The sequence below is a fragment of the Sarcophilus harrisii genome, chromosome 1, assembly GCF_902635505.1.
Source record: "Sarcophilus harrisii chromosome 1, mSarHar1.11, whole genome shotgun sequence".
In the NCBI taxonomy this organism is placed as follows: domain Eukaryota; kingdom Metazoa; phylum Chordata; class Mammalia; order Dasyuromorphia; family Dasyuridae; genus Sarcophilus; species Sarcophilus harrisii.
This window is the reverse complement of record NC_045426.1, coordinates 253,265,644-253,394,495: the sequence shown is the minus strand read 5'-3', so window position 1 is coordinate 253,394,495 and position 128,852 is coordinate 253,265,644. Positions and strand designations below refer to the sequence as shown.

The window sequence follows — 128,852 nt, the reverse complement described above, 5'->3', positions numbered from 1 at the left end:
GTCGAAAGTTTTGCCATCTATTTAAGAGAAGGGCCTATGTACGGACAACTGAGAAGGGAGAATGAGAGGAAGGGAAGGCTTCAAGGAGGAAGTGGCCCCCAACTTGGGACTTGAAGGGAGAGGTGAAGATTGCTTGGAATAGATGTTCCAAGAATGCTGTAGGCTTTAAAAAAATATATTGCCGTTTTCATTTGTGACAGTCATGTGAAGTAAGATCCTATTTTAAAGGTAAACATCCAGGAACTAATTGGAAGAACTAAGATGTAAACCCAAGTTTTCTTGACTCTTGGGATAACAAATTTAAAACTTTAAATTTATTCAAATTTAGATTCAGAGCTGGAAATAGCTTGAGGCCTAATCAATGCTCTGATTCTGAAGTCCCATAAAAAAGAAGTTACTTGCTCAAGATATCCACCCAGGTTGGGCTGAGATTAAATCCTGGTTCCTCTGGCTCCAAATGCTGGACTATACTCAGCTTTGGAAATAGGAGAGGGTAGGACAAGAAACTGGAATAATAAAAAGAAGTCTGGTAGAGTTAAGGAAAGGAGATGGTGTGGGGAAGACAACAGGGTGCCACCTCCCCCTTGTCCCCTGCCCCCTGAGAAGTCTGTTCTCTAGTTTCCTCTCCTCTCCTCTATTGTGGTCACAAAGGAAATGGGGCCCTTCTGGAGACTTTCTCCAGCCTCCTTCCCTTGGCTCAGACACAATAACCTCCAAACCTGCCTTCAGCCTGGTCCCCTTTTGAAATGAAGTCTTGGCAGTTCCCTGGATTCCAGGCCTTGTCCTTATCCCCTGTGAAGCTGCTGCACATGGATCGAATCTCTGGGTTTGGAAGCAGTGAGTGAGGGCCCTGATCCAAACTATGTTCTACTTCCATGAAGATCCAGACTGGGAAGACTTTGCTGAGAGACTGGGTAAGTGAATCTTCCACCTCTTAATTTAATTTAACTAGTTTTCATTTCTTTAGTCTTTTGTAGTTTACAAAGGATTTTCAAACTACCTGGGCAAGCAGACAGTCCAGGAAATAAAATTGCCAGGTTTTATAGAGGCCCAGTGATAAATGGACTTGCTTACTTATTAAGCTGAAAACAAGCAGGACCTCAAATCCACTCTGGGCTCTTTAAACAAATATATTACTAACTGCCTATTAAGTGCCAAGTGATGGGAAATATGACAAGGAGGAAAAATGCCAGTGTCTGCTCTTACAACTTTGCATTTCATCAGGAAAATACAGATGAATGTACAAAGTAGACACACCATTACAACATGCTGTCATTCTTTTAGGATTTTGGATTGCTAGAAAAATTGAACGGTCACAAAGGAGCAGTCAGCTGAAAAAATCCGTTTAAGAAAGCTTATTTAGTCTAAAGACTTCTACCATCTTTATGCTCTCCCAAGTATTATCTGCCATCAGCAATGGACTCAGTTGGGTCTTAGGTCCCTTGAGAGATCATCTATCTACATTCCCACCATGTGTTCTGCAGTATGTTAAATGCTGGGGATATCAAAAAGGTTCGGTGGGTGTCAGGAGTCTCACGATTTCATACAAGTTATTTTTCTTTCTCAGTCATACCTAAATCCCTCCCCCTCACCTAAGTAACAAGCAAGGAATCACTTCATCTCAAACCGTTTATTAAAGGAATAAATGACAGTCTTGAGAAGGACCTCCTCTGTGATTGTATCCTATTGGAGAATCTTACATCTAGTAATACAATAAAGGAGGATTTGAGAAGGCTTTTGTGACCCTGTTTCCCCAGGGGGGTTCTGTTCTGGGCTGAATGTTGCCACCATTACTGGAGTCAGTCCCATGAATCCCAGCTCTCGTTCAGGCCCACAGGTCCCGTTGTTTAGTTAGCTTCCTTCTCACCCCTGGAGACAGGTTCACATTCTGTGGCTCCTGGGGCAGGATCAAGCCTCTGCTCAGGTTTCTGAGCATCTTCATGGAGCAACTCTGTGTACTTGGAGGAGGAGCCGCGGGCAAGGTGGATTGGGTAGTGGCGCCGATTGGTCTCTATCTTGTCCAGCACAGCCTGTGGCAGGTCAATCTGACATCGCGATGCCAGGGCTACCAGGTAGATAAGGATGTCACTGAGCTCTTCCCCTAATGACTTGCGTTCCACTTCCGACCAGGACAGGGGCCCGGGACCACCATCAGGCCTCCATTGACTGAGGGAAGACCGGACATAAGGGTAGACATATGGAGACAGATGTTAGTACTAGGCCTTGGCTAGGAGACCAAGTCCAAATACCCACAACCACAGCCTCACCCCTCTGCCTCTTTGGATGGCCCCTAACTCCAAACCCACTATCTAAATACCAGGACCTTCTCGCTTCCTTTGGTGAATTTGATCTTCATGGCAGTCCCATTCCAAACTGAGTTTTTCCTTTCCCCAAATCAGCCCTCTGCCCCAGGCTTAAAATCTGTCTTTTTTTAAAAATTAAATTTTATTTTGTTTTCAAATGAAGAGACCACAGATCCCTCCTCCTACTCCATAAAGAAAGAACATCACAAAAAAAAAACAAAAAACAAAAAACCTTGTTATAAATGTGCAAAGTCAAGCAAAACAAATTCCTGCATTGGCCTTATCCAAAAAAATGTCTCATTCTTCACTAAAGTCCTTAGTGAGGATGTGGGTAACCTGGTTCATGATGAATCCTTTTGAAGAATGGTGCAAATAGAAAAAAGTCCACTAACCCACACAAAAGGATCCGGGTACATTGCATACTGACTTAGGAAAGCACATATTAGTATCACCCGTGTTCTGTTGTGGTTCTAATTTGTTAAATACTTTCCAATTACATTTTAACCTGATTCAAACTGCTACAACTGATACCTCTGATCTAGAACCATGGCTGATCCAAACTCATAAATCTTTGAAAATTCTTTTACTTTTTCATCTTTTAACACTTCCCTCTCCCTCACTTTCTATGACCAGTCTAATTCCAACCATTCTGTTTCTGAAATGTCGTTAGCATCCATACATTCCTTTCCATACAAGGCCACCCCAAGCCTTTTCACCTCTTACTTGACAATTATAAAATCATAACTGATCTCTTCTCTGGTCTCTTTCTCTTTCTAAATATATCCTTCAATTAGAGAATGGCTTAAAAAATTGTAGTATATGGAGGTAATGGACTATTTTTGTGCTATAAGAAATGATGAACAGGTGGATTTCAGAAAAAACCTGGACTTGGAAGAACTGATGCTGAGTGAAATGAACAAAATGAGAACATTGTACATAACAAGAGCAACACTGTGTAATGTTCAACTATGACAGTTTTAGTTCTCAGAAATACGATTCAAGCCAATTCCAAAAGATTCATGATGGGAAATGCTATTTACAACCAGAGAAAGAACCATGGAGTCTGAATGCAGATTGAAGCATATTATTTTCACTTTTTTTGTTGGCTTTTTCCCCTTTTGTTCTAATTTTACTTTTGCAACATGACTAATATGGAAATGTGGTTAATATGATTGTAAGCGTATACCTTAGATTGCCTCCTGTTTTGAGGATGAGGAAGGGGAGGGAGAAAAATATGGAACTTAAAAATATTATAAAAGTGAATGTTGAAAACTAAAAAAATTAAACATTCTTCCTTCTATATTAAAGTAATTTCCTGGCACAGAGATCTAATGACTATCAGAACTCTTTTGTTGAAAGCTTTTAGTGGCTCCCCCACTATTTAGGATAAAATCCCAAATCTTTTGCCTGGAAAGGAAAACTAGTTATCTATGATATGGCCTGGTCCTCCTTTTTAAGGCTTTATTTATTAGTTTTCTTTCACTTTATCTTCAGTCCTATTAGACCACTGTTACTCCTCATTACAAACCTCATTATTTTCTACCTTTATCTATGGTATTAACTTTTTTGGTTCTACCCATCCTCATTGTTTCTACATAACAAAATCCTACCTATCCATTTTTCTAGGCCCAGCTCAAACGTCACCTTCACTATGAAACCAAGAATGTTCTTTCCCTCCTCAAAATCTTCCTGTCTTCAACTGCTAGATTATAATACTTTGTGCCTCTCCTGTATACTTATCAAATTCTGCCTTGTATTTTCATAATTTTTTTCTTCAATATGTTTTCATTTATTTAAATATTTCCTAATTAAATATAAAAAATTTTAACATTCATTTTTAAAAGTTTTGAATTCCAAATTATATCTCCCTCCCACTCCTTCCCCTTTTCTGAGAAGGCAACCAATCTGATAGTAATTCTACATGTGAAGTCATGCAAAACATATTTCCACATTAGCCATATTGTATAAGAAAACACACATTTTTAAAAAAAAAAAGGAGAAACAAAGTTAAAAAAAATGTATGCTTCTGTCTGCATTCAGAGTTCATCAGTTCTCTCTGGAGACAAGCAGCATTTCATAATATACATTTTTCTAATTTTCTTTACTAGGTTGTGGAATCTTTTGATTGCAGGGCCTAGACCTTTCACGTCTTTGTTTACTCCATTGACCACACTGTAAAGATAAAATTCCAAAGATCAATTCAATACTAGCATCCCAGCAGGTGATGCTGGAATGAGAAATGAAGATGGGAAGGCACCATTGGTGGTGCAGCCATTCTTCCCCACCTGTCCTTATCCACTTCTCATTCCAACTACTCACAAGAGTTCTGCCAGCTCTCCCACTTCCCCAACAAGGGCCAGGAGGAGGTTCCGTGGTTTATGGAACTGGTCCCAGTCTCGTTCTGTTGCAAACTCTGTCTGGAGGCGTCGGCTATAAAGGAGAGGGAAATGGGAAGGGGTTAAGGAGGCAAAGATTAAGCTAGAAAAGGGGTCAGCACAATAGCAAGGCACAGGGCAAAGAAGTAACTGCCAGAATTAAAAGGAATCTTAAAGAGAGAATTTATTCCAGACCTCATTTTACAGGGGGGTAAACTGAGGCCAGGTAGGAAAGAGTGCAAGGCCTAGAGTGGGGAAGACTTCAGAAAGATTCCTTTTCAAATCCAGATTAGGACAGTTACTAGTTGTGTGGTCCAAGGCTAAGCACTTCACCCCATTTATTTCAGTTTCCTCATCTGTAAAATGAGCTGGAGAAGGAAATGGCAAACCATTCCAGTATCTCTGCCATCAAAACTATTTATTTATTTTTAACACTTAATAACATAAATGCTTTATGAATCATGTTGGGAGAGAAAAATCAGAGCAAAAAGAAGGAAAAACCTTGGGAGAGAGAAAAAAAAAGGAACATAGCATGTGTTGATTTACATTCAGTCTCCTTAGATCTTTTTCTGTTTGCAGATGGCATTTTCTGTCCAAAAGTGATTTAGAGCATTTTTCCATTTAACTATAGATGGCTTTAATTTCAGCATGTGAAAACTGTTTATATCCTTTGACCATTTATCAATTGTCAGAAATACTGACTGTAAAGATTTTTTTTTCCCAGCTTTGTACTTCCAACAAAATGGATTCACTAAGAATCAGAAATGACTTGACAATAACAAACTTCTCACACCAAATCCTATATGCTTTCCATACCTGTCTCCCTTATGGGAATACTACCATTCCCATTTTATAGCTGAGGAAACTGAGGCTAATCGGTTAGAAAAAATCGAGCTATTGTTAATCAACATCATCACAGCTAACATTTAAGTACAGCTTTAAGATTTGCAAAGCTCTTCGCAAGCATCTCATTTGATCCTCACAGCAAGTGGGGAATGCTATTACTTTCACCCCCATCCCTCAATTGCGGGTCCCCCACTCTTTGTATGTATAACACTTAACGAATTGGGAGGACCTTGGACAAATGACTTCTCCTAACAGCTTTTCCACCCCTTTACTGATGTAGTCGAAGCAGGATGGCAGAGAGAGGACTTGAGACCCAAGTTCAAATCCATAAGAATGACCCGAGGCAAGTTACATATCCGCTGGGTGCACCAGGCAACTAAACTACCAATTGCAAAAGAGAATTGGAAGCATAACTAAATCACAGAGTTCTCGGCTTTCTCCAGACTTCATTTTAGTGTAGGCAGTTATCACTGGGGTCGCAGCAAGCCTCGGATTCCGCACGGACCCCGCCCACCCCACCCCGCCATTTTCTCCCACGGGACGGGCAGCATCCCGGACCGGAGGAAGGGGGGCGCGCATCTCACATGTCCTCCAGCGTGGGCTCCGGACTGAAGCGAAAGGGGGTCTCGTGCCCCGCTGCCGCCGCGCCCTGGGGGTTGCTATCCCCAGGCATGGTGCTCTGGAGTGAAGGGGCGATTCCGGTTCTGCAGACGACCCGCTAACTCCGAAGCCACGTGAAGTCTCCCAGCTCAGCCCTTCCCCCTTTCCTAGTCTGTCTTTCCCGGGCTCCGGCCCCGGCAGCGACTTCTCCCTTTACGCAGGCGCAGGTGAGAAGTCAGGCAGGAGAGAGCTGGGAGGAGGCGGGACAGGACCAGAGAAGGAGCCAATAAAGTACCTGATTTTTCTCCCGGGTCTAAAAATAGACCAATCAGAGAGCCTCGCGCTCTGACTAGGGCCCTGCAGATGGGCCTGAATTGGACTGTGATATAGGCGCGGGTTGAGCGCCTTGAGTGAGGGGCGGGAGTTCTTGAAGGGCGGGTTGTGAAGCCCTACAGGGTACCATGTACCGGAGGATACATGAGGAAAGGGAAACGGTATCTACAACGCAAGTGCAAAAGGGCGTATCTGGAAAGCGGAGCCGGGAGTGGCCACAAGATGGCGCCAAGAAGTAAGCGCCCTGGAGGGGTACCTGCCGGGGGTCCTTGGCAGAATGTCCTGATGTCAATCAGTTCAACCAGCCCTTCTTAAGCTTCTGCCGTGTACTATACAACGTAGATTTGCCTGTGTGCCTGAGAACCAGAGCCGAGCCAGTTTAGGTCTCCCGCCCTGTCCCCCACTTCCTTTCTTGCTCAGGTAACGATAATCAAATCAGCATTACTCCTCCTAAAAAAGTCATGACGCTTTATTCCCTGTGGCTCCACTCACAGAGTCTGTGATTATCTAGGTTAAACCCCTTCCCCGGTTACTGAATGTGAGCTCTCTGAGATCAGGCACTGCAGTTACGTTCCCAGAACCGCGTGCGGTCTACACCACGCAGCAGGTACCTAATAAATATTTGTTGCTTGATTGTGTACACAGATATATCAAGGTCACACACACATAAGTATGTGTGCATGTATGTGTATATGTATATACACACTGTAAATACAAAATAATTGGGGAGGGGGAGGGCACTACTTAGAACTGGGAAGATCAGGAAATGCTTTTAGAAAGTGGTACTTGAGCCTTGAAAGCATCTCTATGTGTGTAGCATGTACTTTCCCAAACTGCTTTCCAGAATAGCTGTAACAATACATACGGTGGTTTAGTGTGTGCCTTTTTTCCTTTAGCTTCTCCAGTATTTATCATTTTTGCTTCTGTTGCCGATGCTGGATGTGAGGTGGAAACTCAAAATTGCTTTTATTTGAATATTTCTCTAATTAATAATAAGGAGCATTTAAAAAATATATAGTCAATGATAATTTGGATATATTTATTTGGGAATGGAGGAATCACTATTCTTCTAATCTCCCCAGTTCATAACCTTGGCATTATCTTTGACACCTCATTCTCTCTTAATCAAAGTCTAATCAAATTGACAAATTTTGGCATTTCTACGTTTGTGATTCCTAATCTCAGCTCAATGAACTAGCACCTTAGTTGAAGCCCTCCTCATCTGTTTCAAGTCTCCCATTTGGGTCTATACTCCTCATGACTTACCAGTGATTTTGCTTAAGTACAGATTTGGCCTTTTCAGTCCACTTGTTCCCTTTTGCATCAAGAGTAAAATATACTCTTAAGAACTGACCTTTTGCCTGGAGAGACTTACACGAACTGATGCTGAGTGAAACGAGCAGGACCAGGAGATCATTATATACTTCAACAACAATACTATATGATGACCAGTTCTAATGGACCTGGCCATCCTCAGCAACAAGATCAACCAAATCATTTCCAATGGAGCAGTAATGAACTGAACCAGCTACGCCCAGAGAAAGAACTCTGGGAGATGACTGAAAACCATTACATTGAATTCCCAATCCCTATATTTATGCACACCTGCATTTTTGATTTCCTTCACAGGCTAATTGTACACTGTTTCAGAGTCTGATTCTTTTTGTACAGCAAAATAACGGTTTGGTCATGTATACTTATTGTGTATCTAATTTATATTTTAATGTATTTAACATCTACTGGTCATCCTGCCATCTAGGGGAGGGGGTGGGGGGTAAGAGGTGAAAAATTGGAACAAGAGGTTTGGCAATTGTTAATGATGTAAAGTTACCCATGCATATAACCTGTAAATAAAAGGCTATTAAATTAAAAAAAAAAAGAAAAAAAAAAAAGAACTGACCTTTTATATTATTCCTTTCGTGCAATCTGTGATCTAATGATCTTATCTTTTCTTTGTTCTTCTTTTGGCAAAATAAATAAGACCCTCCATATCCCCCCCTCCCAACCGCCTTGTACCAAGTTGTAATTTGAGTAAATCAAGAAATATTCCAGGAAATATTCAGGAAGTATTCTCACCTCCTTCAATTTCTGTGCTCAGAGATCCTAAAGCTCTCCACTGATCATCCTCCAAAGAATCCTCTTAAAGGGAAGAAACATCTCAAATACACATCAGAGATCAGAATTTTCCTATACAGAAAGGGATGGGTGGCAAACCATTTCTTGAGCTGCAGACCACCCCAGTCTAGAAAGTTTCAAAATCATTGCCCCAATCTGAACATAGAATTAGAAATCCATCCTTCCTATTCTTCACTGGTTTTAAATAATCGTCTTCAGTAAAACTCTTTTGGACCTATGCATCTTATGTATGGACTTCTTTTTCTCCTTCCTAGAACAGATTATTTCTTTGACCATATAATTATTCATTTAGAGAAAAATTTGCTTGCAAGTAAAGAAAATGTAATGTGTATGAGAAACAAGTCAAGTTACTTCCTTTTTGAAAAAATTCCTGAATTTAGAAAGTCTTCATTCCACTTGCTATAGTGAATGGCCCTAATTAAGAGAAATAATAGGAATTCAATCTAGAATGAGGATGTGGCTATAGGTCATATAAAGCTTTGAATGTCAGATGGATCTATATTTTTTTGAAGAAGCAATAGCAAGCAATTAAGGCTACTTGAAAAGGGAAGTAATATGGTCAGAATTATGTGTTAAGAATATCATTTGGGGAAATTGAGTGGATGCCCATCAGTTGGAGAATAGCTGAATAAATTATAGTATATGAATGTAATGGAATATTATTCTATAAAAAAAGATGAGCAGGCTGATTTCAGAAAAGCCTGGAAAGACTTACATGAACTGATGCTAAATGAAGTGAGCTGAACCAGAGAATATTGTCCAAAATAACAAGATTATGTGATGATTCACTGTGATAGACTTGACTCTTTTCAACAATGAGATGATGCAAGACAATTTCAATAAGCTTGTGATGGAAAGTGTCATCCACATCCAGAGAGAGAACTATGGAGACTGAATGTAGTTCAAAGCATAGTATGTTTTACCTTTTTTGTTGTTGTTTGCTTGTTTTTTTTCCTTTTCTTTGTTTTCCCCTTTTTATCTGATTTTTCTTGTGTAGCATGATGAATATGGAAATATATTTAGAAGAATTGCACATGTTTAACCTATATCCTATTACTTTCTATCTTGAGGAAGGAGGGAGGGAAAGAGGAAGGAAAAATTGGAACACAAGGTTTTGCAAAGGTGAATGTTGAAAACTATCTTTGCATGTATTTGGAAAAATAAAATACGATTTTAAAATATCATTTGGACTGTTGGATGGAGGCTGGACTAGAGAAAGAAGATACCTAGGACAGGAAGACTAATTAGAATGGTATTCAGGAGTCCAGCTAAGAGACAAGGACTTGAACTAAAATGATAAATATAGAGAAAGGAAATATTTAAAAAATGTTTTGGAGGTAGAATTGTCAACACTTGGAAATTGATTGGTTACAGGGATGGAGGTGGGATGGAGCCGGGATAAGGGAGAGGGAAGAGTCAAAAATAATTCTAAGATAGCAACTACTCAGTCATATAAGCCTAAATACCTTCTACTAGTAACCTAGAACATTAGGGCTGGAAGGAGCCTTTGGGAATCACATGATCCAACAACTTTATTTTACAAAGAAGTTCCCTCAGACCTTCCTAAAAGAAAAGGTTACTCAAGGAGTTGGTGGCAAAGTGAGAACCACTATAACTGGGCTCCTGAGTTCCACGCTGTGGTTCTTTTCATGACATTATTCTTTCTTAAAATCTATTCTAGCTTCTCTGGACTTTTTGCTTCCAAGAAAGTTTGGGAGTGAAATTCCTTGGAGAATCAAGGGCTAGAGAAAGGGAAAGCTCATGAGTCCACTCTGCTGAAGCATGATAGACTGTGATTCCCCCAGGGTGACACAGATCTTGACTCAGGACATGGTTCTTTATCTGTTAAACCATGCTAATATTTCACAACATTTAATATAAATAAGTAAATACAAGGCAATTTGAGGGATAAAGAATTTTATTTTTTCAATAGTATTTTATTTTTCCAAATACATGTAAAGACAATTTTCAACATTCATTTTTGTAAGACATTGTCTTCCAAATTTTTCTCACTCCTTTGAGATCAGCTCAAGGACCTCACGGAGGAGAAAGTATGACTCAGGACAGGTGGGTGCCTCATTAATAAAGTTCATTTAAGTTTATATTAGACATGCCTTTCTGAAACTTACATGTCCACATAGATGACTCTCAGATTTCATTCTTGTGCCAACAGCATTTCTTGTACTTCTCAATCAGTTCAGCATGTCCCATTCTCAACCTTGGTCACTGAGGAGTGGTGAGCTTGCTGCAAATCAGTCCACAGCTGCACAGAAAGTATATTAACCCCTGCTTAACTTTTTAGGAGATCTGCTTGTTGTTGGACATCTACATCTCCCCCTTTTCTTTTAACTCTTTAGAACCAATTTTAAACAGGGATAATCCACATGCACATATTAGCATCAGGAGTAAGAAAAACAAGCCAAATTACAAAATCATACTTTCCATATTATTAAAGGGAATTATCTGTTTCAAAATTTCCAATATATCTTTACTTAAACCATTTTCATCAATTGCAATTTTGCTATTTTTAATATCCGATGTAACATTTTTAAACCAGTCTAAATTTCTGTCCAATGTACAGTTACCCTATATACCAAGTAACATTCCTTATTTTAATCCAGTTAAGTTTTGTATAATTAAAGATTATAGGTATCATACATACACATGTAAAGCGATAATCACAGTGTAATTGAAATCTTATTTCTAATAAGTCTAACTAATTCCCAGTAGCAATTACTGTGGATTACAAAGCATCTAATTTGTGTTCAAAATCAAGATTTACAAGCCATTATGCCTTTGAAGCCTTAGATACATTTCTTGCCAAATCTTGTGAAGACTCTTCAGTTTGTACAGAATTTCTCACAGCATGCACTGATTGTGTAGAAGCTATTACAGAAATTATAAAATACAATAATGCAATACAATACTAAATATAATGCAACCACCACATCTTTTTCTATGTACCGTTCCTTTTTGTAGCCCTTTATGTATATCTTGGAGGACTCTTATCTGCTGGGGATTGATACCACCTTCCTGTAGCCTTAACAGAATACAGGGGATATTTAGGTTGCTCAGTAATCAGCACAACGATGTTTGATTTAAAGGATGTCCCACTGGGCAGCTAGGTGGTGCACCAGTCCTGAAGTCAGGAGGACTTGAGTTCAAATGTGATCTCAGACACTTAACACTCCCTAGGTGTGTGACTCTGGGCAAGTCACTTAACCTCAATTGCCTCAGCAAAAAAAAAAAAAAAAAAAAAAATTGCTTAAGGGATGTTCCATTAAAGCACCATAGAATGATGCAAAACTTTGTGGTAACATTATAGATGTCACCTGTTTTAGCAAAATTTACTTGAGCGGTATTACATATCATAAATTCATGATCTTTGTTGAAACGTGGTAATAGTGGATTCATTGTAATATGTATGAATAGCATTGCCAGAGCATCTGCTCTGTAATATGTCACTCCTAAGGCTGCAATGGCCTTCCATAACTCAGTTTGTAGTGTTCCTTTGGGAGAAAGAAAAACAGGCTCTATCCTTCCTAATGTTTCCCAATTCTTGTTTTGTTGACTCCTGGTCTCCAAACTCCAAACTATGATAGGGACTACTACACTGGACTCAATGTGGATGATTTCCTGCCCAACTTGGTGTGGTGTTAAAACAAGGGTTTAAAGTACTCTGATGTCTGATTGTAATCAATGATTCATTATGAGAAAAAGTTATCTGTAAGAATGATATGTTATAAAAGGTTTGGCAATTGTCAATGCTGTAAAATTACCCATACATATAACTTAATAAAAAGCTATTAAAAAAAAGAATGATATGTTATAAGCTGAAGATGCAGAGCAAATTCTTTTAGTAGTAATACTCTGATTTCTAACTGTCACACAATTGCCCACAATGTAGTTAGTAAAACAAATGAGTGGCTAAAGATTATATCCTTTGTAAATGAAATTTAATACAGGTTAGTCGGTGTAGGCCTGAGTCCTTGTTGTGTAATGGGCTGTAAATATTTCTTCTGTTAACCTTCCTGTCCCCAATACTGTGACTTGGCCCACTAGTTGATTCTTGTCCATAGTTCTAACCCGAATGAATGTCCATAAATTAATGTCTTTATCTTTTTCCTTTCCTGCTTCTCTGCCAGCTACTCCTCCCATTATCAGGGCCGTCAGCAAGAGAATCAGGATCTTTGTTGGATGATGTCTACGACTCTATGGCCACTTCTCTCGGGTCTCTTTTCCTGATTCAGGGCCACATTTTGTACTTTTTTGTATAGCCCCTTGTACCATGCTGATGTTCCTCTCTAGGATCCAAATTGGTTCCTTCTCCTTTGGCCCTTCCACATATGGAAGTATACAAGCAAAACCTTGACCCCATATTAACAATTTATGTGCCTATTCCATTGCTCAGTTTTGGGATCCTTCCACATGACTCATCGTAAGGAGTTTCTCTTAGAACAGACTGTTTTGTGTTCATCAAAGAAATGTTCCGCTGGGGAAAAGCCTTGATCATTGTGTCAAAAAATTAAGAGCATATCTATAACTTTGGCCAGCCTCATATGTGGCTTATCTCCATATCCCCCTTCTTTTTGTTTTTATAGGAATGTTTTAATGACACTTTTTTGTTGCCCCTGTGGATTATATGGCAGGCCAAGCTTATGTTCAATATTATAATACAGACAAAATTGTTTAAATGTAGATGATGTACAAGCTGGATCATTATCTGTTTTAAAAGAGTTAGGTACACCTATATAAGCAAAAACAGAAAGTATATGTTCAAAAACATGAGCTGTAGACTTCTGTCTGGAGAGTAGCCACTGTAGGACGTATATAAAGAATAAAAGTCAAAAAGGGAATAATGAATTATATCCATTTGACAACTATCTAGAGGTTTTAGTCCTTTGGGATTTATCTGCACACCACGAGATAGACAATACGGAAGGCAGGAAGTGCAAGACTTCACTATATGCTTGCCTGCTTTCTAGTGATAAAATTGTTTGCACAGGGATTCAGCTGACTGATGATGTTTTAGGTGAGGTTCTGTGCCTATAGAACTGTGAAAATATAAGCTAACCAACTGATCTATAATAGAATTCTCTTCATATATTGGTCTAGGTAATTTTGAGTGTGAATTAATATGAAAGCAATAGAGGGGATGACGTAGAGCTTCCAGACTGCTCACCTATTTTTTGTGACATCTGTAAAAACAATTATAACATCTTGAATAGTTTATTTTTGTACTATTTTTGGAAACACTCATTGCTATCTTATTACAAATTGAATAATAGGATGTGAGTAAATGTTATCTATTGTTCTTGTATTAGTGCATAGAAGGATTTGCCACTCAGGATTTTGTAGTATTAAACTTTGTAGTTGTTGCTGGATATATGGTTGATGAATTACATGAGGGCCATTTCCATGAATTTGCCTAGCTTGACCCAATAATTTTTTGTATTAATTCTGCCACTTGTAAGGGATAAGGGGTTATTGACCCTTGGGATGAAAGGAACAACCATTCAAATATCTGGTCCTAATAATGTAATACACCCATAGGCTGTCTAAAAGTATCTAAGATAGTAAGCTCGATAATATCTGATGAAATTCTTGATAGTTTACCATCATGAAGTTTCTTTTTTATGATCTAGAATAAATCTAAAGCAGATTGTGTTATTTGTTGAGGGGAATTTAATTCTGGTGTCCCTTGTAAAATGGCACATAAAGGTTGCAAATCAACAATGGTAATCTTTAATTAAGGTCTGACCCAATTTATATCTCCTATCAGTTTTGGGAAATCATTCAATGTTTTCAAAGTATCTTTCGTTAACTGTACTTTATGAAGTGTGATCTCTTGAAATCTGACAATATGACCTAAATAATCATATAGGAGTTCCCCATTGGGTTTTTTCTGAGGTTATTGTCAGTCCATACTTTTCAAACTGTTGTCAAATTTTCAAGAATAATTGGTAATTCTTGTTTTGTAGGATAAGCATGTAAGATAATGAATTGTGACCATTGTTGTCTAATGGGTTGGAGGATTTGGTTCACATATTGTTGACACATTATGCGACTGTTCTTTATTCATTTACAAAATATAGAACTTTCCACTGATAACATTTGTGAGAGGCTTTAAGATTAATAGTAGGCAATGAAAAAGCAAAATATTTGCAATCCTATTTCTGTAATGGGAATAGTATAGAAATAATCCTGTAAATCAACAACTCATAATGGCCAACTTGCTAGGACCATATCCGGAGATGGCAACCCCAGGCTATAAAACTCCATATTTTCCATTCTTTCATTAATTTTCCTAAAATCTGTTTTTTTTTAAACAGCAATTATGGGAGAATTCCAGGGACTAGTGAAGAGGGAGGGAAACTGTTTCCTTTACTGAAGCTGTGTTCCCTTTAAGATTATCACCCTTAGAGATTGTGTCCCCTTTTCTGATCTCAGAGATTAGGATCTCTCAGGCTCTAAGGAGTCTGAAGACAGGGTCCATCCTCCCAGGATAAGAGAAACAATAATATTCAGGGGCAAATCAACTCCCATAGGAATTCTAAATTCTCATTCAATTGAGAAATCTTGGTCTGATTAACTTGGGCTGTCCCAGCCCCCACCAAAATACTTAATATAACAGCTTCCTTTGGCTCAGCTCCTTGCAGAAGGCCTAAGGTAGCTTGCTTAGCTGCTAGGACTCTGCCCACTGATTCTCTCAGCATAAAACTCCATTTCCCTAATAGGTCTTTGCCATTATACAAGTCAGTCCCTTGGCAAACTGGTTTCTATCCAACAATAAACTTTCATTTTGCAAATAATAATTCCGGAATAAGTGAATTCTTTCATTTTAAATCTGCAGCTGATTAAAGGGGATATTTAATAGCTCTCTTATTGCTACTAAGCTCATGACCACCAGGAATTGAGGGCATTCAAACCTCATCACTAGTGCTGGGTTCAATATGTTCTTTTTCTAACTGCCCTTTGATTATGATGTCCAAAACTTACAATTTTTCTTTATTAAGAGCCACTCTTCCACCCAAATCAGGGGTTCTTCCTTCCATGTATAGGAGGGATCTCCACTTTCTCAACTGTAGCAGTTAATAGAAATACCCTGTTCCTATTTTAATCCCCAAATCCTGTACTATATCACAACTCCATAAATTCACAGGAAGCTGAGGTTTAAATGCCCCTTCTATCTGGCCTTTCTGCCACCATAACTATTGTACATTATGGAGAGTTATCTATACTCCACCAACACCTTGAAGAAGGGTATTGTCCATTTCCAAAGCCCATGAAGGCAGCCAGTATTTTAGGGTTATGGCAGAACCATTTACTCTAGAATCTTTTAGACCTTTAAATTTTCTTCCCTCAATAATTAATTCAAGCATTGGTCACTCCATGGTTATTTCTTGTACCCACCAACCTTGCAATGAAGAATCAGCATTTGGATGTGCATAAACAACATTTGGGGTCAATACTAATTTCCCTATCACATTTCCTGACTTCTGTATCCCCCCCTGTATGGAGTACAACCATGACTGGCCTTTGATGGTCAGCAGGAATAACATTGTGTAAGTTACTATCCCTAAAAAGCAACCTGATATGTACCAGTTACAAGTCCTCAAAGTCCAGATCTTAGAGTTCCAATAAGAGAGGCAGGCACAGCAGTGCCTTTTTAAAAGTGCATTGTAACATCTTGCTACTAGCTAAGGAAATACTAGAGAGCCAGATTGTTGGCTTAAACCTTCTATTGGTCGTTGAAGAACTAACGGACTGTTATTGGCAGGGAAGGAATCATTTGAAAAGCAGCCCCTATTGTTTGTTGGTGGTGGAGGAGCCCCTCATGGAGTTTCCTTGCTGAGATCGACTTTCATTAGCCCAATGCCATCCCTTATGACACTTGAGCCAGAGCGGGGGTGGATAAGAGGGTAGTCTAGCTGTTCCTTTATTTTTCCTGCACTCCCTTTTAAAATGTCCTGATTTCTTACACGAAAAACATTTGTCACCTTTTTTTTTTGCCATAGCCGTGGCTTCCAAGACTACTCCTACTGTATGTGCTGTAACCCCAATTCCCGGACATCTTTGTATCACCTTTGCTAGAGGCATCCTTCTTTCCTCTGGCCAATACCCTGCGGCATTCCAGATTAGCATTTTCCCGAGCCAGTTTTTGTAAAATTATGGATGCTGCGTCTGTATCACTAACACTCCTCTGTGTAGCTTGAGTCAATCTGTCTAAGAAATCGGGGAAGCCCTCATTTGCTGTCAGCAATATTTTCGTAATCCTATCTATTTTTCCTGGTATCTGAGCCCAGAATCTTGGGGCGCCGTCGACAGTTTGCCTGTACGCCTGAATATCCTTAGTGATCGAGGGGAGTTTAAACCCCGGTCCCTGTCAATTGTTCAAATTGTCTGTTTTGTCGGTCCATTTTCTGACATTCCTCATAAAAAACAGCTTTCCATGCATAATAATCTTTCTCATCCAAAGCAGTTTTAGATACTTGGTACCAGTCAAGCGGGCACAAGACTGAATTTGCTATTGTCTCTATGTAGGCTTTTACACAGGGGCTGTTGGCCCCGTGCTATGATGTCCTAGTCTTTAATTCTTTCAGTACTCTGAATTGCTCTCTGTGAGCCTGGCTTGGATTCTGTGGATCAGGAAGGTCCAAAGCCTGGCACATTTGCATATCAAGGGGAATGTCTTGCTCCGTTTCTTTTGCTGCCCTAAGGTACAGTGGTACCGTGGTTAACTGCAGTTCCTTTGGTTTCCTCTTTGGAGGCTCATTCTGGTTAACTTTTTCTATCTCCTCCTAAGGATGGTGGGAAGGAGGAGGAGGAGCACTGGGGTAGTTTTGGGAAATGTTTGCTTTTAGTCCCTGTGTTTCGCAAATGTTCTAAACCTCCTCGTCTGTAGCTCTTTTTCTTCCTCTTCACTCTCATTCTTTGCTACAACGTTTTTGTAGCTTAAAGGTACATTTTCGGGACATTGTAAACAACCAACTAGAGGAAACAGTTTCAGGGAAATCTGAAAACTTTAGGACCTTCTACCCTAAACCTTTCATTCATCTGCTTTCCTATAGTCTCCCATTTATTCTGGTCAAGAGGAACCAGGGGCAGAACTTCTCTATACATAGCTTTAATTGGTCCTTAGCTATAAGTTACTCGTGGTCTTGTACTACCTTCAACACTTTCAAATACAGCTGTCTTTGTTTTTCTCCAGATTGAGATCGCCCCATTTTGCTAAATTAAACAAAGTGAAATTCAAATGAGTCCACGGCTTAAATGGAAACTACAGCTCCGCTTCTTCCTCTGGTACCCGCTACGCGGGTTGATTCCATTCCCTCCTGTTGCCCCTCTCACCAGTGTCGCTCCGGAGCCTACAATGATTAGGGGTCTCTTCTTTTCGGGCGCCACTTGAGACCAGCTCGGGGACCTCACCGAGGAGAAAGCATGACGCGGACAGGAGGGCAAGCTCATTTATTGATCTGAGAGCCAGGGTTTATATACTCTTCAAGCTAAGGTAGCAATGGCGCCAGATGTCTCTAAGTTAGTTAGTTTACATCCTAGCTAGGTATTAACATTAAGCAGAAACTAAGAATACCCATCCGTTAATGGCAACACAACTATAAAATTGTCCAGTTTGCGATGTATGGTTCCTGATACGGGCATTTCTAGTCAAGGCTCTTATGCTTCTGTTAGACATGCCTTCCTGAATGCTACTCATCCACATGGATGATTCCCAGATTGATCGCATTCTCATGCCAGCAGCACTTCTTGTACCTCCCCTTCTTCTTCTTCTTCTTCTTTTTTTTTTTTTTTTTTTAGTGAAGTAACTTTATTTTTTTCCTTTTTTTTCTTTTGAAAAAAATTTCTTTGCAACATTATCCCTTGCACTCACTTCTGTTTCGACTTCCCTCCCTCCCTCTACTCCCTCCCCCAGATGGCAAGCAGTCCTATACATGTTAAATATGTCACAGTATATCCGAGATACAATATATGTGTGCAGAACCGAACAGTTCTCTTGTGGCACAGGAAGAATTGGATTCAGAAGGTAATGATAACCTGGGAAGAAAAACAAAAATGCAAACAGTTTACATTCACTTCCCAGTGTTCTCTCTTTGGGTGTAGCTGCTTCTGTCCATCATTGATCAATTGAAACTGAGTTAGATCTTCTCTTTGTCGAAGAAATCCACTTCCATCAGAATACATCCTCATACAGTATCGTTGTTGAAGTATATAATGATCTCCTGGTTCTGCTCATTTCACTTAGCATCAGTTCATGTAAGTCTCTCCAAGCCTCTCTGTATTCATCCTGATGTACCTCCCATTCTTAACCTTGGTCACAGAAGAGTGGTGAGCTTGCTGCAAATCAGTCCACAGCGGCACAGAAAGTATTTTAATCCCTGCATAGCTTTTTAGGAGATCTGCTTGTGCTGGCCCTCTACACTTCCTTACCTCCCCTCTCCCCAAGGCAGCAAGCAATCTGATATAGGTTAAATATGGGCAATTCTGGAAAACGTATTTCCATATAAGGAATTGAGTAGTAATAACTTTGGGGAGTTAAAGAAGGCTTTGAAGAATAGATAGAACCCAAGCTGAATCTGGAAGAAAGATTAAAAAGCCCAAAACTAAGAAGTGCATTCCGGTCATGGGAAACAGATTTAAGAGAGGAAATGTCAAATTCCAGGACCAACCTGAAGTCTGGTCTGGCTGGCACAGTCTATGCAAGAGAATAATACATGAAATAAAATTGAAAGATAGGTTTAATCAAACAATCAGTAAGTATTTATTAAACATCTATACTAAATCAGGTTATAGAAGGCCTTAGTTACCATATTAATTTAAAAATTGCTATTTATCCTTTAGCAATAGGGAGTCACTGAGGTCTTTGAGCAATAGATGCCCGGATCAAATCTGTGTATCAGGAAGATTATCTTGGCATCCATCTGAAAGATGGATTGGAGAAGAAAGCAACTGGGAGTAGGGAGACCAGCTAGGAATTTCTTATAGAAGACTAGGCAAGAGGCGATTAGTCTTTTTGAATAAATGAAGAAGAGATAGATGGATGAGATAGAGAACAATAAAGGACAATAGATGGGGCTTGGCAATTGATTAGATACAGAAATGAGGAAAAAAGGAAGATTTTAAGGTTATAAACCTAAGTTCAGAGAGGCTAAAGGTATCCTCAACAGAAATAAGTACATTTCTAGGAAGGGAGATGCTAAGTTTGGAGTGACAAAAGGAAATTCAGGAAGAAATAATTTGGGAGGAAATAGGAACCACAATAACTTTATGACATTTTGGTGGACTAACAACATAGGGATCTTCCCCTCCAACCACTAAATGTAGTAATAATAGAAAGTCCCCACCTACTATTTCTTTTCTTTATTTAAAAATTTATTTAGCATGTTATATGACTATAGATGCTTTTAATTTCTTCACCTGAAAATTGTCCATTCATAATCTTTGACCATTTATCAAAGTTCCCGACCATTATTTAAAAAAGTATATAATATAATAACTTCTGCAAGACCACAGTAAAATCGGATGGTTTGAATTCATTCTTTTAACAATTACTTCTTGTTCTTGGATAAGAGTGCACTTACAGTTTGGCCAAAATGGTTACTCACATCATCAATTTTGTCTAAAGGAACCTATCTCCCAATTGTAAAAGCGTTTGGTTACCCTCTCCCTGTCTCCTGCCTTTGAACAAGGAATGTCTTATTCTGATAATAAACTTTGCCAGCTACATGGCAAGTATTTTCCAAGAAGTCATCTTTTTCTCCTTTAAATGATTCCCCCTTTCTTTACCTTTCTTCTCCAGTGAAGGGGGTTACTTACCTATCCTAAATTGCTGCAAAATATTGCTGATTGGCTGAAAACCAGACTGAAAGGTAAACAAACCAAATCTGTAATCTAGGGAAGTTGAAAGTTTACTAAAGGCAGCAAGCTCAGTATGCTGATACATTGCCTTCATTTTGATCTCATCTCTGACCTACAATTTTCAGACTTCTGCTTAAGGGTAAGACATTTTCCAAGATATCCCATTCCTCTCTGTCAATATCCAGTAGTAACTGAAATATAAAAAAGAGATTTGGGTTGAATATATGCATTTGGGAGTCATCCACCTAAGACTGAATTCATGGAAACATATAAGATTACCAATGAGTGCAGAAAGAAAATAGAAAAGGACAAATGAGGCATGTAAGGGCCAGGGGAAAAAAAGTAACAAGGAGACTTTAATCAAACAGGTATAACAGTTAAGAATAGGCCTAAAGAAAGCAGATTACCAAAGCCAAAAAAGGTGTTTATTAAACTTTTGCTGAATAAATGAATGAATGGTTAAATTTGAACCTATGTGTAGATGCCCCATCACTTTATGTCTTCTGTAATTTCTCAGGGTGCTCCCTCCCTTCCTTCCTCCCTTTCTACCTTCCCCCCCTCTCTCCTCTCTCTCTCTCTCTCTGTGTTCTCTCTCTGTCTCTCTCTGTCTTTCTCTCTCTCTGTCTCTATCTCTTTCTGACTCTGTCTCTCTGTCTGTCTGTCTCTTTTTCAATCTTTCTCTCTCTCTCTCTCTCTCTCTCTCTCTCTCTCTCTCTCTCTCTCCCTCTCCCTCTCCCTCTCCCTCTCCCTCTCCCTCTCTCTCTCTCTCTCTGTCTCTCTCTATTTCTCTCAAACTGACTGCTTACCTTATTAGTAGTGGCTGATGGCAGATGGCATCTTGAGCCTTCCACCCTTCTGACCTTGCTCCTTCTATCAACATAAATGAGATTAAGCTCCAGATGTTTTCTCAAGGCTGGTCAGGACTACTATCTTGACTTCTATCAAAGAATTTGCTTATCATTCAGTCCCTTAAGTTCTGGGTCAAGCCTCATTTTAGGGAAAGCTGGTGAGGAGAAAGCATTGAATGATAACTGAAAGGTTTCTTAGAAGTTACCTGGTCTCATTCCCTCATTTTATAGATGAGAAAACTAAGACCCAGAGAGGTTAAGTGATCAAGGTCATACAGTAAGTAGTGGAATCCGGATTAAACTAGGGTATTAGGGAATCCACATTTGGCATTCTGGGGGCATAGAGTGATGGGAAAAGTCCATATTTGGAGTCTAGGCTTTAAGGTTAAAATCCCAGTTCTTCCACTCATTAAGATAGATGACTTTGGAAAGTCACAACTCTTTAGAGCTCTCTTTCCTCATCTATAAATAAATGAGAGGGATCTCTTTCAGATCTTAATCTATATTCCTATGATGCTGGTTTCCACAGTCTAAAAAAAATGCAGTTGAGAAATATACAAGCTTCCTTCTATCATTGATTTGTTTTGTTTTGTTAAATGCAAGACAGAAACCTGAGTAAAGAGTTAGAAAATTTGACTTTAATTTCTGACTGCCACTTACTGGCTTGTGTCTATGACCATAGGTTTATCACAGCAGCTTTCTTTTTTTTTTTTCTTCTTCCTTTTTCTTTCTTTTGCTTTTTTTTTTTTTTTTTTTTTTTGCTGAGGCAATTGGAGTTAAGTGACTTGGCCAAGGTCACACAGCCAGGAAGTGTTAAATGTCTGAGTCAGATTTGAACTCAGGTCCTTCTGACTTCAGGGCTGGTGCTATATCCACTTCGCCACTTAGCTTAGCCCCACAGCAGCTTTCTTGGCTTCAGTTTCCTTATGTGTAAACTAGACACAAATAATATTTGCACTTCATAGCCTTGTAAGATACAAATAAAATTTTATATACATTTGTAAACATACACACATACATATATAAAATTGTAATCAGCTGAAGCTATCATTATCTCTCAGGGCTTTTGCTCTGTCACTTATGTTCTCACAACTCTTTTTCCTTCTCTATTCACACTTGTAGGCAGGAAGTCTGGTATAAATGTGAGAAACAAGAGTGTTAAGAAAAAAGACATCCTAGATGAGTCATTTCTTCCACTTAGTATCTTTACCTAATGCAAGAGGATGGGAAAGAGGAAGAAGGAGCAAAAGCAAGAGATGAAAGGAAAGAAAGAAAATGAGGAGAATGATGGGTAGAGTAGTAAGAGAGAGAGTGAATGAGAAAGAGAGAGAGACAGAGAGATGGGAAAGTAAAAACTAAATAGGATATGAAAAACCTGAGGAGGAAGAAAGAATGAGAGGGGAAAGAGATAAATGAGAGAGATTCTGAGAGATAAAATGACAAGAATAAAGAAAAGGACATATGAAGGGAGAGAGAAATTGAAAAAGGAGAAAGATATGAGAAGATAAACAGAGACATAGATCTTATAAAAGATGGAAAGATAGGGTAGGAAAGAGAAAGGCTAGATACTGGTCAGATAGAAATAGATGGAGAGACAGAGAAACAGTAGATAGAAAGTCAGAGAGAAGTAGAGAATAAGGGATGGATGGAAATAGAGATGAATAAAAAGAGAAAACTATGAGATAGGGAAAGTCAATGGGAGTCTAGCCATGAATAATGGTAAGAAAGGGAGGGATAAATGAAAAGAGAGGGAGAAGGACCAAAGAATAGAAAGAGAGGAAGACAGGAAGATAAAAAAGAAATAGATATGCCAAGTACCAGCATTCAGAAAAAAATTTTATTGGGTTGTGAGAGACAGGATAGCCTCTGCTGGAAAACTTTAGCAAGCATTAATAAATGCATAGAAAATGTCTCAGAATTTCCAGAAAAAACTCACCACAAAACTATGAGTCTCAGAAAAATTTGAGAATAGAAATAGCCACATTCCTTATTCCTCTTGCCTCCCTCTGCCATCATTCAGCACTCTGAGGTTCATTTCACTTCTCTCAGTGTTATGGATTCCAGATACTTCCAGTTCCTACCATTCCCCACAATGACCTCTCTTCTTCTTTTTTTTTTTTTTATTTAATAGCCTTTTATTTACAGGATTTATACATGGGTAACTTTACAGCATTAACAATTGCCAAACCTCTTGTTCCAATTTTTCACCTCTTACCCCCCCCCACCCCCTCCCCTAGATGGCAGGATGACCAGTAGATGTTAAATATATTAAAATATAACTTAGATACACAATAAGTATACATGACCAAAACATTATTTTGCTGTACAAAAAGAATCAGACTCTGAATTATTGTACAATTAGCTTGTGAAGGAAATCAAAAATGCATGTGTGCATAAATATAGGGATTGGGAATTTAATGTAATGGTTTTTAGTCATCTCCCAGAGTTCTTTTTCTGGGCATAGCTGGTTCAGTTCATTACTGCTCCATTAGAAATGATTTGGTTGATCTCGTTGCTGAGGATGGCCTGATCCATCAGAACTGGAATGACCTCTCTTCTTAAGGAGTTTTGTAGTTGGTTTCTAGCCTTGCTTTCTGGCCTGATCTCTATCCTCCTACTTGGTGATTTCAGTCTATACACTGATGTCTCCTTCCTATTTATCAGATCTTCCATGCCCCGCACTTTCACCTAACCTCTGGCACCCACAATCATCATTCTTTCATAATGATACTTAAAGTGACTACCCACACTATAGCACCTGATATCTCTTACAGAGGAAGTGTGGACGCCAACTCACACTAGTCTGACTCGATTACTGTAACCTGCTCCCACACTGGCAAGTCCCACTCTAGGAGTACCACATTATTTGCTAACAGTAAAATTTGGGGGGGGGGATCTTGCAGTGACTCTGTTGTGAGATAATACATTCCTTTTAGTTACTATGGTAGCTCTCAATGTTCCTTTTTACTTAAATAGGAATGAATGTTCCTATTTACTCAAACCCATCATCATCACAATGATACTGTTAGATCTTAAATATAAGCATTTCTTATTAGTAATCGGAAAAAGAAATAATATTATAGTAGGGATTATCCCTCACATGTAGCATGTTATAACAGAGTTTCTATGGAAATACATGGAAAGAGTTGAGAGAGGGCAGCTCCCCACATGAACATGAAAAACCCAGGAGAGCTCATGCAGACCAGGAAGCACCTCCTTTCCTTTTATCCTGGGCTTCTGGCTTGTTAATGACAACAGTCTAATAGAAATATATAGTTTCAGATTATGAATTATCAGATTACACATTACAAATTTCAGTCATTGTTATTTGTTTCTCCTACTTACCATCTTGGATTGTCTTAGAAACCTTCACAGACAATTCTTGTCAAGGCCGGGTGTTTCCATAGTTCAGCTACTTCCCAGTCCAGTGCCTGTCTCTAAAATGGGTGGTGAAGTTCCAGTGGTTTTATGATGAAGAAAGTCATTTGCATTCAGAAAGAGGACAATGGGAACTAAATGAGGACCATAACATAGTATTTTCACTCTTTTTGTGTTGTTTGCTTACATTTTTTTCTCATTTTTTTCCTTTTTGAGATGATTTTTCTTGTGCAGCAAGATAATTGTAGAAATATGTATAGAGGAATTGTACATATTTAACATATGTTGGATCATTTGTTAATTGGGGGAAGGGATGAGGGAAAGGAGGGAAAAACTCCACACAGGGTTTTGTAGGGATGAATGCTAAAAATTATCCAGGTACATATATATATATATATATTTAGAAAAAATTTGTTTTTATTATAGCTTTTTATTTACAAGTTATATGCATGGGTAATTTTACAACATTGACAATTGCCAAATCTTTTGTTCCAATTTTTCACCTCCTTCCCCTCCCTCCCCCCGATGGCAGGTTGACCAATATCCATGAATATATTTTGAAAATAAAAAGCTTTAATTAATTTTTTATTTAATTAAATTTTAAAAATCAAATTAATTAATTTGATTAAAAATTAAATAGGTGGTAGACTTGTCTATCAAATTATTCCAAGCTTTAGTGGCTTCCACTCATATTCCGTAAATAATCTGACATAAAGAAATAACTTAGCAAGCTGATTTAAAAAAAAAAAATCTAGTCAGAGGCTAAACCATTACACAAAGGACAGTCAGAAAGCATAGGGGGAAAGTGAAGCACAAAGGGCTGACCAGAAAAATCCATTGGAAATACAGCACCTAGTGCTAACCTTGATTGCATGAGCAGAAAGTGGCTTTCCTCCTTATGAGGTCCTGAATGGTGGATGTGATTGAGAGAGAGAAATTGGAGCATTGATGGAATTGTTCCCTAGGGGCGGGCAGGATCTCTGATAAAGATCAGTTTAGCTTCATGGTCACACCTCTGTGGAGGTCTTAGGCAACCCAATTATGTCCTGTCAGAAATCCCAGTCATATCCCATAGGTTAAATTTTCCCAATAAATTCACATGCCCATGCCATGTTTGTTAAATTTTCCCAATAAATCCACATGCCCATGCCATGTTTGTTGAGCCCCTTTGGGTTAGTTCACCACAACACTCTGTCTCGTAGTATCTTTCCCCTTACTCCTCTCCCAGTGCCATGTGATATCTCTCCTAACCCCACTATGCTTCTCAACTTCACATCAGCCACCTCATAGCGAACTAACTTTTTAGTTTTTAGCTTGCCAGCGAAGGGCATTCCCTAATCTCATGGGATGTTTCCTTTCTCCTGGGTAATTGTGTGTTCCACTGAGGAGCTTGTCTTCCATCATTAATTATTAAAGCCCCTTCCTATGCTCTCCCATTCTATTTCATATTTACCACTCCTGTTATCTATTGTCTCTCTTCATTTTGTCTGTTACCTCTTCTCCTAAATAAACCAGCCTTTCACCAAAGGGAATGGCTATTGTGAATTCTTCATGTGACCAAGTTCAGCATCTGGTTCTCCTATAGCACATTATCTGGTCCATAGCATTTGCTACATTAGCCATATCACTTGGAAGCTAGAAAGCAGGGATAGTCAATGTGGTAGATTCGTCTACTTTGGCCTCCCTACATCCCACCAAATCACCATGCGACCTCACTTCTACTCTTATTTTATACTTTACTGATCTTATGTGAATAAATATCTGAGATGAGCCCCCAAGATTAAGACTTTCTTAGTGATCAAAGGACCAGGAGATAGAATCAGTGACCTAGTCAGCAAGCAAGTGACTCTTCATGGCTGACTTGTTCTTCACTAGACTTAGCTACTGTAGCTACCAGTGGGTTCTGTCAAAGAAGCTTTGCTGCATCTCTGTTGCAATATTACATCCAGTACTCATTTACCTGAGAACAGGAAAGAATAAATATGATAAAGACTTGAGACAGCAAAATAGGGAGACACCCAAAGGGCCCTCCAATCCTGCAAACTCAGAGGCTGAGACAGCATATCCCTTTGTAGTTCAGCAGGCAGTTAAAAGGATTTTCATCACCAAAAACTAAACTGACTGAGCAGCCTCTGAAGCAGGAAGGGGAAGGACTGGGGGGGGGGGGGGGGGAGTAGTCTGCGTTTCCTAAAGCAGAACTTTAGAAAAGGCAAAGAACTCTTTGGTTAGTCCCTTCTTTATGCCTAAAAGTATGAAACTATATGTAAGATTTAATTGGATTTCCAATTTAGTTAGACCCAGGGACAAACGCTCCAAGTGTCAGCATAACTTCTTGGTCCTCTAAGTAGGAAAGTTTCAGAGCATAATCAGGCACTTCTCCAGCTTGATACATTCCCCTTGGCAGGTGTCCCACCACTATAAATGCAGAGGATGGAAAAACTGCACTGACTGGAACCGAGGCTGTACTCGTGTCCAAATTGCCTTTTCATACTTTTGTTAAGTAAATCATTTGTTATTATTGAATGCTGGGTGGTCTTTTGTTCCAACTCCAAGACTGATACACTAAACCTAGACTAAGTCAGAACACTACCTGGCAGACATACTATTTTCTGTCAGACTGGATTTTTAGCTATTCATTGAATTAGCATTTAATCTATTTCTGTGCTTTTGCACAAGCTGAGTCCTTTACCTAGAATGCACTTATCTCATCTCCATCTCTTGGAATCCTAATCTTCATTCCATGCCAGATCCAGGGTGACTTTTTATGTTTAGTTCTTCCTTAATTTTCCCTATTGTTTGACTAGCTTGGGGCATAGCTGGCAACACTCGAGTGCAACTTGTATCAGGTTAAAATAAATTTGAGAAATATTTACCAAAATAAATTAAAATACAACAAAATCTAGATAATGTTATATTTTAAAGCTAAATCAACAAGGAGCTGAATGCTCATGTATATATAGTGGCTTCATTCTCATTTGAGTTTGACATCACTAATGTAAAGTAAAGAAGTAATAGAAGTAAGGCTGGAAAAATGGGGTTGGATCAAAGACCTATTCTCAGTGATACAGAAGATGCAAAAATGAATGATAAGATCTTTGCCCTCAAAAATGTTACAGTTTAATATCTTGGGTGAGATGCAAGTTGGTATTAGGACTAATCACTGGTTGCCATATGCAATTTTATCTAAGATAAATAAGATTAAAAATTTTCTCACAAGTCTCTGACTCTACAGGAAGCAAATTAGCTCTAGTCTAAAATACATGATATATGATACTAGGTACATATCAAGGAGATCAAAAAAAAAGGAATGAAAGGTTCTCTACAAACAATGATATTTATCAGTTTTTCTTTCTTTTTTTTTTTTTTTCTGTGTCAAAGAATTGGAATTGGAAGGGGTACCCATTAACATTGAAATGGCTGGTCAAGTTATGACACAACAAAACATTCTAATGCTGTTAAGAAATGATGGTGAAGATAATGTTGGAAAAAATTGGGAAGAAATGTATGAATTAAAACAGAGTGAAGTAAACAGAACCAGGAGAACAATTTGTACAATAACAATATTATAAATGTAAACATATTACAAAGGCAAACAACTTTTAAAGAATTAAGAATTCTGATCAATGCAATGCAATCTTGATTTCAGATGATTCATAATGAAACTTGTTACCCATCTTTTGACAGAGAAGTATACTCAGAATGCAAACTAAAACTTTTTTTTTAGACATGACCAATGTGGAATTTTTTTTTTCTTGACTATACATATTTGTCACAAGGATTTTGTTTTTCTTTCTTTTTCAGTTGCTGATTGGGTAAAAAATGTGGGAAAAAGAGAGAAAAGACAGATTTTGGTTAATTAAAAAATCCAGTTAAAAATAGGATATATAATGGTGTATAAATATAAAAGGATCCTTATAGACACATGGGAAAGTGATTTATCATATAGTTCAGGAAAAAAATTATTATGTTTAAATCCAACTTTGTGTGATTAAAGATTGTCCACACCTGTAATGTCACTTAACCACAGTAATTATCTAGAAATGTTGGAGAGAGCTACAAAGAATTTGGGATTCCTTGCAGTTCCTGGATCCATCTAAAGAATTCTTGTTTGGGTGTCTGTGCTCAGGCTTTGTTCCGTTTTATTGAATATTCATAATTATTTATATCCATCTCCATCTATCTCATTCTCAAGTTGCCCTCTCAGCAAAATTGCTTACCTGTGAATGTGTGGTTACTGTGCTGGCCCATTTGTCTAAATCTAATGTAATACAAACTTTCCAGAACCTGGATGAGAGGGAGCCTCACTTCACAGTCTCTCTTCTACCAAATGATTTAATAAATTTCTTTCTAAAACTATTTCATATTTTTGGGTTTCTTCTCTCTCTTTTTTTAATTGTTTAATTCATTTTATTTGTTTGTTTTTGCATCATAAATCTTGGAATTTCTTTGAATTTTAACCCACTCCTTCAAATAAACCTTCTCTTACAATAAGTATAACCAATTAAGCACCACTAGGGACCTATGTCAGTAATAGAAAGCAAATAGACTTTAAATGAGATCAGGAACAGGGAAAAAGGAAGAAGTTTCAAGGACACATTTAGAAACTTGGGTGTTCACAGCCCTGGCAGCCGATAGATTTGACACACAATTATACTATTCAGTTTCTCAGAAAAGGATACCTGTGTGACAGCATGCAAAGGAATGAAGGGGCAAGAAGGAAAACAATCATATCTGAAAGACAGGGTCTCAAGCTCTTGAAAGACATTTAAAAGACCTCAAAAGAATTAGGTAGCTAAAAAATTTTAGTTCTGCCAACTTGCAAATTTTTATGTAATAATAGACTTTTCTTTGTTTTCTTTGCAATATAAGAGGGTTGTTCTCTATTCCTCAAATTCTATTAATGTTAATTAACAGTATAACTTGTATCAGGTGAGAAAACCTAGGCATTAATTAGGGTTGAGGTTATAATCCCAGAGGGAGCCCAAAACAGAAAAAAATAAAATTGAATTAATTATAACATTTAGAATGTAAAGCAATAAAATAAGTGAGAAAGCAGACAAGGCAGATCTTAAATAGAGGTGAAGAATTATTTTTCCACTACAGCTGGAAGGGTAGGTTGCAATCAGATTTTTAAAAAATAGTTTTTTATTTTTCAAAATACATGCAATGATAGTTTTCAAAATTCACTCTTGCAAAACTTTGTGTTTCAAATTTTTCTCCTAACCTACCAATCTCCCCTCTCCCTTAGACAGAAAGAAACCCAATATAGATTAAAGATGTGCAATTATTCTAAGCATATTTCCACATTTACCATGCTGCACAAGAAAAATCAGATCAAAAGGAGGGAAAATAAGAAAAAACAAGCAAGCAAGCAACAACAGCAGCAACTATTGCAAAAAAGCAAAAAAGGTGAAAATACTATGTTGTAATCCATATTCCTTCCCCATAGTTCTCTCTCTGGATGCAGATGGCTCTGTCCATCACAATTCTGTTGGAATTGCCCCGAATCACTTCATTATTGAAAAGAGTCAAGTCCATCACAGTTGATCATCACATAATCTTGTTGCTAACGTGTACAATAATTCTCATGGTTCTATTCACTTCACTTAGCATCAGTTCATGTAAGCTTCTCCAGACCTCTCTGAAATCATCCTGCTATTTGTTTCTTATAGAGCAATAATATTCCAAAACATTCATATACCATAATTTATTCAGCCATTCCCCAACTGAGGGGCATCCACTCCATTTCTAGTTGGAACACAGAAATTTGTATTTGATCCTTGGGGGTAATAGGAAGTTGCTAAATAGAAGAGTGATATGGTCAGAATTGTGTTTTAGGAATATCAGTTTAGTAGTTTTATATAGAATGTATTGGACAGGGGAGATGCCTGGAGGGAAAAAATAGTTGAAGTAAAGAGACCTTACTTAAGAAGAAAGCTATTGCTATAATCCAAGACAGAATTGATAATTGCCTCAAGTTGTTGGCCATGTAAATTGGGAGAAGGGAACCAATTAATTTTAAGAGATGTTATTGACCAAGATATTACAAATGATTAGGAATAGATGGTAATTTTGAATCTGCAAATTTTTATGACTGGAAGATTCCTTTGCCCTCCACAGGCACAGGAAAATTTAGAATTAGTATGGGTTCTGGGGGAAGGATAATGATTTGTTTTGACTATTTTGAATGTGAGGTGCCTTTGTAACACTTAATTGCAAATAGCACGTAGGTCGTTGGTGATACAGAATGGTAGCTGAGAGATAATACTTAGATCTTGGAGCCATGTGTATAATGATAATAACTGAATCCATGATAAGTTTACTGAGAAAGAGAGAGAGAGAGAGAAAGAGAGAGACAGAGACAGAGAAGCCCCCCCAAAACAAAAGCAAGTAATTGGAAGATCCTAAAGGAGACCAAGGGAGACAAAGCTAGGAAGGTAGGATGGAAACAGAATGGCCATTTAATGCCAGCTTCGGGAGTTTGGTCTTTATGCTGTAAGTAAATTTGAGTTATTTAAAGTTTTGATATGGAACATGACAGAGAATACATCTGGGAGGCACCTTAGACATCATCTAGTTGATACCCTCCTTGCCTACCTGTCTTGCAAATGGAAGCAGGGAGATCAGTTAGTAAGGTTAAGTTAGACAGCTGAATTCTACCCTGCTCACAAATATTTTGGTTTTTCTCTCCCTCTCCTCTCTTCCAAGCCCACACACTTCCTGTGGAAGGGGGAGATGACTTCTTCCTCTTTCCCCAGCCTCTGAACACTATATGGGGCTCTATATCTGATGGAGGGTGTTAGGCCTGGCCTAGCAGGTTACCTGCTCCAGAGAAAGAAATTGTGGCAGTGATTACTAGTTGTAATGACAAGGATTTCGTTAGTGTGGGTCAGGTGGCCTTTTATAAACTGGTTGTTCACTCTCCTGGGCCTAACCTAATGCTTAGACCAGAGCAGGTAGAGTACTCTTCTGTCTGTCTGACTCTCTTTCTCGAATAACATTTATTTTTCCCCAGTTACCTGTAAAAACCATTTTTAACATGTTTTTTTTTTAATTTTGAGTTCTGAATTCTCTTTTTCCTTTCTTTCCTCCCTCCCTGAAGCAGCAAGCAATTTGATTTATTAGAAATGTTCAAGAATGCAAAAAAAAAAAAATTCCATATTAGTTCCGTTGTGAAAAAAAAAAATTGACCAAGAAAAAAGTATTAAAAAGTAAAGTGGAAAAATAGATACTTATGTGATCTATGATGTGGGGTTTGTCACCAAATGATGGCAGGCACCAAAAGTTGGGGTTTGATCATGTGAAAAATTCCCAAAAAATTCTCTTTGGCAAAAGGTAGATTTATTTAGGGGAACAGATTATAGACAAAATGAAAGTTTACAAGAGACACCAGGAATGATAAATATATGAAAAAGAGTGGGAAAGCATATAAAAGACAACTTCCTCAGTGGAACTCACAATTTACCCAGTAGAAAGAATTACCCAAATTCCATGAGTTTGGGACATGCCCTTAGCTGGAAAGCTAAATCCTGACAGGGAATTAGCACCCCAAAAGCTTGCTGTAAGGAGAAGTGGGGTTGAGAAACATACTGGAGTTAGGGGAGACACCACGTGGCATGGGGAAGGGAAAAGACACCACATGGTAGAGTGCCGAGGTAGGCTGACCCAAAGGAAGATAGCAGCCAAGTAGGTTTTATAGGGAAAATTTAACCACGGGGCATGACTGGGATTTCCACAGAGGGTCTCAGGAGTTTGACGTAGCTTGGATTTCAGACTGAGCCACCTCTCCAAAGGGTGGGATCATGAAGCTAAAATGATCTCTATCAGATCCTTCTGCCTATTTCTCTTGGTCCAAAACACCATTCAGGATCTCATCACTTTGATTTGCATTCAGACTCTTATTAGTTCTTTCTCTGAAAGTAGATAGCATTTTCTATCTTGAATCATTTGGATCATTTGATTGTTGAAAATAGCTAAGTCATTCACAGTTGCATATATTGCATATATATAGATACAATATCACTGTTATTGTGTACAATTGAAGGGGATACAGCTTCTAAGAGAAATATAGCAATGATCCTCTCTTGACCTTGCAATGCTATTGTTCTAACAATATGTCTATCAATGATTCTAACGTCTTCCGGCACTAGGATAGTGCTACAGATAGATAATCTGCTGCTCAATGATAACCAAGTTCCTGAGATAATAATGAAAAGACCTCTCCTCAGTTCTACTTCTGGGTCATAAAATTAGCATCTCAGTGACATGATGAACCTGTTCTCCAAGTCTTTTCCTATAAATATGTCTCCTTGCTCCTGGTTCTTTGCTAAATCCTTTTGGAATTTAGCCTGCTTCAATTGGCATTATAATTACAATAACTTTGTCTCTTGACTTGGGAGATAGGTTCAAACCTGCAAATTCTTTAAGACACCTCAACATGGGTCTGCGATCCTAACCTTCTGAGGTCTTCTTCTGGACATGGACACATTTCTTGGTTCTTCTCACTTCACTTTGTAACAGTTAATATAAATCTTTCCAGGTTTCCCTGAAATCATCCAAGCAGATAGCTCTTAAGAAATGTTCTTTGTTTCAAGAATCAAGGTATTTCTGTACTCAGAACTTAAAGAGCAAAGAATAGGAAATTGAGGGGAATGCCTTCAATTGGGGAATGGCTGAACAAACTGTGGTATATGATTGTAATGAAATACTATTGTACTATAAGAAATGAGTAGGATGGTTTCAGGAAAACCTAGAAATGTAAATGAACGGATGGAAAATGAAGTGAGCAGAACCAGGAGAACATCATACAGAATAATTGCAATAATGTCTGATATCCAACTGCTATTCTCTGCAATACAATGATCCAAGACAATTTCAAAGGATTCATGATGAAAAAGTCTACCTACCTCCAGAGAGAACTGATGAACTCTGACTGCGGACTGAAACATATTTTTAAAAACTTTATGTGTATTGCTTTTTATGTTTATTTATTTTTTGCAACAAGGCTAATATGTAAATATGCATTGCCTCTCTTTACATGTATAAGTACTAACTACTTGCCTTCTCAAAAGTTGGAGGAGCAAACAGGAGGGAAATTATTTGGAATTCAAGATAAATGTTAAAACAAATAAATAAAAATAAATAAATACATAAATAAAACAAATAAAATAAATAAATAAATAAATAAATGAAAACTCGGTCACTAAGTGAACCCCAAAGCCCTTTTCCCCCTGAACCTGCTAAATGGATAAAGCAAACTCCTGGTGCGATTTCCCTCCCCCCAGCTCTCGACAAGGAGTCAAGCACTTTTAGAGGAAAAAGGCCGATCAGAGAGTGGGTGCTGCAAGATAATACTCTAACCGCCTACTTGGTTAGAGGTTTTTCCCCAAAGCCCTGGGTACAAAGATTGGCACATTAGCTTTGTACCAAGCCTTGGTACAAAGGCCCCACCCAAACGGAGGAGGAGAACTCGCCCTGGACCGATGACATAATTTTGCGCGGGGGCGAGTAATCCAGGTTTCGCGGGCAAGGAATTCGCCTCGGATTGCCAGGTAGGGTCGAGGGTCCGACGTCCACGACGCCACGCTCTCCTGCAAACCGCCTTACCCCACTCCCGGAAGCACCGCGACCCCCTTTAGGGATGCGCCCCGCCCACTCGTGACGTTTTCTTTGGAAGGGCCCAATAGGACGGCGAGCTCCAAGCCCCGCCTCCCTCGCAGGTCTCCTGCGCCAGGTGCTTGGCGGACATTCTGGACCTCGGACTCTGAGAGGCCCGGTCTCCGCAACGCCTAGTCTCCGCCCCCATCCTTGTGTCATTCAGAAGCTTGGGGACCAATCGGGGCAGAGCATGCCATCTAAGTTCCTCCCCTCTGGAAGAAGAGGGGCCGTCCTGGAGGGAAAAACCCGAGGCTGGGTTTGAGTCAAGAGGGCGGGGCGGCTTGGGGGGGCTGGAATGGGGCTATTGAGAACTGGCCGGGGCTTTCCCAAGAGCTTAGTGTATGGCACACGTGGACAGCCTTGTGTGCCTCTGTTCTCTGTGAGAAGTGGGGGCGCGGAGGGGCAACCGGAAGAGAACGCCTCCAAGCCCCTTCCAGCCCGGACGACCCGTGACCCCGGGAGGACAAAGTTAGGAAACCTCATCTCAAGCTTCATCTCACTGCAGCCCACCTCACCTGTGTGTCCTAGGGCATCCTAGCGCACGCTATGCATAACTTTTAACTTTCCCTGTAGACGTTCTGTTCATCATTCGGGGCTTATTTCAATCCAGTGACCATTTATAAAGCACTTACTATGCGCCAGCCACTACTAAGTTCTGTCTCTCGGGGGAAGACATTTTCTCCTTCCTCCTACCTTTCCATATCCCCATATGTGTTGCTACATTTTTGTGGGGCTGCCCAATTTACCTTTGTATGTTATGCTAGTGTGGACTCCGCTGTAGTCTGAAAACAACCAAACTAATCTATATTTGAGTAGCTATTTGACGGGTCACTTCTCTATTTCATGATTTTCAAAATTGGTATAATAACTCAGGGCTGATATAAGGAAGCACTTTTGTAAACCCTGAAGCTTGATATAAATAGGAATTATTAATATTTGCATCATTATTCACACTTTTTTCTTCATGTTTTATTTTCTTACCCCTTGTGGTAGACCTTTTTGTGAGCTCTTTGAAAGCCAGAATCAAGTCACTCATTTTTTAATCTTCTGCATTGCCCAATACATTAATTTGCATTTGTTTACTCATAACAACAACAAATATATATGCCAGGAATTGTGCTAAACACTTAACAATTATTCCATTTTTATCTGTACAACAACCCTGAGAGAGAGGGTGCCGTTATTATCTCCACTTGATAGAGGAAAAAACTGAAGCAAACAGAGTAAAGTGGCTTGCCCAGGCTAGTAAGTATTTTGAGTCCAAATTTGAACTCAAGACTTCCTTACTCTGAACCCAGTGAGCTCTATCCACTTCATCACTTACACACCACAAGGGACTTCATAGATATTTGCTGAAGAGTGGATTTATTATGAACTGTCCCAGTGTTGAGATTCAAAAGTAAATCACAAAAGGTTGGAGGTATCTCAAAAGAATTTGCAGGCTTTAATCTATCTCCAAGTCAAGGGGCAATGTTTGTTGTAATTGCAATGCCCACTGAAGCGAGCTAAGTTCCAAAAGGATTTGGCAAAGGACCAAGAGAAAGACGGTAAATTTATAGGACAAAGTTAGAAAGATCAGAGCTTCATGTTACTTATTTGCTAATTTTATGGCTTATGGGTAGATTTGAAAGGTGATATATTCACTATCGCCTCAGGAACTTGGTTATTACTGACCAGCAGATTCTCTCTGTGACAGTAATGTTTGTACTTCTATCCTAAAGCCAGAAGACTTTAGAATCATTAACAGACAGATTGTTAGAACAATCGCACTCTAAGGTCAGGGAATTTTAGGATTATTGATGTATTTCCTTTAGAAGCTGTACTCCCTTTATTCCCCCTCAAGCAGTTTGAACCCCAAATTCATTTGGGATAAAGGGACGAAGGTCACATCTTCTGGAGCTGCTTCAGGCTGATAAGGGGCATAGAGCTGGCCCTGCCTTTTGGGGTCCAGCAAGGGACCCCAAGGTGAGCAAGGGAATCACATGACTTGAAGTTGGCAGCAGCAGCATCCAGGAGGTGCTGAATGTTAGAATCAAGTTATCAGGTGATATTCATGTTGACCAAGTAGTTGGAATTTCGTGACTTAGAATTTGGAAGAAACAATTCTCACATGCAGGAGCCAAATATGAGCCAAAAAAGAAAGAAAGAAAGAAAGAAAGAAAGAAAGAAAGAAAGAAAGAAAGAAAGAAAGAAAGAAAGAAAGAAAGAAAGAAAGAAAGGGAAAGAAGGAAGGAAGGAAGGAAGGAAGGAAGGAAGGAAGGAAGGAAGGAAGGAAGGAAGGAAGGAAGGAAGGAAGGAAGGAAGGAAGGAAGGAAGGAAGGAAGGAAGGAAGGAAGGAAGGAAGAAAGAAAGAAAGAAAGAAAGAAAGAAAGAAAGAAAGAAAGAAAGAAAGAAAGAAAGAAAGAAAGAAAGAAAGAAAGAAAGAAAGAAAGAAAGAAAAGAAAAAATAATTAAATGTGGGGTTAGTATGGAGATTACTAGGGACAGTAACCAGGAGCCCCACCGAAAAGGAAGTGTAGGTGAGGCTATCTATCATGAATGTTTTATATCCACTCAGCTTCTCCAAAATACCAAAGAACATTTCCACCAAATCCCTGATTTTGTTTCCTTAAAGGAATAGGGGCAATGGGTGGCAGAGTGGTCTTATATGCAGTGAAAACTGCTCAGGTGGCCTAGGGTGCAAACACCATGTTTGTTTATTCATTTATTTCTAATTAAAGCTTTTTATTTTCAAAACAAATGCATGGATAATTTTTCAACATTGACCCTTACAAAGCCTTGTGTACCAAATTTCTCCCTCCTTCCCCCCACCTCTTCCCCTAGATAGCAAGTAATCCAAACTATGTTAAACTTGTTAAAATATAAGTTAAATCCAATATATGTGTACATATTTATACAATAATGTTGCTACACAAGAAAAATCAGATCAAAAAGAAAAAAAATGAGAAAGAAAACAAAATTCAAACAAAAACCAAAAAGAGTGAAAATGCTAAGTTGAGATCCACACTCAGTTCCCACAGTCCTTTCTCTGAATGCAGATGACTCTCTTCAATCACATGATCATTGGAAATAGCCTCGGTCATCTCATAAACATATGTTTAAAAGGCATTAAGCATTAGGTAGAAGGATGACATGGAGAATGGAGATAATCTTAAGTGAGTATGATCTCCTTTAGCAAAAACTCTGAGTCTTTTCAGTCTTACAAGGGAAGGTTTTTACCCAATTAGTAAAGGTGTCAACAAAAACCAAAAGCAGTTGGAAGCCCCTACAAGGAAACATGTGTAAAAAACATCTGCCAGTCCTCCCCTAAGTATGTACTCCTGGGGGTTAGGGGGAGTGAAAGGGGGGTTGTTAACAGCCCTTTCAGAATTTACTTAGACACAAACTGGGCAGGCCTGATAGACCTGTTTCCTCTTGCTTGTGACCACTGAAAATAGGTTTCACAGGATTGGAGAAATTTTTCCCCTAATGAGTAGCTTGCTGTAGGCCAAAGAGAAGTTACCACTGGCTGGCCTCTAGGATTAGAAGTTGGCCTAAAGGTGTTTGAAACCACCCAGAAGGAGAAAAAGGGTACCCTGTTTATTAGCAAGGCTTGTTTCTGGGAGCTATATGAGGGAGTATAGGAGTGAAGGAGTTGGGGGATTAAAGGTGCCATGGTCAGGGGTAAAGGGCAGCATCAGGGGCAGCTGAATCTGCAAGCTTGTTTCCCTTGGCTTGAAGTGAGTCCTCCTTCTGTTATCCTTTAAAAAACTTAACAGAAACCTCTCTAGGTCCATGAACAGCTTGTAATAACTGAAGAATTTTCCCTGCATATTAATTAATTTATTTATGCTGTAAAAAATCCCCTTTCTTTCCATATACCTCCATGAGCATACAAAACATGAAAAGCATATTTGGAGGCACCATAGGTGTTCACTCTCATTCCTTTCTCTGGTTCTAAAGTTCTGGTGAGGGGAAAAATGGTCTGAACCTGGTGGGGAGTTAAAATTTGATTTCCAAGCTCAGAACTCAAGAGACATAAAAAGGTAAAAAGGAAAGAACTCTTGAGAGTTCTTGAGAGTTTCTGTTATGGGTACATTTAGAGAATGTGAGCATAATTTAATTTTATTATGATAATATGAAAAACAAACTAGAGGTAGAAAGAGGATCATTCTGGAAAAAGAAGAAAAAGGAGGTAAAATAAGGGAAATTACATCTCACAAAGAGGCAAAGAAAACCTATGATAATTGAGGGAAAGAAGAGAGGCAGATGAGCATTGTGTGAATCTTACTCTCATCAGATTTGGCTCTAAGAGAGAATATCAGACATATTTGGTTTCATAGAGAAACTTGTTTCACCTTCTAAGGAAGTGGGAGGGAAAAGGGGAAAAGAAAGGGAAAGACTAATAGAAGGAAAACAAGTATTAGGGGAAAGGTGTAAAAAAGGGGGAAGGGGCTTTAAAGGGGGAGGATTGTTTGAGGGAGGTGGTCATTAAAAGTAAAATACTGAGGGAGGAGGGAAGAGGAATGGGGAAACCTGGGGTAAATAAGATGGCAGAAAATACAGAACTTCCAATGGTTGGCCTAGAGTGAGCTTGCTCAATTCCTTCAATCAGAAAGGCCATGACAGCCACTGTCTAAGGCAGGAGGGTTTCCCAAAGACGCCAAGTTTATTTGAGAAGTAGTAAAAGACTTTAGCTAAGGCTAAGACTGGAGCAGAGTTCAGTTTAGCTTTCAGGGTTTTAAAAAGCCTTGGTCTGATCAGGGCCCCCATTTGAGGGAAATTGTGTCAGGGTCTTAAATAGAATCATAGAGGGCAATAGTCCCAAAGTTAGGCATCCAGATTCTACAAAATCCAGCCATACCCAGGAAAGTATGCAGCTGTTTCTTTGAGGCAGGTTCAGGGAGTGATAAAATTGTCTGCTTCCTCTCCCAGGAAGAAAGGGAATGGGAGGTGGGAACGAATTCATGGCCAAATACTCAACAGAATGATGGGCAATGTGGGCCTTAGACAAACTTTATAGCCCTAGTGATCCAGGAAGTTAAGGTTTTTATGAATGCAGTCAGAGAAGTCTTTCGGATTGGGCTGCAGATCTAGATATTATCTACATACTTGCATTTTACCCATACCTTCTACCAGCCACTTGCTCATATTATAGAAATTTACTATAAGAGGAAAAAGCAGGGACATGATGATAAAGCATCAAAAACAGGTCCTTCAGGCTGCATTTTAAGAGCACATACATGACAGGAGAAAGCGTAGCTCTGTTTGACAACCAATCATGCAGGAACAATTCCATCTCATAGCCGAATTCAGGAATAATCAGGTGGAAAAGAAAGAAACAGAACTGGGAAACAGTGAGAAGGAGCCAACTTTGAGCAGAGGCTGAGATTGTCCTCTCAGCTCTTGCCTAGATAAGACATTCACCTATGACAAGTTAAGGAAGACAACTTTTTGTGTAACATACGGAATTTCTCTCGAATGGTGGATTATTGACTTAATGATCAGGCAAACCTCAAAATAATATCCGTTACAGTCCCAAGAGATTTTAGCTCTAATAGCAAATCCTACTAATTACAGCTTAGAGCTAGATACATATTTTTGGTTGTTGTTGTTGAGCCAGTTGGGGTCACACAGCTAGGAAGTGTTAAATGTTTGAGGGTAGATTTGAACTCAGGTCCTCCTGACTTTAGGGCTAGTGCTCTATTCACTGCACCACCTAGCTGCCCTTAGATGCATTGTTTTAAAAAATGGGAGATTTTGTTTAACTTGTTTTTCTTTTGTTTTTCTTGAGTTTAAACTCATACTGGTTCAATGACCACTCACTAAACAAGCTTATAGATTCTCAGTAAACACATTCCTTGTTGAGAAACATCCTAGTCAGGTTCTTTTCTCTGGTCTGATGACCTTGCTTACCCTATTGGTTTCAAGATAAATGGCAAACTTACAAATTAAGGGGAGTTAACAGAGACTTCAGGGAAGGGGCTGAGCTTGCTGTTGCCTACCCCAAATATCCTTAGTGTTTTCTTGGGCTGTGCTGTTTGATCCTTTTCTCCACTCTGTGAAGGGGGAAAAAGATGCTGCACACCTTCAGACTTAAAGTCAAACTGATAAGATTTTACCTCATTCCTCTTGTTCCACACACAGTAATCACCAATTTTAGGTTTAACATCAAATAACTTAGTTACCAATTTTAGAATTTTCCTAAGTAATAGCCAAATAGTCTTACCTGTAATTTCCTCTTAATTTTCTAGCAAAGGTGAAAATACCTAATTCCCTAAATTACATTTATAAAATAATATAAAACAGGATTAGCAAGGCAAAATAAACTTTCCACCTTCTTTTAATTGTTCTGTTTATTCTGTCTCCATGCTCATGTCTCAGTTTTGAAAGTTCTCAGGGAGGATTTCTCTTCCCTTAAATAAGTTTCCCTTTTCTTTTAGGGAGAAAACAATACAATCCTTAAAATTGCGATAGAACAGATTTTTAAATTGACAACTTTAGTTTATGAGATTCCTTAAATTCTAATTAAATGTTCCACACAAACTGAATTGCCATTTGATTAAGGTGCCCTCAACCCTTGGGCACTTTTTTTAGTGACAGGGCCCTCAGAAGTCTGATTCTCAATAACCCAAAAGCAGGCTGTTTGTTGCCAGAATTTTTAAAGTAGTAGGGAACTGCTTTTCTATTTTCCTAAAGTTCCCAAACTCTTAAATCTTCTGTTAACACAGTCAGTGCAAAGAGATTACAATTTACATATCCCTTTAGTGGGCTTTGATTAAAGCTCCTTTAAAACTGCTTTTCCTATTATATCTTAAATAACAAATTTCACTGAACTGAGTGTATTTTCTTTCTCTCCTTCTCACCTCTTTGTCCATGTTTCTCTGCTTCAGTCAGGGAAGGAGGGAAGAGGGAAGAAAGAAAAAGAGACTCTCTTTTTTCTATACATTATCTTCCTATTCCTAGGTAGGCCTTAATTTAATTGAATTTGCTCATCTCATTGCCTTCCAAATTACATTACATACATACACAGAAATCATTTATTTCAACATTGGCATTATATGTTGGTCATATCCAAAAACCCATGTAAAGTTATCAAATATAAAGCAATTATATCCAATAAAGCAATTAGCATTCATGTAACATTTGTTTTATTCTAAGCATTTTTGTAATCATGTAATCTTCTCAACAGCAATCATTATTATTTCTCTTTACAAATCAGAAAACTGGGCAGAGATAAAATAATTTCCCATCGGTTACATAACTAATACATATTTATAGCTGAAACAGAGAATGGTGGGATTACCAAATGCAGAGCCTGACTAGTTTTCTCACCCCCCATTGCCATGCTTGGTGCTGCCAGGGAAACTGGATTATTCCCAGACAGTTCCTGGACAGAACTTGCTAAAGGCTGGGGTGACTGGTTCCAGGATCTCCCTTTCATTGTAGTTTCAGGTGTCAGGGCTCAGGGAATGCTGACCATAGGGCCTGACCCTCACTCCATCCCCACTCCCCCCAAGATGGATTGGGGAGATGTTTGGACAAGGTTGTGTGGGGTCCCATGGCTGATGCTGCTTCCTCCATGTCTACAGGGGGGGCAGAATTTGAGTTTCCCTACAGTTCTTCAGCACTCTCTTTTCTTAATCTGATCTAAGAGGAGTTGGCAAACAGGAACTTGGGCTAAATAGATCTTGTTAGCAATCTTCACAACTGAGATGCAGTCAGGATTCCAGGGAGTGAAGCATGCTCAGTGATCAGAGTTGTGGAGAGGGTCCCATAATTCCTTTTGGGTGTTTTCCCAATGGAGAAAAAGGAGAATCCAGACAAGATAGAAGTATGAAGGTTAGCAAAAAGTTGCTGTTTACTTTGTTTTTTTCTTTTTCTTTTCTACTCTCTTTTTTCAAAATGGAGTGAATTCCTAGAATTATCCCCACTGTCTCAGGGATTTTTTTCTTGCAATCTTAAAATGACTAATTACCCAAATCTTTAAACATTGGTCTCAAAACCTTGAGAATCTGCTAAAATGTTATTTTAGCAAGTTCTATCATTTTAATTAGTTACTTTATTTCTGTAATCCTCAGCTTGGCCAAAGCTGGGGTCCACAGGTTAAAAAGTCATGCTCTTTCCTCTTTTAAGGTGGGAGTCAAGGATGTTAAGAAATCTTTCCCAGCATTCTAACTACAGCATAGAAGTTTTTTCTTGTTGGCTGCTTTTTAAATCTTTCTAGGTAACAAAATCTAGCCTGCAGAACAAACACGACACAGACTGCACAGAGACACAGACACAGACAAAAATGACATAGAAAAGGATTGTCCCATCTTTGCCAAAAACCATCCTATAGTATCTTAGTCTCCTCTAGCATCCCAAAGAAGGTGGAAAGATGGCAAAGGCACCCTAGGAATTTTGCCAAAAATTGCAAGAATTTCCAAGTCTGGGTATTCTCAGTCAAACCATCTCCCAGTTGCTTGAGTTGTCCCAGCTATAGAATTGAGGGAGAAAAAAATGGGGGACTTATCTTGATAAGGAGGGGATGAAGCCAGGGGAGGCCAGACTCTCCCTATACAGGGTCACTAAATGTTGAGGTTCAAAAGGAGAACCCAAGAAGTTGGGGTTACAGATCAGTGTTGTGAGGGATCTCAAAAAAATTTGCAGGCTTAAACCCCTCTTCAAGTCAAAAGGTAAAGTTTATTTTAATGTCAATTAAAGCAGGCTAAATTCCAAAAGGATTTATCAAAGAACCAAGAGAAAAAAAACAAATTTATAGGACAAAGTTAGAGCCAGAGCTTCATGTTACTTATTTGCTAATTTTATGACTTACAGGTAGGATTGAGGGGTGGTCTATTCACTATTGTCTGAGGAACTTGGTTATTACTGACCAACAGATTATCTATCTTACAGTAATGTTTGTAGGACTATCCTAAGACCAGAAGACTTTAGAGTCATTGACAACCAGATTGTTAGAGCAATAGTGCTCTAAGGTCACATAATCTTAGGATTACTGCCTTATTTCCCTTAGAAGCTAAACCCCTTTCACTAGTATATATGGAACTGCATACTAAAAATATACATCTATGTAGATATACAAGGGATGTACAATGATTTTCTTTCTTAGCAAGCACATCAGAACTTTTAAATTCAAGTGAAAGTTTAAGGCCCTCATTTAGGATGGTTATAGTGAGAGTAGAAAAAAGGGAAACAATCACAAGTATTGGCAACAATGGGATTTGGAAGGTAAGGGAGAGAGAAAGTCAAAAATAATGAGATTACATGCCTGGATGCCATTCAATTCAACAGATATTAAATACTGTGTTAAAGGATTTGGGCTAAACATTCGGAAATATCAAGATGAAAAAGATATTTACTTACTTGCCTTTGAGGAAGCTTACAACCTACTGGATCAACAGAAAATAAAGATATTATGGGGAATTTCAGGCTTAGGTAAGATGGGGGGGGGGGGGGAATGAATTCAACTTTTCATGCGTTTAACCTGTGAAGTCTGTATTAAGGTTGGGATCTTGATGAGTTAATTTCCACATCAATGGGTAGACCAACTATCCTATATATACTTCAACAATTATCTTAAAAGGATACTGGATAGACTGATCACCAAGAAAATTAAAGACAGATAGCAATAAATTTCTCCATTTGGTCTAGGAATATGCATGAAGATGGTCAACAGGCCACCTAAGTTAGGAAAGAATGATACCAGGGAGAGGCAGAAGTCATCTTTAGGGTGGAAGGCCAATATATAAGTTTGAGTCCTTTGAGTGCAGAGAGTAGGATCTAGTGGAAGAAGAGGAACTGAAACCTATAGTCCTTTTTATTTTGGCTCATAAAAGGAATTTGGTAGAATATTTTCATCCTCAATTTGTAAAATAATTTATATAAGATAGGTGTTAGTTATTCTTTAAAAGTTTGATAGAATTCTATAAATCTTTTTGGACTTAGAGTTTTTTCTTTGTTCCTTTTACTACTAGTTCAATTTCTTTTTTGAGACTGCATTCCTTAAAAAGTTCTATTAGGTAATTTGTTAATTTGTCTTTTTTTATATTTTTGTAGGAAAACCTCAGTTTCTTATTTAATTCTAAGTTTTGTTAACATACAGCTGTATATAGTAGGCTTTGATAATTCTTTTTATTCTTGCTTTGCTAGGATTGCATCTTGTTCAGTTTTAAATTTGGTTACTTTGTTTTTCATTTTTTAAAACCACATTAACTAAAGGTTTTCTCTCATGCTTATTTTGAATTTATTTGTTAATTTTTTAACTTTAAAAAAATGCACATTTGGTGTACTAATTACCTTCATTTTAGTAATGTATGCTTTTAGGGATATAATTTTTCTTCTGAAGACTGCCCAAGGTGCTTCCCAGAAATTATTCTGTGTTGTCTCATTATTCTCATTATCTTTCACATGGTTATTAATTATTTCTATGATTCATCCTTCAACACATTTATTATTTATGATATCATTATTAATTCCCACTTAAGTCTATGATTTTTGCTTGTGCCCTTTGAGGTTATTTTTGTTGGAGTATAATATATAAAGGCTGTTTAATATTTCTGTTTCTTTACATTTCTTTACAATTTCTTTGAACCTGAATACATGATCTGTTTTTGTAAAAGTGTCATGTGGTACTAAGATATATATAGATATATCCTTTAATCATCCCATTCAGAAAGCACTAAAAATTTTTGTTCTGCTCTTTATTTTTCTATTTATCCTTCTCTTAGATTTTGAAAGAAGAATATTAAAGATCTATTATTCTTATGTTGCTATGTATGTCTTTTTGCAATTCACGTAATTTTTCCTTTATTAACTTAGATGCTATGCTATTTGATTTATATAAGTTTGGCATTGGGTTTTTGTCTGTGGTTCTTTAAGCATAATATAATTTCCTTGATAATTTCTGTTGATATTGTGAATTTTTTATTTTTGCTTTGCCTGCAAACATAATTGCAACTCCTGCTTTTTTGGAGTTGCCTAATGTGCAGTAAGTAAAATTTGTGCCATCTTCTCATTTTCACTCTATGTAATTCTTTGATTTTTAAATATTTTTCATAAGTAAGATATCATGGTCCTATTTTTTATCCATTCTGCTATACTTTTTTGTCTTATATTGCTTAATCATTCACATTTAATATGAGAATAAGGTTTATGTTTGACTGACTATCTTTGTATTTTTAGTACTGATCTATTTTTAAGTAGTTTTTTTTAAGTTCCTCTTGTTTTAAATCAGTACATTTTCCTTATAATTTGTTTTCTTTAAACAATTTTGATGCAATCCTATTCCCACAGTCTGTTTTCTTCCCCTCCTCTTGCTGCTCACTCCTATTTGGCAATCCTTTCCCAAGTTTGGGGAGTTTTTACTTAAATGAGTTCCTTTTTTTCTGACACTAATTTAATAGTTAGAAGAAATATTACTATTTCTCTTTATCTTTTTTTCTTTCTTGTTCCCCCCCTCACTTATTAGTTCAAAAATATCCCCTCCTGTTGTCCCCTTTCCTCTTGAACTTTATTAAGGTTTGAATTAGGGTTTTATTAGGGTTGAACTTATTAGAGTTTTTTCCTAAGTTGATATGATCCCTTTTTGTATTTTTTTGCAAATGGTTTATACAGTATTGGAATTAATTGTTTTTTGAATTTTGAGTAGAATTGACCTCTAAGTGTATCTAGCTCCAGTTTTTTTTTTTTCCTTTTAAAAGTTCCAATCTTTAAAAAAAAAGTTTTTATTGATGTCTTTCTTTGTTTAGCATCATTGTACTTTCTGCCATTTTCTTTCCCTTTGTCTTCCCAGAGAGCAGTACAATATAAAAATAGTATTTAAAAAAAAAAGAAAGAAAGAAAAAAAAGAGAAAAATCAAAATATTGAATCAATTCATTGAAAAACTATGAAAACGTAGGCAACTGCACATTAATCTTTATGAACTTTCTACATTTGCAAAATGTTGGTTTGGGAATGTCTTCTCATCTCTTTTTTCTAGCCATTATGATTCTTTATAATTTTGCAACATACGCCTTTGTTTTTTTTTTTTAAATTATTGTTCTTTCTGTTTATATTGTTGCAGTCATTGTGTATATTTCTATACTTTTCTATATTCATCACAGACATAATTTCTTATAGCATAGTAATATTTTATTACAATCATGTACTTCAAATTTTAAACCATTCTTTGGGAGTTTACTTATACTTTCCCAATATTATTGTTTAAATTTTCAATTTCTTATAATGTTAATCTGAGTTTTTTATGTTTTAATAAATATTCCTTCATTTCATTCATTCCTTCATGTCATTCCTTCACTTCAATTTTGTTGGCATATAGTTGGGGAAAAATTTGCTAATAATTCCTGTTATTTCCTCTTTACTTTTTGTATACTCTTCTTTTTCATTTTTTATATTGATAATTTTCCCTCCTTTTTATTAAAATTAGTTAACAATTTGACTACTTTAGTAGGATTTCTTTATTTTCCTAGTTTTATTTGTCAGTTCAGTGGATTTTTGCTTTTGATTTATTAATCTCTTATTTAGATTTGTCAGAATTTCTCTTTTCCATGTTTAGAATTTGGGAGGGGTGGTGCTTTTCTAAGTTTTATTATTGTTGATTTATTAAACTGGTATGTCCAATTTATTGATCTGTTCTTATTCTCTTTTGTTGTTGAACATGTTAAGAAATATGAAATTTCCTCTCAGGACTGCTTTGGCTGCATCCCAAAAGTTTTGGTATGTTGTCTCACTATCATCAATTTGATTAATAAAATTGTTTGTTATTTCTTTTAAAAAATTATTTATTATTTCTAATGATTTGGGTTTTGACCTCCAAATTCTTTACAATTATTTAGTTTCCATTTAAGATGAAATCTTTTCTTTAAAAGACATTTGTTGATCATATTATCTAATTGTGATCAATAAAGAATTTGCTTAATATGTCTGGTTTTTTTGCATTTGTTATACATTTGTTTATCAGGCTTTTACATGATACTTTTGTTGTTCAATTATTTTTCAGTTATGCCCTACTCTTTGTGACCCCATTTGGAGTTTTCTTGGTGAGGATACTGGAGTGGTTTGGCACTTCTATATTCTATTTTATGGATAAAGAAACTGATGCAAACAGAGCTAAGTGTGGAGAGATACCAGGAAAAGAGACTTCTGGGAACTGTGCCTTTTTGACAACTGTCCTGCCTAAACTGAAGCTCACTTTTTCCTGGACTCTTTATGTATCAGTGGGAGAAGGGGTCACAGATTCTTGCAGTGATGCTTTGTACAAATTATTTTTACTATGTCAACCTAGTAAGATAAAACTTTCTAAAATTAATTCTCTATGACCAGCTGGTATTAACGGATAGTTATGGGGAGATGAAGGTGGAGCACACTGGTAGCTCCTCTATAGTGCTAGGAAAGCAACCGCCACCCCTTAACTAAAACCTTGACAGTGAATGTAGAAGCTGCCCTCTGGGGAGGGAAAATTGAAAAAATAATTCTAGACCATGCATGTGTTGCACTTTCCTTTATGATTCACCTTCCAAAGTTGGAGTTTATTTGGATTGTGGCTATTCCCCCCTTAACTCTATCTTCCCCCTTTTCCTTTTTACCCTTTCCTTTACTTTGAATGGTCAGTCAGCAGATAAAGAACTGGACCTGGAATCTAAAAAACCTGAGTTCAAATCCGACTTCAGATTGTATCATCCTGGGCAAGTCACTTAACTTCTGTCTACCTCAGTTTTCTCATTTATAAAATAGAGATAATAATAACACCTACCTTTTGGGATTATTGTGAAATTGAGACAGTATTTGTAAAATTGCTTGGCAAACTTTAAAGTGCTGCCTAAATTCAAGATGTTACTTTCCTGTTGAGTTAAATCACCAAACCAAAATTTTTGTGTATGAATATGAATGTGTTCAACCTTCCTTTCTCCAATCAAATGAAAATGAAATTCATGTGATGCTCATTCCCCCAGCCCCTTCTTCTATTTGTGTATACTTTTTTCCTGGGTGCACTACAATTATGGGAAATAACAAGTTCCTACGCCCTTCTTCCTCATTTCTTCTGTAGTGATATTCTTTTTCCTTCCTATTTCTTTCTTCCTTTAAAATCATCAAAACAGAACAAAGTCACACCCAATCCTTCCGTTTATCTTCCCTATGTTATTCTAGAAGATTGTGGGATTCTCAAGTGATTTTTGTTTCTTCTCCTCATATTGAGATGTAAGTATTTCATCATTATTTACTGCCTCACAGTTGTTCTATTGAATTTACTTTTCCAGACTTTACTTTAGTCCTGTGTTTGCATTTTAAAGTTTTTATTCAGCTCTGGTCTTTTGATCAGAAATGTTAAAAAGTCTTCTATTCCATTAAAGATTTGTTTTTTTACCTTATGAGTTTCTCCTTGGTGTTTTGGGGTAAATAATTCTTGGTTATAAGCCTTCAGAAATACTATATTCTAATATTTTCTCTCTTTTATAGCCAGACTTGCCAGGTCTTATGAATTCCTGTTAATGGTTTCTCAATACTCCATTTCTTCTTCCTGATTGGCTGCAGTATTTTTTTTTCCTTTGACCTCAAATCTCTAAATTGAGACAATGACATTTCTGGGAGCTTTTATTTTGTGATTTTTTCCCCCTCTGGAGGGGGCCAGAAGGTTCTTTTTATTTTAACTTTGCCCTCTGACTTTTATAAATATGTTAGTTTTCACTTATGATTACCATGACTTAATACTTTTTTATTTCATCGTGGTTGGTAAAGATTTTCAAGGAGTCTGATGATGTCTCTTTTTTGCTGAGGGAATTGGGATTAAGTGACTTGCCCAGGTCACACAGCTAGGAAGTGTTAAATGTCTGAGATCAGATTTGAACTCAGGTCCTCCTGACTTCAGGGCTGGTAACCACCTAGCTGCCCCCTGATGATTTCTCACAAAACATTTTTTTAAACTAAATACATAAGAATTTCCAGGTAATCCATATAAGAGTCCAAATATTTCTTGAAGGGAAGTTTCTATATTTGACAGAAAGTGTCTAGTACTAGTGAAGGTTGTAATGTTTAATATTTGAGTTTTTGTTCAAAGAACTAAGCTACATCACCAACAAAATCCAACAGCAAGAGATACAAAGAGAAATTCCATTCAAAATAACTGTCGATAGCATAAAATATTTGGGAATCTGTCTACCAAAGGAAAGTCAGGAATCATATGAGCAAAATTATAAAAAACTTTCCACACAAATAAAGTCAGATTTAAATAACTGGAAAAATATTAAGTGTTCTTGGATAGGCCGAGCGAATATCATAAAGATGACAATACTCCCTAAACTAATCTATTTTTTTAATGCTATATCAATCAGACTCCCAAGAAAATATTTTAATGATCTAGAAAAAATAACAACAAAGTTCATATGGAAGAACAAAAGGTCGAGAATCTCAAGGGAATTAATGAAAAAAAAACTCAAATGAAGGTAGCCTTGCTGTACCTGATCTAAAACTATACTATAAAGCAGCAGTCACCAAAACCATTTGGTATTGACTAAGAAATAGATTAGTTGATCAGTGGAACAGGTTAGGTTCACAAGACAAAATAGTCAACTATAGCAATTTAGTGTGTGACAAACCTAAAGATCCTAACTTTTGGGATAAGAATTCATTATTTGACAAAAACTGCTGGGAAAACTGGAAATTAGTATGGCAGAAATTAGTCATGGACCCACACTTAACACCGTATACCAAGATAAGATCAAAATGGGTTCATGATTTAGGAATAAAGAACAAGATTATAAATAAATTAGAGGAACATAGAGTAGTTTACCTCTCAGACTTGTGGAAGAGGAAGAAATTTGTGACCAAAGATGAACTAGAGATCATTATTGACCACAAAAATAGAAAATTTTGATTATATCAAATTAAAAAGCCTTTGTACAAACAAAACTAATGCAAACAAGATTAGAAGGGAAGCAACAAACTGGGAAAACATTTTCACAGTTAAAGGTTCTGATGTAGAGGGCTGAAACTATTGAGTCAATGCACTGAGGTCAGGACTGCCAAGCACTTGAGGCTAACTACTGATTGGACAATACTCTATAGGCATACACTTGGAAAATGGTCCTTTCCACTATCTGTACTGGCTCAAATGATTGGTGTACACAGAGGACTGTAGGAGGGACTTAGGGGGTGGAGTAAGACAAGCCAGAGTCACTCTTTGGCAGTAGATGAGGGAGAAGGTGGTTGTGGAGATTCTGCTTCCATCCTGTTCAATCCTGCATCCAAAGATTGAGAATAAAGACTGAGGACTTTTGCTTATCCTGACTCTGGCTGATTCTGGGGTGTCCTGGGTGCTAGTGCGATTGTCACATTCTGATAAAGGCCTCATTTCCAAAATATAAGAGAATTGACTCTAATTTCTAAGAAATCAAGCCATTCTCCAATTGATAAATGGTCAAAGGATATGAACAGACAATTTTCAGCACTATTACTACTCGTATGAAAGAGTGTTCCAAATCACTATTGATCAGAGAAATGCAAATTAAGATAACTCTGAGATACCACTACACCCCTGTCAGATGGGCTAAGATGACAGGAAAAAATAATGATGAATGTTGAAGGGGATGAGGGAAAACTGGGACAATGATGCATTGTTGGTGGAATTGTGAACGAATCCAACCATTCTGGAGAGCAATCTGGAATTATGCCCAAAAAGTTATCAAACTATGCATAGCCTTTGATCCAGCAGTGCTTCTACTGGGCTTATACCCCAAGGAGATACTAAAGAAAGGAATGGGACCTGTATGTGCCAAAATGTTTGTGGCAGCCCTGTTTGTAGTGGCTAGAAACTGGAAACTGATTGGATGCCCATCAATTGGAGAATGATTGGGTAAATTGTGGTATATGAATATTATGGAATATTATTTTTCTGCAAGAAATGACCAGCAGGATGAATACAGAGAGGCTCGGAGAGACTTACATGAACTGATGCCAAGTGAAATGAGCAGAATCAGAAGATTATTATATACTTCAACAACAATATATATGAGGATGTATTCTGATGGACATGGATTTCTTCCACAAAGAGAAGATTTAACTTAGTTTCAATTGATCAGTGATGGACAGAAGCAGCTACACCCAAAGAAAGAACACTGAGAAATGAATGTAAACTATTTGCATTTTTGTTTTTCTTCTCAGGTTATTTTTATCTTCTGAATCCAATTCTTCCTGTGCAACAATAGAACTGTTCAGTTCTGCACACATATATTGTATCTAGGAAAATCTGTGACATATTTGACATGTATAAAACTGCTTGCCATCTGGAGGAGGGGGTGAAGGGAGGGAGGGAAAAAGTCGGAACGAAGTGAGTGCAAGGGATAATGTTGTAAAGAAATTTTTTTTCAAAATAAAAAATAATAAAAAAAAACAAAAAAAAACCCAAAGAACTAAGCTTATCCATCTACAGCATATAAAGAGTTAGACTTGATTAGAGAACATCATCAAAAGTAAACATTTGTTGCTCTAACCAATGTAATTAACATCACCACAAAATTGAGGGGGGGTGGGAGTGGGAAATAAAGTCCCAAAGCTAGTCAACAGCTACTTTTCTTCATAGTGCTTATTCTTAAATCACAACATAGGAGATGAATACAGGTGGAGTTGTACTACTGCTTGCAGTTTCAAAAAAAACCCCAAAACTGATGAAATTTCTTATCTCTACTTAAGTTTCAACAATAAATCAGGACAAGTCATTATTTTGCTAATGTTAATTTAATCAGCAAAGGACCAAAGATGCTTTCAATTTTTATTCTGTAGTGTTTCTAATTAGTTGATTGTTGTCTTTCCTGCTCAAAGAGGATAAAAGAGGATTTCATTTGGTGATGTTTTTTGATTTATAGGTGAGGCAGCATTGCACAAAGTTATCAGCGTCACTTTCTCTTCCAGAGTCATCAAAGTCCAGTGGCAAGACAAAATTCAAGATGCTTGGGGGCAGCTCAAGATGCAGTAAATGATTTTGGCATCTCATTGTCCAACCAAGGTATAAGAGCTCAAAAATGCCTACTTTAGCCGCCTTCATAGAAGTAGGAACAAATTGTCATTCATCTAGGGAAGTCTTCACAAGCTTGTGATAGACAGCCCCTTAATTCACTGACAGGTTTGAGACCCCTCAGTAAATCTCAACCTCATTTAGCCAGTCTGCCAAGGGGTTTACCTGGGTGTGACTGCTGCATGCTACTGGTTTTTAAACTTATAGGTTAGAGAGTTGAATGAATCAGAGTGAACAACAAAAGTTGATGAGCAGCCCTCACAGTAGAAGTATTAGTCTTCCCCAAATACTCCTACACTTTAACGTTTCTAATACTGTGTTCATCAGTTGCAAGAAGGAAAAAAAAAAAAAAAAAAAAGAGGTCTTGGCAAAATGGAATGACACCATTTCGGTGTTGAAATTGAATTTTGATATTATTCATGGCAAATAATTTGGTCTAATGATCAGCAATTTGCCCCTTGTTTTTATATCTTGAGCTAAGAATGTTTTTACATTTTAAAATATTTAAAATATGATAATATTTAGGCATTCTATATTTATTAAATATCATAAATATAATATTAAGTATTACATTTTAAATATAAATGTTTTAAAATGTTAAAACAACTTAGTTCCAGGGCTGTGCAAAAACAGGTTGCAGGTCAAGCTATACATAGTTTGACAATCCCTGACTTAGTCCATGCTCTGGCTCTTTATATAGCTAGGCCTTCACTAGTCTTCTACTGTTCTATCATTCTGCACTCTTGAGTCCTTCTAACCTCTCTGTTAGAAGTGAGCAACATGTTTTATCATTAGTCCTCTGGAATTGTGTTTGGTCATTGTATTGATCTGTGTTTCTAAGTCTTTCAAAGATCTTTTCTTTTCAAATTGTATAAATTGTAATCATATACATTTCTTTGTTGGTTCTCACTTCACGCTGAAGCAGTTCATACACATTTTTTCAAATTAATCTAATGTCTGTCTCCTTGGTCATTATCTATAGTACAATAGTATTCCATTATATACATTTACCATAAAATTGTTTAGATGATTTGTTTGCTTAGTTTCCAGTTCCTTGCCACTACACAAGAAAAAATTACTGTAAATACCTAAGGATCCTTTTCATTTTTTATCTTTTTGGGAGGTATAAACCTAATAGCAGTATTGTTGGGTCAGTTAGTTGATTGATTGGTTGTTATCCTTTGGCTGGACCAAAATAACAACACTCTGTTAGTCAACATGCACAGTGTGTCCAAATATGGCTCATTAGGTAAATATAACCTCTGAAGGTTCTATCAAAAGTCAGGCACAAATAGTCCATATGAACATTTGGGATGGAGAGGTCTCTAAATTTGCACATCTCACATTTTTTTGAGCTATTACAATTCAACTTTGGTCACAGAGCACAGCCTCTTCTTTGATGCAGGTATACCATGCTGGGTGGTTCTATGGCAGCATATCCTACGTCTCACAAACGATTCTAGAGTTCTTCAGAGAGACCTTGAGAATGTCCTTGTATACTTTTGAGCACTATAGGAGAGCCTGCTTTGTATGAGTTCTCCACAAAAATAGTCTTTTACGGAAATGTGCATTTGGCATTCAAACAACATGGCCAGCCCAATGTAGCTGCACTCTCGGCGGTATAGTTTGAATGTTTGGCAGTTTAGCCCAAGAAAGGATCTCAATGTCTGTTACCTTATCTTGCCAGGTGATCTTCAGAATCTTCCTAAAATAATTCAAATGGAAATGATTCAATTTCCTGCCATGGTGCTGGCAGGACTGTTCAGGTTTCACAGACTTTTGGGATATATTTCCAAATTGCTTTCTGGAATGTCCAGATCAATTCAAAATTCTGCTATATGTGCAGTGATATTAGTTACATCTCATAGATATACATAGCTATGAAGATCAGAAGAAAAATACAGAAATGTGTTATATGGAACAAATGAGAATTTTTTGGTGTTTATGCTTGTTCTTGAGTAAAAAAGTGTTGGTAAATGTTTAACAACCAGTCTGTGACAAGGGTGTGGGGATATGTTCACGCCATAGTTTTAAAAGTTTAATCTTCATTATTGATATTTTCTCCATCATTTTAAGTATAAGCAATCAACCTACTAATAAATCAAACCCTCATTTATAACCCTTGTTGATTTCTAAGACATAGATGCTCACGCTGAAAATTTAACAATCAGCTCTCCTGAATCTCTGCAAGCCATTTCCAGCAGACCATTGCCTAGTACCTTCAGTCTTGTTTTGAACAAATATATTTCTTCTCTTAGGATTTTCTGTTGAAGGTAGTACCTAACACAGGAATGAATGAAAGCTAGAGGAAGGCACAAATTGGGGTACATTTGGAAAAAGCATTGAAATGGAGGAATTTATGGATACAGAATGTTAAACAAGTTGCCATATGCTTTGTTGATCAGTTTTCTTTAAACAGTTTTCTTTATTAGGGGAGAGGGTTCAATGGTGAATTGAGCAATGACTATGATTTTTTAAAAAAGACATTAATTAAAAAGAAAGAATTACGGACTTTGAGTCAGAGTAGACCTGAGATTCAGATTCAGGTCTCTTGCAGTCAAACTCATTGTTCCTTCCCCTGGACCAGTTCTGTAAGATTGTAAATTCATTCTTTTCTATCATAAAACAAGGGATTTTATACTAGATCATCTTTAAGATTTTTTCTGGGTCTGCCAGCCTATAAGATAACAACCTATGAATGCAGCTGCAATTAGGCTGGGTTTGGGCTGATAAGAAAAAAAAAGTTTGGGCAGGAAATCTAACCTGCTTGTGCTTCCTCTCTAAGCCCATTCTGGTTTCATAACTCCATCAACCCTGTGACATACTCATACCCTCCCCTGTGAGAAAGCCTTAGCCACTGGGGGCCCTGAAGACAATCATTTCCTCCTTTTACCTTAAGTTGGCAACTAGTGAATAAGTTGACAACTGATTCTCTGAGTTCAGACTAGGGATTCCTGAGTCTCTTCTCCATCCCCCACCCTTCTCCATACTGGCCATAGTGCCATGAAGGGTGCCAACACCCTGCTTAGGCTGCTCCTGCTCGTGATCTTTCTCTGGGGTAAGTTAAGTTCAGAAAAACAGAATATGTGAGGGCAGAGACTAAGAGGGAAATGGGAGCCTGGAGACTGTAGGTTGGGGAGGTTTTTTGGGAACTGAGTCATGGAGGAGGAGTCATAGAGTTGGGGGTCAGAGAGGGAGTAGAAGATATGGACAACTTGATTGGGATTTAAGTTCCTAGGGAACAAGAAAAAAAGAAAATATCTAAGGAGACCGAGAGCTGAAAGAGCAGCAGGGAGTCAGAAACAGAGGAAGATGATACAGGAGACTTTTGGGTTAGGCATTAGAAATTTCAGTTCAAAATCCTTTTCGGAAGGGGAGACAGGAGGCAATAAGTGGGAAATCTGGGAAGAGGAAGGTGTGGGTACTTACCGTTGGATATTTGAAGTTGACTGGGATAGGATATGCTGGGGCAACAAGAGTTGATGGTTAATATGGGACAGAGTTGAGTAAGATGCTGCAGTTTTGAGAGACTAGGAAATCAAAGAACTAATGCAAGAGAGGAATGTGTGTTCAGGGGTGATATTAGGGAAAATGTAGGTTAGAAATCTTAATGGAAAATCCAGAAAATTAAATCTGGAGAGACAGAAGCCGAAATCTTTGTGGAAAAATGGACCTTTCAGAATGGGGAAGTGTGACAAGTAGTGGTCTGTCCTGGTCACTGATAGACAGTTCTACTTTGAGAGCCCGAAACCAAAAGCCACAGGGGAGAGGGAGAAAAAAAAAGAGAATTCCTTTCCTTTTCGACCCCTTCTTCACATCCTCCCCTCCATTATACAGATCCTCCTCACGTTCACCACCGCCTGGCTTTCAGCACATTCTCTGTTTCCTTTTGGTGAGCCATGAAACATTTAGGTCTTTATTGAGGCCTTGGACATCTCTTGGTTCTTAACTCTAAGCATCCCAGCCCTAAATCTGTCCCTGGAGCTATTGGTCAGAGGGAACTGAGAAGGGGCCAGGTGGGTGAGAGAGATAGAAAGGGAGATGTTTAGAGGTCCCACCAGGCCCTGATTCTCTGTTTCTTCTCTTGCAGCCCTGGCCTCAAGCTATAATCTGGATATCAGCCATCCCCAAAGCTTTTCCTTCCAAGATGCAGGGAATCATTTTGGATACCAGGTCTTGCAAGTTGGAAATAGGTAAGACCCTAGAAAAAGGATGTCAAACTCAACCCCACAGAGCAACAAATCTCCTGCATTATGGGGAATCAGCTTAAAATATAATTGGGGGGACAGTTAGATGGTACAATGGATAGAGTACCAGTCCCAGTCCTGAAGTTAGAAGAGCTTGAGTTCAAATTTGACTTCAGACACTTACCACTTCCTAGCTGTGTGACCCTGAACAAGTCACTTAACCCCAATTGCCTCTCAAAAAATAAAAACAAAAAATGTAATTGGGAAATGTTTAACAAAAGTAAATAAAAATACAATATAATCTAGATAATGTTAATTTGTGAATTTCTAAATCAATATGTTGGCCAGCCCAGGGATTCTTTTTTATTTAATTTTTGAGGGCATTGCCCTAGAAGGAGGCTGTGGTTCTTATCTCCGTATCTCTGTAGACATTGCTGGTGGAGGATGTGAAAGATAGCAGGAAGGACCCTGGCCTAGTAGTCCAGAGATTTAGTTATTATGACATTTACTATATGTGACAATTTGTTGTGGCTGATGAAGGATGGCCTTAGAGTCAGCAAGACCTGCATTCAAATCTTGTCTCTAATCATGAATGAGAACCTTAACCCCTCAATGCCCTCAAGCAATTCTCAAACCTGAATTGTAGGTAGAGGGCTTTCCACACCAGGAATTCCTTATACCAGTGGAATTACATTTCTGGATTAAATAAGAAAAACTGGATAACTATCCCTGACTTGACTCCTTCCTAGGAATCAAAGTTCACATAACACTAAATTGTAATTATTGTATGTACATATATATATATATATATATATATATATATATATATATATCAGATTGATTTCTGTCTTGGTGGGGTAGGAAAGGAGAAAAAAATTGAAATCAAAATCTTATAAAATGCCCAAAACTGTATCAGAGATATAATTCTGGAAATTGTAAAGAACCCAATCAAATATGAAGTGGGAAATTGGAAGGGATTCACCAGCACTGGGGGTGGGAAGTGATTCTGAGAACTGGAGACATCTCACATGGCTCCCAGTCTCCCCATCCTCATGAGAAACTCCACTAAGAATTCCAGTATTTGACAGAAAGCATTTCCCATCAGGATCGTTGTGGGAGCTCCCGGTGAGGGGAACAATACAGGGAACCTCTATCAATGTCAGCCATCCACAGGACACTGCCAGCCAATGGACCTTGGAGGTGAGAGCGGTGATATGTAACAGGGAGCCTAATCATGGTCAGGGAGCTTCTGCTGGCTGCTGAGTTACTTCTGGTTGATCTTCTTTCTTACCACAGATGCCAGTCTCACTTCCAAGTATCTAGGCATGACCTTGGCAACAGATCCCACAGATGGTCGCCTCATGGTAAGAGAAATCTAGGCTCCTTTGATGGGGAGAGAAGGAAAGCAAATAAGTGGTCAGGTCAAAGAATCAGATGGTTTGAGACTGACAGAGTCAGAAGAATGTCAATCAACCAAAAAAAGAATGATCTTGGAGCTGGAGTCAGGAGGACCTAAGTCCAAATATGACCTCAGACACTAAGTAGCTGTGTGACCCTGGGCAAGTCACTTAATCCCATTGCTTTAAAACAAACAAACAAACTTAACTTTATTGGAGATTATCAGGGCAAGGACAGAATTTAGAGAACATCTGGTCCAAATCCTTTCCTTTTCAGAGGAGGAAACAACCCAAAAGGGAGTGTGATTTGTTTGAGGTCACATAGAAATTATAAACATAGATAATATTCTGATAGGTGGAGAGAAGAGGGGAGACACTATATTCTCAAAATTATAGTAAAAAAGGAGGAATTAAAGAGAAGAGGGTGAAAGAAATATGGATAGGACATTAATAAAGAAAAAGCAGTCCACATAGTATAATAGGAAGAGCACTAAGTTAAAAATGGAGACTCAGTAGATGATCTCCAAGTTTCCTTTGAAGATTTCTTCTAACTCTGACTTTCTACATTTTTTTCCCCTGTTCCAAGGTCTCTTCTAACTGATATCTCATGTAGGTTCTCTATCTTGATATCTTCAGATACTGAAATTCTTGTTTCTTTGTTCTAAAACTCCTCATTCTATGTTCTAAAGTTCCTTTTAAAATTTTTATTCATTTTATTCTGAATTTAATGCTAAACAAAATGAACGTTTCCATATACATAATAGAACAAAAAGAGAAAAGGATTATACATGAAACTGAATTTTTATTGTGTATAGCTTGCTTTTGTTAAAGTATATATAATCAGTTTAGTACATAACTCAGTTATCCTCCTTGTCTGTGATTTCCTACTATTTTCCTACTGTTCTCTGAATTTTTTAAATGCTTCAATGACCTCCCTTCTTTCTCTTTTTGTTTTCTTTCTTTTCCCTTTAGCCTTCAATTTCTATCTTTTCAAGTCTCTTTCTAATTCTGATATTCTGTGCTCCACATTCTAAATTTCATGCTAGCTTTCAGATTCTCTACCATATACTTTAGTTTCTTCTAGTTTTTACATTTTCTATTATATCTTTATGTACCTTTAAAGTATGATATTCTTTGCTAGTTGTTCTAAAAATCTTTCTCTTTTGATAACAACAGATAGTGTTAAGCTAGCAGTTTTTAGAAAAGAGTCAAAACAATAGCAACATATGGATAAATAGCCGCTTGATAAGTAGGCTTCTAACCATCCTTCACCTTTGGTTTCCCACAGGCTTGTGACCCTGGACTGGCCAGGGAATGTGATCAAAACTATTATTTGAGTGGCCTTTGCTATATCTTCTCCCCAAATCTGGGCGGATTCACACATCGTGGTCGTCCTGGTTATCAGGGTAAGACCTAAGAAAAGAATTCTCACTTTGGGGAGTGACAAATCCACAAGTGAGAAATGAAATTTACTAAACTGGGTCATCCTAAGGCCCCACAATAGTTAAGCCAAAGGGAAAGGGAAAGAAATAATAATGGGATGAAATGATAGTGATCTCTCCTCCTGATCTCTTGTCTGACCCTTCTGCAGAATGTCTAAAAGCAAATGTAGATTTGGTGTTCTTATTCGATGGATCCCACAGCATAACTAATAAAGACTTTGAAAAAATCCTGGAATTCATGAAAGATGTGATGAAAAAACTGAGCAATTCCTCGTTTCATGTGAGAAGACTGGAGCTGGGTGATTGGGTCCTGGGGGAAGAAAGGGCTGGGAGAGAGGGGAATCCAAATATGGAATAAACAAGTCAGCTGAGTCCCTTCTCTCCATTTCTATCCAGTTTGCAGCTGTCCAATTCTCAACCGTCTCCCAGACCGAATTCTACTTCTCCGATTATATCAAGACAAGAAACCCTGATACTCTGCTAGCTAACATCAAACATATGCAAGAACTCACCAACACCTTTGGTGGCATCAAACATGTTGTGTGAGTTCTTTGGTCTTTGTGGCTACAAGGGCTGCTTGCACACACATTCTTTCACTTGCACATATATTCTCACCAACTCCAGAACCCATGGCAGACATATTTGTGTATGTGTGTGTGCGCATGTATGTAAGCATGGATATATATGTATACACACATATAAATTGATCTTTTTTTTTTTTTTTTTTTACATCTTAGTCATTTTCTGATATTCCCTTCCCAACCATCCTTAATAACAAAGGAAAAACAGGTCAAAGTGACCCATGCAGCACAATATCAATTCCTGCCTGCCTCCTTTGGTATCCATTGTTATGTAACCTCTGTAATTGATCTTGATCATTGCATTTATCCTGATCTCAGTTGGTGTCTCTTCCTTCCCCATCCAGTTCATCCCAATCTTTCTTTGTTTCTTAGGATCCTTCCTGCTCATCATCTTTTAAAATTTAATTTTTATTTTATCTACTCATCATTTTAATAGTGTAATAATATATTGCGTTGATAGGACATAATTTGTTCAATGGCTCCATTTAATTTCCAGTTTTTGCTCAATATCCCAAGAAGAGGATTGCTGGACATGAATCCAGACCTCAAGCTCTTTTCCTTATACCAGGATGCTTTTTAACCTCTACTCATGAGTATGACACAATGAGGCAGAAACATCACTTGAGAGAAAGCCCATTACTCTCTGTGCAGGGGAAGCAGGGGAGAAGGCCCTCACTTCACTGCATTTTTTTAAACAGAAAGGATGTGTTTAATGTGAATCGGGGTGCTCGACCTGATGCTGTGCGAGTCATGATCATCATCACAGATGGAGATGCGACTGACAATGGAGACATTGAGGAAGCCAAGCTCATCATCCGCTATGTGATTGGGGTATGGGCGCCCTAGGCTGCCAGCCTGGTAGCTCCAGCTCTTCCCCAGACCCCAGACACTTCCTTTTCTTGTACCTTCCTGGTGGGTTGTGGAGTCCAAGGTGGGGGGCTCAGTCAGAGAGCCTGCTGAGATGACCTCTTCACTCTCCCACAGATTGGGGGTGGAATCCAACACCCTAAAAAACTTGAAGACTTTGCCTCATCACCTACGAATGATTTTGTAAAGATTCTGGACACTTATGACAAGCTTAAGGGAGTGTTTGGTGACCTGGAGAAAAAGATTTATGATATTGAAGGTGAGTGGCAAGCTCTGGGATGATAATAATAATTAACATTTATATAATATCTGCAATGTGCCAGACACTGTGCTAAGAGCTTTATAAATAAAATATCACTTAAATGTCACAATAACCCTGGGAGGTAGGTGATAATATTATCCCCATTTTACAGATGAGGAAGATGAGGCAAACAGGGTTAAGTGACTTGCCCAGAGTCACCCAGCCAGGAAGTGTTTGAGGCTGGATTTGAACTCAGATTTTTCTGACTCTAGGCCTGGTAGTCTACTCACTATACTACATAGATGTGAAGATAAAAATAATCATGTTCTGATTTATTTGTGCTGAAAATTTGAAATTTTTTAATAGCAATTTTATCCAGTAGCAAAGCCAACCAACAAGTATTTGTCCTGCCCCATTTGAGTGGAATGTGAAAAAAAAACAAAAACAAGAAGCACTTAGTTCCTTCCTTTTAGAAGTTATAATCTTAAAAAAAAGTTTATAATCTAGTTGGAAAGATAATTAATAATAATATTAATAACAGCACAATTGTATAAAATTGTAACTTGCAAAGTACTTTGTTTACCATATTATTACTTCATTTCATAGATGAGGGAACTGAGACTCAGGGTGTCTTGTCCAGGGTCATACTAGATTAGCAAGTGTCAGAGCCTGCATTCCAATACAAGTCTTTTGATTTCAAGTCCATTGCTCTTTCCACTATTCACAAAGATGAAAAAAATAACACTTCTACATCTTTTTTTGTTGTTGTTGTATCTGGCTCTGTGACTCCACTTGAGGTTTTCTTAGCAAAGTTATTGGAGTAGTTTTCCATTTTCTCCTCCAACTCATTTGACAGGTGAGGAAACTGAGGCAAACAGGGGTAAGTGACTAGCCCAGGGTCACACAGCTAGGAAGTGTCTGAGGTTGAATTTGAACTCAGGAAGATGGGTCTTCTTGACCTTGATAGAAGCCTGGTGCTCCATCCACTACACCCCTTAGCTGTCCATAGCACTACATAATCGCCCAACATATTGAAGACAGCTTATGTGTCAATCACCCCCTTAACATATTGTATTCTGTTCACTTTGGCAACATATGCTAAAAACTGAACAAGACATTCCTGACATAGTCTGATGAGTGATACCGTCTTCCGACTATGTTTATTGTTGAGTTGTCTCATTCATGAATTAATCTTTGTGTCCTTATTTGTTTTTTTTTGGGGGGGGGGCAGAGATAGGGGAGGCATTTGTCATTTTCTTCTCTAGTTCATTTTTAAAAATGAGGAGAGAGAAACTGAGACTTGTCTGCCTAGGGTAACATAGCTAATACATGTCTACCCACAACGCATGTTAAAAATATGCTTCAGTGACTCTCCATTTTTTTTATGTGTGTTTTCAATCTTTTCCTTTTGATTTTCACTTTCTACAGTCTCGTCTGTTCTCTTTCGGATGGTCTGTGTTCCACTTTCTAAATTTCAGTCTAACTTTCACATTCTATATTATACACTCAATAGTTTTAAGGAGATTATTAATGAGTTATGGGGAAAAAACTATAAGCTCAGTTAATGATGAATCAGTTAAAAGAACAGGGAATGTTTAGCTTAAAGAAGTTAAACGAATGAAAGCTGATCCCTCATGTCTATATATCTCCAGTCCCTACCTCTCTTCTGAATATCAGACTTGGAACCTACAATTCCAGTAGAATGAAAGCTATCTTCAATATATGAAGGGTTACTATGTGGGAGAGTTATTTTACATTTAGAAAAATAACATACTATTAAATTTTTTCAATACAGAAAAAAATTATACTCAAAAAGTGCCTCTGCCCTACTCATATCCATCATCTTACTCAGTGGTTCTCCTGTTAGGCATATGCCCTAAGGAGGTCAAAGAAAGAAAGCCATACATAAAAAATATTCATAAGTAGCATTTTTGTGGGGAGTAAAGAATGTGAAATAAAGTGGATGTTCATTAATTGGAGAGTGGTTAAATAAATTGTGGGTCCAAGTGGAATATTACTACATCATAAAAAACAACTAATATGAAAAATTCAGAGGATCATGGGAACACATATCAACATAGTCAAATTATTTAGCAGAATCAAGAAGACACATTACATTCTGCTAAATACTGTGCTTTGGTGCACATTCAGTTTCCATAGTTCTTTCTCTGGATATGACTGGAACTTTTCATCACAAATCTATTGGAATTGCCTTGAATCATGTCATTGTTGAAAAGAGCCAAGTCCATCACAGTTGATCATCACATAATCTTATTGTTACTGTGGCGTATATTAATTTTTAACATATTATTTCATATGAGAGGAAAGAAAAATCAGGACAAAAGGTAAAAACCATGAAAAAGAAAAATAAACAAAACAAAAAGGGAAAAAGGTGGGAAACATGCTTCAATCCACATTCACTCTCCATAGTTCTCTCTCTAGATGTGGATAATATTTTCCATCTAAAGTTTACTGGAATTGCCTTGGATCATTGAATTACTGAGAAGTCTGTCATCAATTATCATCATAAACTCTTTCTGTTACTGTGTATAATATTTTCCTGGTTCTACTCAATTCAATCTGCATTAGTTCATATAAGGTTTTTCAGCCTTTTTAGTTATTGAGCAGCTTATTCTGTTTTTATTGAACAATAATATTCCATTACATTCATATACCATATCTTATTCGGTCATTTTCCAACGATGGGCATCCACTCATTTTCCAGTTCTTTGCCACCACAAAAAGAGCTGCTACAGACATTTTTGCACATGTGGGTCCTTTTCCCTCTTTTATGTTGAGTATAATTTCAAAATGCTTTCCAGAATGTTTGAACCAATTTGGTCCAAATTCTTATCAACAGTATGTTAGAATGACTGTCTTTTCTTACAAGCTATGGGAGTCTGGACAAATTATTTAACTTGTAGATACTTCAGTTTCCTCATCTGTAAATGGGGATAATAATGCATACCTTACCTAATTTTCAGTGTTGGTTTGAAGAAAGAGTTATGCTGACTATAAAGCATTGTAGAAATGTAAGATATTATTCTTTTGGCAAAGCACGGCCACAGGAGGGTGTATATTTTTGAGTATAATTTGTCCTTAGATGGATGTTCAAAAACAATGTGATACTAAGGTACATGTTGTAAGAACAGTGAGAGCTCAGTCTGGCCAGAACAAAGGATTCATTCATTCATGCAAAAACCATTTATCAAATGATTACTGTATGCAAAGCACTGTGATAGGCCCTAGGAGAGATACAAAGTTTAGATAAAACATAGTCCCTGCTCCATGGAACTCACAGACTAGAAGGAAGACTGGAAAAAAAAAAAAAAGACAGAGACAAATATAATACAAAACAGCACATGTTAAGGCAAGACCAAAGTATTAAATGTAAGATACAAGGGGAAAACCAGGAGAGCCTGGGAGCCTGGCCCCTGTGAGCCCTTCTGGCATGCTTAGCTGAACAATAATAAGGGGAGTGTCAAATGATGACAGGCCTTGCATTTCAGCCTGAGAAGTTAGAATTTTACTCAGTATAAAACAGGGAACCACAAAGACTGATAAACAGAGAAGTGAGAACCCCCCATCACTGTACAAAGATTAAACTGAGTGAAGGATAGATTAAAGGGGATAGAAAGTAATAATGGTAAGTTAACATTTATATAGTGCCTACTTTGTGCCGGGCACTGTGCCAAGCACTTTCCAGTGATTATCTCATCTGATCCTCCCAACAACCCTGGAAGGTAGATGCTACCATTATCCTGAGGCAAACAGGAGTTCAGAGATTTGTCTGGGGTCCCGCAGCTGGTGCCTGAGCTAGATTTGAATTCAGGCCCAGGCCCTGAGTACGGATTAAATAGTACTACTATTAGAAAAGCTCCTGTGAAAGTCCAGGTGAGTGTTAGGAAGGTCCTTATACTGGGACAGTGGCAGTTGAAACAAAAAGAAGAGGATGCATGTTAGAGATGCCAAAGATACTTAATACTTACTCATTGTGTGCCCTAGGCAACTGCCTAAACAAAACCAAAAATAGATGTGAAAGCTAAGAAAGGAAGAGTCCAAGATTTCACCAAGCTTTTGAATATGAGAAGTTGTTGAATAGTGGTTCCCTAGACAGAAACTCTAAGTTTAAAAGATAGAATTAGATCTGGAGGAAAGGTAGCAAGCTCACTCAGTTGGGACATATTGAGTTCAGAACATCATTTGTAGTTTAGAACATTATGGGAAGGATTTGTACTGGAATTGTAGGTTCAGGTCTGGTATTCAGAAGAGAGGTTGGGGCTGGAGATATATAGACATGAGGGATCAGAGGTGGTCCTTGAAGCTGTTGGAGTGCCTAGGTTAGTTAAGAGAAAAGAAGGGCAAAGACAGATTCTTAGGAAACATTCAACTTAAGGGTACCACAGTGAAGGAGAAAAAGGAAGGAATAGTTAAAGAGGTAGGAGAAGAACCAAGAGAGCGGTTTTTCTCTGAAGCCAAAAGAGGAAAGAGTACACAATGGGAGGAAATAGACTCTGTGCCAAGTCACAGAGCTGGTAAGGATCTGAGGTGGGGTATGAACCCAGAGTTCCTTGATTTCACCCAAGAGACCTACATAGTTAGAATCATGTCTTCAATCCTCTTGGCCAAGTTTTTGATCAAGAGAAGGGGATGATGATGATTATTTTGTTATTGTGTCTTCTGTATTCTTATTAGACACAAAGAAGAGCTAGATTGCTAGCTTCTTGTAGGGGCTTATAGTTTTTGTCTTTTTATCTCTCTTGGAACCAAGCACAAGTCCTTCATTTAACAGGCAACTTATCCATCCATCTATCCATCCGTCTGTCTGTCTGTCTGTCTCTATCATCTGTCTGTCTGTCTGATTTTTTTTTAAATGAATGAATGATCATCAGAGGGATCATGGGACAGAATATCATAAACATTCAGTTGATCAACAAATATCTATTAATTTCTTGCTATTGCCTGGCGCTACAAGTGTTGAGATTGCAAAGATAGAATGAAACAATTTCTGCTCTCAAAGAGACAAAATATGCATATATACTTAGAGTATACAAAGTAAATACATTATAAATTCTTCTTTTAAGGATGGGGTGTGGCAGTAGCAGCTGAGGGCAACAGGAAAGGACTCATGTCTGGGGTAGAGCTTGATTTTTGAAGGAAACAAGAGTTTTTAAGAAGAGTGCATTCCAGGCACAAGGGACAGAGGGTATGAAGACACAAAGGTGTATGTATTGTGTTGTGTTGTGTTGTGTGTGTGTATGTGACTGGACCATGGAAGTTGAATAGAGTATAAATAAGACTAGAAGAGTAGAGAATGACCAGATTGTGAAGGATTTTAAAATTCTAAACAGAAGAGTTTACATTTGATCCTAAAAAGAACAGGAAAGATAGAGTGGGTGCCTGATACTGGCAGACTTTAAGAAAATTAGTTTGGTAGCTTGGGAGAAGAGTTTGGAGAGCAGAGTCACATGAGGCACACAGGCAATTGGGAGGCTATAGAAATAAATAATCCAAGAGATAGATGTTGAGAGGCTTGCTTGTACTAGGGTAGCAATCCTGGGAATCAAGAAAAAGGAATGTTGCAGAGGGATGAGGTTTGACAACAAATTGGATACATAGGGTAAGGGTAAGTGAGAGTGAGGATGACACCAAGGTGGTAGGGTATGGAACACAAGTAACTGAGTAAGAATAATCCCTATTTCTCATCCCTTTGAGAGATAGGGATGTTCAGAAGAAAGGCAGACTTTGGAAAAAAACATAATGCGTTCTGTTTTGTAAATATTGAATTTGAGATGCCTATGGAACATCCATTTTTTTAATAATAGCTTATTATTTTTTCAAAATACATGCAAAGATAGTTTTCAACATTCACCCTTGCAAAACCTTGTGTTCTATATTTTTCTCCTTTCCTCCCTATCTTCCCCTTCCCCTAGATAGGAAGTAATCCAATATAAGTTAAACTTGTGCAATTCTTCTAAACATATTTCCACAATTATCATACTGCACTAGAAAAATCTGATCAAAAAGGAAAAAAAATGAGAGGAATAAAACCATCAAGCACACAACAAAAAAAAGGTGAAAATACTATGTTGTGATCCACATTCAGTCTCCACAATCCTCTCTGTGTGCAAATGGCTCTCTCCATCACAAGTCCATTGGAATTGACCTGAATTACCTCATTGTTGAAAATAACCTAGTCTTAGTTGATCATCACATAATCTTGTTGTTGCTGTGTATAATGTAGCATGTCCATTTTGAAATGTCCAATAGACAGTGAAAGATGCTCAGAAAAAAAACTAGGATTGAAAATACAGATCTGGGAGTCATCTGCATAGAGATGATAATTAAACTCATAGAAAGCAATGAGTCACCAAACAAGAGAGTGAGCATAGAGAGTGTATATTATCAGTCAACAAATACATATTAAGAATCTACTATGTGCTGGACACTGCTAAACATTGGAGATACAAAGAAAGGAAAAAACCAGAAGAGGTCATATTCTAATTATCTGACAAGTTTTCTATATCAGCAAGTCTTTGTTTAATTAGATTTTTGTTAGTTTTTGTTGTTGTTGTTGTTGTTGTTGTTTGGTCAGAGATGGTTCAATCCAGTAATGAGAGGTAGGAAGTAACTAAAATCTAAAAAGAATAGATATTAATAAAAATTAATTTTTGAAAAACAAAATGAAGGGACTGAATTAGATTTAGTGGTTCTCAATCTATATGTTATTATAAGGGTTCCATTTCATTAAATCAGAATAATAAATTAAACATACTTTCTATAAATCTGAATAAACCTATTTCATATAAGTATTATTTTTTCAAATATATGTAGCTGTTATGATCCATAAAATATGAATTCATTTAAAAGGCTATTGAATTCATGGTGACTTTTCTTCATTGTTTATTTGAAACATTCAGATGGTATAATGGATTGAATGCTAGATCTGAGTCAGGAAATCCAAGTTCAAATCCACCTTTATATATTTATTAGCTGTGTGATCTTTGACAAATCACTTAGCCTCTATCGTCTCAAAGTAATCTGTAAAATGGGGATAATAATAGCACCTATCTCACAATATTATTGTGAGGATAAAATGAGCTAATGTTACAAACCTTAAAATACTAATCAAAAAGCATTTATTAAGTGCCTATTATATATCAGTTACTGAAGATACAAAGAAGAAATCCATTCTACAGGTCTGAGTTAGACCTCCAGCAGCATTGGCAGGTGGCTCCTATAAGACAACAAAAGGGGAAAGAGTCTCAAAAGATATTCAAGTAACTCACAGTCAAATGAGGGGAAAACATGCAAACAATTATGTACAAATGAGACATGTACCGGATAAATTAGAGAGAATCAATAGAGAGAAAGCACTGAATTAAGGGGGATTGCAGAAAGTTTCTGTAGAAGATAGGAATTGAGCTGGCAATTGAAGAAGCCAGGAGATGTGAATGAGGAGGGAGAGCATTCTAGACATGAGGAGCTGCCAATGGAGATTCAGTATCTTGTTTAGGATTAGCCAGAGCATCAATGTACTAAATGTTAGCTATCATCATTATTAATATTTTTCAATTAATGATCACAAAAAATACAACTACTGCTATCTGGGGGAGTGGATCTCAAATTTTATTATATTAAAAATAATTCTTATTCTCAAAAGTTAGGAACTTTTGACCTAGATAATCTCTGAGATCCATAGCAGTTAAAAGCTTTGCTAAAAGTGAGAGTCAAAATTTGACTCCATGTCATCTGACTCAAGATCTAGTATTCTTTCCACTGTACCACTTACCCTCTATGACTCTCCTCAGGCACTAGTAAACAAAATAACATTTCTTTCGAGATGGAGCTGTCTTCCAGTGGGATCAGTGCTGACTTTATTAAGGTAGGTTTGAGGGCTGAAGAAAGATACTAGGGAAACTCTGGAGTTTGTGGAGTAAGGGGGATGACTTAGTCTGACTTGTACTTTAGGGAAATCACCTTAGCGTCTATGTAGAGGATGAACATTGGAATGGGGAGGTCCCATAGAGTGGTCTGTAAGGTTGTTTCTGAGGAGGGGCACAAAAATAGCTGACCTGCCCCTAGTACCTTTCCTTTTGCAGGGCGAAAGCGTGGTGGGAGCTGCTGGGGCTCTGGATTGGGCCGGGGGGTTTATAGACCTGAAGCAAGATATGAAGGATGAAACCTTCGTGGGTAACCAACCTAGGAACCAGGAGGCAAAAAATGGGTACTTAGGTAAGGTTGTCTTGTTACCCTTCCCTCTAATTCCCTGGTTAAAAGACAAGGGAAAACCCTTGGCCCTCTATCTGGTCCTATAGGCTTTTGTTTCCAAACCAAGTGTTCGGTTCCTTCCACAGGCTATACAGTGACCTGGCTACTCTCCAAGGGAAATAGGAAACTCTTGGCAGCTGGTGCTCCTCGATATCAGCATGTAGGTCAGGTGCTACTCTTCCAAGAACCAGACAGGAGGTCTGGAGGAAAGTGGATCGAAGTTCAGAAGTTGGAAGGGACCCAGGTGAGCAGAGTGTGTGGCCACAGGTGAAGTTCAGAGTGGGTGATGAAGAGAGCAAACCTGAGACTGAAGTTGAACAAGATGGGAACCTGGGCATCCGCCAGACCCTAGTGAAATGGAAAGAGTTCTAGGGTTGGAAGCAGAAACCTAGGTTGACTTGGCTGTTACTAACAATTTTTGTACTCGAAGCAAGTGGCACAAAATTTGCACAGGAAAAGAAACATGAAATTAGTCTTCCTCTCACTCCCTGTGGTTGTGGGAAGCCAATGAGACCATTTTCTGGAAGGTTACTTTGTAAGAGAACAAGAACTTACCTGTCCTGTGTCCTAGGGAATAAGGGTAGGGAGGACAACTCCAGGTGGTAACTTCCTATTTTAACTAGTTATTTATGAAATTTAGGTGCTAAACTTAGTTAATTCACTACTGTTGATGGACTGAAAGTGCAATTTTACTGTTAAACTTCAGTGCCCTGGTACAAAGTACTGAATTGTCCTGTCCAACTAGTTATAGCTTAGTGGATTGACATCCTACCTCTGATACTTACTGTATGGCCTTGAGTAAATTACTTAACTCTCTGAGACTCAGTCTCTTTACCTGTAAAATGGAAATAAATAATACTCTAGTACTTATTTCAGTGGGATGTTCTAAGAATAAATGAAATTATGTATGTGAAATTTTTTATAAACTTTATAAACTTTTAAACGCTACCTGTTGCCATTATCTGAGTTCTGACATTTACTTAGCTATATAATCTTGGATACGTTTCTTAATCTGTTTCCTTTTCTGCATTATTTTTTATGCTATTCAGCTTCACAAATTAGTGAAAAGTATTCTGTAAACTAAAGTGCTACACAAATGTGTATGATCCTTATTAAATCACCTCCTCTTTCTTTCTCTTTCTATAGGTTGGCTCTTACTTTGGTGGGGTGTTATGTGGGATTGATGTGGACCAAAATGGGGAGATGGAGCTGCTATTGGTTGGAGCTCCCTTGTTCTATGGGGAGAGGAGAGGAGGTCGTGTTTTTGTTTACCATAGGAAAGAGGTAGGAAGCAATAGCATTTTGTGTCTATGTATGTATATGTGTGTATATGTGTGGGGATAGGGAGTGGGATGGGGGCTACAAAATAAAAATGGAAAAAGGAAAAAAAGGAGAGCCTGTTCCTTTTAAGGATTAAATCTTGCCTCCTGCATGATCTCCCCAGCCTAAGTTAACATTGTTTTTCTCTGCCCTTCTACTGTCCTTTATAATTATTGATCATTCTGTTCTATGCTTAAGCATGGGGTCTACTAGAAGGGAACAGAATACAAGCTCTAATATAGCAGATCAAAAGAGTGTTCCCCCTTCCCTCTCCCTGCCCCCCTCTTAGTACCCTTATTTCATTGGTTTATTTTGCAATTTAACTTTTTTAAAAGTATAAATCCAAGGGTAGAATGCAAAAGAGAAAGAACACCGAACTGGAATTCAGGAGGCTTGAGTTTTATTCTAAACCCTACCACCAAATCAGTAATTGGCTTTTTGACAAAAGATTTATTCTCTGGGCTTCAGTTTCCTTATCTTGAACATGATTCAGTCAACTGAAGTCCCTTCCAGATCTAATATGCTTTCTAGTTCAAAGATTCCAGAAGTTAGACATTTGCTATATTTCTTTTGTAATCTCAGTATCTGATAATAGTTTCTTGTACATGGTATGTTCTCAATATACATTTTTGGAGGTGATAAATGAGTGAATGTGTGATCCTTTTTCCTTGTCCTAGATGACATTCCAGATGATGACGGAGCTTCATGGGGAAATTGGACATCCCTTGGGTCGTTTTGGAGCAGCCATCTCTGCTCTGACTGATATTAATGGGGATGATTTGACAGATGTGGCTGTGGGAGCCCCACTGGAGAAGTTGGGAGCCATTTACATCTACAATGGGAAACTTGATGGACTCAGTTCCCAGCCTAGTCAGGTGAGGAGTTTCTAAGGACTGGAGTCCAAGAACCTAATCTTCATCCTTTATCCATAGCCTATCTTTTCCTAGTTGTTTTACATCAGAACTACCAACTCACTGAGGTCTCTCTTTTTTGTCCTAGCGCATAGAGGGCATCCAGGTATCCCCAGGACTTCAGTACTTTGGGAGATCTATCCATGGTGTCATGGACCTTGGAGGAGATGGATTGGTAGATGTGCTGGTAGGGACTCAGGGCCAAGTGATTATGCTGAGGTGAGATGATATGGAAACCTTTGAATTCTATCTAGAAAATCTGGGGATTTTAGATATGGGAAGACTGATGCCTAGAAATGATTGTTGGAGGAATGGCTGAAGAAAAAGGGATGACAGCTCCCCACTCTAAAGAAAAGCATCTTAGCTTGGGTTACCCCTATATACTTTTTAACAAATGGAAGCTAGAATAAGGGTCTACAGAGGATCTACAGAGAAAAAACTGAAGTTTAGAAGGGATTAGGGGTAGATGGTTCTGGGAAGGAAAAAAGGCCACAGTTGAATGAATATTATTCAGAGCCCCATCTTCCTGTTGTGAATTCTCATTTGAATTTACTTCTTCTTTTGACCTCTTCTCACCCAGCTCTCGTCCAGTCTTAGACATCTTCTCTTCACTGAACTTCTCTCCAGTGGAAATCCCAGTGCAAGAAGTGGAGTGTTCCTATCAGGGCAGTGCAAAAAGATCTGGGGTCAACATCACTGTATGTTTTGGGGTCAAGAACCTCACACCCAAATTTCTAGGTCAGTGCTATTTAGTCACCTTTCCTCCACAAGACAATTTTCTCCATCTACCATCTAGTCCCATTTAATTACATTGTCTCATAGATTTAGAAATAGAAAGAAGCTTAAAAATCATCCATGCTGGGGTTCCTAACCAAGGGTTCATGAACTTTTTTGGGTTTTTTTTTTATGTATGTATGTATTTATTTATTTATTTTGCTGAGGCAGTTGGGGTTAAGTGACTTGCCCAGAGTCACACAGCTAGGAAGTGTTAAGTGTTTGAGGTCACATTTGAACTCAAGTCCTCCTGACTTCGGGGCTGGTGCTCTAGCCACTGCGTCATCTAGCTGCCTATGCTTTTTTTTTTTAATTTTAATAACTATATTCTAAGATAGTTTCCCTTATAATACTGTGTGTTTTAATTTATGCATTTAAAAACACTATTCTCGGAAAAGATCCATAGGCTTCACCAGACTGCCAAAGGAGGCACAAAAAAAGATTAAGAACCCCTAGCCCAGACTAATCTCTTTCTTTTGTAGATGAGGAAAATGAGGCACATAAAAGCTAAGAGACTTCTTCAAACTCATACATTTGTTGCTTGTGGCAGAGCCAGTATTGCAATCCTAACTTCTCTACTAGAAATCTATTGTTCCTTCCATTATACCATTTTCCTGTTCAGGTCTTCTTCATCCTAACATTCCAAACCTTTTTACTCTGTCCAGGGCCCCTAGTAGCTAATATCACCTATATCCTACAACTGGATGGACACCGGATCAAAAGTCGGGGCTTTTTCCCTGGAGGAAAACAGAAGACTGGAGGGAACGTGATTGTCACCCCAACGGGATCCTGCACCCAACACTGGTTTAATTTTCCTGTGAGGAAATTAAGGGGTTTGGTTCTGAGTAGGCAAAATATAGCAATTAATGTAATCCTTAAGAGTGGCTGGCTTGGGGCAGCAGCAGCTCAACAGATAATTATAATATTGATATACTTTTCCCCTGTAGGTATGCATTGAGGATTACATCTCCCCCATCAATGTCTCTCTGAGCTATTCTCTTCTTGAGGATAAATACAATGTAAGAGGGAGTTGCAAGGATGGGGTATTAGGTGGGAGTGGAAAGTCAATGCTATGTAATTTTAGAATTCCCAATTTATTGTTGAAAGCCACTTTAAGAATCTAGAATGTCAGAGCTGGAAGGGACCTCGGGAACCTAGAATGTCGGAGCTGGAAGGGACCTCGGGAGCCTAGAATGATCTTAGGAACTCTCTAGTCAAATCTCTCATGTTCAAAATGGTAAAACTGAGGCTTAGAGATAAAGTTATGTGGTAAAGGGCACTTGTTTGTAGAGCTAGAATTCAAACACCATCTCTATCACAAGATGAGTCTTGGATGGGTGTTCAGAATGAAATGGAAGCAAGAGATACTTCTGGAGGTAGATTAACCAATTAAGAGAAAGCTGCTAGTGTTAAAAACAAAACAAAACAAAACAAAACAAAAACCTCTGGGGTCCGGGAGCAAAGATATCAGGGAAAACTTCCCCTGTGGGCTTAATCCAATCAACAAGTATTCTGGTGTCCTCAAAGGGTCTCATTGCCCAGAAGGTGGCATCCTCCTCCATTTATTTTCAATTCACAAGCATTTATTTTTCTCTTGTTCTTTCCTTTCCTCCAATTGAAAAAAAGAGAAAAAAAACCTCTTAATACTATGTATAGTCAAGAAAAATCCACATTGTCCATGTCCAAAAATGCTTGTCTTGTTTTCCCTCCCCAGCCCATAATCTCTCTTACTGGGAGATGAGTAGCAATTTCACCTGCTCCTTTTAAAGGCCACAGCTGACCGGGGATAGAAGAACCTTGATTCTTCAGGAGGGGGAGAGCTGAGTCTGGGAAAGGGGCAAACACTATAGCCCAATATTAGTCACCTTTCTCTGAAAATTCCCATCTGAATGATTTCTTCCCTCTCCCCGTCCCTTCTCTTGGTTTCCTCCAGGGCTCTTCTGGAAAGAACATACAGCCTACGATGAGACCTGTCCCACACTCAGAGTCCAAGGAGGTAAGAGGGACAGGATGGGAGATGGAGAGAGGAGAGGGGTTAGGGGTGGGTGAAAGGAACCCCGCCTTGGTGCTTCTCTCTCCAGATTCCTTTTGAGAAGAACTGTGGAGATGACATGCAGTGTGAGGCTGATCTGAAGCTGAAATTTCATTCCAATGGGTTTGTATGTCCAAAGTTCGACCCTTTGCCCCCTGGATCTCAGCACTGATCCTGAACTTGACCTTTCCCTAAACTAAGTCCACTTCCTTGATCCGGGTTAGAACAGTGCCTAACAATAAGTACTCAATGATCATTCAACAGTTATCAGATATTATTAAATAATTATCAAGTAATCAATAAGATTGATTGGGGGCTCTGGGCCCTGTTCCTTGACCTCTCCCTCAGATCTTCTGAGTTGCAGCTGGCCCCCTCATCCAGCCTCTCTGTCGTTTTGGAGCTGAGTAATGTTGGGGAAGATGCCTACCGGGTTCACCTGAGTTTGACCCTTCCTCAGGGTCTCTCCTTCAGAAAAGTGTCCATGCTCCAGGTAAAGAAAAAGGCAGACTCTTGGGCAAGTAGACTGAAAATGCAAACAGGGACAAGGAAGGAGTTTTTAAACTCTTAAAATCCTGGATAAAAGGGAGTAAGGGGCCATTTGTGATACATATAATGTCAGGGCTAAGTAAGACATTAGAGGTCATCTGGACCAATGGCTGGATCTCACAAAAAGGGCAATGGATCCCCAGACTGCAAAGTGACTTGCCCAGAACCTTTTAGTGGGTTGGAACTTGAGGTGCAAGATGGCATAGAGAAAAGCCTGGCTGAATTTGGAGTCAAAGGGACCAGATTTGAATCCCGGCTCTTCCATTTCCTACCTGTGTGACTATGAGGAAGTGATTTGACCCCTCTGGGTCTCAGTTTCCTCATGTGTGAAACAAAAACATGAAACGAGATGTCCTCTAAGTTCCTTCCAACTCTGACATTTGATGTATCATACACTATAATTCTCAGCCAGGGCTCTTCCCAGAAGTCTAACTATCCTAGTTTGAAGAACATTCCTAACCTATTTGAAACTGATGTTTGGGAGGATAATTCTGCCCTTTGGGACCCAACTGGCACCCCTAAATGGCTTCATTGTCACCTCAGAGTCGGGTCCCTGTGAGCTGTGAGGAAGGAAGCCTGGAGACTGCACTATCTTCTTGGGTTCTGTCCTGCAATGTGAGCTCCCCAATCTTGAAAGGAGGAAGTACGGTGAGATTCTCTCAGAACATATAGGTCTGGGATGAGAAGCAGGGGGAGAAGTAGGGACCATTTCCTAAGGTCCGGGAAAGGGGAGGATACATGATCTGGGAAAAAGATTGTAAGATGGAATGGAAGGGGGGAGGTTAAAGTGGAGCATAGGAGGAGTGTCTGTAGCCCAGAAAGGAAGGAGGGAGAGGGATGGTATGATGGATGTTTGAGTTCTCCTCCCGGTGACTTCCTGACTCCAGGTATACATCCAGATGATGTTTGACACCTTGTTGAACAGCTCCTGGGGGGACTTCCTGGAAATGAAAGCAAACGTGAGCAGGTGAATGAAATCTAAGCACCCTTCCTTGTCTTCTGCTATTCTCCAGGCCTCCAGAATTGTCTCTCCTTTCCCCTCTCACTTCCCACATTGCCTTCTATGCAGTTCCTCACAGATAATGTGCATCTGTATTGTCTGTCGCCAGGCTGTAGTGCTCAATCTGCCCTCCTTGCTTCCCTGGCTCCCTTTAAAACTCAGATCAAATCCCACCATCTTCAGGAGTCCCCTTCCATTTTCATTGTATCTGTCTGAGATGTACCTTGTTGTTTTTCATGCCATCTCCCCTCTTAGGATGTAAGCTCTCAAAGGGATGTTTTTGCCCGTGCTTGCATTTGCTTGTCTCTGCCTGGCACATCTGCCTGATAAATGCTTGTTGAATGACCAACTGATCTATGTCTGCAGTGACAATGAGGCCTCCATACTACTGAAGAACAACCTGGATACCAAGAGGATCCCCATCCTGTTCCCTATCAAAGTGATGATTGAAGAGTATGTTTTCCTCAGTCCCTCCCACCAAGCTCCCAGGCATTCTACCCTGTTGTCCCTCCCTGTGAGCTTCCCTCTGAATGCCTGCTCTTCCTAACTTCCCAGGTGGGATCTACCCCTGATCCCAACCCCAGGACTGACCAATTTGATTCAAACTATTGCTCTCACCTCTTAACAGATCTTCCTGCTTTAAGATTTTCTCTATACTTTCCAATCCATCTTTCATACCCCCTCCCAAAAGATCTGGCCCTTCTTTTAAAAAAATGGCTCTATCATCTACCAAATAGATAAAGGTCAAACTCCTTGTCTGACATTTAAGATACTCCATTAATGTCTAGGTTCTTGAAGAAGAATAGTTTACATTTCTAGGATACTATATGGTTTAAAAGCTTTTTTCCCCTCATAGCTACTTTGTAAGGGAGTACAATTATTATTAAATCCATTAATTATATGTAAATTCCATGGCTCAGGAAGATGAAGAAATATGCCTACACTTCTAGTTGGAACCAGGCTATGAACCTAGACTGAATGATTCTAACTATAGATCCTTTCCCACTATACCACATGTTTTTCAGCTAAGCTTTGAAAATGATGTGGTAAATTATCCCAACATTTATTTTGAAAACAAAAAGCCTCAATTTTTAAAAAAGGCATTTATGGGATCCTAATATAAAAAAAGAAAATTATGTGGTGTTCTACAATCTACATCAGATTACTTGCCATTTTGGGGAGAAGGGAAGGGAGGGAGGGTAAAAGTTAGAATTCAAAATACAAAATTATGTGGTAGGCAACAGGGAGACATGGAACATTCTATGTCCACTCTTAATTAAAATATTGACATTAGACTTAGATGGAATCTTAGAACCTAGAATTCTAGAGCTAGGTGGAACCTTTGAACATGAAATATAAAATGTCAGAGCTAGAATGTACTCTAAAACTTTCTGGAATGTAAAATGCCGGTGCTATAATGGATATAGAACCACAAAGCTAGAGTTATGAGGGATCTGAAGTATAAGCGCTGGGAGGTGACTGAGAGACTCACCAGGGCAGTGATATCAAACTCAAAAAGAAATTGTACCACTGATCTATACATAAGGTCCCTGTGGACTACATATTGACTTAGTTTTAAAATGTAACTGTGTTTTGTTGTATTTTTATTCATTTGGTTTAATATTTCCTGAGTACATTTTAATCTGGTTCAGGCTGTACTGAAGTGTTGTAGACTAAATATGTGATACCTCTGTTCCAGGGGCCTTATTATATCTTCATTGGTATTGTACTTTTGGTTATATTAATCCTTTTCTCATTGCCATCAAGGGTCCTTGTCTCAAATCTCTGGAAGAGGGAGGAGTGGGAATCATAGGAACATAGATTTAGGACTGGAAAGTACTTTAGGGATCCTTCTTATAATACAGGTTGGAAAACTGAGGCCCAGAGAGGGGAAGGACTTGCTCTAGATCATATAGGAAGGAAGGGGCAGAGCCAGCATGAAACTCCAGGTTCTCTTGCTCTAGAATCTGCTTCCTTTGTACTGCCTCATGTTCTTGCTCTCCTATGAATTGGTGAGGATGTGCAAGTGTATCTGATTACTAGATTTTATTTTGTGCAATCTAAGGATTAGATTTTTTTTTTAAAGGAGGCATGTTACACTATTGGCTTATGTTAAACCACAAGTTTAATGTTGTTAACTAAAACGTTGATATACTTTTCATATTTGTAACAGACACGAGTCCAGTGCCTGGCATGTAATAAATAGTTAGTAAATGCTTATTGATTGATCTCCAAGTCATGTTTTCCATATCCTTTACTAGTTCAATTAATTTTTTAAACCTATATTTAAGACTTTGCATTTATTCTGTTTTGGAAGGCAGCCATTGAGCTAAAGATGAGCAAAGTTTTTCTCACAAAGCATCTGTTAGCTCTGTAGGTATAGTACCCAATGTTCCCTTTTCTAGCTGTCCATATTCACCATTTCCATTTTCTCTTTCTTCACAGACAGGAAAACTCCACTCTGTACCTCAATTTCACCTCCAAAGGTCCTAAGATCCGCAAGGTGCAGCATGTTTATAAGGTAGGAATCATAGACTCTTAAGTTTAAAATCCTAAAATCTTAGAACTGAAAGAGACTTTAGGGGTCATTTAGTCCAATTGCTTACTTAGAACTAGGATTCACACCATAGCAACCTTGGCCAATCATCATCAGGCCTTCATTGGGGATGCTTGAACGTACCCAAGGTTAGACTCTGGCTTCCTTGGACAGCTCTAATGGTTAGTGAGCTTCTTAAAATAAGCCAAAAATGTGTCTCCTGTAACTTCCTTCCCACTGGTCTAAGATCTGGTTCTAGGTCTAAGCAAAATGAATCTCATCACTGTTCCTCATGATTAGCTCTTCAGGTACTTTTAGAGAGCCACCATGATCCTTCTGCTGCCACATTCCCAGTTACTTCAACCAGTTGCGTGGTTTGGTTTATGAGATGCTTTTCAGATCTTCCTCTGGACTCCTCCAATTTGTTATAATGCAGTGCCAGAAATCTGAGCTGGTCATACTTCACTCCATCTGTGGTCTGACAAACTCAAAGTAGCACAATAGAAACACCCAGATACTATAGTTTCATTGCTGCAAACCAAGGTAGTATTAGTTTTTTTTAGGATTCCCATCATGGTGTTGACTCCTGTGAAATTTGTGGTCAGCTATACCAGTGTTTAGCACAGTGCAGTGGACATGAGGGTTTGTTGTTAGTCATTTTTTAGTCATGTTCAACTTTTTGTGACCCCATTTGGGATTTTCTTGGCAAAGTCACTGGAGTGGTTTGCCATTTCCTTCTCCGGTTTATCTGATAAATGAGGAACTGAGGCAAACAGGGTGAAATGGTTTGCCAAGAGTCACATAGTTAGTAGGTGTCTGAAGCTGGATTTGAACTCAGGAAAATGAATCTTCCTGACTTCAGACTTAGCACTTTATCCACCAAGCTGCCCTCTGGCACTTAATAAGTCTTTAATAAATGCTTCTTGATTGATTCTCTATTCTTTACTTGTGTAATTGATTTTTAAACCAAATGTTTCTTTGCATAGTTAGGCAGCTCTGGAAGTGGAATATGGTATATAATGTTAGGTGTAGTTGATGTGTGGATTAGTTTTGCTGAATTTCTTTTTTTTTTCTTTCCTTTTTTTGTTACAAAGGATGGATCCCTGGGAAGAGGAGGAGAGAGGAATATATTTGGAAATTTAGGGGATATGTAAGCTAAAGATAGCAATAATTTTTTAAAATGTTGGTCAAAATAGAGTTGAAGGCAGTAAAGAATTTGCATCAAGTTAATGCAGAAGGGTAAGGAATGAATTATCTGAGTAGAGGGAACAGGAGTAGAACTTGGGAGTTCAATGCACAAGGTGTGAGAGCTCCTGGGGAGCCATTGACCTGGAGCACATGGCTACATTTAGTTTCTTCTCTGTTTCCAGGTGAAGACTCAGGAATATAAAGATGCCCCACCTACTATGGACCTCTTTGTCGTTGTTCCAAAAAGCCAGATAAAAGAATTGTCTACCAAGAACTGGACTGTTCAAACAGTTAGTATCAGAGGGAGCAATGGAAAAACCTGGACACCTGCGTCTAAGGAAGGATGGGAACTTCTGGGCCTGAGCTAGGAGATGGGAATGCTGAGGTGTGAGCTTAGGAGGTAGAGATATCTAGATCTGATGGGGAAAAAGGAGGCCAGAATTTGAGTAGCAACTTCAGGCCTTCAAATGCTCCTATTTACCAGGAACCACATCATGTTCTAGGCTTAATGAATCTGGTCAGGCACAGGAAACTGGGAGAGGCTTCAAGATGCTTGGGTCTGAGCTGGGTGCTCAAGATCTCTAAGTCTGAAAAGGCAGTGTGAGTGTGGTGGGGGTGCCTGGATTTGAGCTGGGGAGGCCTGAGTAAACTGCAATGGATAGATTAAGGATAGGGAATCAGAATATGCCAGGATCTGATGGGGGAGGGAGGGACAAGAGTCAGCTGATTTGTATTCAGAGTAACTTGGTGCAATACCTTTTCCATGCTTTGAGGTAATGGAGAATCCTCCCTTTCTTGCCATATCCTGTATCATGTCTCTAGGAACCCCCTGTACCCTGCCATCTTGAGGACCCAGAGAAGTTGCCTCACTTCACTCAGGTAAGCATTTTAGGTTAGGGAAGCATAAGGAACAAAGACAGCCTAAGCAGACTCATTTATCAAATCTATCTCCAACTTTAGCAGGGGATCTTGGTATAAAACTGACTTAATTCCTTTCTCCCTTTTACCCAAGGCTCATGTCTCAAAGGTTGTCTTCAGGTGTGTAGTTAATTTCAGGGAAGTGACCTTGGTTCTAGTAAGCGGGATGGTGGAAATCACTGAAGAGATCCAGGTAGGTAGCCTGTGGGGTACACCTGAATGATGGGGGTGAGGTGGGCCTGTGGGGTAGGGCCTGGGGTTAAGACCTCCACGAAATTCTTCCTCTCTTAGGTCTCTTCCATGTACAGCCTAAGCAGCAACATCTCTGTGATCTTCAACTCCAGCAAATACTATCACCTCTATGGCAAGGAGTCTGCCCAGTCCCAGGTATTATGCAGCATTCAGGAATCCTCCTTTTTCCTTGATCCTAGAAACTCTTCCTAGAAGGTAGAAAAACCTTCTCTTCAAAATCCCTCTCTTCTCCCTTAGGTTGTTACAAAGGTGGACATTGTATATGAGAAGAATTCTCTCTACCTCTACGTGCTTAGTGGAATTGGTGGCTTGCTCCTCTTGCTGTTGATTTTTGGAGTACTCTACAAGGTGAGCAGCGTTCGGACTGAGATCCTTCGGGCTGGGGTCACTAAGGACTTTCCTCAGGGAAAGGGAGCTGAGAGGAGTCCATCCACTCTGTGGACTAAGAGGCCAAAAAACACAGTGGAACTAAGGCTGGATGGTGATGGGGTGGGGGCATGTCTGCCACTGGCTTGCTGAGCAGTTTTGGATGGATCATTTTTCTCTGGGTCTCCCTCGTACAAAGCAGGGGATTGAAGTAGATGAGCCCTAAATTGTCTTTCTTCTTTGCTGGTCTAAAATTGTGGAAATTCCCATGATTAGGAGAGCCATCTCTGGGATTTCGATTTCAGTTTAGAGTAGGAAAGGAACTTAGAGATAATCCAAGTTCCTAAATCTAAAGCTCCCTATTTTTACAGAAAAGGAAAAAGTACCCTTGAGATTAAATTCGCGCTCACATTCAGTATATCCACACTCACACTAGGCTTGCATTTGAATCCATGTACTTCAATTTCAGCACACCTTCCACTGTCCCATGTTTCTTTACCTCCTATGTTAACTGGGTGAGTAAAGGAACTGGCCATGGTCCTTAAGCCTTGATGAGTTTAGCTTCTTGGAGGGGTCCCAATTGATTGTGCTCCCAGGGAGTTCACCTTTCACTACTTTACTGATCAAGGAAGCCTACTTCAGGCAGTATTCCCCTTGGCCTTCCCAGCCCCTCCACCATCTTGGCTTCTTGACTACATTATTCCCATAAGGGTAATGGGAAGAGAGACTTGGGCCTGGCTCTGACAGGAGTCCCCTCGTTTTGCATAAGCCCATCTGCTTCTTTAACTTTAATATCATCATCTGTGAAATGATGCAATAATGATCACACCACCTACTTCACAGGACTTCTGTGAAGAAAAGACTTTAAACTCCTTATATTGTTTGTTTGTTTTGCTTTTTTCCCCTGAGGCAATTGGGGTTAAGTGATTTGCTAGGAAGTGTTAAGTGTCTGAGTCACATTTGAACTCAGGTCCTCCTGACTGCAGGGCTGGTGCTCTATCCACTGTGTCACTTAGCTGCTCTCTTCTTGTATTGTTGTCATTTCTGTTGAACCTGATCTTTTCATGATTCCATTTGGGTTTTGTTTATTTGCTTTTTGTTGTTGTTGTTGTTGTTGTTTTTGGCAGAGATGCTGAAGTGGTTTGCCATTTCCTTTTCCAGCTCATTTGACAGGTTAGGAAACTGAGGCAAATGAGGTTAAGTGATTTGCCCAGGGTTACATAGCTAGGAAGGGTATGAAGCTAGATTTTAACTCATGAGGATGTCTTCCTGACTCCAGGCCCATCCACTGTGCCATGTAGCTCCCTATTTTATCCTCTACCAATGTGAATTATTATTGTTACTTTTCTAGTTTGCTGGTATCCCACCTATCCCCACCTCCCCGCAAAAAGAGAATATTGTCTTATAAGTGAGAGAATCACCAAGTGATTAGAGATTCTCCTACCTAGGTATTCTAGACCAGTGGTATCAGGGACTACTAAACCTTATACAAGGGATCCCTGATAGCCACATATTGACTTAATTTTAAAATGTTATGCTATCTATGCTTTATTGCATTTTTATCTATTTTGCTAAGTATTTCCCAATTATAGTTTAATCTTGTTCTGGCCTAGTGGGAAGAGTTACTGTTTGACAACATTACTCTAAATGGAACTCACTGTTGTATTCTAAACTCTACAACTTTCACAGCCAAACAGGAATCCCCTTGTTAGGATATGTGTCTGGAGCAAAATCAGGGAAGCAAATAGGATTCTTTCATAGTCATTGACTCAATTAAGATGATAATTTTTCTTTTTTCTCCTTTCAAAATTGCTGGGAGGAAAGAATAGGGAAAAACAAAACTAGTGATGCAGACAGTGTCACCTTTCATACATTCAGGGGAGCCTGCTTTGACACAGAATGAGTGCCTGAGATTGGGCAGTGTGATTCTTCTGGAAACAGTAGGTATGGTAGATGTAGTTGACTCCAACTGATTGATGTTATAACTCTCTGATGCTCACATTCAGTATATCCACTCACTCCTAACTCCAAGACCCAGGGCTAGACTCACCTTCTGCCTTCCACATACCCCTCAAGTAGTTCTTTGCTGATTACTTTTGCCTTTCAATCTGATTACTTGCAGAGAGGACACAATACCACAGAATTTCAAGTTTGGAAGGGGCCTTAATTCAACCCCTACCCACTAAGGACTCCTCACTACAATATATTGCCTAAACAATTCTCTAGCCATTATTTAAAGACCTTTGAAACTCACTACTTCCTTAGATAACCCATCCCACTTAGGACTAGCTCTCCTCACCAGTATCAGGCTTTCATTTGTCTCTCTACAACTTCTACCCACTGAATCCTAATTCTTCCTTATGGATCCAGGCAGACTAAGTCCAGCCCTTGAGGACAGCTATCATATGCTCTCTGAATCTTCTCTTATCTAGGCTAAGTCTTTTCATCTAACCTCATATGAGTTGGACTTAAGAACCTCCACTATCCTCTGAATCTTCTCCAGCTTAAACTGTGGGATCACTGAGAAACACAATGTACAACCAAGCTATTGCTGTTTCTGATCCCCTTTGAAATAAAGTATTCCTGAAAGATTTTAGTCTCCTTTTCTAAACTATGTATCTTCCCAATTGATTGTGTTATCTGCAAAGGCAACATTGGCTTCCTTTCAGAACTAGACTTCTCACTGTAGGCTATGATCATGGTACCTTAAATTCAGTCATTCAAATGCTTCTGGGCACATGAGATCAGTGAAATACAAAACATTGCTCCAAGCTTTGCATCCTCAACTATAGTAATGGCTCTTTTTACAATTTACAAAGTAGGTTCATCCCCATTTGATCTTTACCTCAGTTCTACAAGGAAGGCAGAACAAGTATAGTCACTTTGTAGATGAAGATACTGGATTTCAGAGAAGCACAGAGGCTTGCTCAAACTTATACAGTCAGTAAATAAACTGCTGAGCTAGGATCTGAACACAAATCTCCAGGTTCCGACTTGTGTGACCTCTATACTGTCCTCCTATACAGCTGCAGTCCTAGCCACTGTAGGGAAACTGGTCCTGTTTTTTGGGGGGAAAGGCTATATTGTATATAGAAGATAAAGTGATTTGGATGGAGCAGGAAAGGCTTCCTGGAGAGGTGAATTTTAAGTTTTGAATATAATGAATAACATAATGGGAAAGCACATATTAAACCTTTCTATGTGCAAAGCTAAGTTCTGGGGACATACCCAGAAGAGGAAGGAGGTTCCTGCTCTGAAGGGGAAACAAGGATGGGCAGAGAAAACTCTCCAAGTGCTCTTTGGATGTAAGACAAGGACATGAGCAGAGGGACAGGAGGATTAGTGTTGCCATTGGGGAATGTCTAATTCTTTTTTCCTCTTCCCATGGGCAGTTTGGCTTCTTCAAAAGGGACCTTAAAGAGAAGATGGAAGCCAATGGTGCAATCCCGGATGGAACCATGGATGAAGCCTCGGGCCCCTCTGCCTCCGCTGAGCCAGGCTGCACAGAGCCCCTTAACCCCGGGGAAGAGAAAGGTGAAGGCTCTGCTGAGCCAGGCTGCACAGAGCCCCTTAACCCTGGGGAAGGGAAAGGGGAAGACTCTGCTGAGCCAGTCTGCACAGAGCCCCTTAACTCAGAGGAAGGAGGAGATGAAGGCTATGCCGACTGAGACCTGAGTTGTTGGGAACACCTCGGGGTCCTAGGGCCCCAAAGCCAGAAAAAGCCCAGGGCTGGTAATCAAGAATCCTGAGACCTGGTGTTAGCATGGCCGTCAACTTATGCAGCTTTATACAAGCCTCCCTAGGCTTCTCCTCCCTGAACGTTAATTCTCCAATCTGTGAAATGGGCATAAATAATATCTGTCCTGCTTCATAGGGAGGTTGTGAAGATCTGAAGTGGTAATGTATATGAAAGAACTTTGGAAAGTCCTCCAAATTCATTCCACAAACACAGAACCTGTGATATCTAAGGTACAGGGGGAGATCCCCAAATAAATAACCCTGTCTTGAAGGAGCGGTTTTATTCATACTGTAGTTCATCCCTTTCAGTGTGATGACCAGGGCCATCTCCAGTCATCTGATCTCTGTCTTGCTGGTATCCCACCTATCCCCACCTCCCCGCAAAAAGAGAATATTGTCTTATAAGTGAGAGAATCACCAAGTGATTAGAGATTCTCCTACCTAGGTATTCTAGACCAGTGGTATCAGGGACTACTAAACCTTATACAAGGGATCCCTGATAGCCACATATTGACTTAATTTTAAAATGTTATGCTATCTATGCTTTATTGCATTTTTATCTATTTTGCTAAGTATTTCCCAATTATAGTTTAATCTTGTTCTGGCCTAGTGGGAAGAGTTACTGTTTGACAACATTACTCTATTTTTTTTTTTTTTTTTTTTTTCCTTGAAGGGGAAAAGATCCCCCAAATTTTTTTTTTTTTTTTATTTAATAGCCTTTAATTTACAGGATATATACATGGGTAACTTTACAGCATTAACAATTGCCAAACCTCTTGTTCCAATTTTTCACCTCTTACCCCCCCCCACGCCCTCCCCTAAATGGCAGGATGACCAGTAGATGTTAAATATATTAAAATATAACCTAGATACACAATAAGTATACATGACCAAAACATTATTTTGCTGTACAAAAAGAATCAGACTCTGAATTATTGTACAATTAGCTTGTGAAGGAAATCAAAGATGCAGGTGTGCATAAATATAGGGACTGGGAATTCAATGTAATGGTTTTTAGTCATCTCCCAGAGTTCTTTTTCTGGGTATAGTTAGTTCAGTTCATTACTGCTCCATTAGAAATGATTTGGTTGATCTTGTTGCTGAGGATGGCCTGATCCATCAGGACTAGTCATCATCTAGTATTGGACAACATTACTCTAAATGGAACTCACTGTTGTATTCTAAACTCTACAACTTTCACAGCCAAACAGGAATCCCCTTGTTAGGATATGTGTCTGGAGCAAAATCAGGGAAGCAAATAGGATTCTTTCATAGTCATTGACTCAATTAAGATGATAATTTTTCTTTTTTCTCCTTTCAAAATTGCTGGGAGGAAAGAATAGGGAAAAACAAAACTAGTGATACAGACAGTGTCACCTTTCATACATTCAGGGGAGCCTGCTTTGACACAGAATGAGTGCCTGAGATTGGGCAGTGTGATTCTTCTGGAAACAGTAGGTATGGACCCAGATAGCTCTGGAGGAAGAAGTGAGGCAGGTGACCTCGCCCAGCCCTCCCTCACTGAAGTCCTGTTCATTTGCACATTATGGCATCACCTCCCTGATGTCATGGTGTCATCTCCCTGATGTCATGGTCATCTTTAAGAATGGAGGGCAAACAACATCTATATACTCTCCTGGGTATGGTGAAAGAATCCTAAAAACAAGGCTCCTGAGCCCCAGCCCTGAAAGCTCTGAATTTAATAAGCCATAAATCTGTTTCCTGTTGCATCTAATTCCTCTCCTCACCTTGTCTTCCCAGCCTTCTTCAAAACTCCTTTGTCTTCTTGAGATTTTCTTTTCCTTTGGGGGAAATTGGTCAAAATTCTGTGCCTCCCTAAATCAGATTTTGTAAAGTATCTTCCCCCTTCACCCCTGTCCCTTTTGTGAGCCTCTCAGCTCTGGATTAGCTGGGAAGAGAAGGCAAATGGCCCCTGAGGAGACGGTCAGTGATGATACCAGGCCATAGAGGTATGTGATAAGGGCAGATGGCAAAAACTGCAGGCCCTCTGTGTTTGGGGACAGTCAGGGAGGTTGTCTTTGAGTTGGCTTGTAAATGCTGAAAAGAGTCAGTCAGAAAAAGAATATTGAATGGATCAGTGTGAGCATGGTGGGAACATAGGGTGTACATAAGACAGGGACAAGAGACCGGGAATGTTGGGAACAGATTACAGTGAGCTTAAATGTCGGGCTGAGATGTTTGCACTTGGAATTATATGTTGGAATGACCTGAGAGATCACGTGGGAAATCTAGAATGAAACCTAGAGTTTTTCTGCAATCTTCTTATTCCACAGATGAGGACACAGGCTGAGAGATAGCAAATGACAAGGTTTTCCTTCTCTGATCTTCATCTTATCTCCATTAGAGGATGTTTCTCAACAAGGGGAGGGACAGGGGAGGAAGGATGTTTCTAGTGTCTCCCACATCCCACTGTGTCAGTGGACCCATGCCTCAGATCAACACATCCCCATGTCTATGATCCTTAAGAAAAAAAAGTTAGTGTGACAAGGAGTGAGAAATCTTGGGTTGGAAATTAAGGGATATGTGGTTTCTTGCTGTGCTTGTCTTGGTGTATAGTCTCAGGCAAATTACGGAGCCTCTCAGAGCCTCCTTGTCCTCATCCGAAATGGACATAATTTCTGTGAAAAAGATTTGGGTTTTTAGGGAACTACATCAACAAATATTTACTACAATCTCAGATGAATAAATAGTCCTGTGTGGAAGCCAAAAAAGACCACTAACATATCCCCTTTGTTGTACTTGGGCCCCCTCAACCCTATGCTAGTTTTGAAGTACATTTCAAGTATATGTCAGGCTCATATGACAATCCCCCACACCCTGCTGATGCATTTCTTTTATAAACCAGCCAGAGGACAAAGAAAAAGACATTTAATTAAATCATTAGAAAATAATTAACAAAAAAAATTCCCCATTAATGTTGATGCACACTCTTCTACAGGTTAGCATACTACCAGCCAGGAATAAAACACATGTAGTAACTAAAAAGTATTTTACAAGGAATACGCATAGCTGGAAATACATATGGCCTGTGCTCACATGTCTGGGCCTATTCATTTTAGGGGCATTTAAGTTGAATGAGAGAAAAATGTAAAGTAATTTGGTAATTTTCTTGGTCAAGTAATTGATAGATGGATTAAATTTGCTTTGTTTGGGACTACCACAGAGTGAAATTAGGAGTAATGGATAGAAGGTACAGAGGAGTCAGATTTGGTCTCGCTATAGGGGAAAACATTTTAACAGAGCTGCTTAAAGATAGAATGGCCTTTTTCAGTAAATAATGATTTTTTTCTTATCACATGGTCTTCAACTGAATGAATGAAACCCTTGTCAGCATGTTCTCAAAGAGATTCTTATGTAGCTACCATTTGGACCAGATGACTTTGAGATCCTTTACAGCATAGAGATTTTGTGAATTTATAATAGTGAGGAATTTTTAAAGGGTTTTGGGGATCAGGACTTTGTGGCACAAAGGTTCCCACCTAGTTTGGGGAGCATCCTTTCCTGCTTGGAGGAAGAATCTCTGGACACATTTTGGACAAACATGAGGCCGTTACCTTGGAGATTCCTGCTATCAGGTAGTCTGTGATTAAGGTCTGACTATTATATCTGAGGGAATAGGACTGAGACAGAAAGAAATTAAAGAGGAAAGCTATAAGGACAATAGCCTAAAATTCCTCATCAGCCTCTGTCATCTTGTCAAAGGCCAACTTTCATCGGCCTAGGCCGGCGGTTGTTGGGGGAATAATTGGCTCTGGGCTCCCTCTGGTGGCCCACCGTTAATACAGAGCTTGGGATATTTATTCCTACATTCAATAAAGCTCTCCAAGTGTAGGGAGTGTCCAGGGAGGCCTAGTAACTTGGTGTGAGAACTTACCGAGTCCTTTTCGGGGCTGCTCTGTGACTCCAAAAAGTTAACATACACAGCAAATCCTGCAAACCCAGAAGATGGGCTAACCCAGGAGCTGAGGATACAACCACCTCAAACCCAAGCATGTGGAAAAAAATTTCCCTGGTGCAATGTGCAGATGAGAACCATATGGCCACAAAGGTGCATGGTCAGGCACAGAAGGCACCAAGGTCACCCACTGAATCCTGGGCCACTGTCCTGCTGATGAAGACCACCGAAGTAGCTGACGTAGAGACCGGATGATGGCAGGCACCAAAGTTGGGGTTCGGTCATGTGAGGAATTCACCATGACCATTCTCTTTGGCAAAAGGTAGATTTATTTAGGGAAGAAGGTTATAGAAAAAATAGAGGGATACAATAGACACCGGGAATGGTAAATATGAAATAAAAGTGGGAGAGCTTATGAAAGGAGTTCCTCAGTGGAACTCGGGATTACTCAATAAAAAGGGAGCACCCCATGAGATTGGGATGCCTTTAGCATCCTAAAAGAGTTAGTTAGCTGTAAGGAGGAGAAGTGGGGTTGGGAAGCCCAGTGGAGTTAGGGGAGAGACCTCATGGCATGGGGGAAGGAGAAGGAGACAGACACCATGAGGCAGAGTGCCAGGGCAGGCTGACCCAAAGGAAGGCAGTTGCCATGAGATGGTTCATAAGTAAATTTCACAGGCAAAATTTAACTTCAGGGACATGACTGGGATTTCTGACAGGGTATGGCAAGACTGCTCTGGACCTCTACAGGGGGTGGGATTCAGGGATTTGACATAATTTAAGATTTCAGACTGGATGACTTCCCCAGACGGTGAGACCATGAAGCTAAATTGATCTCTTGGATCTTTAGTTTTTCTCTGTCCAACACATCATTCAGGACCTCATCACTGTCACTGGACTTTGATGACTCTAGGAAAGTGAGGCAAACAAAAATATTAAGACCCATATCATTGGTCCTCTTTGAAAATGGATGAATAAAAAATTATAGGGTTCTACAACTTCCTGTTTTCAGACAAAAGGTGGTTTCTCTAAGGGGATGGAGTTCTACCTATGGCTAACTGCTCCCTACCTCCAAGCCCATCTGATTAGGAAATCATTTTTTGCTACTGGAAAAAAAAAAAAACAGCAAAACTAGAGAGATGGAGATTTAAACTAATAGTGGAGGGGGGTGTGTCTACGGAGGCTATCACTTGAGTTGACTCAGGAGCTGGGTGAATGAGTCTCCATCCTATTATTCATTTGGAGAGCAAATGATTCCTGAGAGCAAAAATTTCCCAACTTGAGTAGGGCTGTACAACTCAGGGTTGAGTTGGGCAAAGGCCACACTACCAGAACTTGGGCCACTGTGCTATCTCACCAAGCTGGTAGTGCCAGACAAGAGGCCCAATTTGGGGGAGAGTAGAAATAGGTGGATGCATGTAAATCAGAATGAAAATACTACTTGTGGTTCTCTACCCCACTTTCACTTTTGGACCCAGAAACAAATGGCCACAGTTTTCTCCTTGGTTCTATTCTACTAGGCCATGTTTTTGAAGAGGACCATAACATGCAAGTGAGGGAGGGCTGTGCAAGGTCCCTTGCCTCACTTTTTCCCCTTCAGAGCCATTTGGTTTCAGTGGTCAGATATAGATCAGGAGGACTAGAGATGGCCTTGGGTGCAGTGGGAGACTTTGGCCTTTTAAAGCTAAGACCTTCAACAGGCCTCAGTTTGACTGAGGCTGCCCCATTTAGCGACTGAGTGTAGGTAGAAATTGAAGCAAAGAATTTCTTTCACCTAGTCAAAAAAAAATCTAAAACTGGGAGGGGAAAATTTGACCAAAACAGAAATAATTTCTATTTCTATTTCTGTTTACTCTGAATCAATCAGGATCCAAACAATGACCACTTGGGGTCATTCTGCTCTGAGACCTTCCCACCAACCTTTCATTCCCCTAAGGCTTGTTGCAAAGGCACGTAAATAGTAGAGGGCCAGGTTTGGAGTTGGGAGGGCCTGAGTCCAAACTCAACCTCAGCTCCACAGTAGCTAAATGATCCTGGGTAAGTCACTTAACCCTGTTTGCCTCAGTTTCTTCATCTGTAAAATGAGTTGAAAAAGGAAATGGCAAAGCACTCCACTGTATTTGCCAAGCAAACCACAAAAGGAATCATGGAGAATTGTCATCACTGGAATCACCAACAACAAAAGTCAAGCTACAATCAGTCAGCCGCTCAGTTTTGGAAAGCTGGAAGCCAAAATACTAGCAAGGATAGGATAAGAATGTGTGAGAGGAGTCAGGAGACAAGGACTGGTCAAAGGGAAAGGAATTAGGATCCTAGAATCAATCTGGGGAAGCCCTAAGTATTCAAATTTTAATTTACAAAAGAGTGCAGAGGACAGGCTCCTCACGCCTCTGCAGTACTTGAAAAAACAAACAAAAGCTAACCCTTCCTTAGCCCAAGGGCACCCTTTACATGCATCCACCTCTCCTCTTAGCCCTTTTTCCCAGGGCAGAGATTACCATGGGTTCCAGACTTCAGGGAGTTTGAAGAGATTGGAGCAGGAGAGGGGCCATCAGACTGTAGTTCTCTCAAGCAATACCTCAATTTGGCTGTTAACAGTTTGACTAGGGTGAAACTAGCAAAGCAAGCATTACTGTCTCCTCTCAGACCTCTCTTTACTCTTTGAGCTTAACCTGGAATGGGCTACTCAGGACAGGAAAAAGTAGTAATGGCTTAGCCCTAACCGGGAGCAGCTAGGGAGTACAATATAGTGCCTGATCTGGAATCAGATAGACCGGGGTTCAAATTTGACCCAAGACATGCACTTAACCATGTTTGCCTCAGTTCATTTGTACAATGAACTAGAGAAAGAAATCACAAACCAGTAATTTTGTCATTTAAAAATCCACATGAGGTCACAAAGAGTCCAACAAACATGACTGAACAACAAAAGCCCTAACCCGAGGTGGATGTATGAGGCTGAGGCACTCCAATTTTCCATATTGAGGTTTTTATTGAATCAGTGATGATGCAGCAGGATGGGGCAGAGGAGATCCCAGACTGAATGCTGGGGCCAGGCCCAATCCAGGTATACCTGAATCCCCACCCTGATCCTCAGTCCCACCCTCTCCCTGACTCCTCGGGAGCCCCCCAACTAAGCTAATTCCCACTCTATCTAATCACCTAGCGAGCTATTCCCCTACATCTAGCAATTCACCATCTCTGGGAGTCCAGCAGATGGCACTGGTGTGTAGGCAGTAAGCTCTCTGCCTATTTTCTCCTGTTTCTCCCAAAGACTTTCAGAGGGCACAGGGAAGGCCTGCACTTGGCTATTGGCTCCTGCCCCTTATTTTAAAACTTTTTCAGGAATATTTTCCCAGAAAAAGGCAGAATGCTCAATTCTTTCCTAGATTCCTCTCCTGTAGCACAGAGACTTTTTAACCCCAGCTTCTAAGGGAGGTTTCGTGTTCAATTTCCATTTCTGAAACCAAATAACTGACCCTAACCCTTTTCCCTTTCCCCTCCCCCCCCACTCTACCTGTATCTCTAGGCTGCTTATCCCTACCCCCTCCCAATACGACCCTCTTCCTGCTCCCTGGGGTTCCATGGTCAGCGCCGCCCAGCTGCATGCGTCCGTTGGTGGCGAATGAGGTCGGAGCTCTGCGAGAAGGCTTTGCCACAGTCGTCACACTTGTAGGGCCGTTCACCACTATGGACACGGTGATGCTGCAGAAGGGTAGAGGAGCGGCAAAAGCCCTTTCCACAAATAGCACATTTATAGGGCCGTTCACCCGTATGGGAGCGCTGGTGCTGAATCAGGGTGGATGATCGATTAAAGGTTTTCCCACAGTCGGGGCAGCTGTAGGTACGGCCAGGTAGGTGGGTGCGGGCATGAATGGCAAGCACAGAGCTCTGGCCAAACCGTTTCCCACACTCAGGGCACTTGAAGGGCTTCTCTCGGGTGTGGCTTCGGGCGTGGGGGGTGAGGGCCGAGCGCTGTGAGAAGGACTTGCCACATATGCCACAGCTGTAGGGCCTCTGCCCTGTGTGCACCCGCTGGTGGCTGCGAAGGGATGAGTTCTGGCTGTAGCACTTGCCACAATCTGGGCAACTGTAGGGTCGCTCATGGCTATGGGTGCGCTGGTGGCGCAGGAGGTAGGAGCTGTCGCCAAAGGCCTTGCCGCAGTACGGGCACTTATAGGGCTTCTGGCCCGTGTGGGTCCGCTGGTGGCGGAGCAGGTAGGAGCTGTCAGCAAAGGCCTTGCCACATCGGGGGCACTTATACGGCCGTTCGCCTGTGTGCGTGCGCTGATGCTTGATGAGATCCGAGCTCTGGGAGAAGGCTTTGCCACACACTTCGCACTTATAAGGTTTCTCTCCCGTATGGATACGCTGGTGTTGGATCAGGGTGGAGCCGCGACCAAAGCTCTTCCCGCAGATACCACAGATGTTGGGGCGAGGGGGCTGCCTCCCTTGCCCTCGAGGGCCCCCGCCCCGCCGAGACTGGCTGCGGATGGCCTGGGTGAGGTTGAGTGGATTCTCCTGAAGGATCTCAAAGCGAGGGTCCGCCAGCAGGGTCCCTGAGGGCATCTCAAAGGTGGTCCCCATTGACAGGTCCTTGGGGGGCGGCTCCTCATAGCCCTCAGTGTAGGAATCCAGGGGCTCATCCTCCAAGGAGAGATCAAGAGGATCCTTCTCCTCAGGGCTCAGGGGCATCTCAGGAATTTCATCAAAACCTGGACTCTGAGGCTCCACTCCAAAGGGAATCTCTTCCACATCCCCATTCTCCGAGTCTTCGTGTTGAGAAATCTCCTCCTCTTTCTCACTCGGACTCTTCCGCCTGTCACACTCGCCGCCTGTGGAAAGAAAAGTAGTCTCACACTCATCTGGTAGCCCTCCTCTACTTCCATTTCTGACCTCCTTTTGCTCCCCACCTTCCCCGAGCAGAGGAGCCCAGCTGTCTCTCACCTGGTAGGGGGCCTTTCTGGCTCTCCATCTCCTCAGGACGCCGGGGATCTAGGCCCCACGGCCGGGCCTCTTGCTCCATTTTAGGAATCAGGAGCTGAGGTAAGCCTCTGGAGAAGAACGAGAGTAATTTCCCTCTCTAGCCCTTCAAGTCAGAGCTCCCTGTAGGCAAGGGCTCGGGTGCCCCCGCGGTCCAGGAGGAGTCACCTGAGCAGCGGGCTCCCCGCAGACCGGGTGCGCGCGGGAGCGTGCGCGCGCCTCTGGGGCCCTGCTCCCCTTCCTAGAATCCAGATGTCTTGACCCCAGGCCTCCAGCTCTCCCTCCCAGAGCCCCGCCCCCCTCCCTGCCCCCCTCCTCTCTCCAGCTCACTCTTTCCCACTTTCTTCCTAAGACCCCAGTCTGCGTTTAGAATCTAGGCTGTCTGAACCCGAGGAGAAGCGGCCTTTCGGCCCCTAGACACCTTTCCCGGGACCAAGGTGTCGGTGGCCCGGCTCCCCAGCCCCTAGCTGGGCTGCGGCTGCCCAGCCCCCTCCCCCCCCCCCCCTCCCGTACAGGAAGTGTCCGCGAGCGGCCAGCTCCTAGCTGGGCTGGCGCCGCTGCCGCTCTAGGACTCCGCGGAGGTGCGACTCGGTGGCATTAACCCTGTGCAGGACCGATACAGCCCCGGGCCCCGGGGCGTAAGGCTAAGCCAGTGCTGAAGGAAAAGCAGCAGCTATGGCAAGGACAAAGCCTGGACGATCCGTCCCAAAGCCTAGGCAAGGTGTCTTTCCGTCAGTCTGCTGGCCGCTTGGTCCGTGCAAGCGTGCTCTGGAGCCCCGGAGCAGCGGCTTGTCCCACGGGCTCGAGCCGCAGTAGCGGCTCAGCGATCACCCTCCGCCGCCGCCCCTTTCCTCTGACCCGGGGACGCCGATATCTCTGCGGCGCGCCTCCCCCGGCCTTCCCTCGGAGCTCGGGAGCGGCGTGGCAGTCAGCGGAGCCCCCAGGCTGCCATGGGGACAGCCCCTTCATGCCGCCCCCGCTAGTTGGGTACAACTCAGGCACAGGCCGCCTGACTCTGCCAGGCTCCCCCACCCCGCCTCTGGCTCAATCTCCCACAGCTGTTCTCCAGCCCTAATTCCCACCCCCTTCTCCCGACTGCCCCTTTCTACGGTCTAGGATCGTTGCCAGGGCGACGGCTTAGCCGCCGGGGCGGAGAGAACAGGCTAGCCCGGAGGCTCCGCCTTCTTTCTTCCGAAGGGGGCCGGCGATTGGTCTCATGGAGCTTTTGCCCCGCCCATTTCTCTTCTTTCCCCGCCCTTTTCCCCCCTGCCTCAGTCCCCCGCTCGTGGGGGCGTTAACTGTCGCTTCCAGGCATTAGGAGCCTCCAGCGGAGCCTGATTGGCCCAAAGACGCTCTCGGGGCGGGGTCTTCTGGTGCTTAGCGAAGGACTTTGGGGGAGCCCAGACCTCCACAGATTCTCCGGAGTTCTTAAATGGTCCTCACCGTTTTTGCTTCAGTTTTTCTCCCTCTCTGAATGACGAAAATGCCGTCCCCCGACCACCCCTTTCATCTCAGCTCCCCAAGTTCCGCCACTCCATTCGCCACTCCCACTCACCCACACCTCGAGACCCTTCTTAGGGTGCCCACGGATTCCAGACTCTAAGGGGTTAACGCTTCTCGCCTTCTATAGCCAGGAAATCCTAGAGAGGACTAGACGGGGAGAACTGAGCGCTTCCTTCCGCTTCCTGTCTCGTTCATCTACCTTCCCGCTTCCTCCCTCCCTTTTGCCTCCCCCCAGCTTGATGGAAATCTTAGGTGCTCAGTTTCCTTTTCCCTTCCTTTTTCCCCTCTCTGACACTGGTTGCCAAAGGGGTTAAGGCTCCTAGGGGGAAATGGGACGCTGAGAGGTGAGTGTATCGGGGAAGAAGGAACAGCACGTCTGGGTTTGTTGACCGGGCGTTCACGCGTGTCCGAGTGAACCCTATAAACTCTGTCCGGAAGGTTTTCTAGGCAGAGATACTCAGTGGTTTGCCATTTCTCTCGGCTCATTTTACAGGTGACGAAACTATGGCAAATAGGGTTATTTCCCACAATTCCCACAGTTAAGTGTCCGAGTTAGGGTTTGAACTTAGAATTTCCTAACTCCAGGCCCAGTACTCTTATCGATTGAGCCACCAGGCTGCCCTGCCTCTAAGAAAGAGGAAACTGTGGCCTTTTGTTTTTCTGGAGCCAAGAACTTCCCAGATCTCGTACCTAGGGAAATTGAATCGGAAGATGAGAGTGGGGCATGGGAGCAGGGGGCCTGGGTAGCCGATGTCCTGAGAAAGTCACAGCCAGGCAGAACTGGGCACAGGTGCAAAGCTGACAGGCATTCTTCTGTGTTTAAGGCACTGGGAGTACAAAGACTACACTATAAACAAGAACTGCCGTTCTAGGGGAGTGATGGGGTAGCGAAAAATTAGTGAGATCTGTAGGTGCTCTATAATTCTAAGAGGAGGAAGGGAATACTCACAAGGATAAAGGATAAATGGAGGAGGCTCTGAGGGAATTTCAAGAGGTGCAGCGCAGAAAAAATGCATCCAGGCTCAGTGTGGGCGGGAAGGCTGAGATAGAGAAGATAGAGTCCTTGGAGGAGTTTAATGCCAGTAAATCCAAATAGGTTCGTTGGAGCCAGATTATGAAGGGTATTACATAGCAAACTAAGGAATTTACAAATATGCTGGAGGAAGGGGGGAGCCACTGCATCTTCCTAAGTGGAAGAAATCAACATGGTGAGTGAAAGAAAACACAATTTGTATCGGAGAACCAGTTTGTCACTACTCATGAGATATTGGACAAATTGTTTCTCTTTACTGGATCTAGATTTCATCTATAAAATAAGGGGGTTGGAAAGGATAGTCCAGAGGTAGGTGACTTCCTAAGTCCTTTGTAGCTTTAAATCTATGATCCCATGAAATGGTTAGATTTGTGATTTAGGGAGAAAAGATTAGAAAGGCGAGAGACTGGAAGCCGAAGTCCATTTAAGAGGCAGTTGGAATAAGATAGATGAGAAGCGATGAGGGTGAAGGATCTGATAAGGTTCATGTTCATGTTTCATTAGTACTTAAAAGTTTGCAGTGTTTTGCTACAAGTCCTACAAAGTAGATTGTGCTGCATTATTGCAGTTTTCTAGATGAGGATGCAACATATCCATGAACGCTGTCCATAAACACTTATAAAAGCTTTCCAAGCGGCAGAATCAGGATTCAAACCTGAGTTTCCTGCCTCCAAATTTTGTTTTATTTTTATTTTTGTGCCACTGCTATCATGGAAACTGAAGCCTACAAGGAGAGAGGTGAAATGCAGGCCCTTAGAACTGAAGAAAAGCCACTTGCCTTATGCCCTGTTGAGAAAGGATTGTTTGTGGGGCATATTCTTATTTGTGAGTGAAGTAGGAACCATATGGGATAGGCTTGCTGTTGCTGTACTAAATAGAGACCCTTGAATCATCATCCTTCCTGCTTTTTTAGCCTGGATGTCTAGGAGAAGCTCAAAAGGAAAGCAAAAAGCTAGAAAATTGTTTCTGAGACTGGCATCTGGATCCTCATTTTTAAAAATAGGGACTTGAGAATAAGAATGAGAATCCCAAGTGGGTAATGCAGTAGGATAGGGAAATTTTCAGAGAAAATCCCAAATCAGGAGACATGTAATGCCCCTAAAGTCATAGTTCTATTTTAAGCTATTTAAAATTTATAACAATGCAATTTCATCAAAGTGTTTCCAGCTTTCCAATATACTTAATCCTCAAAAAGATTAATTTAGCAAGGTTATAGAGATTAAAGATGGTTTAAAACTTCGTTTTAAACTGCACTAAGATTTTGGGGACACCCTGTCTATATTGTTTCAAAAATTAAAACAGGAGCACCTTTTCTGTCTTTTGACATCCAAGTGGCTACAGGATTTTTGAAAAGGGTTTTGTCCAGAGTTCCCACTTGGTCATTCAGCAAGCATCAGAGAATCCACACAGATGAAAGACCCTATAAATACTCCAGCTTTGGTAAGAACTTCCTAGAGAACTCATACCCAGTCACCTGTACATCCAAATAGTTTAAAAATCCTGGTAGTGATGAGATTACCTAATAGGCTTTTCCTAGAATATTAATATCATATTGAGTGATCATATTTCTGTCAGTCTCTAACAACCTTTAACCCTAGCCATGATCAGAAGCCCTACTTAAACCTGAATGGCAAAGGTTTCCAAGTTCCTTCAGCACCAGTTTTCCACATGAAGGTGCAGCCTCCCTAATGGCTAGAGCATGTGAAGTTTCTACCAAGTTTTGTCAATACCAATGCTTCTACAATAGTGGCAGGGTGAGTGAATGAGGTTTTTGGTCAACTTGGCCCTTGTTTTGCATAAATGTATCTATACTAGGTAGAAATCTCACATCTCCTGAATATAAGAAGGGATTCTTGTATGAACCCTGTTCTCTTTTTGCATTAGAGGACATACCTAGCGAAAAGAGATGACAAGAGTCTCCACTCAGGGAAAACAAAGTATAGATGGGGTCCAATCCCAGGAGCATTGTATTATTTGGAGCTCTGGGGAAAGGGAGAGCTTTGTGGGACAGTAAAGGAGGTGTCAGTATCTGGATATATTCCTTTGCCTGGTGTGATGGGAACTGGCTTTGGGACCCCAACTTCTCATTTTCTTTGCATAACTCTGAGATGGTAGAAAATAGCCTAGGTATGGCATTTTAAAGGGGTTCTGGAAATTCACGGACAATGAATGCTAGGAGCCAGTTTGCTGGATGCCTATATCCGTGTTCTGTTGGGTTTGGCAGATAAGACCCTTTATCATTCCACAGTCCAATGCAGTGGCTCCTAGGGAAAATTTCAAACTCATGCTTCAAAGCGCCAGTATCATAGGATACTTATGTGAGTATAAAGGACATTGTCTACTACTTGGTAGAAGTATCTAATCCTGGAGTTTGAATTCGATCTTAATAGTTAATGGGATGAGAGTTAAAGGGGAACAGGTGGGAGAGATCCAGAGAATTGCACTAATAGGTGTTCAACCATTAGCTATGGACTCAATATTGGGAGGTACTATTATAGGATAAGGAAGAGTGCGACATTCCTGGGCTTGTGGGTAAAAATGTGTTTTCAGGGAGATAAAGGATTCATCTTCCAGTTGAGCAGATAGTCTTAACTCGGGCCTCTTTTCTGCCAAAGTTTGACCTGTATTGTAGGTTGGTTCTTAGTCTATTGAGGGCCTCAAGAGTTCTGGCAGCATAAAGTATGGGAGAGGTTGGAGGAAGGAAGAGCTACTTCTCTTCCCTCCTTACCTAGGTCTGTCTCCTGCTTAGGCTCCCTATTTTCTGTTCTACCAGATTCAGAAAATTCAGGTGAATTTTAAAATTCTTAGGTGATACCTCAAAACTTAGTCACCCTCATCTCCTTTTCCAAATCATTAAGTATTCCATTGGGTGTAATACTAAAGGAGAAATTTTTTTGTTTCCATCTCTACTTTAAAACATTATCCTCTAACATACTCCCATTCTTGTTGCAGTAAAGAGGAAAAATAAGACAAAACTGATTGAAGGGGCTACATGGAGAGGAAAGAAACTGAAGAGGCAGTTCTTAGGGAAACTCCTTTACTGTCCTCTACTGTACAAAGGAGGGAGATCCTGGCCCTAACCAGGATGTAGCCAGGAGCTACATATGTACATACACCTTTGGCTGTGGGAAAAGGAGGGGAAGTTCCTCAGTAGGAAGTAAATGAAGAAAGTTCAAGGATAAGGTTACGCTCAAATCTGGAAATTCAGGGATACTAGGTAGCCATCCAAAGGTGGACCATTTGGCAGTAGTTAGAGAAGTGGCTTTGAAGATTGGAACAGGCAGTGGTCCAAAAGGTTGTAGTCAGGAAGATTCAAATTAAAATTTGGCCTCAGACATTTATTAGTTGTGTGATCCTGATCACACCACTTAACCTCTGTTTGCCTTAATTCACTAGAGAAGGAAATAGCAAACCACTCCAGTATTTTTGCCAAGAAAACCCAATGAACAGTATTGGTATTCTATGGCCCCTTGAGGTTAGAAGAGTTAAGACACTACTTGAACAACAACAGACTCCAAAAGGGAGGGAGAAGATAAACCTCTTCTTTCATTAGGCCCTCAGGGAATTGGTAAAACAATTCTGTTGCACAACACTGGCTTTCTCAAACCATCCAGGAATGGGTTATCTATTCATCTCTAGGCTCTTCCTTTCAGACTCTGGCTCTAATCTTGGGCCATGCTCGGATCTTTGGTTGCTCCCATCCCAATATCCTTAATCCATCACCCACATTCCTGGAAGATCTCTGGGTAGTGCTGGAACCCCACGGGGGGATCCAAGTCTCCTCGGACAGAGATAAGTTGCCTAGATAGTACCTCAGCCAACTGGCCACTTCTGCCCCCGGCACCAGGCCGATGGATCCACTGATGTTTGGCTACAGCTGACTTCTGGCTGAATCGTCTCCCACACTCAGGGCAGGAATAGGGCCGCTCACCACTGTGGGTTCGTCTGTGAGCAACCATTTCTGAACTCTGCCGAAAGCAACGTCCACAGTCAGGACAGGGGAATGGTTTTTCCCCTGTGTGGGTACGCTGGTGGCGCCGTAGGTCTGAGGCATGGGCAAAGGCTCGCCCACACTCGGAACAGGGGAAGGGCGTCTCGCCACTGTGCACACGACGGTGCTGTGACAGGGCTGAGCTCTGGCTGAACCGTCGGCCACAGTCAGCACACTGGTAGGGCTTCTCACCAGTGTGGACACGGAGGTGAGTAGTGAGGGCTGATCTCTGAGTAAAGGCCCGGCCACAGTCGGGGCAGCGATGGGGCCGGTCTCCCCGGTGGATGGCTCGGTGCTTGCTCAGTGAAGAGGCCTGGCTGAAGCCTTTGCCACAGTCAGGACAACGAAAGGGCTTCTCCCCAGTATGGGTGTAGATGTGCTCCACTAGTGTGGAGCGCCAGGCAAAGTGCTTCCCACACATGCTGCAGCCGTGGCGTTTGTCGGTCCTGGGAGTCGGAAGCTTAGCAAGCAGGCTGGGGCTTGTGGGAGGGCGGCCAGGACAAGAAGCAGAAGGCTTTGCTGGCTGATCCTTGTGTTCCCAGGTCCTAGTTGTGGGCTGTCCAACATCTTCCAGGCTCTTGGCCACGGGTCCTCCCTCAGCTCCAAGCAATTCCCTATTCTCTTTGTTCATGTTCTTAATACCTGCTAGAAGAAGAGTAATTCCGACTCCAACTTATTTTTTAAAAATTCTTACTGGTGCTATTGACCTTATCCTATCCTCCCCTCCCCCCATCATCCCTTATAATTGTTTTATTTTGAATCTCACTGCCCTCTGTGTGACAACAATCCTCTGGGTACACACCACTCTCCACTAGCCCCAGCACAGAATTATTTCCCAGGTCAGCTCTGATGTTCTGCCGCCTGTCAAGGGGGAGGAGAACTTGTGTCTCCAGATTCCCAGCTCAGCACTCTGCACCCACGGCTCACCTTCACAGCTTACGGGAGACCCGGCGGCCGAATCCCAGGCTGCTGCTTCCATCCAGGAGATGAGCGCGGGTTTGGGACCTGGAAATCCTGAGGCGAAGGATGGATACAAGATTATCCCATCGAGAGGGCACTCCCATCAGAGAAGATCGGATTCCTCCCCACCCACCCCCACTCCCGGCTTCCCCGCAGCTCCCAGATCCCCGGCCCGCGGCCGCGCCCCTCACCCAGCGCGCCCAGGTGGCCGTAGGTCTCCCGCATCACGTCCCTGTAGAGGGCCCTCTGCGCGGGGCGCAGCCGTCCCCACTCCTCCGGGGAGAAGTAGACGGCCACATCGGCGAAGCTCACGAGGCCCCGCGCCCCAGGCCCGGGCCCGCTCATCCTCCGCCGCGGAATAGCTGAGGGTACGACTCCCTTTTGGCTTCAGCTCCCTCGGAAAGCCCCGGCCTGGCGCACGCAGGACGGGGAGGAGCCGATGGGACCAGAAGTGTTTGCTAGCCCCCCGCCGGGACCAAGCTGGGAGAAGCCTGGGGCATTTTACCCTGTTCCCTCTGGGTAGGAGGTAGCTGGGGGTGGGGGAGTGGAATCGAAGAGTGCCCTCAGAAAAAATGGCGGCACCCCAGCTTCACTGCTCTTCCGCCCCGGGCAATGGGCGCCCCCGCAACTGCGTTCAGAGATTGACCATACCCAAGATGGCGTTACTCTGCTTCGGTCTCTGCTCGCGAAAGGTCACGATCATGGAACATCTGTGGTCTAGCGATGTCGACCAACCTGGGGTGGCGCATGCACATTAGAAGTTTGTGGAGACCTTCGAAAGACCCTTTTCCTGTTCGTTCCAGGAATAACGACCGTGTGGAAAGAAAGTGCGTGACTGTATTGGGTTTCATCAGCGGGGGTCTCTGCTTATATCCTTGAACCTCGGCTATCTGCAGCAGATCCTCTGATTCAATCCTCCCAGTTTACAGACGTAGGAAATTTAGGACCAGAGAGGTTATGACAGGTTCAAGAGTCGCACAACAAAAACAAGACTCCCTCAGTTTCCATTATTTCAAGAAACCCACGGCTCGAGAGATTTTGGTGTCTGGCTGCTGCAGATTCGTCCAAGTATGCAGGAGCAAAAAGAGCTCTCAAATATAGGTCCTTCAAAACGCTATACAAAATATAGGAATCTGATACTAGCTACTGCCAGGGAAACCAGAGGAGACAATTAGAAATTCATTGGCTGAGGTTAGGGATGCTTTGAAAGTAACACAAATTTCTTTCACTCCAAGGCTTTCATAAGACTTGCTTGAAAGATAGCCTCTAACCTTAAAAAAAAAAAAAAAAAAAGGCATTTTCTGCAAAATGCAATAAAACAAGGTGTGCCTGGATAAGTTTTCAAACTTCAAAGGGATGAAGCTAGAATAATGGTTTGTGGGTAATGGCATTAGTATTTTGGGGAAGGGAACTTTTACTTGGCATTTATGTTTTATCATATGTGACACCCAATTAATCTTGTGAAGCTGAATGAACTGAATCCATCTAGCTCCTATCAACATAGGGATTTTCTGATTTCATTTTTAATAGTATTTTATTTTTCCAAATACATGCAAATATAGTTTTCAACATTCACTTTCACAAAACCTTGTAGTCTAAATATGTCTCCTTCTCCTATCCCGAAGATAGCAACCAGTCTGATAAGGCTAAATGTGAACAATTCTTCTAATCATATTTCTATATTTGTCTTGCTTAGCAAAAATAAATACTATGCTTTGATCCACATTCAGTCTCCATAGTCCTCTCTCTGGAGGCAGATAGCGCTTTCCATCACAAGTTTATTGGAATTGCCTTAAATCACCTTATTGTTGAAAAGAGCCACTTATATCTGATTTCATTTTTTAAAAGAACTTTTAGTATCAGACCCTGTAGAGAATATGGAGCCAAGTCAGGGGAACAGAGGAAACTAGAGTTAGGGGAAGAGGCTTGAGGAGGCAATCCAAGGCTTTAGTATTTGGCAGAAAGCTACATGGCACAAAAGTGGGTATGACTGAGGCAAGAAAGGATCAACATAAATTATCTCTTTATTCTTCAGCCACTAAGGGAATAAGAGTTTGTTGCAGACTTTTTTAGGTTTCTTGCTGGTCATTAGGATGTGCTTTCTGTTGTCTGTACCTTGGCTCGGCTTTTTTTTTTTTTTTTTTTTTGGCAAGACAATTGGTGTTAACAAGAGTTAGCAAGTGGTAAGTGTCTTGAGGTAGGATTTGAACTCAGATCCTCCTGCCTCCAGGGTCATCATTCTATCCACTTCACCCTCTAGCTGCCCCTTAACTATTCTTTAACCTTTCTCCCATACCAGTGAGGCCTCTGGGTAGTGTGGAAAGCTTGGCGGTAGGAGGTGGGTTCAGATCATTCTGGGCAGGCAGTTCTTACACTAGTTGGTTCTTGTTCTACTCTGTTCTGAAGCACTAGGTTGGTACACTCGCTGGTGTGCTTCTACAGCCCACTTTTCAGACTAGGAGTAAAAATGGGGCTTCATGGCACTGCAGATCCAAGGAGATCTGCTGGCTGGCTCTGAACCGGCCCCACATATAGGGGAGCCCCCCCAATGTGCACTCACTGTGAAATCAAACTGAAGGGGTTAGTTAAGGAGCTTCCACAAACTGTAGACTTTAATATTTTATCTAATTTGCGGGATTAGGGGAGTTCTTGTCAGTTTTCATCAGATAAAGGCTGACCCAAGGCCTTATTCAAATCATGTCAATATCTTTAATCTCAGGATCTCTTGTCTGCTCCCCCACAGTATCACATTCTGATTTTTCCATCTTTATATCCTCTTCCTTTGTTCTGGATTCTTCTACCTGCTGGGAGATAGGGTGAATCCAGAATTCAGATGGCATGATGTATATTCTTGCTTTGGTGATGGGACAGCCAGTCTTTCCCACAGGAAGACTCAATAATAATAGATGGATATAAGTCCCCTGGAACCAATTAGGAGTCTTTCAATCCTGATTGATAGGGATCTCCAAGCCAGTCTGCTTCCTGGGCGTCACCCATCCTCACAGCTAGTTAGAAAGTCAAAGCAGAACTTCTTTAACTAGGGGAGCTGTTCTTCAATTGGTAAGATGGATTCTTCTACCCATAGGCATCAGGAACTGGAAGAAGCCAGAGGGTACCTCTGAGATCAGCTCAGGGTTAATAACCCTAATGAAATTATTTGCCTAATGAAAGGGAAGTTAACAGCTCTCAAGTGAAAGTGTGAAATTGTCTGCTTTTATTGAAGATTGATTATAAATAATCTCAACAAAATAATATACAGAATAAAAAATTGTCTTCACACTATTTGATTTTGTCTGTATACATATTCATACATATAAAGTAACATCTTAATTGCCTGATTTCCCTCTTATGATCACTTTTTCATCATCTTAGTATGAAATCAAGCCTTATGTAACTTGAAAAGTCTTGGTAGGATGAATTTAGGGACTAATGGAGAGAGGTCAGAAAATAATAGCATACCTAAATAAGGATATAAACTTCTGACCCCTCTGCAGATGAAGTTATGTGTGAACATGGAACCAAGCCTTTAGGCACCTCAGCCTCACACATCTGAAATACACTAAGGAATCAAGTTAGCTGGCCAAACTCATCTGGACACTGGCTTCTCTGGGAGTCAAATGCATATCGTGCAGGGAAATTTTTCTGAGCTTGCCTCAAGGGGTAGACAGGAGACATTTTTAGTGGATCTCAAGTCTTATAGTCTGTCTCTAGTCTAAGCCACTTAAACCCTTCATTAATTTAAGGGGATATCCACAATTGCTGATCTAATGGTCCTGTTCAGTTCTCCTTGGGAAGCAGCCTGGCAGATTGGAAGAAAATTATAAATTCTAGCCTGCTGGGATGAGTGAGATCAGTAACCCAGGGAACCCACCATATGAAGACTCCAGGGAAAGCTCTCCAGCATGTTTGGGAGGCCAAACACTTCTGCTCCCATTTTGGTCTGAACTGATAGGCCATGGAGTATCTGGCTTTAAATTTCTGGTCTTTTCTGGGCATAACTAGGACGTCTGGACTTGGCAGTCTGTGGGGGTGGCTGACGTGGCTGTGAAGGCCAGACTTGGGCTGAGCTCCAAGCCTGCTGGTGGGGGAGGATAAGTGGAGAGCCTCAGGAGCTGGGGATTTGTCATTGAGTAACTTCTTGATTTGGGGTAAGTTATTGAAAAGGTTAACCTAGCAGCTTTCTAAGAGTTGATAACAATACATTACAGATTCTTGTTTATTCATCTGTGAAACCCAGGGTACCTAGGTAGCTCCACTTGGGACAGTAAGGAGGTGGGGGTGAGGGTGGGGGTGGAGAGAGACACTAGGAATCCTTCAAAAGCCCTCGGCTCACTTGCAATGTTAAGTTTTGGAGTTTGTGCAGATTTTCAGAAAGGTAGAAAATAGGAACACCTGATAATTAGCCTTTACAAGGAACCAGTTCATTGATAACCCAAGCTTTGTTTAAGTAAAAAGGACCAGGTACAGACCATTCTATCCCAAACAGCAGTTCAACAGGACTTGGATCAAGCATCCCTGATTTACTTGCCAAGAGAAGGCGCTCCTTCCGCTTTAAAAAAAAAAAAAAAATTTAAAAAAAGGTTCCCGATTTAGAAGATACTCTTAGGAGTCTGAGGCTCAGGCAGAGACCTTAAGTTCCTTTCTGTGACCTGTCACAGGGCTAGATGTGAAGCCAACTCCACAATCGGTGCAGCTCCCAGCCACCGACCCCGGAATCAGGATAGCCCGCCTGCGAGCGCAGGGACGAGGCGGGGCTGCTGGCCTCTTAGCTCGGGGTTGCGGCCCCCGGCGCTGCCACCGTCTATAACTGAGGATTTCCCCGCCACTGTTTGCTCCCGTGTGACCACTGCAAACGCCTCTTGGGACAACTGGGAGGATAAAAGAGGCAAAATCAAGGCGTAAAGCGGAAACTCGCTGTGCCGGTCCCTGCAGGGGTGCTCAAACCCCGCCCCTCCCCCAGGGCCCACAAAACAAAGTTTTTATTTTTACTGTGTCCGGCCCTCCGGCAGTCTGAGGGACAGGCCCCCTATTTAAAAAGTTTGAGGACCCCTGCGCCAAGTTTTCCGACGAGAAGAGCTTCAGGAAATGCTAGGAAAGAGCATAAAGTCCGGGTCCCGGAGTTCCCGGTTTTGTGCAAGTTTTAAAGACACGGTGCAGAGAACCCGGGACGTGATTTCTGGCGAGGCGCGCGACGCCGCGGCAAAGCCGCCCTACATCTATGGTTTGCGGGCGGAAGCGGAAGTTGCCCCAGCCCTCGAGCTTGGAGGACTGAAGCCGGTAGTTCCTGGTTTTGTGGCGTTCTCCTGCCTTCTCTCCGGTTCATTCCTTAGCGCCCCCCGGGGCGCCGCCTTCGGTCCTTCTCCCGCTGGGCGGGGAGGTTTGTCCTCGTGGGCCGCAGGGAAGCGGCTGAGCCCCTAGAGACGGCTGGGTCTCCGTCCGAGGGAGGCCCGCAGACCGGGTCCGGAAGGGTGGAGGACCCGAGGGGCAGCGTCCGCCGCTTCTCAAGGGGAGGGCGGACAGGCTCGGCACTGCCCCTCGCCTCTTCGCTCCCGGGATCCCTTGGCCCGGGCTTAGCCAGATGTCGCTTAAACTCCCGTGTCTCAAGTCATTTTCCCCTTCCTTTCAGTAGCCATCAAATCAGTGATTTTCTCTTGAATGGTTACGACCCCATTTCCCACTTATCGACACATTCTTTAGAGTGAAAATTAGTTTACTGGGGGTAAGTACCCTCCACCCATTTCCGACCCAACTTTGTTCTTCATAGATCCTCAGCCATTTGGACTTAAATACCTCATTTCTCTTGCTGGCATTTCTGGTCTTTCCCTTTTTACCGGTTTTCCTCCCTACGTTTTAAAACATTTCTCTATAGAATCAGAAATTATTTCAAAGCTAGAAAGAAACAGTCATCAGAAAAGAAATAGAGAAGCTGTGACTTACAGTAATTTCTAGTAGGAGGGTTATAATGAGAATTGACATTTGATGACTCCCTTCGTCCCTAGGTTTTTTCCCCCAATTATTAAGGCAAATTGGGAGTGTACTTTAGGCTAGAAACCCTAGAAATAAAGTAAACCGTTGGAGACTATTGTAAATCTTGAGTGGTAACTCAGATGACAAGTTAAAGTGAGAATATAAAGGAGCATATATGGAAGATCCCCAAATTTCATTCTGATTTCCTATTAGTCTGTTTCATCATTCCCTAGCAGACATCCAACAGTGATTTTTCCAAACCGTCACCCTTTAATAAACCCTTATTCTCATCCTCCCCCTTTCCTGCTCTACCACCTTGTTGGGGAAAAAAAAAATCCTATCCAGTAGCAGATGTAATCTCTAATAACAATGAATTCAAAATTTCTTTTTATTTCTCCCTGCCTTTTTTTTCCTTGCTCTTCAGGCTCAGCTGCAGTGCTCTCTCATTTAAAATGTTAATGACTCTTCCACTTGTGCCTTTTGGAATATACCTAACTCATCTCAGGGACCTTTTCTCTCCAAGGCCTTCAGTTTCTCTCCCCGATGCTTTCTTTGCATCTTCAAAAACATACTCTGGTTTTTCACGCGTGAAACTGGCAGCCTAAATTAGGGGCTTGGAGTTTAGAGTTTTTAATGTGAATTTGAATGCCAGCTGACCTGTGGGTAAGTTCTCATCTATAAAAAGATTAGATTGGGATAGATGAAGTCACCTGAATTCTCAGCTTCATTTCCTTCAGGAGAATAATAAAACTAATATTTACCTCACAGGATTGTTGTAAAAATCAAATCTGATAATAAACACAAAGTACTTTACAAACAAGTACTATGTAAATGTCACTTTATTATAGGGAAAAATGTTACATTGGTGGACCCTCTTATTTCCCTTTATTCACTGCCAAAATTCTCACTTGAGTATTTCATACTTCACCTCTATGCTTACAACCTATGCTTAACTTCCAGAAATATGATTTCCTATACCTACCACTCAATGAAACTGCTCCTTCTTCAAGGTCACCAGTAGTGTGTTGATTGCAAAATCATTTTTCAGCCTCCTTGGTAGGTAGGATCTGACATCCCCTTCCAGTGTGATTCCAGCATACTATCTCCAGATTAATCTTCCCAACAGTCTCTGCTCCCTTTATCAGTCTTCTGTTGGAAGGACAGTTGCAATAGTTTCAGCCTCATCTATTCAAATGAGTTTGTCAAGGCTGAAAAAATGGGAAATGGAAAAAGGCAAAGATGTTGACCATATCACTCATTCCTACAAAATTATACATAATGTAAAAGCAACAGCCATAGTAAGGAGGCCAAAAGAGGACAGAAACAGCCTTGATCAGAAAACATATGATCTCTTTGCCAAGCAGAGAAGATGTGACAAATAAGAGCAAAAATGGTTTAAAATACAAACTCGTTTGTAAAACACTGATTAGTAAGATGGAATATTACAAGAATTATCTCATAAAATAGCAAAAAGTAGCAGAAGAGAAAAATGCCACAGAAAGCTTAATTTGGGAACATAAATTCAAAAGCATTATTAACAGATATAAATAGGCAGGAAGTAGATGCCTAGAATGGAAAAGGGAACAGAATAAAACAAATTAATGAAAGTTCTGCTAATCATCTATTTTCATCATTGGTGAGAGAAACCATCTCATGTTTGGACCCTAACACAATATAGGAAAACTGATCTGATGTTTAGGCAGACAAAAAGGTACACATCAAAAATCTGCAATGGAAGTAACACCATATTGAAATTTATGGGAGATCACTTTATCCGAAGTGGGGGGAAAATACAAAAGGGGAAAAAATTATGGATATGAATACCTAAAAAAGGTGATGTGAGAGATATCAGAGCTAGTAATCCACATGATTATATTCTTGGGTTTTTTCTTTTTGGGCAGGGAGGACAAAACATTCTCACTTTTATAAAATCTTTCAGAATGGTACACGTCTAGTAGGTACCTTAGATGAAAATGAAAAGGGGATAGGAGAAGAAAGATAGTCCTTCACAGTTCTCCAAGACAAACCACATCTTTGGAGTTACATGATTGAATAGGGCAGAGAATACAAAGATTTGTTATGTTAATTACTTTCCCCACTCTCCAAAATAGTACTCAATAAAAGATAATTGTTTTTTAAACTTTGGCCTCCAACAAGTAGACTCTCTCATGCATTAAGATCATAGCTTTTCGATACATGTGACCATAGATATAACTATTCAGTCACTCTGATCAAGCTAGACAAAAGTTTCAGACTGTAAAATATGTCTTGGAATACAGGTTAAAAGACTCATATGCTTCTTTGGTTTAGCCTACTTTGGTAAAAACATAGTTGTGAGGCTTTGGATATTTTCCCTTGCTCCAGGAGTCTACCTTTGTATCTGTGACTGGCCTACATTAGATGGAAGATCAAATGTAGTATGCTGCTGTGGAAACAATAGTGGTCCAAGGATAAGGAGAACAGAATTCTGGGGTTTGTTAACTTGGGGAAGTCAGATTTCTTTTGACTCGTCTTTCATGTCCCATTCCACACCAGCCAAACAGCTCCAAACCATAGCTAGCAATTCTTCTATTGTGGTTTTTCCATCTGTACTTTTATAACTGAACTTCCTCTAGGCTGGACAATGTCATCATTACCAGTCACCTGAACCACTAGTATGGTGTTCTAACTAGTCTTTACTCTTTTCAGTGTTTCCTGCACATAGAAACAAAATTATGATTCCATTATGACTGAACTCCAAGAATTTGGTCAGGCCACAGTTCATCCCAACCTATCTTTTTAAGTGTTTACTACTGATGCCCTGCTTAAGGCTGTTGTCCCATTGGATATTGTTTCAGTCTCCTGACTCTTCACCACCCCTAGACTTCTCTAACCCAAATCCTTTCCAAAATTTCTTTCAGATTGCAGAACTACTGCCTATTCCAATGTATCTGCATTAAGTCAACATTGGACTGTTCATTCGGTCCTGGATCTCTGGTTTTGCCTTAACCACTTTTCTGGGCCTTAACTCAGAACTACTGTATCTATCTATCCCCTAACCTGACAACCCAGCAATGACTCTTCTTTCCCAGAGCCAATATCCCCATCTCACTGTGCATGTTTTCTCAGTGCTGCCAATGATTTTATTCATATAGCGGATACTTCAAGAGCAAGTAGACAGCAGGCTGGACTAGACTGTAGTTATTGGATGGTTTCATTACAATTTAAGCTACTTTATAACTCCTATTTGTATGAATGATTTTTTTGCAAAGTTTAATTTGAATTTTTTACAGGTATATTCCCCTCCCCCCCCTTTTAAACAAATATAGAATTATACCCATAAAAGAGATGTAAGGAACTGGCTTTAGGTTCCAAGTCTCACTTGGTTACTCCCTTCCATGCCTTTCAGAGCCTACCTCTAGCACTTTGACCATGATTAGACCTTCAGCTCCTCTCCAATCACTTCTCCCCCATCCCCAGTGAAGTAGATCATCCACACTCCTCAAAGATGTCTGGGTAATGCCGGAATAGCACGGGAGGGTCACGGTCACCCCGAACAGGGGCAAGTGGCACAGCCCGTATCCCAGGCCGACGACCTCTCCGTCCCCCAGAAGAAGATCGATGGATCCATTCATGGGCTTCAACAGCAAACTTCCGCTTGAAGCGCATTCCACACTCTGGGCATGGAAATGGCCGTTCCCCAGAGTGCATTCTCCTATGACTGACGAGCAGAGAGGGATAGGTGAAGCGGCGTCCACAATCGGGACAGGCGTGGCGCCGCTGGCCAGCCTGAGTGTCCAAGGTGGGTTTGGGGATAGAGGGCTGAGGCAAAGTCTTGCTCAAGTCAGTCTTGGATGGTGGTTCCAAGGATCCATTGCGAGTTGAATCTGCTAGTTTGATGCCAGGTTCAAATAGTTGGCCTCTCACATGCATGTCCAAAGGATCCCTGGCTTGGGCCTCTTCTCTCTTCTGGTTCTTCTTGTTTCTGTTCCAGTTTCCTGCTGAGGGATAAGGAGAATATAAAACTCAGAACCTACCCTTTTCTATTCCACAGAACTTATTTCTGAGCTATGAAACTGCCTTTTGGTGAAAGCCTTCTATTACTCTGAACTTTGAATCAGGATTCACTTAATTAGGATAGAGAAGCTGAAAGGAGAATCTGTAACTCCGCAGACTTGTGGTCTGCTTACTGCTGCTCTGGAGACGGAGTGGCCTTATTATGAAGGGTGTGAATCCCTCTGACCCCAAAGATACAATCAAGGGAAAGACCTGCATCCCACTTGGTCCCCACTGGGACCACTTTCCTGGATGTTAAGACAGGCTAACACACCAATTTTAGAAGAGGTCCAAATCTGAACTCTTACCCTTCAGTAGATCATCTCTTTTTTCCATCTTCCCTATTTCTGCCTAGAGTACCGCAATTCTTCAGTATCACAGGCTTGAAAAGTCTTTAACACATCGCTCCCATTTGTCCCAAGTAAGTTATGTCAGGGTCTCATTTTTCAGTGTGCCCTACATGATTTTCAGCGGCGCTTACCTCTGCAAGCCCTTCTCAGTTCTCGCCCGCACTCCTCTGGGTCCTGTGCAGCCGGACCCCAGGCCTCTGTCTCTTGTTCCATCCAGGAGATAAGGGCAGGTTTGGGGCCTGGGAATCCTGGAGAGGAAATAGGAGGCATCTAAGAAGGGGCCAGATTCAGTGGCAGATCACGAGTAGTGGCGGCGGCGGCGGCCCGCATGCAGACGCGGCCGGCCCAGGGGCTCGGGGATTCAGCTCGTACACTCACCCAGCGCGCCCAGGTGGTCGTAGGTCTCCCGCATCACGTCCCTGTAGAGGGCCCTCTGCGCCGGGCGCAGCCGTCCCCACTCCTCCGGGGAAAAGTACACGGCCACATCTGCAAAGCTCACAAGGCCCCGCGCCCCAGGCCCGGGCCCGCTCATCCTCCCCCGGGCAGGACAGCACGAGCGAGGGCCCTCCCAAGTCTGAGGCTCTCCCCGGGAGTGGGTACCAGCTCCCTGAGCGCGCAAGCATATGCGCATGCGCCTCGACCTGCCTCCCTGACCTGCCTCCCTGCCCCGCCTCCGCCCCACCCCTTCCTGAGCTCACGCCTCCGCCTTTGAGAGTCAAGATCGAGGCCAGGGTGTGAGTTCTGGGAGGACCTCTTAGGCCGAGGAAGAGAAAGGACCAGATGTTGCCTGCGAATCATTGCTGGACTGAGGCCCTGAGAACTGCTCAGAGGTACTTGAGCGGCCGGAAGCCAACTGATGCCCTTAATGCAGATGGCGTCACGGTGACTTCACTCTCCCGACACAGACGATTCTTCCTGCGTCGTTGCCGTGATCGCCCTCTTTCAAGATGGCCGCATCACAGTTTCTCCACACTTTCCCCTTAATTTTTCCGTACAATTGTTAGGTGGGGACATCTGATCCTTGGAAAAAATACAAAATACCATCTTGACCAAAACTACCAAAAACTAACTATGCTGTGTAATTGTGTCTTTCTAAACTACAATAGGTACACAATAAATGCTTGAAATGAATAAAAGGAGATACCAAAATTCCAGCGTTGGGATTTGCTATAGGGGATTAGCCCGCGGTCTAAGGGAAATACGATTCACAGAAATATGCCAGCGTTAGCATTCTGTAGAAGACTGGGGGTCTCTCTGAAGATGGAAAGGTGCATGAAGATGAGGGAGGTATATCCCCAAAGAAAAAATGGTTTAGAAGAAATGCTTACTCCATATAAGATAAATTTAAAACAGAAAGGAGCCTTAAAGTCAGTCACTCAGTCCAAGCCCCATATTATTCAGATGAAGAAACTTAAGCCTAGATAGACAAGATATTTGTCCAATGCCACACATAACTGGGTGCCAAAGTGGATTCAATCCCAGTTCCCCTAATTCCAAATCCCCTGTATACCACTCTATCAGTGAAATATGACCAACAAAAAGCAAATTTAAAAAGAATTTGGGATCAGACAAATCCATAATGTAGGGAACTAGGCTTTTACCTAAATATATAAATATTCTGGATGAGCTGGTCAGATCTTTTCAAAAGATGGAAAAGGCCAAAGAAAATTATGCAAGCCCGGTTTGTTTTTACAATATGTGGCGGGACACCCTTTCACTGTAAATTAAAGGGTCTGAATTAATAAAGCCATATAACTTATGGTTTTAATTTATTCAAAATCATTCTTTAAGCAACAAGTAATGTGGTTTGGGGCAAAAAAAAAAAAAAGTCTGATATTTTATGTAGACAAAATAATTTAATTATCAAGACAACTATGAATAAGGCACTTGTAAGATACAATCCAGAAAGATTTTTATGAAATTGAGCAAGAACAGAGAAATATAAATAAAAAGTGAGAAGGATGTGCAAAAAAAGAAAAAGGACAATTATACATCCCTGCCCTGAGAAAGGTCAATATGATGATAAAACTATTGCAAATTAGAACAGTTCTGAAAGTTGTTTCTAACTAGAGATAAGAAGAAAAGAGATCTATTAATAAGTCTTTTTCTGTGGCAGGTCTTGTTTAAATTTCTATTTATCCTAATAGAAGAAAATGCAAAATATCAAAGATGAAAGTACTATATAACCATATTGGATACCCCATTCTCCATCCTTACTACTCAGTTTTTCAGCTGAAGGAATAAAAGTTAAAATAAAAAGGGACTATCTTAGGTTTCTTCTACAAGACAAAAGTGGACATTCTTCTTTTAGAGTATCATAAATAAATTATCTGGTAATTAATACATAGTTAATGTATCTTTCCTAAAATAGAACAAGGATACCAGCAAAACATTCCCATCTGAAGGAAAAGGTAGGGACCAGAGATTTTAAGTTAAAATTTCAAAGTGACTAGCTAGCTGCCTAGAGACAATCTATTTAATTGGTTGAATGAGTGCACGGATCATCTAATGGACTAATTGGCAATGGAGCATTCCTTGTATGAGTGGGATAACATCTATAAGGTATTTCATAAAGCAAAACCTTATAAAAGAAAACCAAACCTATGAACAGTTTTGGAGAAATTGTAGGGGAGGAAGTGTTGCTTTCTTCTTTTGGTCTTACACTGAGAACCCTAGGGGGCAGAACCCATACTTAACTCCCTTCTTGGTCCCCAAAACACTGGCAAAGTGAGCAGGTTACCAAGAAAGGCTGGAGTTTCAACCTAAATCCAGCAGAAATAGATCTGTTTTGATCAGCTGTCTCACTTAAAACTCCCAATGGAAATCATTAGTTCTTTACTTTGTCTCCTTCTGTTTCCATAACACTCCCTAGAGAAGTTCTACCAGACCTCCTATCTCTTTAGACCCTCAGTTCTTATCACTGCCCTCCCAACACATGGTGGCCTGACCTCATACTTTATATAGAAGATACAGCCGTCAGGTATGAGCTTCTTCACATCTCTCCCAGATTCCTTCACCCACACTCCTGGAATATATCTGGATAATAACGGCAATGTACAGGGGGATCCCGGGCACCTTGGTCAGAGGATTCTGCTGCTGACTGTCTTGCTGATGGCATGCTTCTCCAAATCTCAGTGCCAGAACGATGGATCCACTGGTGTGCTTCAAGGGCATACTTCCGTTTGAACCGCTTCCCACACTCCGGGCAGGGAAAGGGTCTTTCATCAGAGTGAATACGCCTGTGGCTTATCAGTAAGGAGGAATATGTGAAGCGGCAACCACACTCTGCACAGGAGTATGGCTTCTCCCCTGTGTGAGTGCGACGGTGAGTAGCTAGTTGGTAAGGATAGACAAATTGTCGCTTGCAGTCAGGACAGGAATAGGGCTTCTCCCCTGTGTGTGTACGTCGCTGATGGATGACTAGGGACCTTCTCTGTCTGAAACAGCGTCCACATTCAGGGCATGTGTAGGGCTTCTCACCTGTGTGGATTAGCTGGTGTTGGACAAGATACTTCTTTTGGAAGAATCGTGCCTCACACTGATCACAAGGATAGGGACGCTCCCCAGAATGCATTCTCTGGTGGCTGACCAGTAAATAGGGATAAGCAAAGTGGCGTCCACAATCAGGACACATATACGACCTCTTCTGGTTGGGATTACATTGGTGGAGTGCAGTGATAGAGTGTTTATGCAAAGACTTGCCACAGTCAGTGCAGGAAGAATCTCCTTGTTCGTGGGGAAGGCCTGGCAGACCTGAAAGATTGTTCTTCAGATGTGCTTCATCAAGTTCCTGGACTCCAGGCCCTTCTATCTTCCACCTTTCAGGCTTGTTCCTGGTTCCTATTAGAAAAAAAGCAAGAATTAAAGGTCTATCAGGTTTTGTCCAATAACACATTTCAAACATGACAAGAAATAGATCTAAATGAGAAATGGGGAATGGCAGAATTCACATGGAACACACATACTTAGGACAGTTAAAGGGAATTATTAGTTTGGTATCTGCAGGTATTCTTATGGAATTTCAGGAAAAAACCCAGTCACCATATAGCCAATGTACATTCAGAAGGACTACAGGGGTTTTAACTCTCTCCCATAAACCAAAGTCATTATTTGTGGTATAAAAAAATCCCTTGAAAAACAAGAGCCAGGTGACATGAGTAAATACTAAAATATGACTTTTGTGGTTAATATTTATACTAACTGTAAACTTTCTGTGGTGATGGAATTTTAGGATTCACGGAGACCCTACATTCAGAAACAGAAATAGTTCATCAAACCATGATCTAGTCATTCACTGACACACTAGAATCACTAGGAAGTATCGGGATATTGACGATAGCAGTCCTTAGAATACTTAAGGGGCATCAGGCTGGCTCAGTGGATAGAATGATGGGTCTGGAGTGAGGAAGATTCATTCAGTTCAAATCTAGCCTGGAGCTAACTGTGTGTCTCTTGGCAAGCCACTTTACCCTGTTTGCCTTAGTTTCTTCATTGTAAAATGAAATATAAAATGAACCCTTCTAGGCTCTTTGCCAAGAAAACCCTGAACAGGGTCTCAAAGAGTCAGACAAACTGAACAAGTGAACCTGAATTGTTTTAAGGGTATAGGAGAGGTGTGTGGAGAAGAAACACTGTTCTGGTCCTGGAAGATCTCAGTAAAAGGGTCTTGAAATGGGACAATCGAGGGTGGGAATGGGCTTTATCCAGGAAAAATGTCGGTGCCTAGGCTGGATTTTCACCTCACCTCCTAAGTGTTCCGCTCCTCTCTCCCTTTCCTCCTCGGGATCCCGGGCATCCGGCCCCCAAACCTCTGTCTCTTCATCCATCCAGCAAATGAGAGCAGGTTTAGGGCCTGGGAAACCTGGAAGGGGAACACAAACTCGGAAGCTCACGGCGGAGGGTAAGCCACGCCCCCGGTCCGCCCACTCTACGCCACGCCCCCGGCCCGCCCCCGCGCGGCCGCGCCCCTCACCCAGCGCGCCCAGGTGGCCGTAGGTCTCCCGCATCACGTCCCTGTAGAGGGCCCTCTGCGCGGGGCGCAGCCGTCCCCACTCCTCCGGGGAGAAGTAGACGGCCACATCGGCGAAGCTCACGAGGCCCCGCGCCCCCGGCCCGGCCTCGCTCATCCTCCGCCCCGGAGACTAACGTGTCCCTTTCCCTTCACGGCCGGGCGGACTCGGGCCTTGGCTTTTGGGTATCCGAGATTCTGGGGCACAGAGCCGCCTCGGTAGCCTAAGGGACCGGAAGCGACCTTCCGGAGACCCTTGTTCTAGAGTCCGAAGAAGCCGTTGGGGGTTGGTCACATGAGTGCTGCCCGGACGTGAGGCACCGGAAGTCGTTTAGCATCCTCAGGAAACTTGCCGGCGCACTGGCTTCACGGCCCTTATATTAATGTTCTTCACTGGTCTCCGAGCAGCGCCCTTTTTCAACATGGCGACGGGCGTGCTTCAATGTCCTGAAATTCCGCCCTTTAGTACGGTGGCCGCAGAGCCCCGCGAGATGCTTGGTTCCCAAGGAGACGACGGTGGGATATTTCTGCGTGTCCCACAGGGCACCGGGAGTGCACTACCGCCTAGTTGTTTGGGACGATATTTGGCACTTCCCTTGAAAGTGAGAAGTAGCAGTCTTGCCGGAGGCGACGCCAGTAATGGATCAGCTAAATCTTCCAGGAAACGGGCGTTACTTTGACCGTGAGCTCCGAATTCAGGGCTGGCTCGTACGGTTTGTACTCTGGGTTTGTACGGTACCTCGTTCCTGCGCGATCACTGTGGCCGGGGAACCCTGCCCTTCACACTAGCTTTGAGTCCGCCCCACTTCCGAAACGGCTTTTTTTCCTGCGTGTTTTGCACATATATGAGGGCCTGAGCTCTGGGCCTGGAATTTGGAAGAAACCCCAGTGTTTCAAACCTAGTGTCAGGCAGTCTCCAGCCCTGTGACCTTGGGAAGTCGCTGCACTTTAGCCTGCCTGTTTGATCATTTATAAAATGGGGAGGATAATAGCACACATTTTCCAGGGTTGTAAGGATCAAATGAGATAATAATTGTAAAGAGTTTAACACAGGGATTGGCACATGGCAAAGGCCACATTAAAATGTGACCATTTCTCTTTGCCCACAGAAATTTAAGCTTCTGAAGCTCTCTCCACAGACATAATGGTATTCCTAAAGTCCTAATCACTCCTCTACTCAAAAAGTTCATCCCCATTCTCCCTAGAATCAATGGAAACTTTATTATTTGGCTTTTAAAGCCCTTCATATCCTAGTTCCAGAATGGAAAGATTCAGAAAAATAGCTACTAGATTAACAAGCTTTTACAGTTTTGGGGGGAATTGTTACACATATTCCAATGCAAACATTTCAGTCTAAGTATCTCAAACTTAAAAAGTCCAAAATAGACATTCATGATCCCTACACACACATCCCTTCTACAACTGCCTTATTTCTGATAAAGGGTATCACCATTTTTTGTTCACTTTGATTTGTAGCTTAGTAATCTTGAGTTCTTCACCTTGTTTGGATCATTACATCTAATTAGTTGCCATGTTTGACACAGATTCAGCCTTTCACATCCATCCTTTTCTCACATCACATTATCCCAATTGAAGATTTTTCAAACTCTTGGCTAGTCTACTGTATGACTCCTGTTTTTTTGTTTTTTGTTGTTGTTTGTTTGTTTAATTTTTGGTTTTTTTGTATCCATGATGAAATCTATCTACTTCAGCTTCCCAACACTTTTTCCTAAAGCACAGATCTGACCATACCAATTTCCCAAACTCAAGAATATTAATTAATAATAATTAATTTCATGTTACTTCTGTGATAAAATGCCAACTTCTTCCATTGACATTTAAAATGCTTCACTATTGAGCTCCAACCAATCATCTCTCAATACTCTTCCTTATGCATTTTTTATATTTCAGCCCAATTGGCCTTCCTGATGTATCCCATTTATGATCTTTCATCTCTTGTCTCCATGCTGGGAATACTTTCTCTCTCATCACCTTGGTCTACTAGAATCACAGCTGCTTCTATTAAACTTTTCTGATCCCTCCAATTGTTGCCCCACTCCCAATTACTTTGTATTTACTTCTCTGTGTATCAGTCAGTCAGCAAGCATTTATTAAGCCTCTACTATGGCCAAGTGCTGTGCAAAGCAAACAGGAAAGATAAAGGTAAAGCCCCTGAGGAGCTCACAATCTTAACCAGGAAGACAATATGCAAACAACTATATAGAAGGAAAATATCTGTGTGTGTATGTAGGTGTATACACGGTATATACATTTTTGTATATGTATCTACAAATATACATGTATATGTATACATACGGAATAAATTGAAGATAATCTCAGAGTAAAGGAACTAAAAGGACTGGGCTTCTTGCAGAAGGTGGGACTTTAGCTGAGGCTTGAAGGAAGAGAGATGTAAGAGTTGAGCGAGATAGCCAGTGAATATGTTTCCAGTTGAGAAATGGAGCATAACATTGCAGGGGCAGCAAGGAAGCCAGTGTGATGGATCATGGGGAATGTGTTCAGTAGATTAGCTAGGTGGAGCCTTGACATTATGAATAGGCATATAGCAAATACTTGTCTTTTGGGTACAGATCTGTGATTTTATAGGTATGGCAAATTATCAGGCCCAGCTTGGACTTGGACTGCAATTCACATTCTTCAGAGAGCTGCTTGGGGCAGTGAGGTTGCTCAATGGATAGAGCACTGTGGCTAGAATGAGGAAGATCTGAGTTCAAATGTGGCCTCAAGACACATTGCTAGCTGTGCAGTCCCGAACAAGTCCTTTAACCCACATTACCTCCCTGAGGAAAAAAAAAATTTGGAAAAAAAGAGTTTATGGCAATAAGAGGTTCAGTGGATTTGCTCAGGATTAGACTTCAGTATGTGTGAGAGGCAGAATGTGAATTTTGACTCTGAGGCCAGGTTTTGTCCATAATGCCACATTGCCTATAATTGATCTATATAAGATAGGAATATGAAAAAGACTTAGATCCTTTCTGAGTGGGCTTGATCTCTCATATTTAAACTAGATTCACATATAAAAATCACCAATTAAAATCAATCATCAAACATTTTACTATGTTCCAGGTACTCTTGCTATATGCTAGGAATACCAAAAAAAAAAAAAAAAAAAAAAAAAGATAGTAAATTGGAAATCTTAAAACTTTAAGGTGAAATTAATAAAACTGAATGTAAAAAAAATTTGAATTAATATTAGAAGTAGGTATTATGAAAATCAATAACAGATAAACCACTGGTTACTATGATTTAGAAAAAAAGAAAAGAAAATCAAACTACTAGTATTAAAAACAAAAAATCACTTAAAGAAAATGAAATCAAATCTGTTATTTTCCCAAATTATACACCAATAAATTTAACAACTTAAAGGAAATTGAAGAATATTTACAAAAATACAAATGGACCAAATTATCATAAGAGGAAATAGAATAGGCCTATTTTAGAAAAAGAAATTGAGCAGGCCATTAATTAGCTTCCTGAGAAAAAAGCACCAAGACTAAATGGATTTACAAGTGAATTTATTACATATTTAAAAACCAACTAATTCAAATATTAAATAAATTATTCAGAATAACAAGCAAAGAAGTTGTCCTTCCAAATTCCTTTTATGAAACAAATATAATACTGACATCTAAACCAGGAAAAGTAAAAACAGAAATAAAATTATTTCATTAATTAGTATGGAAGCAAAAATCCTGAATAAAATACTTTTTAAGCAATTACTATAATATATTACAAAGATTATACATTGTGACCAAGCAGGATTTATATTAGGAATGCAGGGATGGTTTTAACATAAGGAAAACTATTAACATAATTGGTTATATCAATAATACAAATAGCAAAAAAAATGATATCAGTAGATGCAGAGAAGCATTTGCTTTAGAAAATATGCAACACGTATACCTATTTAAAACACTCAAAAGTATAGACATAAATGATTTTTTTCTTAAATAAGATGCATTTGCTTAAAACCATCACTAACCATTATTTTTAATGGGAATAAGCTAGAAACCCTCCGAATAAAATCAGATGTGAAACAAGGATGCCTGTTATCACAAATATTCAATATTATTTTGGAAATTCTAGCAATTGCAATAGGAGAAGGAAAAGAAATTGAAAAAAATCAAAATAAAACTTTATCTTTTGCTGATAATATAATGATAATGCTTGGAAAATCCTAAAGACTCAATTAAAAAATTAATTGAAATAAAATTTCAGCAAAGTTAACAGGATATAAAGCAAATCCATATAACTCATCAGCATATTACCAACAGGTTCCTGCAGGAATAGAGATATCCCACTTAAAATAATTCTAGACAGAATAAAATACCTGGGAATACACCTACCAAAACAAACCCACGATGTATGTAAACAAAACCATAAAAATCTTTGTGCCCAAATAAAATCAAGTGTTAATATATGGAGAAATATTAATTGTTCATGAGTAGACAAGGCCAATATAAGAAATGACAATTTTATCTAAATTAATCCATATATTCAATGCCATGTCAATTAAAATTGCCAAAAAAAATTATGGAGCTAGGGAAAAAAAGCCTAACTCATTTGGAAGAACAAAAGGTCAAGAAAGAAATAATGGAAAAAATGTAAAGGAAGGAGATTTAGCAGTATCAGATCTTAAACTATATTATAAGGCAGTAATTGTCAAAAACTATCTGGTACTGGCTAAGAAAGAAAAAGGTAGGTCCGTGGAACAGAGTAGATAATGCTATTTATAGCAGCAAATGAATACAGTTTCCCAGTGTTTGACAAGTGTAAAGACTTAAATTTGGGGGATAATAATCTATTATTTGATGAAATTGTTGGGAAAGCTGGAAAGTAGTCTGGCAGAAATTGGACATAGACCAATATATCTTATATCATTTACCAAGATAAGGTCAAAATAGATACAGAATCTAGATATAAAGGAATATATTATAAGAAAATTTGAATAATATGAAACATTAACTATCAGACTTATGAATAGTGAATAATTTATGAATAAATGAGATAGTATTGTGAGATTAAAATGGATAATTTTTATTGCATTAAATTCAAAAGTTTATGTATAAATAACACAAATGTAGCCAAGATCAAAAAGAAAGCAGTAAACTGGAAAATATATAAATAGTTTCTCAGATATCTCACATCTTAAGTACTCAAAGAACTGTGTCAAATCTATAAAGATGTGAGTCATTCCCCAATTGATAAATGATCAAAGAATATGAACAGGCAGTTTTCTGATGAAGAAACAAAAACAATTCCTAGCCTTATGAAAAAATGCTCTAAATTATTATTGATTAGAGAAATGCAAATTAAAACAACCATGAGATATCATTTTACACTTAATCAGATTCAGATTAGCTAAAATGATAGAAGGGAAAAAACTTTTAAAAATGGTAGAAGGGAAAAGTGATAACTGTTTGGAGGGTATATGTGAAAAATTGGGACACTAATTCTTTGTTAGAGGATCTATGAACAGATCCAACTGTTTTGGAGAGATATTTGTAATTATGCCCACAGACTTATCAAACTGCCTACCTCTCGAATCAGCAAAATCACTCTTAAGTCTCGTTCCCAAGATGATTGTGAAAAATGGAAAAGAACACTGTTTTAAAATATTTATAGTGCATATCTTTGTAGTGGAAAAGAATTGGAAATTCCAGAGAGGTCCATCAACTGGGGAATAGTTAAAGAAATTTTGACATATCAACAAAAGTCTAATCAAGTAGAAAAATATCAAATGCTCAGGGTAGGCCAAGTGAATATAATAAAAATGACAATATGACCTAAATTAATCTACTTATTCAATACTATGCCATACTCTCAAGAAATTATTCTACAGATCTAGAAAAAATAATAACAAAGTTCATCTGGAAGAACAAAAAGTCAAGAATCTCAAGAGAATTAATGAAAAAATGCAAATGAAGGCGGCCTACCTGTACCACACCTAAAACTATATTATAAAGCAGGGGTCATAAAAACCATTTGGAATTGGTTAAGAAACAGAGTAGTCAATAAGTGGAATAGGTAAGCTTCACAGGACAAAATAGTTAATAACTATAGTGATCTAGTGTTTGACAAACCCAAAGACCCCAACTTTGGGAATAAAAACTCACTATTTGACTAAAACTCCTGGGAAAATTGGAAATTAGTATGGCAGAAAGTAGGCATTGACCCATGCCTAACACCATATACCAAGATAAGGTTGAAATGGGTTCATGACTTAAGACATAGTGATGTTAATAAGCAAATTAGAAGAACAAAGGATAGTTTACCCCTCAGATCTGTAGACAAGGAAGGAATCTATGGCCAAAGAAGAACTGCATCTATTTTGTTGAAAACAAAATAGATAATTTTGATTATATTAAGTCAAAAAGTTTTTGTATAAACAAAACCAATGCAGACAAGTTTAGAAGAGAAGCAAACTGGAAAAAAATTTTTACATTCAAGGGTGCTGATAAAGGCCTCATTTCTAAAATATATAGAGAATTGACTCAAATTTATAAGAATTCAAGCCATTCTCCAATTGATAAATGGTCAAAGGATATGAACAGGCAATTTTCAAATGAAAAAATTGAAACCATTTCTAGCCATATGAAAAGGTGCTCTAAATTACTATTGATCAGAGAAATGCAACTCTGAAATATCACTTCATACCTCTCAGATTGACTAATATGAGAGGAGAAGATAATGATGAATGTTGGAGGGAATATGGGGAAACTGGAACATTAATATATTACTGGTGGAGTTATGAACTGATCCAACCATTCTGGAGAACAATTTGAAACTATGCTAAAGAGCTATCCAACTGTGAATTCCTTTTGATCCAGCAATGTTTTTATAGGGCCTATATCCCAAAGAGATCTTAAAGGAGGGAAAGGAACCCACATGTGCAAAAATGTTTGTGGTAGCCCCCTTTGTAGTGGCAAGAAACTGGAAACTGAATAGATGTCCATCAGTTGGAAAATAGCTGAATAAATTATGGTATATGAATGTGAATATTATTGTTCTGTAAGAAATGACCAGCAGGATGATTTCAGAGAGGCCTGGAGAGACTTACTTAAACTGATGCTAAGTGAAATGAGTAGAACCAAGAGAACATTGTACATGGCAACAAGAAGATTATACAATGATCAATTCTGATGGATGTGGCTCTTTTCAATAATGAGATAATTCAGGCCTGTTCCAATGATCTTGTGATAAGAGAGCCATTTATTACAACATAGCATTTTCACTCTTTTTGTTGTTGTTGTTTGCTTGCATTTTTTTTTATTTTTTTTCCTTTTTGATCTGATTTTTCTTGTGCAGCAAGATAATTGTATAAATATGTATACATATATTAGATATAACATTTTTAATATGTTTAGCAAATATTGGATTATTTGCCATCTAGGGGAGGGAGTGAGGGGGAAAGGGAGAAATTTGAAACACAAGGTTTTGCAAGAGTCAGTGTTGAAAAATTATCCATGCATATGTTTTGAAAATAAAAAGTTTCAATAGAAAATTAAATTTCATGGTGTAATATTACTCTTCTATAAGAAATGATGAGCTCTATAATTTTTAGAAGGCATTGAAGAGACCTATATGAAATAATGAAAATTAATGAAGAGAACCAAGAGAACACTGTATATAATAGAAGTATTGTTTTAAGAACAACTTTGAACAACTAAATCATTTTAACTATTATAAATACCCAAATTAACCTCAAAGATTCTATGAAGAAAACTGCTGTTTGAATCCAGAAAGGAATATTGCCATGTTGTAGGAAATAATGAGTAGCTTGTTTTAGAAAAACATGGAAAGACTTGGACAAATGCAGGAAGATGCTATCCATTTTCAGAAGAAAAAAAATATAGGAAATAAGCATAGTATGGTCTTACATATGAGTATGGGAGCATATAGTTATAAATGTATTTATAGATATCGATGTATAGGTATATACGCAAGATTATTGCATTCTTTCTTTATAGTGGGAGGGGAAAAAAAAGTAAAAAGTGCATGGCAGAAAACAAAAGAAAACCAAACAGAGCAGTTTTAAAAAGATATGTAGTGTTTATTACATAGGTTTTCTTGAAATGGAAATTTATTGCCTTATATAGAATCCTTTCTTATGGTCTGCTGTGTACATAGTAAATTTTTTTCTCATTCCAAAAAAAAAAAATTATGTGGAAAAAAATCAACAAGCATTTTAATATGTGTCAGGTATTCTTGCTAAGTGCTAGGAATACAAAAATTAAGAAAAAATAAAAAACAAAAGGAAACAGCCATTCCATTTTAACAAGGGAGACAATATATGTATATATATGTTAGTATAAGTACAAAATGAATCTAGGGTAGTGGCTATTCAGGATCTCCCAAAATGAATCCTTTAAAGCTCCCAACACATCTTTCTCTTTTTTAAAAAAAATCATATATCCTTCAGAATTGTCTTGGATCACTGTATTGCTAAGAATAGCTAAGTTATTCACAGTTGATCATACAGTATTGCTCTTACTGTGTACAATGATCTCCTGGTTCTGCTTATTTCGCTTTGCATCAGTTCATATTAGTCTTTTCTGATTTTCCATTACAAACATATACAACTTGTTCATCCATTGTCTAATTGATGGACAACCCCTCAATTTCCATTCCCTTACTATCATTAAAAGAGTTGCCATAACTATTTTTGTATATATAGTCCATTTCATTTTTTAAAAAATTTCTTTGGGATACAGACCTAATAGTGCCAATATATCTTCCTACACAGAAGGGATGCTTGACAAAGGTATGTCAAATTGAATTGAAAGAGGAAGGGACGTGGGCTCAAGCAGGACAGACTCTTAAGGTTGTAAGTGCCATCAAGTAGCAATAGGAGCCCGGAGACCTAATGCTCAAGAATGTGTAAAGGCTTCATTCAGTATGCCACTGCTATTCCTTCCAGGGATGTACATTTTAATTTATCCATGCCCACATATTCTGTGAGACTCTCACTCACGTATTCCCATAAATTTGCCCCTAGGAGTCCACCCAATGAACTATAGGCCTTTATTCTCCTCAGATTAGAATAAGGAAGATCTGAGTTCAAATCCTTAGACTCTCAACAGGTAAGAGTAATTCTGAGGAAGTCATTTAATTTCTGTCAATCTTAGTTTCCACATCTACAAAATGGGGAGAATAGCACCTACTTCCCAGGGTGGTTGTAAAGATAAAGTGCTGTATTTATAAAGTGCTTTGCAAGCCTTAAAGCACTATATAAATTCTAGCTGTTATGATCATAGGACTAGTCTATCAATCTTATATTTTGGAATAACTCCAAGTGTATAATAAACCCATTTTTGCCACAAACCTTGCCTTTCAGGATTGTGAATTCTTTTGCAAAATCTGTGGCACTGACCTCGGGATCTCTCACCCTCATTTCTCACATCTTAACATTTGGTGGCCCATATGGGGATCGATCCACGAAATTTTGGCCAAAGTAAGCCTTCTCTTGCTATTGTCTATTCTATAGCTGGGACACCCAAATACCGGGGAAGATTTAGGTTGTCAGGAGCTCTAAGTTCAAGCAGAATTCCTTGGCTGAGGACGCCCAGACTGGGAATTCCTGCATTTTAACAGAAGCACCCCTTAATCAGGGAACTTATGTCATTTCCCGCTCTAGGAATGGGGCACTATAGAATTCGGGAAACCTAAGATTTGTATAGAAGTCATTAATAGTTCATTGTCATTTTATCAGGTCTTCAGTGGAGTGTCTCAGGTATCTGGACGTGGCCTGTGCTATTTGTCTGAGATAAGGCAAAGATGGAATGTTTATAAAATTTTCAAATATCACAGAGTTGGAAAGAATAACTAACAAGCTGGATGACAGAGTCAGAATTAAAAAAGAATTCAATAGTCATGGAGACTGGAATTGAATTTAATAACAGAAATAAGTGAAAAGTGTTGCGCTTGGATTCAAAAATTTGACTTCCAGAGAACAAGATGATTAGCCAAATTTGTATAGGGGAAGAATGGGAATTTTGGTGGGCGACAACTTCAATGACTTAACAATGTATGTCAAAAAAATATGATGATATTGAGTTGTAGTGAGTGTCAAAGCTTGTAGGAATAAGTTGATTGATAGCTTCACTATAGACTACAAGGCCATGTGTATAGTATTCTATTCAGTTCTTATTTCCATGGTATAGAAAAGAAACTCAAAACAGCATTATGAGGGGAGCAACTAGGATGATGAAGGGTCTTGAAGAGAGCCATAGAAATCATGGTTGAAAAACAGGGTAGAAAGAAGTGAAGTTCAAAATGAAGATTTCACATCAGTGTTTGGCATTAAAATTGTTGATATTTGAAGGGCAATCATATGGAGAATTCAGATTTATTTTGTTTGGCTCCCAAAATGTGGACAATGATTAGAAGCTGAAAAGAGGTCCTATTAAGTTTGATATATCTACAAGTGGATTGGGTTTTCAGGAGAGGTGGTAGCTTTTCCCTCACTCTTTGGCAGGAAGCCTTCAAGCAGAGGCTGATGACCCTTTGTTGGGTATTTGGTGGTAGGGGTTCTTTTTCTGGTATAGAATGGACTACATAGCTACTGAGTTTCATTAAACATTTTAAAATTCTTTTGAGTTGGAACAGAGAGCCTGGAGAAGGTTTACTAATTAGGAGGCACTTGGGATAATCTAGATGGGAGATAATAAGTGCCTACATTTGAATGAAGGTCATAAGAATGGAAGGGGATAGAAACAAAAGAATCTGAAAATACTCTAACTGAACAAGAGAGTGGTGTCCAAGAAGCCTGAGGTTTTTTGTGGAAGGACACAGGGGAATTAAGAGAAACAAGTCAAGAGGAGAGACAATGATTTGGGTTTGGGTTAATAGCAGAACTCCATAATATAAAAATCCAGCTGTTATTAAGAAATACAAGAATGATGTTCTAAACTAGATCTTTCCCAAGTCTGGCCTCTTTATGTAGCTGGGACTGAGCTGGTGCTCTGATGAATAAAATACAAACCTGTAGCTTTTAGAGATTCCTTGTACCCTACAAAATCAAAAGCTAGGGGATACAGTGATAGGCAGGGGCTTATGGGAAAAGATTTTTTTCCCCTGAGGCAATTGAGGCTAAGTGACCTGCCCAGGGTCACACAGCTAAGAAGTATTAAGTGTTTGAGGCCAAATTTGAACTCAGATCCTTCTGACTTCAGGGCCACTGCTCTACCTACTACAACCATCTAGCTGTCCCCTGGGAAAGAATCTTAAAGTGAATTTCACATCAATCAAATCTATGATCTGATATTTTAAGAAAATGCCTTATGTAGAACAATAAGTTGACCCCTAAAGATGATGTACCAATTTCCCGACAAAAGACACTGGATATCTTCCAATTTATAGAATTCTAGGCAGACATCCAGGCAGATAGGGAAGAGGCTAATAGCATTTCTTTGAGAGCACATGAAGCTTGGCAGAACGTGCCATTCAACTTTTTCCTTTTTTTTTTTTTTTTTTAATTTCCTAAATCCATTCTTTATCCTCACTAAAGTCTCTTGTGTCCCTAACTCCCTTTCTTTCTGTCATTTGTTCTACTCTGACTTTACTTTGCTTTCTTCATCCTGATGTTATAGATAAGTCAGTTCAACATTATGCTGTTAGTTACCACTGAATTAATGTGTTCACTGCCTCCATTACCTCACCTCACTTTTTAACATCTTGCAGCAATATGGCTTCTAAGCTCTCTCTTCAATGGAAACTGCTCTCTAAGGTTAGACAAAGATCTTTTTTTCCTGAGGCAATTGGGGTTAAGTGACTTGCCTAGGGTCTCACAGACAGGGAGTGCTAAGTGTCTGAGGCTGAATTTGAACTCAGGTCCTCCTGACTCCAGGGCCAATGCTTACTTCACCATCTAGTGAGTGACGTGATGTTGTACAGCTGGCCTTCATTCCCATCACCCCTCCCTGCTGCCCAGTTCCATTCCTTCTTGATCTTTTTGACACCATTAATCACTTATTCCTCCTAGATCCTCTCTCTGGGTTTATATAACATAATACTCACATAGTTCTCTTCCTACCTGTCTGACCATTCCTTTTCAGTCTCCTTTGCTGAGTGTTAAGCCTGGAGTCAGAATACTCATCTTCCTAAATTCATATCCTGCCTCAGACACTAACTGTATGACCCTGGTCAAGTCACTTAACCCTGTTTCCCTTAGTTTCCTCATCTG

At 40.2% G+C, this 128,852-nt stretch overlaps 6 protein-coding genes across 16 annotated transcripts; 1 reads left to right on the top strand and 5 right to left on the bottom strand.

Annotated features, from left to right (window-relative positions):
- Positions 1-1,611: 1,611 nt before the first annotated feature.
- DCTPP1 (dCTP pyrophosphatase 1) lies at positions 1,612-6,320 on the bottom strand. The gene is made up of 3 exons (XM_012542872.3): positions 6,109-6,320; positions 4,623-4,733; positions 1,612-2,166 (listed from the first exon to the last, which is right to left on the bottom strand). Exons 1-3 carry the CDS (start codon positions 6,195-6,197, stop codon positions 1,848-1,850), a joined length of 519 nt encoding a protein of 172 aa, XP_012398326.1. The 5' UTR covers positions 6,198-6,320; the 3' UTR covers positions 1,612-1,847.
- A 48,826-nt stretch (positions 6,321-55,146) lies between these two features.
- On the top strand, positions 55,147-85,179 carry ITGAL (integrin subunit alpha L). Of its 2 annotated transcripts, XM_012542862.3 has the most exons (31): positions 55,148-55,395; positions 56,428-56,530; positions 57,630-57,724; positions 57,821-57,888; positions 59,210-59,327; positions 59,513-59,643; positions 59,760-59,905; positions 60,643-60,775; positions 60,929-61,070; positions 68,864-68,937; positions 69,155-69,287; positions 69,410-69,567; positions 70,470-70,607; positions 71,321-71,518; positions 71,643-71,773; positions 72,135-72,292; positions 72,994-73,145; positions 73,276-73,347; positions 74,262-74,324; positions 74,410-74,483; positions 74,709-74,850; positions 75,450-75,554; positions 75,794-75,873; positions 76,273-76,359; positions 78,352-78,427; positions 79,813-79,920; positions 80,453-80,509; positions 80,643-80,741; positions 80,840-80,935; positions 81,038-81,148; positions 84,559-85,179. In XM_012542862.3, the coding sequence occupies exons 1-31, from the start codon at positions 55,341-55,343 to the stop codon at positions 84,832-84,834; spliced, it is 3,579 nt and encodes a 1,192-aa protein (XP_012398316.1). In that variant the 5' UTR covers positions 55,148-55,340; the 3' UTR covers positions 84,835-85,179. The 2 variants fall into 2 exon arrangements, with proteins under 2 accessions (XP_031795968.1, XP_012398316.1); XM_031940108.1 differs by lacking the exon at positions 68,864-68,937 and having other exon boundaries at positions 55,147-55,395; positions 69,138-69,287.
- A 6,617-nt stretch (positions 85,180-91,796) lies between these two features.
- ZNF768 (zinc finger protein 768) lies at positions 91,797-95,426 on the bottom strand. Of its 4 annotated transcripts, none has more exons than XM_031940204.1 (3): positions 95,356-95,426; positions 93,765-93,871; positions 91,797-93,652 (listed from the first exon to the last, which is right to left on the bottom strand). In XM_031940204.1, exons 2-3 carry the CDS (start codon positions 93,841-93,843, stop codon positions 92,406-92,408), a joined length of 1,326 nt encoding a protein of 441 aa, XP_031796064.1. In that variant the 5' UTR covers positions 93,844-93,871; positions 95,356-95,426; the 3' UTR covers positions 91,797-92,405. The 4 variants fall into 4 exon arrangements, with proteins under 4 accessions (XP_031796064.1, XP_031796058.1, XP_031796072.1 ...); XM_031940198.1 differs by lacking the exon at positions 95,356-95,426 and adding an exon at positions 95,244-95,344; XM_031940212.1 differs by lacking the exons at positions 93,765-93,871; positions 95,356-95,426 and adding an exon at positions 95,244-95,349.
- A 4,348-nt stretch (positions 95,427-99,774) lies between these two features.
- On the bottom strand, positions 99,775-101,844 carry LOC116419525 (zinc finger protein 764-like). Of its 2 annotated transcripts, none has more exons than XM_031940217.1 (3): positions 101,479-101,844; positions 101,255-101,341; positions 99,775-100,972 (listed from the first exon to the last, which is right to left on the bottom strand). In XM_031940217.1, exons 1-3 carry the CDS (start codon positions 101,630-101,632, stop codon positions 100,056-100,058), a joined length of 1,158 nt encoding a protein of 385 aa, XP_031796077.1. In that variant the 5' UTR covers positions 101,633-101,844; the 3' UTR covers positions 99,775-100,055. The 2 variants fall into 2 exon arrangements, with proteins under 2 accessions (XP_031796077.1, XP_031796080.1); XM_031940220.1 differs by having other exon boundaries at positions 99,775-100,969.
- A 6,214-nt stretch (positions 101,845-108,058) lies between these two features.
- Positions 108,059-112,290, bottom strand: LOC116419558 (zinc finger protein 688-like). 3 transcript variants are annotated; one of them, XM_031940268.1, is made up of 4 exons: positions 112,018-112,290; positions 111,771-111,887; positions 110,650-111,234; positions 108,059-108,403 (listed from the first exon to the last, which is right to left on the bottom strand). In XM_031940268.1, the coding sequence occupies exons 1-3, from the start codon at positions 112,268-112,270 to the stop codon at positions 110,723-110,725; spliced, it is 882 nt and encodes a 293-aa protein (XP_031796128.1). In that variant the 5' UTR covers positions 112,271-112,290; the 3' UTR covers positions 108,059-108,403; positions 110,650-110,722. The 3 variants fall into 3 exon arrangements, with proteins under 3 accessions (XP_031796128.1, XP_031796135.1, XP_031796122.1); XM_031940275.1 differs by having other exon boundaries at positions 108,059-108,462; positions 110,650-111,231; XM_031940262.1 differs by having other exon boundaries at positions 108,060-108,462.
- Positions 112,291-112,569: 279 nt separating this feature from the next.
- LOC116419535 (zinc finger protein 785-like) lies at positions 112,570-116,958 on the bottom strand. Of its 4 annotated transcripts, none has more exons than XR_004229817.1 (4): positions 116,612-116,958; positions 116,384-116,500; positions 114,588-115,479; positions 112,570-112,659 (listed from the first exon to the last, which is right to left on the bottom strand). XR_004229817.1 is itself a non-coding variant. In XM_031940231.1 (4 exons), exons 1-4 carry the CDS (start codon positions 116,763-116,765, stop codon positions 112,640-112,642), a joined length of 1,056 nt encoding a protein of 351 aa, XP_031796091.1. In that variant the 5' UTR covers positions 116,766-116,958; the 3' UTR covers positions 112,575-112,639. The 4 variants fall into 4 exon arrangements, 2 of the variants coding, with proteins under 2 accessions (XP_031796091.1, XP_031796088.1); XM_031940231.1 differs by having other exon boundaries at positions 112,575-112,659; positions 114,715-115,479; XR_004229818.1 differs by having other exon boundaries at positions 112,576-112,659; positions 114,595-115,479.
- Positions 116,959-128,852: the final 11,894 nt, after the last annotated feature.

What these genes read in the sequence shown, in the direction of transcription:
- DCTPP1 (XM_012542872.3), bottom strand. Translation starts at nt 6,197, where the DNA reads ATGCCTGGGGATAGCAACCCCCAGGGCGCGGCGGCAGCGGGGCACGAG. An exon ending in GAGCCCACGCTGGAGGACAT is followed by an intron (nt 4,734 to 6,108) that starts GTGAGATGCGCG and finishes TCTCCTTTATAG; the next exon opens with CCGACGCCTCCAGACAGAGT. An exon ending in GGAGAGCTGGCAGAACTCTT is followed by an intron (nt 2,167 to 4,622) that starts GTGAGTAGTTGG and finishes GTCTTCCCTCAG; the next exon opens with TCAATGGAGGCCTGATGGTG.
- ITGAL (XM_012542862.3), top strand. Translation starts at nt 55,341, where the DNA reads ATGAAGGGTGCCAACACCCTGCTTAGGCTGCTCCTGCTCGTGATCTTT. An exon ending in AACACTGGTTTAATTTTCCT is followed by an intron (nt 73,146 to 73,275) that starts GTGAGGAAATTA and finishes TTTCCCCTGTAG; the next exon opens with GTATGCATTGAGGATTACAT. An exon ending in CACACTCAGAGTCCAAGGAG is followed by an intron (nt 74,325 to 74,409) that starts GTAAGAGGGACA and finishes TTCTCTCTCCAG; the next exon opens with ATTCCTTTTGAGAAGAACTG.
- ZNF768 (XM_031940204.1), bottom strand. Translation starts at nt 93,843, where the DNA reads ATGGAGCAAGAGGCCCGGCCGTGGGGCCTAGATCCCCGGCGTCCTGAG. An exon ending in CCAGAAAGGCCCCCTACCAG is followed by an intron (nt 93,653 to 93,764) that starts GTGAGAGACAGC and finishes TTCTTTCCACAG; the next exon opens with GCGGCGAGTGTGACAGGCGG.
- LOC116419525 (XM_031940217.1), bottom strand. Translation starts at nt 101,632, where the DNA reads ATGAGCGGGCCCGGGCCTGGGGCGCGGGGCCTCGTGAGCTTCGCCGAT. An exon ending in CGGCCACCTGGGCGCGCTGG is followed by an intron (nt 101,342 to 101,478) that starts GTGAGGGGCGCG and finishes CCTTCGCCTCAG; the next exon opens with GATTTCCAGGTCCCAAACCC. An exon ending in GTCTCCCGTAAGCTGTGAAG is followed by an intron (nt 100,973 to 101,254) that starts GTGAGCCGTGGG and finishes CTCTTCTTCTAG; the next exon opens with CAGGTATTAAGAACATGAAC.
- LOC116419558 (XM_031940268.1), bottom strand. Translation starts at nt 112,270, where the DNA reads ATGCGCATATGCTTGCGCGCTCAGGGAGCTGGTACCCACTCCCGGGGA. An exon ending in CGACCACCTGGGCGCGCTGG is followed by an intron (nt 111,888 to 112,017) that starts GTGAGTGTACGA and finishes TTTCCTCTCCAG; the next exon opens with GATTCCCAGGCCCCAAACCT. An exon ending in ACTGAGAAGGGCTTGCAGAG is followed by an intron (nt 111,235 to 111,770) that starts GTAAGCGCCGCT and finishes CTTATCCCTCAG; the next exon opens with CAGGAAACTGGAACAGAAAC.
- LOC116419535 (XM_031940228.1), bottom strand. Translation starts at nt 116,765, where the DNA reads ATGAGCGAGGCCGGGCCGGGGGCGCGGGGCCTCGTGAGCTTCGCCGAT. An exon ending in CGGCCACCTGGGCGCGCTGG is followed by an intron (nt 116,501 to 116,611) that starts GTGAGGGGCGCG and finishes TTCCCCTTCCAG; the next exon opens with GTTTCCCAGGCCCTAAACCT. An exon ending in AGGAGCGGAACACTTAGGAG is followed by an intron (nt 115,480 to 116,383) that starts GTGAGGTGAAAA and finishes TTTTTCTAATAG; the next exon opens with GAACCAGGAACAAGCCTGAA.